This window comes from Erinaceus europaeus, chromosome 8 (assembly GCF_950295315.1).
Source record: "Erinaceus europaeus chromosome 8, mEriEur2.1, whole genome shotgun sequence".
NCBI classification, from domain to species: Eukaryota; Metazoa; Chordata; class Mammalia; order Eulipotyphla; family Erinaceidae; genus Erinaceus; species Erinaceus europaeus.
In genome coordinates this window covers 37,515,764-37,659,942 of record NC_080169.1, presented here as the reverse complement: position 1 = coordinate 37,659,942, position 144,179 = coordinate 37,515,764, and the positions used below count along the sequence as shown (strand labels likewise).

Here is a 144,179-nt window from a genome sequence, read left to right as displayed (position 1 = left end):
TATATCTACTATTCATTTTTGCTGTCACCACCAGAATGTATGACACACTTTTTAACCTGCCCTGTTCAAAAGAATAAACTGGCTGCCTCATGACCCACTTGCTTTTTTTTCCCACATATGAAAAAGATTTTTTGTTATAGAGGTTCTTTAAAGTATAAAAGAATATATCTCACACAACCATATTAAAAATCACACACTTTCTACACCTTCCCTACATCTCTCAGATCTACAGTATGATTTAAACTTCTAATTTTCAAATATTACCAATAAGAGACTAAAACTATAACAATGGACTGGAAATAGAAACATTTTATATTTCATGAAAGATTTGTATCCAGAATAGAGTAATAGCTGAAAACTTCAAAGTCAAAAGCAACCATTGTTTTTTCAATGGACATTTGGAGAGGTCATCAAAGATTATTCCAAAGAATTTCCTAAATTATATAAATTAATGTTAAATTAAAAATGAGAGGGGGGTGTGATAAGGTGGACAAAATTCTGGAATTCTTAACTTTAAATATTTTTTCATCTCTCTTTTTCTATCTCCCTATCACATCATTATTATTATTATGTGCTGGGATCAATGTTCAGTTTCATCAGTATCAGTTTACTTTTTCCTTTAAATAGAGAGGAATAAACAGAGAGAAAACACAGTATCTGACTTTGCTTACTTGCCATAGCAAATACAGTGGCAGGCCTCTAAGCTGGACCTTGGACATGACAAGACAGTTATTCCACCTGAAGAGGTATTATTCTAGCCTTGATTTTGTAATAAAACTGGTTTAAAATGCTTTTAACATATAATTGATGCAGCATGATTTACACTTACATAACTAAATTTTGACTAAGATTTTTATTGAAGTCTTATACATATTCTATTTTTGTTGTTTTTTTGTTGTTGTAGGTATTGTTGTTGTTATTGTTATCATTGTTAAATAGGACAGGGAGAAATGGAAAGAGGAGAGGAAGACAGAGAGGGAGAGAAAAAGACAGAAACCTGCAGACCTGCTTCACCGCTTGTGAAGTGACTCCCCTACAAGTGGGGAGTTGGGCTTAAACAGGGATCCTTAGGCTGTCTTTGTGATTTGCGCCATGTGCGCTTGATACATATTTTATAAATAAGGACAATGGGGGTCAGAAAAGGAACCCAAATTATTCAGGATTATCTTCATTTTTTTAAAGTTCTTAAAGTTGAACATGAATTCCCAAGGTTTTCTTTTTAATCAGCACTATATTAAATGCGATAAAGATAATGAAACAAGAACTGAGGAGTATGTGACTTTGTTAGTTTGTCATGAAATGCATTCATAAGACCTAATGTGCTCATGTCTTAACAGAAATGGCAATATAAAAAACAAAGATAGAGTAAAATATAGTTATATTCACCTCCCTGGCAGGTAGAAATTGACACAGTGGGTATATTTTTAAAATATAATATGAATTAGAAAATTAATAATGTCTTTTTTTACCTATAACCCTCGTAATTCTTTAAATTCAGTACAGTTTTACTTCATATTTAGAGGAATTGAAAAAAAAAGAAAAACAAACCCTGCTATCTTTCAAAGTTGAGTAGGCTCAGAAAAGTTAGTCTACTTTGAAGGCACACAATATCCTCACTCGTCTAGCCAATCTCTAACCATTCACACTTCAAAACAGAAAATCCCCAGATGCTTCCTGTTTGAGTTTCTGAATGCTATTCCTGAACTAAACACAGCTCATAAAATGCAAGTTGGAGAGAGACTAGACAGGATGATATGAAATAAGCAGTCACTTACTGGATTTAAAATGCTTTTCAAAAGTTCCCCAATACAATTTATTTCTATCATTTTGCATTAACTTGGAATATTTAAAAAATTTAAAATTAGAGAGAACATTCTTCTAAAAGTGACTCATATAATTTCTCCAATGCTTTTTACTTGCATCAAAATTGGCAGTGGTTTACTGTTGAGGATTTATAAGACATTTATGATTAGTCTGATTACCAAGTGTAGCAAAGACTGTACAGAGAATAAATCAAAGGGGATAGATATTTTGGCTAGCACCTATAGGTTAGAAGTAGTTTTCTTCTGTGGTGTATTTGTGTTACTTTATTAAAACATATGATATCAATATATCTATCAGAAAATAAAATATGATTGCATGAAGCTGTAGTGACTGAGCCAGGCTTCTTGGTAAGGCTTCAAAATGCATATTATGTCATGATTTGATGTAATTGTATTTCTTAAGATGAAACATGACCAAATTCAAGCAGTAATATTTTTGTGTGCTATATTTTAGCATAATAATTGTTATTATGTATTACTCAAGTTCCAGAGAATTTCTATTTTATTTATTAACTTTTGTCATCTCAGGAATCTATTTCCAGAGTGACTTCTCCAAAGAGAGAGAGAGAGAGGTGGGAAGAGGGAGAAAATGGTACTGAAGCTTCCCCCAAAGCCTCAGGCTCAAAACTGACATTTTAAAAAAAAGCAAGTTCATCTGTTTCACTTTTTCATATTGCACAAATGGGTGAAACCTTACAGGAATATCTTTCAGAGAAATGCAGATAATCTGATAACAGATGTAAACTATAGGAACACGAGTACTTGGATGGCAACTTGGAGGCAACTGCTCTGACAACAATTGCTGGATAGCATAGGATACGGGGCAGTTAGCAGGATGATGAATAAGGGGTCCTAAGTGTGACCAAGGAGGTGACCATAGCTCAATCTTGGGTTAGAAAACAGAGAAAAAAATAAAGGAAATCTTTTCATTATTTCTGAAGCTCACCCATTCCCCCCCACCCATAACCAGACCCTAGAGGCTGGAGAGCCGCTACTAGCAGTCTCCCCACTGAGCTTTGTTCTTTACCAAGATTCCTGGCTCACCAGGGGTGTGATTTCAATCCTTTTCCTTTTTGATTTCCTTCTCTCTCTCTCTCTCTTTCTCTCTCTCTCTCTCTCTTTTTTTTTTTTGAGTGACAAAATATCTGACCAATCAGAGCCTCACCCCTACCTGGGAAAGACTACCTGGAAGTTTTTGTTTGTTTGTTTGTTCGTTTTCTTAACAATTGGATGTCTTTGCTCCAGCTGCCTGAGCCAGTCTGGAGCCATTCAAGCTGCAGACTGACTGTTAGAGTTTTTTACTCTATTCTATTTTATTATTACTATTATATATATATGCATGTACCTCTCCCCCCTCAGGTTGACCAAAATTGACTATTATTGTTTTTGCATTGCTAGGTGACTGGGTGTCATATCTATTGTGAGAGGAACTTGTTTCACTCTACCTCCTCCATCCACCCTCCCCTTTTTTTTCTTCCTAGCTAATTAAAAAAAAAAAAAAGAACTCTTTCCTTTCACTACTCTTTTTTTTCTTTTCTTTTTTTTCTCATTCTTGTATTATTTTCTTCCTTCCTCCTTCTTCTACTTTCTGAATTCACTTATACTCATTTGTGAATTACTTTGGGGAAGAAATCTGACTCAGAGTAGACTGTGTGTGTGTGTGTGTGTGTGTGTGTGTGTGTGTGTGTGTGTGTGTCTTCTCTACTTCCCTTTCTCCTTTTGCTACCCCTAGAATTTATAGTGGACAGTATATTTTCATAATTGTTTATTCTTGCTTTCCCCTTTTTCCTTTCTCTTTCTTTTTAATTTGCATTTGGTTGCTATTTTTTCTTCGACAGGAGGTGTTGTTTGGCTAACTGGTATTGGTTAAAATGCATCAATCCTTACTTCATTTACTATTATATATATATATATATATATATATATATAATTTCTGAGCTTGGTGAGTGCATTTGTCATAGACATATTTAGTATAGCATGGCTTGTACTCAAAACACAACAACTGAAGAATGACAGAAGAGAAGAATTAAAAAATATTTTTAAAAAATGGTTAAACCAAGAGCAAATAAAACTGCTACTACTACAATGAATCAAGACAGGAGACCAGAAGAAACTCCAAATCAGTCAGAAGTAACCATAGATAAGAAAAGTATGCAAACAATAGTAAACCTAATAATCACAGACATGAAGACAACTATGGAGAAAAGGGATATCAGAATTAGGGGAACCACAGATGAGACTCTCAAGGAAAATACTAACTACCTCGAGGTAATTAGAGAACTGAAAGCTGAAATAGCTGAATTAAAAGGTCAGTTAGCAGAACAAGCTAATACTATAACTGAACTGAAGAAAGAAGCTGAGAGAAGGGAAAGCAGACTAACAGAAGCAGAACAGAATTATCCAGACAGAGGATGAGCTAGAGAAAACTAAAAAAAGGTAAAAGAGCTCAAAAAGAGATTGAGAGACACTGAAAAAAAAGAGACATATGGGATGATCTCAAAAGAAATAATATTCGTATAATTGGCCTACAAGAGGAAGAAAGAGAGGAAGGGGAAGTAAACAATTTAGAGGAAATAATAAAAGAAAACTTCCCAAACTTGAACAACATAAAGGACACTAAGATTCAAGAGGCCCAGAGAGTTCCAAACAGAATCAGCCCAGACCTGAAGACACCAAGACACATCATAGTCACAATGAGAAGAAGTAAGGATAATGAAGGGATCCTAAAGGCTGCAAGAGAAAAACAAAAAGTCACATACAGGGGAACACCCATAAGACTATCAGCAGACTTCTCCACTCAAACTCTAAAAGCCAGAAGAAAATGGCAAGATATCTATGGAGGCCTGAATGAAAAAGGGTTTCAACCAATGATAATCTATCCTGCTAGACTTTCATTCAGACTAGTTGAAGGGATCAAAACCTTCTCAGACAAACAACAGTTAAAGGAGGCAACCATTACCAAGCCTGCTCTGAAAGAGATTCTAAAAGACCTCTTATAAACAAGAACATCACCATAATACTTGCCATATATCAAATAAAAAAATTGTTGAATAATGACACTATAATATATTAAATCCATAATATCAATAAGTGTCAATGGCTTAAATTCACCCATCAAAAGGCACAGAGTTGGTGGATAGATCAGCAACATGAGTATTTGAACACAAACAACTAATTAAAATGCCTCAAGATATTATATGTCATAAGGACAGAAACCTCCCAAAAATTACAAGAAAGATTATAGGAAAATTACTAGAGAAAATTACACTCTTTAATAAAATATTGGGACATGAGCATAATTAGCATATGGATGACATCAGCCTGACAAGCATACCATGGACTTATACAAACCCGAAAGGGATTGTCAGTATATACAAAGTTATTTAAATGAATGTCTGGTAGAAATGGGCCCTTTTACCAGCTTGTCCCCTTTAGGCTCTTCTCCTGTTTGGCTCTGTTCCTTTTGTTCTATCACCTGCTTGCCTTCTCATGTACCATTCACTTCCAGGACCTAAACGCATGTATCTGAACACTTATAACTAAGCTAATGAACTCTTGGCTTCCCCCATCATGACTAGCTTTTCCCCCACCTTTGCCTATTTTCCTGCCATGGTTTTTATGCACCTAAATAACTCACATTGTCTTTTTAATTTAACCACAGTTTTTTTTTATTTAGTTACTATAATAAGACATAGAAGAACATATGCATGTAAATGTGTTATATATAAAAGCATACATACAATTTACATATAAATATAGCATATGTGAACACATTTAATTAACCTGTTCTTATCTCACCATTCGTTTCATGAACATCTTCTATCTATTCTTCTTCCCCTTTCATACTTTAAAGTTCTCTCATATTTCTATGGTTTGTATTTTAGAGTCTGTCTTACTGTTAATCATTCAATATACCAAGCAAATATCTGTGAACTACCTTTTTTCACCTCAGGGATTGAATTAAAGTAAAATTAACCATTAAATTTTACAACTGTGACCTCTTAAGTAATTCACATAACCACAAGTGAATATAGCTCAGAGATTTTTTGTTGTTTGTTTATTTATTTATTTGTTTGCTTATCAGCATCATGATCTGAAATGGTTCCTACTCCATAGCAATACCTCTGGAAGTCTCTGAGCTAGATTCACTCATGACTGTGTGAGTACATGTGGCTATGAAGTAGGGACCATTTTAGATCATGCTCCCGATAAACTAACAAATTTGAAAAATTAAAAATTAAAAAAAAATCACCTGAAAACCCAACAAAATATAACAGGCTCTCTCCAGAAACTCACAAAGCCAAAGCCACCAAGTTATGGATGCTACTATGATTCCATCCTGACATCCCTGGGCAGATGACTTCACCAATGTGTCCTTAAACCTTACCTCTATTGTTACCAGTCATTCCTATCAGGAACAACACAATTGACCCCTTTTTGTGCCCCCATAGGACCTTGACCTCAGTGTGGTACAGAATGTTCCATCCTCCGAAGGGAGGCTGGATAACATACTCTATGTTCCACTTGAGGAAGATGGGTTCTGAAATTGGGGCAGCTTGGAATGTTCCTGCTCATGACCACAGAATGTGAGCTCAGATCTACAGGAATGCAGAGGTCACATAGGCTTGCAAGCTGAATTTGGGCCCCAGATCAGATCAAATCGATGAGGTTTACAGTCTACAATATTTATGCATCTTTCCCATATTTGGGAGCTACTTTCTTCCCTGATCAGCTTTCTAGCCTTTTTTCCAGCCATGACATCATCTCCCTAGCCAATAACTTGGATCCACCTGCATATCAGATGTCAGGATGGGTCTTTTTACAGGACTGTGGTATTGGGCTCTCCATTTTGACTAAGGTGTAGCTTAGAGTCACTGATGGCTTAATCTGTTGCCTGAGGCTTCCGCTTGCAAGCTGTACATCTAGTTGCCACTTTCTGTTGTCCAGATACAACTGAAGCAACAGTTTGTTCATTTATTCAGAAAAATCCCAGAAGAAACACAGTCTTGAAAATCAAGTTCAGAAGTCATAAGCTTTGAGCTTTCATTGAGGAGGTAAGTGAGCCCTTCTACTCCATGCTGAACAGTGTCACTACTCACATTGAGTTTTCTTTTTGCCTAGATGGGGGTGGTGGTGCTGGGGCAGAATACTTCTCCAAAAGCTGCTATCTGAACAATGGGAGCTCCTGTGGGTGCTCTAGTCATCACAGCATGGCTGGTAGGTGGCATAATGTTCTGGCGACGCCTTAGTATATCTTGGGGTTGGAGCCCCACCTCAGGATCTCCACCACATCCGCCCAAACTTGGCAACCACCATGGTGTCCACTTGAGGTTGGAATGCCAGGTGCTCCTATGTTCTTCAGACAGGCCCAACAGCATCTTCTCCTCTTCCCCACCCCCATCTTACTAGTTTTACAATGAATTATTTGATGTTTTCTTGCCTAGTGTGGTTTATTATTTTTTTAAAAGAGATATACTACTGACTCTTAATTCCAATGTGTTTAAAATATAGATTTTTACCTGTCTGAGGATATTAAATTTGAATATGGCTCTGGGTAGCATAGTTATTTTGATTATGTTAATTCTTCCTATCCACAAGCATGGAATATTTCCATTTCTTTTCTTCCTTTCTTTCTTTATCCTTCCTTTCTTGTTTGGGGGGGTGATTAATGGTTTATAGTCAACAATCAAATGCAGTAAAAAATAAAGTAAAATGCAGTAGCTTGTACTTGTATTACATTTCTCAGTTTTCCACACAATAATACAATCCCCTTTATGTCCTGACACCATTTTCCAGGACTTGACCTCCACCACCATCCCACCCACTCCAGCCCAGAGTCCTTTACTTTGGTGCAATGCACCAAACCTAGTCCAAGTTTCTTTGTGTTTTCTTCTTTTTCAAATCTGATATTGTTGATTTAATAATGATCAACAAGATTATGGTAAAAGGGCGTTATAATTCACAAAACTCCCACCACCAGCATGCCATTTCTTTGTATCTCTTTCTACTTCCATGGAGAATAGTTCTCAGTCCTTCACATCCTTTGTTAATTTTATTCCTAAATATTTGATGGCTTTTGCTACTATAGTAAAAGGGATGGATTTCTGGATGTTTTCTTCTAATTTAGTGTTTGCATAAAGGAACACCACTGATTTTTATATATTGATTTTATAGCCTGTCACTTTACTGTATTGTCCAATAATTTCCATATATATATGTATATATACATATATATGATATGATCATCTGCAAATAATGACAGTTTAACTTCTTTTCTGATATAAATGTTTTAAATTATTTTCTCTTGCTTAATTGCTATGGCTAGGACTTCCAACATGGTAATGGATAGTAATGGTGACAGTAGACAGCTCTGCCTCATACCTGATCAAAAAGGAAATGCTTTCGGTTTCTCACTATTGTGTATTATGTTAGCTGTAACTTTGCTGTATATAGACTCAAGGAGTTTGAGGAATTTCTCATCTAATCTTCTTCTTCTTCTTCTTCTTCTTCTTCTTCTTCTTCTTCTTCTTCTCCTCCTCCTCCTCTTCCTCCTCCTCTTCCTCCTCCTCCTCCTCCTCTTCCTCCTCCTTCTCCTCTTCCTCCTCCTCCTCCTCCTCTTCCTCCTCCTCCTCCTCCTCTTCCTCCTCCTCCTCCTCTTCCTCCTCCTCCTCCTCCTCCTCCTTCTCCTCCTCCTCCTCTTCTTCCTCCTCCTCCTCCTTCTTCTTCTTCCTCTTCTTTTTAATGGCTGGGGTAGGTGAGGTAGAAGAGAAATGTATGGGCCAGGTGTATAATGAACTTGTATGCATGTGACAATGACAGCATTATAAAGTATTAACCCCTTCCAAATGATATATTTTATAAATACTCATGTCTATAAACAACTAAATTTTAACAAAGAGATGCAGAATATTAAATGAATAAAAGAATTATTTTATCTTGTGGTTCTGGAGAAATTAGGTTGAAAAGTGCAGAAGTATGAAATAGGACCATCACACATCCTGCACAAAAGTAAAATAAATTTGGATTAAAGAGTTGGATATTAGACCAGAAACTACTAAATGCATTCGATAGAACCCTGTCATAATACTCCATAACATTTGCTTCAGAAATATCTTTAAGAACTCATGCCCAGCAACAAGAAAAAAGAAAAAGTAAAAACAAATCAATGGGGTTACATAAAACTAGAGAACTCCTACACGTTATAAGAAATAATTACCAAAACACAAACACCATACTGAGTTTGAGAAGATCTTCATACATCATATATCAAATAAAGGACTGATAACAAAATACATGAAGAGCTTAAAATTCTCAACAACAAAAGAACAGATAACATTAAAAAATAGGGTGAAGACAAGAATAGAATCTTCACCAAAGAAACTATCCAGATGGCAAACAGACATGAAAAAAAAAAAAAAAAGAGTCACTATCAGGAAAATACAAGTGAAGAAAAGAATTAGATGTCACATCACACCTGTGAGAATATTACTTAGTAAAAAGAGCAGAAACAAGTGCTGGAAAAGGTATGAGGACAAAGTACCCTTCTTTTACACCTGTAAGAATATCATACTTTAGAAAAGACAGAAATATCAACTATTGATAAGGATGAAAGGAGCCATTTTGTACCACTGGTGGGAATGTAAACTGTTAGCCACTTTTGAGGAAATCTTCATGCTATATTGCCTTTATTTCTCTCACTCTGTCTTTGAATTTTTCTCTTTTTATCTTAAGAAGTCATACCAGAGTGGGAGAACCTCAGTTCTTCTTCTTCTTCTAGCATTTGCCCTTCTTCCGTAGCCAGTCAACAGCATCAGGTTGAGCCTGATGTAAAGTTTCAAGAACCTCAGTGATGTCAATAAACAAGCAAATAGATAAATAAAGCAAGCACTTTGTATGGTTTGAAAGCATTTATACTTCTGAGACTTAGATTCCAGAAAGTAATATATTTTTAATTTCTTTATTGGGGAATTAATATTATACACTTGACAGTAAATACAATAGTTTGTACATACATAACATTTCCCAGTTTCCACATAACAATACACCCCCCACTAGGTCCTCTGTCATCCTTTTGGACTTGTATTCTTCCCCCCACCCCAGAGTCTGTTAATTTGGTGCAATATGCCAATTTCAGTTCAGGTTCTACTTCTGTTTTCTCTTCTGATCTTGTTTTTCAATTTCTGCCTGAGAGTGAGATCATCCAATATCCTGTTCTATTTTCCTTAAAAAATTGGTTGGGATCTTGATAGGAATTGTATTGAATTTGTATATGTCTCTGGATAGTATACTTATTTTGATGATGGTAATCCTTCCAACCCATGAACAAGGAATACCTTTCCACTTCTTTGTGTCTTTTTCTATTTCCTTGAATAATGACTCATAATTTTCAGTATACAAGTCTTTACTTATTTTACTATATTTATTCCTAGATATTTTATTGTTTTTGTTGCTATAGTAAAAGGAATTAATTTCTCTATTTCTTCTTCTATTCACTTAGTGTTTGCATAGAGGAATGCCACTGACTTTTAAATGTTGGTTTTGTAGCCTTGCACCCTACTGTATTGCTTGATAATTTCCAAAAGCTTCCTCTAGATTCTTTAGATTTTTCTATGTATACAATCAAGTCATCTGCAAATAGGAGAGACTGACTTCTTCTTCTCTTCCAATCTGTATCCCTTTAGTCCCTTTAATTCCTGGCTCCTGCCTGATTGCTATGACAAGAACTTCCAACACTATGTTGAATAATAATGGTAATAGTGGGCAACCCTGTCTAGTACCTAATCTGAGGGGAATGCTTCTAGTTTTTCCCCATTGAGTATGATGTTGGCTGTAGGTTTTTCTATATATGAGCTCCACTACAATGAGAAATTTTCTCTCTGTTCCCATTTTTGTAGTGTTTTGATCATAAAGGGATGTTGATTTTGTCAAATGCTTTCTCTACATCTATTGATGTAACCACATGGCTTTTGGTCTTGCTTGTATTGATGTGATGAATCACCTTGATTGATTTACATATGTTAAACTAACCTTGCATCCCTGGGATAAATCATACTTGGTCACAATGAAAAATCTTTTTAATATAGTGCTGTATCTGGTTGGCTAGAATTTTGTTCAATATTATAGCATCTTTGTTCATCAAAGATATCGGTCCATAGTTGGGTTTTTTTTTTAAATTTTGTTATATCTCTTTTTGATTTTGGTATCAGAGTGATTTGGCTTCACTGAAACTGGAAAAGAGTATTCCTATGTCTTCAATCTTTGGGAAGAGTTTTAAAATTAGAGGTATTACTTTTTCCTTGAAGGTTTTGTAGAATTCATTTGTAAAACCGTCTGGTCCAAGACTTTTATTGATAACTGTTTCAATTTCTTTGTCTTTGATTGGCCTGTTTATATTTTCTAGTTCTTCTTTAATTTTGGAAGTTTGTAGCGAGCTTCATATAGACAAATTCAGCTATAAATTATATCATCCCTAATTGGGCTAATATTGTGTATTCTTACTCAAAATAATATTAGAAGTAAACAAACTTTTTTTGAAAAAGGATGACAAATAATCAAAAAATAGCAAATATTTCTGTCTAGCAATAATTGTACTGATGTATCAAAAGGTCAGCTTCAGGAAGTTAACTGAAACATTAATCATTAATTTAGTTATAAGATTAGGAAGAAGTAAAAAGTCAAAATCAAAATGGACAATTGATTTAATTCAATTAGTTTAGTTTGATTAATTCTTACTGAGAATGAGAGTGGTATAAGTCAAATAAGACAAGGGAGAAGTATCTTTAAGAATTGAAAGTGCCAATAAATTTGGGAGAGGGTTTATTATTTAAAGTATCTCTGGATTTGGTCGAGCAAGGCATGTATCATATATATATATATCATACATATATGTATATATATATACACACACACACACATATATATGCCTAGGAGTATGATATTTCATGTGTCTGGACTTGACTATTTGCATTTGCTGTCAATAGGAAGTTTGATGTGAATACCACCTGTTAGTTCATGTGAATTAACTAAGTAGTGAAAATCTAAAATGTGCAAATTACCTTGTTGCTAATGGTTTCTCTAAGTGCATAGATGAAAAATAAATTTATAAAGTTAAAATATTTTATGTATTTGATGTAAAAATAATAAAATTCAATTCGCTAAAAAATGTAGCTCCATTTTACTTTCCCACTTAATTAAAATTTGATGGTACTGATTATCAAAATATGCTGCAAGTATATTCACATGTACACGCTTCAGGGAAAAAAAATAGGTGGGGAGATAGCTAAATGGTTATAAAAATGACACATATATCCCAGGTTCTAAAGTACCAGGTTCAACACCCTGTATGACCACAAGTTAGAGCTGATCAGTGCTCTGGGAAAGAGAAAAAGTAGTAAGAAGAAAAAAAAAAAAGAAGTTCTTCTTCATTTATAGAAGAAATACTTCTAATAATTTCAAGTAATGTAAAACATTATGTAAACCATGTGTTAATAAAAACTACATTTAGGCCAAGTGGTGGTGTAGCTGGTTGAGTTCATATGTTACAATGGGCAAGGACCTGGGTTTGAGCCCTTAGTCCCCATCGGCAGGGGGAAGGCTTTGTGAATTGAAGCAGTGCTGCAGTTACCTTTCTGTTTCTCACCCTCGCTGTCATCTCCTTCCATCTCTATTTCAGGCTGTTTCTATCCAGTCAATAAATAAAGATAAAAAATTAAATATTGCATTTTCTTTCTTTTTTTTCTCAATCAGAACACTGCTTAACTCTGGCTTATGATAATGATTGAGATTGAACCTAGGAGCTCATAGCCTCAGGCACAGAATTTTTTTGCATAGCCATCATGCTATCTCTCCAGCCCCAGAATTACATTTTCAATAGCCCAAAGACTCTATCTGAATATCGTAAATTCTATACTGTGAGACTGTGTGTAAGCTTGGTAGAGCTTAGGGAAAACTCCCCCCATCCTGGGATGGAGGTCTGGAAAGACACTCCCTTGTTAGCCTCTCTCACAAGAGATGAGCAAAGGGGAAAAACAATCTCTCAGACTCAGTTTTACCTTATCAGACTCTCAAGCCCACAGAGATCTCACAGTTTCTCCCCACTACCTGCCACATGGCTGCCTGCTTTAAGGTGAACTCAAAGTTCACCTCACCTTCTGATCACAAAGGAGAACACACCTTATCACACACTCCTAGCAGTGTCCTTGGATGTCCTTAATTTGCATCAAACTTTGCTTATCTTCTTTCTATCTCACCTTAACTGGTTCAACCCCTTTTCTTTTCTCAAATGCCTTTGGGTAATTAAATGCCTGCATCAGGAGACTAATTATCTTGACCTTTATGTATCTGCATCAGTTCTTGTCATACTAGCCCCCTACCATAGGGGCAAGCTGAGCTTTAAGAAACCTGTAATTTCTGATATATTTGAAAAATGTTCTTTGTTTGATTCTCTATTTAAACCCATGCGTATCTGACAATAAATGAGAGTGTTCCAATTCTCCCCAGTGTCTCTTGTCTATATCATTGAGTCCTTGAACTATCAAGGGAGAACCAGTAAGCTTACCTTCATGGCTGAGAGTCTCCCCCACGTAAGTGCCAGCACTATACTACTTTATTTCTCTGCATATTTATTTTAATACGTTATTTATTAATAAGAAAGGAGGAGAGAAAGAACCAGACATCACTCCAGTACATGTGCTTGCGGAGATTGAACTCAGTACCTCATACTTGAGAGTCCAGTGCTTTATCCCCCTGGACCACTTTCTCTGTATATTTATATTAAATATCCTTTAGATAATATTTTAATTCATCCCATTGAGAAAAAGTGATTTAAAAATGTCCTTGCAAGATATAAAGAAACAAATGACAGAATGATTCATTTAGAACCAAACTATCTAAAAAGTTAAAGAATATTTCACTACGGTGTCAAGAAAGATGAAAGAGGAGTTCCAAACAAAGTTCACTAAGAAAACAGAAAAGAAGAAATTCAAAAGAATTCACTAAAAAGTTATAAAGCAAAGAACAAATAAATAAATAAATAAATAAATAAAATAAAAATAAAAGACTCCAAAAAAGTTCACTGTGAAATTAAGCATGAAAGAAAAAGTACAAACAGAGTTTCAGGGTGAAAAAAAAAGATGTTTAATGTAGTACAGAGTCAGGTAACAGGCTTAGGAAGTAGACTCAATCATTTCAGAAGAAATAATACCTAATTTCAAAGAAATAATTAACTCACTATCAATTTAAAGATGATGGAGAAGAATAATTTAGAGAGAATGAAGCAACATTTTGTGAAATACCAGATACCACCAAAAGGTCAAATACAAAGTTGATAGGAAATTCCTGAGAAAGAGGCTAAAGGGAACACAACCAACCTTAAGTTGCAAGAATTACTAAAAGGATTCCCACAATAAAGAAAAAAGCAAAGGATTATACATTTTAAGTAAGGTGATAAAACAGTAGAATAGAACTAAGAACACAACAACAGAAAATAACATTTAAATATAAAAGGGGAAGAAAATAATGGACAGAGAAACACTATCAGATGTCAGTAAATCAAGAACAACTTAGAAAACAATTTTCACATACAATAAATGACTATTGTATTTACACCCAACAAGACAAACACAGACTTAAAGTGAAAGGATGAGAAACTATCACACAGGCTAATGGACCACAAAAGAAAGGCTGGAACAGCCATTCTCATCTCTGACACAATAGACTTTAAATTAAATAAAGTAATAAAAGATAGGCAAGGCCATTACATAATGATTAGATGATCACTCAACCAAGAAGATTTAGCAATTATTAACATCTATGCACCCAATGAGAGACCATGTAAATACATCATACATGAATCAAACAATAAAATCCATCTGGGGCCTGGTGGTGCAGCACCTGGTTGAGCGCACATGGTACAATGCCAGGAAGGACCCGGGTTTGAGCCCCCGGTACCCACCTGCAGGGGGGAAAGCTTTGCAAGTGGTGAAGCAGGGCTGCTGGTGTCTCTCTGTCTCCCTCCCTCTCTATCACCCCTTTCCTCTAGATTTCTGGCTGTCTCTATCCAAAAAAATAAATAAATAAAGATAATAAAAATTGAAAAAAAAATGAAAGAAAATCTTTTAAAAAATCCATCTATTTTCTCTCTCTTTTTTATTGGGAATGAATGATTTACAGTCAACAGTAAAATACAGTCCTTTGTGCATGTGTAACATTTCTGTTTTCTACATAACAATTCAACTCCCTCTAGGTCCTCCTCTGCCATCATGTTCCAGGAGATTCATGTACTCTATAACCCATATCTAAGAAATGATAAACAGAAGCTTAAGGTAAAAGGTTAGAACAAGATGTTCCAAGCCAATAATGGAGAAGAAAAACTTCACTAATTGAATCCAACAGTATGTTGAAAGAATAATTTACGGACACCAAGTGGGATTCATCTCTTGGAAGTAGGTTTTGTTCAAGATTTGTAGGTCAATTAATGTAATATACTATATTAACAAAAGGAGAGATGAAAATCACAGTCTTATCAAGTGATACAGAAAAAAACATTTGACAAAAATGAGTACTTAAGGATTATGATAAAGATCCTTAAGGAACTGAGAATTATAGGAAAATTTCTCAACATAGCAAAGGCTATATATGACAAACCCACAGCTAGCATCATGCTCAGTGAAGAACTGAGAACTTTCTCCATAAATAAGAACTAGACAGAGATGTCCAGTCTCACCACTCTATTCAACATAGTGTTAGAAGTCCTTGCCAGTGCAATCAGGTTAAAAAGATAAATCAAAGGAATTCATATTGGAAAGTAATCAATTAAATTATCATTACCTACAGATGAGATACTGTTATAGCTAGAAAACCCCAAAAAAACTACCAAAAAACTACTGAAAATCACCAATAAATCTATTAAATTAGTAGGTTACAAAATCACTACTTATAAATATGTGGCAATTCTATTCACGAAAGATGAGACAGAGAAAAAGAAATTGAAAAAAGCAACTCCATTTACAATTGAACTCTAAAAGATAAATACCCAGCAATAAATCTAACAAAAGAGGTGAAACCCTTTTCAATTAAAACTATAAGACATTGTTAAGATGAATAGAGGATGACACACAAAGAAATGAAATACATTTCTTGTTCATGGATTGGAAGAATATCATTAAAATGGCTGTCATGCCAAAACGATTTGTAGATGCAATGAAATCCCTATTAAATCTCAATAACATATTTTAAGAAAATTGAATAATTTATCCAATAATTCATGTGGAACTATAAAAAGTTTTTTAAAAACACAAATAGCAAATACTGAGGAAATAAAAGAAAAATGGAAACATCAAAATTGAAGGTCTCTGCAACAAATGATGCTGGAAGAACTGGACAGTGACATGCAGAAAAATAAAACTATAGCACCACCTAACATCAAGCACCAAAATTAACTCAAAGTAGCCAAAATATGGATATTAGAACCTATAAAATACATAGAAGAGCATATTTGTGAAACATTTCAGGAATTTAAGATTAAAAATGGATTTTGAGATTACACCCTGTGAACAAGGAAAACAAAAACAAGATTTAAAAAAATGGGACTATAACAAGTTTAAAAGCTTCTATACATCAAAAAATAATCCATAAGAATAAACAGGAAACCCAGCAACTGGGAGAAGATATTTGCACATTGTGCTTCAACAAGCGGTAAATATCAAACTTCTATATAGAACACATATAACTTAACAAAAAAGAAAAAGAACAACCCACTAGGGAAAACACAGAAATGGGCTGGGGGTATGGATCAACCTGTCAATGTCCAGTGGAGAAGCAACTGTAGAAGGCAGACTTTCCACCTTCTGCTCCCCATAAAGATCTTTGGTCCAAAGATCTTTTATTTCTCTGAGGGATAAAAAAAAGAAAAAAAAAATAGGTAAACTTCTAATGGGTGGCAGGGGCTATGGAACTCTGGTAGTGGGAAATGAATTGTCTGAAATTGTATCCCTTTTATCCTGCAATCTTGACAATCTTTATTAGATCACTAATAATAAACAAATACAAAGATGGGCAGAATACAGTATAGACAGTTCTCTAAAGAAGAGATATACACGGGCTATAGACATACATGGGAAACTTTAGTTGCCATTTGAGAAATGCAAATTAAAACCACATTGAGATTCCACCTCACATCTGTGAGAATGATCTACATTAGTAAATCAGGAAAGGGTATGTGTTAGGTAGGACGTGAAGAGAGAGGAACTCTATTACACTGCAGGTAGGAATGCAAACTGGTGCAGCCATGATGGAGAAACCTTAAATAAATACAATTGGACATACCTTGAGATCTAGCAATTTCACTTCTGGGCATTTATTTATTCTAAAGATATGAAAACACTAATTCAGATATATGCAATGCAATCCCTATTAAAGTTCCAATGACATACTTCACCCTTATGTGGTACCTTATGTGACATAAACATATGCACCCATATGTTCATAGCTGTATTTTTTAAAATAGCCAACATATGGAAGAAACCTAAATGCCCTTTGACAGATGACTATATAAAGATTCTAGGATATATACTCAAGGGAGTAAGACTCAGCAATAGAAACAGATTATATTGTGTGAATGAAACTGGAGGAGATTATGCTAGTGAACTAAGTAAGAAAGTGAAGGACGACCATGGAATGATTTCGCTCATATGTGGAATTAATTATATGTATATGCATTTTAAGCTTGGGAACCAGTCTCTACTCTCACCTAGCTTTCAAACTCAGTTCTTAAGCCATTTCCCAGACAATATTTCTAGTTCACCTTCATATTAGTTATGAAGTTTAAGCAAAGTCCTAGGTTCACAGGAAAATACCCAAAATAGATATCCTAGCCTCTTTCCATCCTAAAGTCCCTGTTTTCTAAACATTTTGTTTTTCTTTATATCTTACTGCCTCTCTGCCACCAAGTTCTAGATTGGTTCTATGATTCCACTCTTACCTCCATGGGTAAAGGACCTCATGGGGTTCCAGAACCTCATCTCTCCAGGTTTCCCCACTAGAGAAAGACAGAAAAAAAAAAAGGTGAGGGTATAGATTGTCCAATTTTCAAGTCCAGCAGAGAGGTTATTGCAGACACCAGAACTCCTGCCTTCTGCACCTCAAAAAGAATTTTGGTCCATGTTCTCAGAGTGAAAAATATTAAATGAATGTGAACAGAGTGCTCTGAACGTCAGTTTCACTGGGGCCTGGACTTTTTGTGACATAGAACCTTTGTTTTTGCACTATCACTGAAAGAGAAGAGATTCTGGACAACACCTGAGAAAGTCAGGTGCTACTTCCTGTTTCTGAAAGAGAAGAAGAAAAGGGAATCACAACTATGGAATAATTTCATTCATAAGTGGAACATAAAGAACTGAAACACATAAACTTGAAAAAATATATATATAGTCAGTCATAACTAAGATCTTGGGAGAACTATGGTATTACCATTGAGGAAACACTCACGAAAGACATGTCTCTGATATCTGATTACTGTAAAAAATGGCAACTAATCCCTAGCACTGCAAAAACGGTATCATCTGTTTTCCATCTACACCATGACTCGGCCTCGCGTGAGCTTAATGTGCAGCAGGCGATATGAGAATCCGGCATGAAGCCCAGCCAGTCTATCTTGGTGTTACTCTCGATCGCACTCTGTCATTTCACAAACATCTCATAAAAACTGCAGCAAAGGTGGGCGCAAGGAATAACATCATTGCAAGACTGGCCAGCTCCTCATGGGGCGTGAGCGCTTCCACACTACGATCATCATCTCTGGCATTATGCTATTCCACTGCAGAATACTGTGCCCCAGGATGGTTCCGTAGCCCCCATGTCTACTTGGTCGATTCCAAATTATATTCCTCCATGAGGATAATTTCTGGAACCATCCGTTCCACCCCAGTTCCATGGCTGCCAGTTCTTAGCAACATCACCCCGCCAGATATTTGTCGGGATGCGGCATCATCTAAGTTCATTTCCCACGTCTACGCTCAACCGGACCTGCCAATATACGCGGATATCTTCGCCCACCCTGTCCAACGCTTGACGTCTCGTCACCCAATCTGGTCCCCTACGCCTACACTGAACTTCTCTGTTCCAGACTCTTGGAAACAGAGTTGGCAGTCAGTTGAGGTAAAGAACAAACACCTCATCACAGACCCCTGCAAGCGTCAACCCGGCTTTGACCTAGCACGTTATGATTGGGCCCTCCTTAATCGCTATCGAACAGGCCATGGCCGGTGCGCCGCTATGTTCCATCGCTGGGGAGCCAGAGACGACCCAAATTGCCCCTGCGGCTACAGACAGACTGTGACCCACATAGTCAATGACTGCCACCTCTCCAGATTCAAAGGAGGTCTCGAAACTTTACATCAGGCTCAACCTGACACTGTTGACTGACTACGGAAGAAGAGCAAACGCTAGAAGAAGAAGAACCATTGGGGAGGGGCACAAAATTTTGATGGTGTAGTGGTGTATAAATAAACCACTTATAATCTTGTAAATCACAATTATTTTCTTTTAATTTAAAAAGGAAGACTTTTATTGTAAACCCCTTCTGATTCTGGAAAAATATTCAAATGAATAATATATATATACATATATATAGTAAATAGAACTATATCAATTTTCACAAAATTGGTAAAAGATAAGAGCCACCTAGTACCAAATGTTTCAGAACCTCAGTTCAGCTACATAGATTTCAGAAAGCATGACCTTTCTTCAGAGAGTTTCCCAGTACAATATAAGATATGTGTAACTCAGCAGTGGTCCAGAGAATCTTGAAGACATTCAAGATTAAAAATCACTAGTTGTGAAGGAGACTCAGTACAAGGAAAGACAGATTCTTCAAAGGAAATTTTCTGAAAGATACAAAATTGAATCAGCCAACCAACCAAACAAACAAAAAATTAGAGCATGAGATAAAATGCTAGGAATCAAACAGAAACATAACCAGAAATTTAGAGAAATGGATGCATATTGTGGAAAAAAAAAGAACTGACTGCAATGTTAATTACTATTGTGAATGGCTGGGATTAAACACACATACAGTCAAGGCCTCATATTATGGGGTGGTCAACATTGAGTCTTTTTTTAATTTATTTTTTTATTTAAGAAAGGATAAATTAACAAAACCATAGGGTAGGAGGGGCACAACTCCACACAATTCCCACCACCCAATCTCCATATCCCATCCCCTCTCCTGATAGCTTTCCCACTCTGTATCCCTCTGGGAGCATGGACCCAGGGTCCTTGTGGGTTGCAGAAGGTGGAAGGTCTGATTTCTGTAATTGCTTCCCCACTGACCATAGGCATTGAATGGTCTATCCAAACTCCCAATCTGCCTCTCTCTTTCCCTAGTAGGGTGGGTCTCTGGGGAAGGGGAGCTCCAGGACACATTGGTGGGGTCTTCAGTCCAGGGAAGCCTGGCCAGCATCCTGATGGCATCTGGAACCTGGTGGCTGAAAAGAGAGTTAATGTACAAAGCCAAACAAATTGTTGAGCAATCATGGACCCAAAAGTTGGAATAGTGGAGAGGAAGTGTTGGGGGTGGGGGGGTACTCACTGCAAACTCTAGTGTACTTCTGCTTTCAGGTATATATTTTGCACTAGTTTATGGATACATGTGAACATATGCTCTCTCTCTCACAGAACATGGTATATATCTAGGATTTGGGACTTTGTTAGAAAGTGATCCACTTGGGATGGAATTAGAGAATACTATGAAAGGAAAGGTCTCACCTGACCAATGAAGCTGAAGGGTTGTCATTCCACACCTGAATGAAGCATGTTGAGTAGGCAATTGTTGCATTGCCTGAGCTGAAGCATGTGGAGGTGGCAATTGTTGCATTGATTAGGTTGCAATCCACAGATGCAATATAATTTGATATGGATTGGGAGAGGCATGCAGGAAAGTGGGCCCTATCCTAAGGTTCCAGGACTGGGGGAAATATAGGCTCTATAGTGGAGATGTGAGGTTCCTGCTGTCTTAGGGTTCAAAAAGACAATGGATAGTTAATGTTATCATCACATTATTCAGTAATTGGGTTAACTTTGAAATGTCCTTTTGTTAGGGTTTGCTATATAATACCTAGTATATTCATTGGGGAAACTGACGATCCTTCCTAGCCGACTGAATCCACATGGATCCCAGTCACTTTCTTTTTTCTTTTTTTTTTTTTTTAATTTGACAGGGCAAAAGGAAGTTGAGAGAGGAGGGGAGATAGACAGAAAGACACATGCAGACTTTCAAAGCCAGCAACAAGCAGCTCCTGACAGCTTTCAATCTGACGCTGTTGACTGGCTACGGAAGAAGGGCAAACGCTAGAAGAAGAAGTATCTTATATAGCTGTGCCACTGGTTCCTTCTGATCTGCTTGGCCTAGGCTTTTGAGAGAGTCCGCACATCAAATACACATCCTATATATTAAAAAGACTCAGTCTGTGTTTTAAAAACTTCGAGACATACAATTAATTTTCCCCCTCTCATATTAATTAACTAGTGATTTATATGACTACACTTTACTAGGAGTGTGCATAAACACCATTCCCACCACCAAAAGACTGTGTACCATCCCACCCACCCACCCCCACCGGCCCAGGAAGTCACATGTCCACCCTCCCCCTCACCACAGCATTTTTACTTTGGTGCCCTACTTTAATTTATTCAGATCCAATTTTAGTTTCCCTTTCAGATCTTCTTTCTCAACTTCTGTTGATGAGTGGGATCATCCTATACTCATCTTTATCTTTCTGACTTAGCTCACTTAACATGATTCCTTCTAGCTCTGTCCAAGATGGGTCAGATAAGGTGGGCTCATTGTTCTTGATAGTTGTATAGTATTCCACAGCTTTCTCAGTCACTCATCTGTTGTTGGGCACTTGGGTTGCTTCCAGGTTTTAGCTATTATGAATTGTGATGCTGTGAACATAGGAGTACACACCTCTTTTTGGTTGGGTGTTATGGAGTCCTTGGGGTATAAGCCCCGGAGAGGAATTACTGGGTCATATAGAAGGTCCATGTCTAGACTTGTGAGAGTTCTCCAGACTGCTCTCCACAGAGGTTGTACCAATTTACATTGCCACCAGCAATGCAAAAAGGTTCCTCTGTCCCCACAACCTCTCCAGCATTTGTTGCTGCTGTCCTTTTTGTTGTATGCCATTCTTACAGGAGTGAGGTGGTATCTCAGTGTTGTCATTGTTTGCATTTCTCTGACAATCAGCGACCTGGAGCATTTTTTCATGTTTGTTAGCCTTTTGGATCTCCTCTGAGGTGAATGTTTTGTTCATATCCACTGGATGGGGTTATTTGCTTTTTTGGTGCTAAGTTTGCTGAGCTCTTTGTATATTTTGGTGATTAGTTTCTTGTCTGATGTATGGCATGTGAAGATCTCCCATTCTGTGAGGGGTCTCTCTGTTTGTTTAATAGTTTCTTTGGCTAGGCAGAAGCTTTTCAATTTTATGTAGTCCCATTGGTTTGTTTTTGCTTTAGTCTTCCTTGCAACTGGGTTTATTTCATCAAAGATATCCTTGTGGTTTAGGTGGGAAAGTGTTTTACCAATGTTTTCCTCTAAGTATTTGATTGTTTCTGGTCTAACATCCACGTCATTGATCCATTTGGAGTTGATTTTTGTTTCTGGATAGATAAAGTGTTTCAATTTCATTTATCTACATGTTACATCCCAGTTTTCCCAGCACCATTTATTGAAGAGAGCCTCCTTCTTCCATTTAATACTTTGGGCCCCATTATCAAAGATTAGATGTCCATAGGTGTGGGGATTTATTTCTGGGCTTTCAATTCTGTTCAACGGGTCTGTGTGCCTATTTTTGTTGCAGTACCAGGCTGTTTTGATGATGATGGCTTTATAATATAGTTTGAGATAAGGGAGTGTGATGCCTCCATTACCGTTTCTTTTCCTCAAGATGGTTCTGGCAATTCTAGGTGTTTTCAGGTTCCAGATAAATGATTGTAGTGTTTATTCTATTCTCTTAAAGAAGCTTGGTGGAACTTTGATGGGTATTGCATTAAATTTGTATATAGCTCTGGAGAGAATATTCATTTTGATGATATTTATTCTTCCAATCCATGAGCATGGGGTTTCTTTCCATTTCTTGGTATAAGTTTCTATTTCCTTTAGTAGTGACTCATAGTTTACAGTATACAAGTCTTTCATTACTTTTGTTAACTGTATTCCTAGGTATTTTATTGATTTTGCTGAAACAGTAAATGGGAGTGATTTCTGGATGTCTTCTTCTTCATATTTAGTGTTTTCATAAAGAAATGCCACTGATTTTTGTACATTGATTTTATAGCCTGACACTTTGCTATATTGCCTATTAACTTCCAGTAGTTTTCTGCTGGATTCTTTAGGTTTTTCTATGTTTACTATCATATCATCTGCAAATAGTGAGAGCTTGACTTCTTCCCTTCCAATATGTATTCCTTTGATTTCTTTCTCTTGCCTGATTGCTATGGCAAATATTTCTGATACTATGTTGAAGAGTAATGGTGACAGTGGACAGCCCTGTCTAGTCCACGATCTGAGGGGGAATGCTTTCAGCTTCTGCCCATTGCATATGATATTGGCTGTAGGTTTGCTATATATGGATTCCACTATCTTGAGGAATTTTCCATCTATTCCCTTTTTTTGTAGAGTTTTGAGCATGAATGTGTGTTGGATTTTGTCAAAGGCTCTCTCTGCATCTATTGAGATAATCATGTGGTTTTTGGCCTTCCTTTTATTGATGTGGTGAATGACACTGATTGACTTATGGATGTTGAACCAGCCCTGCATTCCTGGGATGAATCCCACTTGGTCGTGATGAACAATTTTTTTTTATATGCTGCTGTATCCGGTTGGCCAAGATCTTGCTTAATATTTTGGCATCTATGTTCATCAGAGATATTGGTCTGTAGTTTTCCTTTTTTGTTGTGTCCCTATCTGCTTTTTGTATCAGGGTGATGTTGGCTTCATAGAAGGTGGAAGGGAGTATTCCTGTTTCTTTGATCTTATGGAAAAGCTTAAGAAGTATGGGTACTAACTGTTTCCTGAAAGTTTTGTAGAATTCGTTTGTGAACCCATCTGATCCAGGACTTTTGTTGTTGGGGAGATTCTTAATAATGGTTTCAATTTCTTTGTCTGTGATTGGTGCATTTAAATTTTGTAGTTCTTCTTGGTTCTGGAAGGGCATAGGTTTCTAGGAATTGTTCCATTTCTTCCAGATTCTCTAGCTTGGTGGCATATAGTTCTTTATAGAAGTTTCGCAGGATTCTCTGGATTTCTGCGGTGTCAGTTGTGATATCTCCTGCATCGTTTACAATTCTATTAATTGGAGTCTTCTCTCTTTTTTGTTTGATGAGTCTGGCTAGGGGTTTGTCAATTTTGGTTAATCTTTTAAAGAACCAACATTTGGCTTCATTGATCTTTTGTATGGTTCTCTTATTTTCGATGTTGTTTATTTCTGATTTCTGTCCTTCTGGTTGCGTTAGCATTCTTTTGTTCCTCTTCCTCTAAGTCTTTGAGGTGTTCAGTAAGGTCATTTATTTGACCTTTTTCTTGTTGTTTAATATGTGATTGTATGGCTATAAGTTTACCTCTCAATATTGCTTTAGCTGTGTCCCAAATATTTTGATAGGTTGTGTCTTCATTTTCATTTGTTTCCAGGAACATTTGAATTTCTTGTTTGAGTGACTTTCTGACCCAGGGGTTCTTAAGCAGTATATTGTTTACTTTCCAAATTCTGTGACTTTTAATAATTTTCTGTTTCTTGTTAAACATTAGTTTCACTCCACTGTGGTCTGAGAAGATACTTGGGATATTTTCGATGCACTTGAATTTATTGATGTTGTCTTTGTGGCCTAATATGTGGTCTATCCTTGAGTATGTGTTATGTGGATTTGAAAAGAAGGTGTATTCCAGTTTTTTGGGGTGAAGGACTCTGAAAATGTCCAAGAGGTCTAGTCTGTCAATCTCTTCATTTAATTCTCTTGTATCTTTGTTGATTCTCTGCTTTGTTGATCTAAGTGTGAGAGTGGGGTGTTAAAGTCTCCCACTATTATTGTATTACTATTGATGTATTTTTGAAGTTCTTTCAGTAGGTGCTTGCTGTATTTAGATGGTCCCTCACTGGGTGCATAGATGTTAATAATTTTTATGTCTTCTTGGCTGATTGATCCTCTAATAATTATGTAATGTCTTTGCCTATCTTTAATTACTTTATTTACTTTAAAATCTATTGTGTCTGAGATGAGAATGGCTGTTCCTGCCTTTTTATGTGGTCCGTTAGCCTGTATGATAATTTTCCATCCTTTCACTTTAAATCTGTGTTTATCTTGTTGTGTCAGATGGGATCTTGCAAGCAGCATATGGTTGGGATATGTTTTCTGATCCACCACCCCACTCTGTGCCTTTTAATGGGTGTGTTTAAGCCATTGACATTTATTGATATTATGGATTTAATGTACTGTAGTGCCATTCTTCAACAAATTTGTATTTGCTCTGATATACTGCAAGTATTATGTGATGTTCTTGTTTATAAGAGGTCTTTTAGAACCTCTTTCTGGGTTGGTTTAGTTCTGGTTGCCTCCTTTAACTGTTGTTTGTCTAAGAAGGTTTTGATCCCTCCATCTAGTTTGAATGAAAGTCTAGCAGGATATATTATCCTTGTTTGAAACCCTTTTTCATTCAGGGCTCGATAGATATCTTGTCATTCTCTTCTAGCTTTTAGAGTTTGAGTGGATATGTCTGCTGATAGTCTTATGGGTTTTCCCCTGTATGTGACTTCTTGTTTTTCTCTTGCAGACTTAAGGATCCTTTCTTTATCTTTACTTCTTCTCTTTGTGACTATGATGTGTCTTCAGGTCTGGGCTGATTCTGTTTGGAACTCTCTGGGCCTCTTGAATCTTAATGTCCTTTCTGTTATTCAGGTCAGAGAAGTTTTCTTCTATTATTTCCTCTAGAATGTTTGCTTCCCCTTCCTCTCTTTCTTCCTCTGGCAGGTCAATTACACGAATGTGACTTCTTTTGAGATCATCCCATATGTCTCTGTTGTTGTTTTCAGTGTCTCTTAATCTCTTTTTGAGCTCTTTAACCTCTTTCTTAGTTTTCTCTAACTCATCCTCTCTCTGACTAATTCTGTTGTCTGCTTCTGTTAGTCTGCTTTCCCTTCCCTCAGCTTCTTTCCTCAGTTCAGCTATTTCAGCTTTCAGTTCTCTAATCGCCTCTAGCTAATCAGTATTTTCCTTGGGGGTCTCAACTGTTGTTTCCCTAATACTGCCATTCCTTTCCTCCAATGTTGTTTTCATTTCATTTCCAGTAGATGTTGTTGTAGCTCAAGCCACTAGCAGCTTCTCATTCCACCATCTTTCAGAATCCCCCAACATTCCATCTTTTCTTGAGCTCTTCTTTATCTCAACTTGAATAAAGAATCTGGCTTTGATGATTTGCTATAATGTGAAAAATAAGGCAAGTTATGGAACATTTAAATGTAGTTCAGATATTTACTACCAGTTATATATGCTCTATATAATGGTAGGAAAGAGCTACATGCCTCTCTAGTCAAACAACATTGTAAAAGGTTTATGCAATGCAGTCCCAAAGTTCTTTATTTAATGTATACATAATTGTCTTTGGATGGTGAAACTTCTTTTATTATTATTTTTTATTATTTTTTAAGATTTTTTAAATTTATTAATGAGAAAATAGGAATGATAGAGAGAAAGTGACTATCATCACTGCTTTATAGTGAGGACAAGGTCATGGAAAGTCCCACAAGAGGGTTTATGATGATGTTCCTCATGGAAGTGACCAGTGGTGGCACAGAGAGGGGTCCATTATAGGTTTAGCCCATATTATTTGTAAGGGAATCCAAGTATTTCCTAACAAGGGCACCAGATGATGAGGAGATGTGATTTTGACTCACTGGCTATTATAAAGTGAGCCAGTCTCTTGCCCTTATCCAACTTTTGTAGTTCTCTCTTTATCTGATGACCTTAATCTTTCTCCATTGTTTAAGCATTGAATGTAATTTGTCGAACCCAACCAGAATTTGTTTTTTGGTATCTTCCTTCTTTGGTTTTTCCTGCTAGATTGCCAAGCTAATTTGGTCTAAGTCTAATCTATTAGAGAATTTATGATGGCTTCTTTAGGCACTTAAACTAAGTTTCAAGGTATTTTTTTTAGGTCTAGGCCTCATCATCAAAGATATTGAGTGCTATTATTTTGAATTATATAATTACTCCCTTGTTTATGGATACATGCACACTTGTGCCTAGTACCCTAAACCCTAGCCTATATTCAGTACCTGTAACTTTGTTAGATGATATGCCATCTAACATAGGTGTAGTAGTCCTATGTGTCAGGAAAGATCTTACCAGGTTTGAATATTTGAGAGGTATTGCCAAGTATTACCTTTAGGGTATTTACAGGGCCTTAAATAAAAATTACTTAGTAAAGCCTTCTTGATCTGATAATACCTGACTGAAATTGTTGAGGTTCCATTTATGGGAAAGCAGAAAATATAAACTTGGTTTGGTCACATAGGGTTTAGCACAAGTAATTCCATTTTAAATCTGTTGTTTTCTTTTGAACCGGTCTTAATAAAATGCTAGAAGCAGATTTTTCATAAATGTAATTATCTAGTTTTGCTAAATTAATTAAGCAAAGATAGTCTTAGGCCAATGTGGCTATAAAATAGTGAAGAATGTTTAAGAGTTCAGTTTTACAATCAATTTACACTTGAAGGTATTTCTTAAAAATGGATTTAGGTAATTTAATTAATGTATTAGTTAAATCAGCATGTACTGACTTCAGCAACCTGTCAAGTTTAGTGTTTACAACTGTATAAACTATACATTTCATTATTCTAGGGGTGTCATTTATTCTATAGTCACTGTATTGTTTTAAAATCATCATGGCTATCTGCATGGGCAAATAAAACATAAAGAGAAGAGAAAACAGAAGAGACAGACAAGGAGAGAAGACTACCTTGGTGATCTAATTCCCTTGTTATCTTAACAAGATTTTTTGATGAAGTAGAAACATTTTAATTGACCATTTGTGACCACATTTGATTAAACTATAATGGCTAAAACTTAGCTGTGGAAAAATAGTCTATAAATTTCAGTACTTTCCTAGTGTAATGATATTTTCTTTAAGACTAAATGGGCTCATAAGGAAAACATTTTAACCTAATATCATTGGTGTGGGTAGTTACAACACCATATTTTAGAGTTCAACAGATTTGAGTATGTCATATATACATATATGACACACTGATAAAACCATAGGATAAGAGGGATACAACTCCACATAATTCCCACCACCAGAACTCTGTATCTCACCCTCCCCCCAATAGCTTCCCTTTTCTTTATCCCTCTGGGAGTATGGACCCAGGGTCATTATAGGGTGCAGAAGGTAGAAGGTCTGGCTTCTGTAATTGCTTCCCTGCTTAACATTGACATTGGCAGGTCGATCCATACTCCCAGCCTGTCTCTCTCTTTCCCTAGTGGGGCGGGGCTCTGGGGAAGCAGGGCTCCAGGACACATTGGTGGGGTCATCTGCCCAGGGAAGTTCATGTGACATCATATTAGCATATGGAACCTGGTGGCTGAAAAAGGAGTTAACATATAAAGCCAAACAAACAGTTGACTAATCATGAACCTATGGGCTGTAATAGTTCAGATGAAGAGTTGGGGGTCTCCATTTTATAGATAGTTAGTAGTCATATTTTAGTTATATTTCAAAGGGCCTGCAGCTATACTAGTTTTTTTTTTTTTTTATGTTTCCCTGAGCCTGACATCTGATATTCAGGTGGATCCAAGTTATTGTCTGGGAAGATGATGCCATGGCTGGAAAAAGGACCAGAAAGCTGGATCAGGGAGGAGAGTAGCTCCCAAATATGGGAAAGGTGTATAAATATTGTTGACTATAAACACCATTGATTTGATGTTATCTGGGGCCCATATTCAGCTTAGGATCCTATGTGATCTCTGCATCCCTGTATACTGGAGCTTACATTCTATGGTCATGAGTAGGGATGTTCCAAGTTGCCCCCATTTCAGAACCTATCTACCTCAGATGGAAAATAGATTATGCTGTCCAATCTTCCTTCGGAGGATGATTGTCTACTGTTGTTGTTCCACGTTGAAGGCAAAGTTATGGGGACCCATAAAGGGGTCAATTGTGTTCTTCCTGGTAGAGATGACTGGTAACAATGGAGAGAGGGATTTAGTCTAGGTCTAGCCCCATAATGTCTGTTTGGGAATCTCAGGACTCCCTGAATTGGGCTCCAGTTGATTGGGTTGCCTGACAGTGACTAAAGAGTCATCATTAAAGTATGCCAATATCTTGCCCTTATTCAGCTTTTGCAGTCCTTATTTGATAATGTTAGCTTTGGAGTGAGTGAGGGAAGTGTAATAGGAAGTAGGTGAGGAGGGTATCTAAGTCTAAGTAGACACTATTTCATTAGGAACTTTATGGTTTATTTTTAGGTCTTTCTACTTGATTGCTGTATATACTGACTTACCGCAGACTATTGTGCACTTTTGCTTTCAGGTATATATTTTGCCCTAATTTATAGATACATGTGAACATATGCCCTATCTCATGGGACCTGGTCTATATCTAGGTTTTGGGACTTTGTTAGTACTGAGTATGTCTTAACTATGCCATTTAATGGCATGTGAATTTAGGCTAAATGACTCAATTTACACTTTACTACTTCAATGTTTCTCAGCTAAAGCCTAGGTTAATAGTGCAAGTATCTGATAGAACTGATATAAGGATTAAAGTATATGCTAATCATATTGAAAATGACAAATTAGTCTTACACACTAATGAAGAGTAAATTTAGATTCCTGTAACTGAAATCTTTTTACTATAGCACACACATCTGTACTAGCACTTTAACATTTGAGAGATTTCTCTTGCTTATATGAGTCAGCACATTAATGTTTATTTATTTATTTTTAAATAAAGACAGAGTTAAATTGAGAGGGGAGGAAGTATTAGAGAGGGAAAGAGACAGAAAGACACCTGCAGCCCTACTTCACCACATGTGAAGCTTTCCCCTGCAGGTGGGGACCAGAGGCTTGCAAATTGTAATATGTGCATTTAACCATGTATGTCACAGCCTGGACCCTGAGTTAGCACATTATCAAATAAATATATTATCACCAGCTTTTTAAAGCTTTTATTAAATACTGTAATACTTCTAATTATAAATAGTTTAAAAATGTATCAACCTTATTGCCCTGCCAGTAGCTAAACAACTCAACTGAATTATATTTATTCTGATAATATAATATGTTCTATCTAATAACTATGGAAAAGGTGGTTTTAGCAAAATTTTCAGTTAATTTGCTTATTTTGCAATTGATAATCATACTTTTAAGCTCTAAGAATAAAATATATTGTATTATGGAAAATATGTATATACATCTTTGATGTAATCAAAGTTGATGTAGTCAAAATCACATATTTTATTGAAAGCAAAACTCTATTCAGTTTTTGATGGTGAAGGTAGTTTGAAGGTATTACAGTTTTGCCATACAATCTAACCCTTCTAACACTCTTGAAATGGTATGCTTAGAAGACACATTTAAAATCATTTTTACAATAAAGAACAGATTTCCTTTTCAACATAATGCCATTTTTTACAATCCTAAGCTTGACACCTGATTTCACTTTAACAACACCTGCCTATAGCATAATTAACAATCCATTTTTTTAAGAAAGGGCTTCCATATTGCACAGATGGCATTCCTCATTTGAGTCAAAGAACAATGTAAGTTGGAAACCAGCCAAACTGTCTGCAAAAAGAAGTGAGTATTTCAAGACAGGCATCTGAGCAAAAGGAAAATTAAAATTTCCTATAGTCTTTCAAAATTAAGTGAACATCTGTTAAAATCTATCCCTTAACTTTTCTTTATATTTATCCCCATCAAATTTGGTAGATAATTAGTGTAGTTTCAAACACTATAGTCAAACTCATATTTTGATTTGTGAGACCTATAAAAATGGTTGAGAGTTCAGTTTTACAATCAATTTACACTTGAAGGTATTTCTTAAAAAAGATTTAGGTAACTTAATTGATATATCAGTTAAATCAGCATGTATTGACTTCAGCAACCTGTCAAGTTTAGTGTTTATAACTGTATAAACTATATATTTCATTATTCTAGGGGTGTCATTCATTCTACAGTCATTGTATTATTTTTACAATGATTATAATGGTTATCAGGCATTTGCACTGTAATATTTTGAGTCAGATGTACACTTTTCTACTTCACAAAAGTTCAGAAACTGTTGGAGTTTCCAGAGATGATTCAAGGTACCAGAGTCAAAGAATTGTGCCCAATAAAACAATGTCCCTACTTCCTCCCCTCTCCCCATTTTACTGGGGGCTGGTGGTTAATGACTTACAATATATTTGTTGACACACAGAAACAACTTCTCATCGTCTTGTGATAGGTATCTCCAAGATGTTCTCTCCCCCAATGAAGGTCCATTTCCAGCATCTTGTCCCAGGCCCCCAGTGTCTCTCTATCTCCTCTGTTTTCTTCCTCCCAGAGCCCCTTACTTAGGCACAATACATCATACCCAGTCCAAGTTTCACCTTATATTTATGAAGTATGGCATCCATAATGAAAGCAATATGAGTTATGTGGAGTTATACAAAGATCTGAGTTCAAGCCCCTGGTCCCTACCTTCAGGGGGAATTTCATGAATGCTGTAGCAATGCTACAGGTGTCTCTCTATCTACCCTTCCCACCCAATGTGACATTGTCTCTATAATAAATACACAAGTAAATGTTTTTCAAAGTGAATAAATGAACAAAGCCTAATAAGAAAGAGAAAGAGAGAATATAGCAGTTGATACCATTTTTTTTTAAAATCAGAGATTGCCTATATGTAAGTGAAGATCTAAAAGAAATGAGAGAATAAGCCCTGAGTATATGTGGTGGTTATGCAGTCCAGGCAGAGAGAATAGGAAATGCTGATACCCTAATGAGTAAGGGGTGAGCCTGGTATACAGTCCAAGTAAGCTGAAGTCAAGTGATTAGCTGGCAGCTAATTACTAGAAGCTATCTGACTAATTAGCTAGCAACCATCCAGGGAAAGTATGGCAGTCAGTGCTCATTATCAGATTGCATCTGTCCTGAAATTCAAGTTAATAGTTTGGATTTTATTCTAAACCACCAGATTATTTTTAAATTAGTAACATGATCTGATTTGTCTTTTTTAATAAAAAAAATCTATAGATGTTTCATTATTAACCACAGCTTTCACTTCAAATATTGCTCTTGCAAAAATCATATTGAACCAGGTTTGATCAGATGTATTTTATTTTAAAAACACACCTCTGACTACTGTGCTCTTATTAATCAGGGGAATAAAAGTGGGAGGACAGCAATATCCATTTGTTTAATTTATCTAAAAATCTTCAAGTGGTCTCAATACATAACTAATATCCTCTCAAAGAAAACCATCTACTTCAAATGCTGTTTGGGAAAGAATAACTCATAGGACTATATTAATAAAGTGGCTTTAAAAGAAAAAAATAAACATTTTTTAAAATAAGAATTAAACATCCTAAAATCACTTTGATTATTTTTTCATTTGAAATGTCAACTAGAAAGATACATAAAATTATAGTTATAAACAAAAATACAAGAAACAAACTTGGGAAGGAGAGAGGAGGGGATAATGTTGACTATAGGATTGTGTTATATGACATTTATTAAGTTGAGTGTTCCTCTAAACTCCACTTAGAAAAATTTTTTGACATAAATGGTTGTTGAAACTTGTTTTTTTATTTTTAATTTTTTTATTTAAGAAAGGAGATATTAACAAAACCATGGAATAAGAGGGGTACAATTCCGCACAATTCCCATAACCCGATCTCCACATCCCACCCCCTCCCCTGATAGCCTTCCCATTCTCTATCTCTCTGAGAGTATGGATCCAGGGTCCTTGTGGGTTGCAGAGGGTGGAAGGTCTGGCTTCTGTAATTGCTTCCCCACTGAACGTGGGCATTGACTGGTCGATCCATACTCCCAGTCTGTCTCTCTCTTTCCCTAGTAGGGTGGGCCTCAGAAGAAGTGGCGCTCCAGTACACATTGATGGGGTCGTCTGTCCAGGGAAGTCTGGTCAGCATCCGGAACCTGGTGGTTGAAAAGAGAGTTAACATACAAAGCCAAACAAATTGTTGAACAATCATGGACCTAAAGACTGTAATAGTGCAGATGAAGTGTTGGGGGTATTCCCTGCATGCTCTTGTGTACTTCTGCTTTCAGGAATATATTTTCTCCCCTAGTTTATGAGCACGGGTGAACCTATGCTCTATCTCAGGGGACCTGGACTATATCTAGGTTTGGGGACTTTACTGGGGAGTGGAACACCTGGAATGGAATTAGAGAATACTATGAAAGGAAAGGTCTCACCTGAGTGATGAAGCTGAAGGGGTGTCATTCCACACCTGAAGTCTCTGGTCACAGTCTGAAGTGAAGCATGCTGGGGTGGCACTCGTTGTGTTGATTAAGTTGCTATCCGCGGATGCAATATTATTTGATTTGAATTGAGAGCAGCATGAAGAAAAGTGGGTCCCACCCTAAGGTTCCAGGACTGGGGGAAATATAGGCTCTATAGTGGAAATATGAGGTTCTTAGGGTTCAAGAAGACAATGGATATTTATTGTTATCATCATAAACCACTATTTAATTAATATGAGAGGCGAAAAACTGATGATATGTCTAGAACTTCTTAAAACACAGACTAAGTCTTTTTAATATATAGGCTGTCTTTGATATGTTCTCTCCCAAAAGCCTAGACCAGGGAGAACAGAAGCAACCGACAACACAACTATATACAAGATGCTGGGTACTATACTCCACACCTTATCAAAGGGACTTTCCAAAATTAACCCTATTTTTATTGATAAAATGGAAATATTGACAAGATTACAAGATAAGAAGAGTACATTTCCACATAATACCTATCCCCAGAGCTTCATATCCCATTTCCTTCCTCGAAAGCTTCCCTGTTCTTTATCCTTCTGGGAGTATGGACCCAGGATCATTTTTTTTTCTTTCATTGTGGGATGCAGAAAGTGGAAGGTCTGGCTTCTGTAATTGCTTCTTTGCTTAACATGGGCATTGACAGTTCTATCCATACTCCCAACCTGACTCTCTCTTTCCCTAGTGGGGCAAGGATCTGGGGAGATGGGGCTACAAGACACATTGGTAGGTTGTCTGCCCAGGGAAGTCAGGTTGACCTCATGGTATTATCTGGAACCTGGTGGCTGAAAAAATGTTAAGATATAAAGCAGAACAAATTGTTGACTAATCATGAACCTAAGGACAAGCATATTGCAGATGACGATTTGAGGTCTCCATTTTAGAAAAAGTTAGTAGGTCTATTTTAGGTACATTCCAAGGGGCCCATGACTTTACTAGTTTTTGTCTGAGTGTGACATCTAATATGCAGGTGGACCCAGGTTATTGACTGGGGATATGGTGTCATAGTTGGAAAAAGGATTAGAAAGCTGGATCAGGGAAGAGAGTAGCTCCCAAATATGGGGAAAGTGTATACATATTGTTAACTGTCAGCCCCACCAGTTTGATCTGGGGCCCATATTCAGCACAGGAGCCTATGTAACCTCTGCATCCCTGTATGTGGTCTAGGCTCATATTCTGTAGTCACTGCTAGGAACATTCCAGACGGCACTAATTTCAGGACCCATCTTCCTCGGGTGATAGGTAGAGTATGTTATCCTACTTCCCTTCAGGTAATGGTACAGTCCTTACTATTATTGATCCATATTGAGGGCAAGGTCCTGTAGGAGACCACAAAAGGATCCATTATGTTGTTTGTGATGGAGATGACCAGTGACTGTGGATAGAGATCTTTTAGAGATTTAGGCCCATCATATCTGTGTGGGAATCCCAGAACTACCTTACTAGGGCTCCAGGTGATGAGGTGGCCTGGGATAGTTTTTATTATTATTATTATTATTATTATTATTATTATTATTTATAAAATGAAAATTCCATCAAGACCAGAAACTTGTTTTTAAAAAGAATACCTCTACATTTCTGGTGAATCTGTAATTTGATCCAATACCTATAGAAAACAGTATGGAGATTCCTCAAATATTGAAAATAGACCTACCATAAAATCTGGCAATTCCTCTCCTAGGTATATACTGAAGGAACAAAAGAGATATCAAAAGAGATATATGCATACTTACATTTGTCACTGCAGTACTATGAGTAGTTGTCACGTAGTTAAGATTTGTAAATAATGCAAGAGTTGAAAAATAGATATATAAACAACAGAATATTACCCAGCTGTAAAAAATGATGAAATCTCTTTGGACCCAACAGTAATGTAACCAGTAGAGTACATATGTAACTATTAGATTCCTTGTTCATCAACAGTAAGTAGGAAATCTTCACAGTAAGTCAATAAATATTGTAGGTCTCTCTCTCTCTCTCTCTCTCTCTCTCTTTCTCTCTCTTCCCCTCTTCCCTCTTAACGTCTCCCTTTCTCTAGAAAAAAATTAAAAAAGGATGTAATCTCTTTTACTGCAATATGAGTGGAGCTTAAAAGAATAATGTTAAGTAAAACAAGACAGACAAAGGAAAACACATATTTAATGTGTTTAATTTACAGGTAAGGTTTAAGAAACAGAGCATGGGGGAAAGTAGAATGAAACCTTAATAAACTTGGCTGATTTTAACAGATGCAAGAAGTGGTTGAAAGTGGGCCAAAAAAAAAAGTAGTTTATTTCAATATTTCTAGGTAAACTCTCATTTTCAGAGTATGTAAATGAATAATAGATCTGTGAAATGATGCATACTACATCCATGTAAGAGAATACCAAATGCTACCAAATGTGTATGGAAAATAAAGAATACAGAAAGAGAAGACACTGTGTGCAGCTCATAAAGCATCATTTAGATTTCAACTACAAACATATAATTAATAACAGTACTTTCTAAATTTGTATGCAAAATAGCTTTTCTAACTCATATATGTGTTGACTAATATGTCTTTCTTCTTGGGAAATATTTGAACATTGCTGATTATATTACTAATAAGAATGTTTAAGTCTACTTAAGGATTTTGCAACTTGTGTGTAATACATCTGAATATTAAGAGTCTGTATGATTCTAGCACATAAAAGTATGGTCAAAGTAAAACAACTTTTAATTACTCAGTTGGACTTGAAGTCTCATATCAAATTGAATGTTCTAACAAGACACACGTCTTATAGGTGTGTTGATTTTTACCTCATAAACCCTATCACACGTAGTATACATTTTATTCCAGATATAGATATTGTCTGAAATAAGTGTAGTTCATCTTGATTCTTCGACACTGTTTAAAATTGCATTTCTTCACTAAGCAAAAAATTTTTAAAATTATAGAAGTGGCAATTCTACAGTCTTGTGACTAATTTTACTTTAGCTCTATTTTTCTCTCAATTTCTCTAAAAAAAGTTATTATTTTCAATATAAATCAGTAACTTTAAAAATATTTTTGAGAACATGTAATATAAAATATTTATGTTAGATGTGGAAGATAATATGCAAACATGACTTTCATGTATGTGGCCCCAAGGTCCAAGGTTTAATCCCCTGCATAACCATAAGCCAAAGGTGAGCAGTATTCTAGGAAATATATACATATTACACTTTGCTTTCCTTTTTCTCCTCTTACCATCTGATAATTCATAAGGAAAACTGTTCAATTATACAAGTCATTTTCACATCTAGTTTATGTAAGTCTTTTAAGAATATATTACAGCTAATGTTAAGTTTGTTTTTAGTACACTTAATTCACTCATGTCTTAATCTCTGAAGAGGAAAATATATGTTGACATATCTAGGTAAATATGGAAAGAAAAAAGGAAATTAGAGTGATGTTAGTTATAAATTACAAATGTGTGGATGAGCTTTACAGAAAGATTTTCAATGTTAATTTCATTAAAGTTTGCTGGAAAAATTCCCTCCCATGGCTCCATGATATTTCCAGAGAAAGGTATTTCATGCTATTTTGAATCTCCACAAAGATACAGGTATGTAAATGGAATACATGAAAAGATTTTATATTGGAAAAAATACCATGGAATACCAGCTTTCTAGTATAGAATATAACCAAATTCTCTGGTTTCTCTTCAGATCGCATAAATCTTCTGCCTTTTACCAAAGATTTCTGTGGAGAGGAACAATTCTGAATCTTTTTTTTTTAATAAAAAGGAAACACTGACAAAACCATAGGATAAGAGGGGTACAACTCCACACAGTTCCCACCACCAGAACTCCATATCCCATCCCCTTCCTTGATAGCTTTTTTATTCTTTAACCCTCTGCAAGTATGGATCCAAGGTCATTGTGGGATGCAGAAGGTGGAAGGTCTGGCTCCTATAATTGCTTCCATGCTCAACATGAACTTGATAGGTCGATCCATACTCCCAGCCTGCGGGGCTCTGGGGAAGTGGAGCTCCAGGACACATTGGTGGGGTTGTCTGTCCAGGGAAGTTTGGTTGACATCATGGTAGCACCTGGAACCTGGTGGCTGAAAAGAGAGTTAACACATAAAGTCAAACAAGTTGTTGACTAAGCATGAACCTAAAGGCTGGAATAGTGCAGATGAAGAGTTGGGCGGGGGGGTGTCTCCATTTTGTAGATAGTTAATAGGAATATTTTAGTTATATTCCAAGGGGCCTGTGGCTATACTAGTTTTGTTTTATTTTTCCCTGAGCCTGACATCTGATATGCAGGTGGATCCAAGTTATTGTCTGGGGAGATGATATCATGGCTGGAAAAAGGACTGGAAAGTTGGATCAGGGAAGAGAGTATCTCCCAAATATGGGAAAGGTGTATAGATATTTTTTACTGTAAACCCCATCGATTTGATGTGATATGGATCTTATCCCAATTTTTTGAGCCCCTGTCTTAGTGGGGGTATCATAGTTAAATTAAAAGGTACTAGAATATAACCAAATTCTTTAAGATTGTGTTGTCATTTAAGTAATGTAAACCCAACATTACATAAAATGTCTAATTTTTCTTATGAGGTTTTATTTCTACAAGGTTATTGTGGTATTACCAAACATTCACTCTGAATTTTAAGTAAGAGAAAACAGAAATACTCCCAAAAGACAAGAAGCCATCTTAAGTAAAATTACCCTACCCTGCTTGTCCATTTGTTAGTGTGCCATCTTTGTATTAATGTGCCCTAGCTTCTTGTATGGGGGATCATTTCAATACATTATAAATTAAATGACACTCCCTTTTGGTCATCACTGGTTTTTCTGAGCTGGTGATCTGTTCTCTGGATTCAGTTTTCGTTACATCTCTTTAAATTAGCTAACAATTATCTAATAAAGTCATACAAATGCCTTGCATTTCCTAAATGTCATATCTAGTAAGGATCAATTTTTCCCTACTTTACTTATCATGCTAAATTATAAGTCATGTATTTTCTGCTTCACTACAATTATTAGCTAGATTCTCTTCAGCTACTCTTAAGTGGACCTGGAAATTATTTGCCTGCCCACATGAATTATCCTCTACTTTGTCCCTATTGAACTCAATTCAATTTAGATCTTTCCACTTTATCAATTTGTCAATATGTTTCACATTTAAATGCTATAATAACAAATTATTATAGATAATAGTCCACCCAAATAGATGTCATCAGTACAAACACATGTTTTATTTATTTCAACGATTGATAGAAGAGTGTCTTTGTCTATTCTAGAAGATCTCAGTCAAAATGATCCATAAAGTTTATCAAGAAATAGTGAAAACTGCTGTGATAATTTTTTCACACAGAATAAATTGTTACCACCATTGTAATCAGTTAATTTGCTTCTTGAATAGTCTATAGACTATTTTAGATTAAGTTAAAATTAACTTAATCAGTTTTTTATTAACATCATACATCTAAAAATACAATAAACTGAACTGAGTTAATTTTTTTGATTTGTTTTCTCTACTTAATTAAAAGGGAGGGAGGAAGGGATGCTTGGAGTTTCCAAACATTCTGCTTAAAATGCTGAAAATCTCTGTCTCTTTCAATTGTTATTTGTTTTCAGTTTTTTTTATTTTTTTAAAGTTTTATTTATTTACTTATTTTTATTATTTTATAGAGACAGAGAGAAACTGAGAGGGAAGAGAGAGAGGGAGAGGGAGAGGGACAGAGAGAGAGAAAGAGAGAGAGAGAGAGAGAGAGGTACCTGCAGCGCTGCTTCACCACTCACGAAGCTTTCCCCCTGCAGATGGAGACCAGGGGCTTAAACCCCAGTCCTTGTGCACTGTAATATGTGTGCTTAACCAGGTGTCTCACTGCCTGGCCTCTCTCTCTCTCTCTCAACACACACACACACACACACACACACACACACACACACACATACACACACACACACACATTATGAGTGATAAAAAATGCATTAAGTTAATATTATCCTTGATTTTTTACCTTAGAACTTCCCATCAAGAGGAAGAATTTTAAGCCTATGCTGATGAAATATCTCACATGAGTAGTGTACTCTTTTGACATGTATGCAGCCTGGTTCCCACTGCACTGCAGGAAGTTTTGGTGCTATAGTCTCTCTCTCTCTCTCTCTCTCTGTTTCTCACTCTCCCCCTATTTCTGTCTCTATAAAATGATTATTTTATTGACCATGTCTACTACAGATAACTTAAATATGACTGATTTATCTCATTGCTATTATTAATATTACTTTTCTCTTACTGTTGGAGAGAGAACATTCATACCAGATGTCTTTGAATTTAGGCCTATTATCTAAGCCTGTACCTGAAAGGCTTTGTTTCCCATAAACTATTTGAATAGTCCTCAAACATAGTTGGTTAAGAGATCACAGCCTGAGGTCAACCAAAGCTCTGGGGCATTTAATCCATTAATTTTGTATATAGAAGAGGGTTCTTCTGTACCTACTGATAAGCAGAAGTCATTTGTATGCTGAGTTTAACCTGATATATTTAGATTCAGTTACCACACACACTGTTTTAGCTATCTTTAATCATTTGTTTAAGTGTTTGTTCTGACTCCCAAATCTCCCTCTTTATCCGAAAGTCCTGTTGTTTCATAAACCTTGCTTATAAAAGGACCCTGAACCTGAAGAGAAGGCTGTTTTGTTTGCCAGATTTTCACTTCTATGTTGGTGTGTGTCAATGAAAGGACACCTCCAGGCTCTCAGTGAAGACCTCTCTAGTATCTCTGAGTAATTATTTGGGTAATTTGTGTCTCCCGTGCCAAAACATTTATCTTTGAATTCATAAAACACACAAAAGTATTTTGCATATTCTACAAATAAAGGAAATGTCTTAATAGACACAAAATCTTAAACAATATTTTTCTTTACCCAAATGCTATTTTGTTTACCCAAATACTACTTTCTTCCATAATAAAGAATCTCAGAAATAAAAAATTAAATGTAGATTAATCATAATCATGACAATTTACACTACTGCAGATACATTTTGGACTTCTGTAAGAGTATACTAAAATCTGAACTACTTAAGAAATCACGGTTGGTTGAGCAAATATATTTACAACGGATCATTTATTAAACATTTTATTACAAATACAATGATTCTTGTTTTGCATTAATAAATGAAAAATAATGTGTTTTAATGAAATTAATTTGAACATTCGTAATTGTCATTTAACAACTTGAAAAATCAAATTTGCTTTGCAAATTGTCTAACACCGTTGTCAAGTAAAAGGAAGCAGTATCTTGTTAATTAAATCATATCTGTAATAGTTAACAGTTTATAAAGATAAAATCAGACAATATCTGGTATACAAAACTCATCTGCAAGGTAACTGATTTTCTTATGATCCTATTTTTTTCAAGCTATAAGATAGGAAGAATTGAGGAGCTAGGGTAAGTTTTATAATAATGTATTAGCAGCAGTTGATAGAAAATGCAACATAAGATTTGTTTTGTCTGTGGTGCAAGAATATGTCCTGTCAGACCCTAATGTATTTTTTTTCTACTTGAACACAAATAAGCATGTGTTGATTGTTTCTGGAATGACAAAATGTATAAAAAGACAAGAAGTTGATTCTGGTTGTCATCAGGAGTGCCTATTTTCATCCGCTAATATGAATGCATTGCTAAACTTAGTGAAGACAGGAAAATGATTTAAGGATAATATATACAGAGTAAAAATACATTTTTATCCACTTTAAACTGATTTCAGGCACTGTGGCTATTCAGGATAAAATGTTTCATGGTTTATTCTTGATAGCATTTGTCAGTGCGAGCAAAGCATATACCTTCCCACTATTACACACATAACCTTGTGCATCTGGAATGTTCAAAGCAAGTTCTTCTGCATCTTCATTCTGGAGGCATCTTGAATTTAAGTATCTCATGGTTTGCTTCTGATAGCGGTTTGATTTTCAGTGCAAGCAAAAGCAAACACATCTGTTCACTGTCATATATATGACTGACACATCTGGAATATTCAAAGCAATTTCACCTTCTCTATCTTCACTGTGGAAGCATCTTTAATAAGTAGCACTTAAGGTGCCTGATTTTAATAATATTATAAATCGCTGTCATAGTCATCTCTTTGTGTAAACGATGTTTGAATAAGGCTCGCCATCACAACATTTCTTTCCTGAGAATGGAACGATCCTCTGTGTGTATCATAAATGTGCATGCTCTGAACTGTGGTCACTGTCATGGCTATCTTCATTTGCTAGCGAGTCCCCTGTTTGCTGGAGGGTGGCTGCACCAATTCCTGATAGCTCTGATGGAAGAAGGGTTCCTTTTTTCACATTCACCAGTTCCTTTTCTCTAGCTGCAGCTCCTTGCTGCCCTCCTTTTACTCTTTTCCACTTCATTCTCCTGTTCTGGAACCAGACTTTCACCTTTAAGAAAGAAAAAGAACAGAAACAAGAGAAAGAAAATTAACCGAGTATTTTCCTTCCTTTTTATAGCTTTAGTGAGAAGTAATTTAAGAACAAGACAAAGACACTGAAAGAGTAATAAGGAAAATAAGTTTCACAATTGAAAGTGCATACAAACTATTATATATTATATGACAGGCAATGTGAAAATAGATGAGCAACAATACTACAAGGTTGTTCAAAAGTATTTGCTTATAAAGAGTTCTTACAAATTAAAATTAATAGTTTGATATTTTTCTTGTTTAAAATTTCTTTCCCTTTAATTCTTTAACTTGACATCTAGCTTTCAATTCTTGAATCAATTTAAAACATACACAAAAGTTTAAATGTCTGGGGGTTCAGTTTTGAACTCTACCTCCTCCCGGCCTTCCTCTCCCATGCACACAGTTATATGCCAGACTTGAGAACTATTCAAAGCGCACCAACCTGCTCAAGGCTCCTAGTCAAGCCCCCGGGTCCCCATGCGCTTTGTATTATGTGTGCTTAAGCTGGTGCACCACCACCCAGCCTCCCGATTTTTACTTTGTAAATATGTATGTTGAATCTATTAGACAATTCAATAAAGCTTTTAGAAGTAAAACTCATCTCTACAAAGAGGATGTGAAATATAGATATACTTTTGGATGCAAGAATTTGCAGACACTGCTAACTTTTAGGTAGTATTGTGATTTGCATACACTATAAGAAATTCATCTTTGCAAAATGATTATATTCCTCCTTTGACAAATATGTGCAAGATTATTTATTTCCATATAAAAAAGACTCAGTATTAGCACTTAACAAATGTCAGTGAGAATTTTTAAATTTTTATCTTATATATAGGAAATGATCCTGATTACATATCTTTAGAATTAAATTATTAAAGAACAATAAAAAGCAGATAGACTTGCGAATGCAATAGACTTATAATAGCTCAGAACAGCTAAAATTTCATCAGAAGTTAGATAAGTGTTTTTTAAACTTATTTATTTATTTTTGAGAGAGAGAGGGAAGGAAGGAGACCAGAATAGTTCTCCTAGTCAAGCCCCCGGGTCCCCATTCACAGAGGGTGGGGGTCACTTCACAAGTGGTGAAGCATGTCTGCAGGTCTTTCCCTCTCCCTTTCTATCTTCCCCCTCCTCTCTCAATTTCTCTCTGTCCTATCCAAAAGAAAAAAAGTCAAGAAAATGGCCACAGGAGCAGTGGATTCATAGTGCAAGCACTGAGCCCTAGCAATAAATCCTGAGAACTATAAATCCTGATGGCAAAAAAAAAAAAAAGATTCAATGTAAAAATTAAATAAATATACGTTAAGTAGCCATTAATTATCAGAACCAGAATATTAATAGATCTTGTTGCTCAAAAGGAACTTTGTTCCTCACACATGGTATATTGCTCATTGTTGTATATTATTATTAATGTAGACAGTACATTTTACATTTTATTTCTCTGTCTAGCTCAATCAAATTTTGTATACATCATACCCATGCCCTCATTTAGCACAAAGAAAACAATAGTTTTCTTCACATATTACTTTAAAAATATTTTAAATTTTCTTCCTTTTATGATTAGCAAAAAGTGATTTTACTTCTTCCGCTATCCATTTTGACCCAGCAGATTGAATTAGTGCATTTTTTATGTCTCTATGGTATTCCATTGTGTACAATTACCAGATTTTAATCTATCTTTCTCTGAGTCACTTGCATTTTTTTATGAATAGTGCTATTGTGCACACTGACACTGATACTCTTAAATTTATGTGAATCAACATCTGAGTGTATATTCAGAAGTCTATCAGAGAAGTCACTTTCCAAACTCACATCATGTCTTTCCCTCTGCCTCCAGCCTAGGGTATAAAAGTTCTTATTTATGGGGGCCAGGATCTGGGTGGTGGCACACATAGTAAAGTGCATACATTAACACACACCCGATCCTCACCTATAGAGGGATAGCTTCATGACTGGTGGGTCAGTACTGCAGGTATTTCTCTGTAGCATAATCCATAACCCTGATGGTAAAGTAAATAAATAATAAGTAAATGTCCTTTATTTGTTTGTGGTCCAGGTTTGGACTGCTTTACTATATGGAATGCTGTAGTACTGGTGGAATTTGCAGTGCTTTAGTAGATTTCCTCTCTCTGTTTTCTTATGTGGATGAAAAAAATAAAAAAGGTCCATGGTAGTGAAATTATGTCTGTGTGAAGTGCTGACTCCACAAAAAACAGAGGAGATAAAATAAAATTTGACATGGGAACAACCTAAATGTCCAATGACAGAAATTTTCAAGAAAATTAATAAAGTCATGGTATATAAACACAGTGGAAAGTACTCAGTTGTATGAAATGATGAATCATTTTCCTTTTCCATAACTTTTTAATTTTTTTACTATTTTTTATTAACTGTATAGATATAGCCAGAAATCAAATGGGAAGGGGGTGACTCAGAGGTAGAGAGACAGAGAGACTCCTGCAACCCTGTTTCACCACTTCAAAGTTTTCCCCCTGCAGGTAGGGACCCAGGGCTCGAACCCAGGTCCTTGCACATTATAACATGTGCGCTCAACCAGGTGCACCATTAGCCAGCTATTCCTTTTCTATGTCTTAATATGAAACTTAGAGTCACACTAAGTGATACAAATCAGAAAGAGCAAGATGACTACTGGTTGATCTCAGCCATAGGTTAAGAAGCAAGGGAGGAAAAGAAAAACACAGAGTGAAACTTGGACTGGATGGGATGTACTACAGCAAAGCAAAAGACCCTGGACTAATAGAAAGATGAAGGGAGACAACTTTGGGTATCCAGTGCACAGTGAAGAGGGATTTGGGTTTGTGGTGGAAGGGATGTGCTAATACCTACCACAGGAAGTTAAGAGACTGTACCCATGTATCAACAACTGTCCTAAAAATCATTATTCCTCCATTAAAGTGATTTTTTAAAAAGTATTATAAACAAGATAATCAGAGAGATTTTCTAAAGGAAGAAAAAAATCATCTATAAATATTTTAAAGATATTAATCAGAAGGGCAGGAGAGGATAAGCATCATGTCTATGCAAAGAGAATGTCATGCCTGGGGCTCTAAAGTCCTAAGTTCAATCCCCTGCACTACTATAAGTTAGAGCTGAGCAGTGCTCTGGTAAAATAATAATAATAATAATAATAATAATAATAATAATAAATAATGTATACATATTATTATACTTACATATCAAGATATATAAAAATAATATGGTGAAATGACATTAGTAGTTATTGCAGCAGTCAAGGAGGTGGTTCAGCCAGTAAGGCTGAATTATGAAGCCCTTGGCTTGATCTCCAGTACATATACAACAGAGTAGTGTTCTGATAAGTCACAGTCTATGTCTATAAAATAAATAAATACAACATCACACCCATGAGAATGTTGAACAGAATGTGGCATATTGTACCAAAACAAAAGACTCTATGGAAAAGAAAAGAGTCTGTGGAAAGAGGACAGGATAAAGGAACATTAGGACCCTGGTGTGTTTCCTTAGATGCCAGTTAAGGGGAGATAATGATTGTTCTTAGGTGTTAGAGAATATACTGTACACCATTAATCCTCCCAGTATAAGTAAATAAATATTTTTATAAAGGAAAAGGCAGAAACAAGTAATATAAAAATGGGGGAGGGGGCTGGATGGAAGCAACCCTTCTATACTGCTGGTAGAAATGTAAACATATACAATTCATCAATTATTTCCCTTACACCATCATTTTTATATTTTCTTAAGAAACTTATTTCTACAGAGAGAGTTAATATTCTCTCTTCTAAGAGACTTAAAGTATGCATTTCAAATGAAAGTACTTAATTTGTGAACTATAATTAATTTTAGCACATAGTACAAAAATAGTATCTAAACGTGATCTACCTATATTGATAAGAAGTTGTACCAAGACATTATTAAATAACACTCCTCTTTATTCTGTGGTCACTGTTTCAACTTTTTCATAAATTCACATATACCCATGATTTTTACTAATGCACTAAATTGTACTTATTCCTATTATTTATATCTGATAGGAATGACTTATTTTACCTTGAAGATGTGACTTTTTTCACATTTTAGAATCAATTACAGCTTTGGAGCCAGGTGGTGATGCACCTGGTTAAGCACACATGTTACAGTGCACAAGGACCCAGGTTTGAGCACCTGCTCTCCACTTGAAGGAGAAAAGCTTTGCAAGTGGTGAAGCAGTGTTGCAGATGTCTTTCTGTCTCTCCTCCTCTCTATCACCTGCTTCTCTCTCAATTTCTGGCTGTCTCTATCCAATAAATAAATAAATATAATTAAAAAATTAAAAAATAGAATCAATTACAGTTTCAACAGATACATAGTACTAAGAAGAAGGTGAAGATAAACACATTTAATCACCAAAGATTTATTATATCTATTTATTGCATTTATTTTAGTGCATTCAATTCAAAATGAATGTAGAATCTTCTTATACATATACCAAGAAAATATTTAAACAGATATTTCTGAACATTGGATTTTCTTTGTATATAGGCAAAATTCAAATTCTCTGTTATGTTATCCATACATATATTAATCTGTTTGACAATAAAAATACACAAATAAAACTTTTGATTATCAATTAGTTCATGGGCATTTATTTATCAATATTATCCTGTAATTGAAAGAATCAGTAAATAAATTTTGTTGCTTTCTCTCTCAGGGCCAGACAACTACACTATAGGTACAATTTATGCATTATTTTTTTCTCCATAGACAGGGCATAGTGTGCAGGAATGACTTTACTACTCCAGAATACTTTTTCATTTAAATAGATATAGATGTGGAAAAGAGAGGTACCACTGCACTGGAACATCCTCATGCTATTGTACCTCCAATGAAGTGCCAGGGATTGTCTTAGGCAGCATGTACGGCAAAGCAGTGGTCCTAAATTGTGAGTTATCACTCTGTCCTGCGTTTTCTAAATAATCACATTTTCCCTGATATATCAGCATTCCTATTTTATAGAGGAATTAGGAGAAACTCAGAGGTTAGGAAGCTTGCCTAAAATTATACAGACCAAAAAAAAAAATGTGTTTCAAATTTTAAACATGGATGCTTAGCTGACTTCTGATCCTGATAATTTTGTTGTTGTTTCTGTTATATTTCAAACTCCTATATTTTAAGCATTTGGGATAAAAAATAAGGTATAGAAAGTCTGTGAACCCCATCCATGTGATTACTATCATTTAGGTAATTCTCCCACTTGATATAATTAGGCTTGAAAATATGACACTATTTTCCTGTACTATAATTTAGGTAATTATACTACTTGATTTAATTACCTTTGTGAACTTGACATTACATGTTGCATTAGATCTTTTCCACATGAGTTGGCTTCTATACCTGACTACACTTCTGATTTTCTGTGTAAATGTGAAAAATTGTACTTCTTGATGCTTCAAATTTTTATATTGGCAGTATTGTGATAATGAACTTCTCAAGATTCAGTGTAGGAAACTTTTCTGCATGGACAATGTCAGATGGAAGAAATATATTATTATCATTGCCACCAAGAACTAAAAAATTCAGTCAAGATGATCTTAGCAGAAAATAGAAGGAATGGCTTTCTTAAAAAATCTACATTTACAACTTTCTCTTGGAGAAAGAGTACAATAAATTTATGATGCCACCATAAAACCTCTATAAGCCATTATAAAATAAAAAAATAAGGATATACTATGGATCTAAGAGGTAGTAGAAACTAAATTTCAATAACACTCTGTTGAGGAAATGTTGATTTATAGGATTGTTGTTATCAAAAAGATACATTTCTATATTTTCCCTAGATGCCACCACCATAAAGAAGTAGATCTCCAGTTCCCTCATAGTATCCCTTTCCAGCTCTCTGAATTACCAGACCTGTTGTAATATTCTAGAGTTCGTTGATCTTCCTTTCTTGCCACCCTCTCTTTCACCATTGTTATTGCAGGGATTCAGTGTCTGCCTAAGGAGTACACTGTTACTGGTAGTCATTTTTCTTTTCTTTCTTTTATTTTTTCTTTTTTCTTGAGAGAAATGGAAACAAGGAAGGAAAGAGAGAAAGAGAGAAAAAGAGCCACACTTGTAGCCATGATCCACCACTAAAGAAGCTTCCTCACTACAGATGGGAACCAGGGGCTTGAACCCAGGTCATTGCACATAGTAGTATGTGATTTCTACTAGGCAGACCACCATCTGTCCACAAACACCCTCCTCCTTGAGGTTTTAACTTGAAACATACCTTACTTGGTTTATAGGTCTCATCTATGAGTAAGATCTTTCTGGTATTCATTCTTTTCTTTCTGGCTTATTTTATTTAATATGATTCTTTTAAATTTCATCCATATAGTAGTAAAATTTCATAATTTCTTAGAGTTGTGTATTGTTCCTTTGTGTATATATGTCACAGATTTCTTAACCACTCATCTGTTGTTGGACAACACTCATCTGAATTTTGGCTATTACAAATTATATATATATGTCTTTGGATAAGCGTTTTTGAGCTCCTTGGATGGATGGCAGGAAATAGTCGTCAGACTAATGGTTGCTCCAGTTTTTGATTTGGCGAATCTCTTTTCCACTGCAATTAAACCTATTTAAATCCTCAGAAACTATATAAAAATGTTTCCTTAACATCTTCATCAGCACTTATTGCTTATGTCCTTTTAAGTCAGACCATTCCCACAGAGTTCTCATCTTCATTATTTACTTAATTTGAATTTACCTGATAATCAGTAGCTGAATAGCTTTCTGTATGCCTGTTGTTCATCTGAATATCCTCTACAGTAGAGTCGGTTCATATCTTTCCTTATTATTAGTGGGATTTTTAGTTCCTTATATATTTTGGTTTTTAACAACTTCTGATGTGAAGCATGTAGATACCTTCTACCATACACTTGGGAATTTTTCTATTTTGATACTGTCTTCTTTTTTGTTCAGAAGCTCTTAAATGTGTTATAATCTCATTGGTAGATTTTTGCTTTGTTGGCCTTGCTTATGGATACAGGTCTCCTAATACTTTCCAAAAAGCAACATCCTATAATGTCTTGTTGAGGTTTTAATCTCTGTATTTTATGGTTTCCAGCGTAACATCTAAATCTTTGATCCATTTTGAGTTGATTTTTTCCATGAGTGTACTTTTTTGATATCTTTTTCTTCTAGTTTACAAATTACATAATTCCACCAATATTATGCATTAATTATTTACCATTCCACCTTACTATATTGCCTAATCACTACTGGTAGTTTTTCTACTGTATTTTTCTGGATTTTCCATGAATACTGTTATGCAATTTACAAATAGTGATAACTTTAATTTATTTTTTTCCTTATTCCTACCTGATTTTATAAAACTACCCAGGAATTATAAAATGGAAGGGCAAATTCACAATCAGTGAAGATTTTCAAGTAATGTTGATTCACAAATATTAGCACAAGTTTTGCATATATATTGTCCTTTTCAGGACTTAGTCACTTCAGAACTGTGTTAGATATAAAAAGAGAGAGATGTAGAAGTAGAGATAGAAGTATAGATGAAGAAAAAAATAGAGAGAGTGAGATTCCACAGCACTGATATGTACCCTCTCTCCCTGAACCTCCAAGTATAGTGGAGGCCAGGCTTAGCCTAGACACATATATGGCAATGATTGCATCCTCCCAGGTGAGCTATCTTGCTGACCCAATACCTATTCTTTCATAGTTCACAATACATGATATAAAAAAGAAAAAAAAGGGTTCTCTTACTCCAAAGCCAACCTTATCAAAGCAAGGACTGCAAAAGCTGAATAAGAGCAAGAGACTTGTTAGTCACGATCAGGCCATGCCATCAGCTGGGGCCCTAGTTGGGGGATCCTAAGATTCCCAAACAGACTTGATGGGCCTAGAACTCGAATCAATCTCTCTCTCCATTGTTACGGGTCATTTCTATCAGGAACAACAAAATAGGCCGCTTTGTGGGCCCTCATAGGACCTTGCCCTCAACTTGGATCAACAATGGTAAAGAATGTTCCATCCTCCAAAGAGGAGGATGGACAACATACTCTATGCTACACCTGAGGAAGATGGGTTGATATTTGGGCAGCATGGAATGTTCCTACTTGTGACCACAGAATGTGAACTCAAATCTATAGGGAAGCAGAGGTCACATAGGCTCCTAAGCTAATTATCGGCCCCAGATCACATCAAATCGATGGGGTTTACAGTCAACAATATTTATAACCCCTTTCCCATATTAGGGAGCTACTCTCTTCCCTGATCCAGCTTTCTGGTCCCTTTCCCAGCCATGACATCATCTCCCCAGACAATAACTTAGATCCACCTGCATATCAGATTTCAGGATACAGCATAAACAGAAAACAAAACAAAACAAACAAAAAAAACACTAGTATAGCCACAGGCCCTTTGAAATATAGCTAAACTATGCCTACTAGCCATCTACAAAATGGAGGATCCCCCCAACACTTCATCTGCACTATCCCAGCCTTTAGGTCCATGATTGTTCAACAATTTGTTTGGCTTTGTATGTTAACTCTCTTTTCAACCACCAGGTTCCAGACACTAGCAGGATGCGACCAGACTCCCCTGGACAGACAACCCCACCAGTGTGCCTTGGAGCTCCGCTTCCCCAGTGCCCTTTCGCACTAGGGAAAGAGAGAGACAGACTGGGAGTATGGATTGACCTGTCAATGCCCATGTTCAGCAGGGAAGCAATTACAGAAGCCAGACCTTCTACCTTCTGCATCCCATAATGATCTTGGGTCTATATTCCCAGAGGGATAAAGAACAGGAAAGCTATCTGGGGATGGGATGGGATGGGATACAGAGGTCTGGTGGTGGGAATTGTGTGAAGTTGTATCCCTCTTATCCTATGGTTTTGTCAATGTTTCCTTTTTATAAATAAAAAATTTTAAAAAGAGGGTCTAGGTGGTGACACACCTGGTTGAGTGCACATGTTATCATGCACCTGGTTGAGTGCACATGTTATCATGCACAAGCTCCTGGTCCCCACCTGTAGGAGGAAAACTTGGCAAGTGGTGAAGCAGGGCTGCATGTGTCTCTCTTTCTCCCTCTCTCCCCCACCCTCTTGATTTCTGACTGTTTCAGTACAATAAATAAGGATTTATAAAGATATATATATAGAGAGAGATGTACACACATTATCAAACAATTTTATTATTTATTTACTAATTTTTAACAGGAGTACTGCTTAGCTCTGGCTTATGGCAGTATGAGGGGTTGACCCTGGGACTTTGGAGCCTCAGGCTGTTTGCATAAACATTATGCTATCTACCCCTGCCCTCACAAAATTTTCTAAGTTGGCTAGAGGCAAATTAGGTTCATAGAAAGTTTAATCTAGTGGTTCAGGAGATGGCACAGTGCATAAAGCATCGGACTCTCAAGCATGAGGTCCTGAGTTCAATCCCCAGCAGCACATGTACCAGGGTGATGCCTGGTTCTTTCTCTCTCCTGCTATGTTTCTCATTAATAAATAAATAAAATCTTTAAGAAAAAGAAAAAGAAAGTTTAATCTAGTGATCTGGGAAGTGGCGCAGTGGATAAAGCATTGGATTCTTAAGCATGGGGTCCTGAGTTCAACTCCCGGCAGCATGTACCAGAGTGATGTCTGGCTCTTTCTCTCTCCTCTTATATTTCTCATTAATAAATAAAATCTTAAAAAATGAAAGTTTAATCTATATAATGTCATAATCACATTTGTACAATACCATAAATGTCTGTCTTTTAAAGAAACAAGAAAGTATAAAACTAAACAGCTGGATAAAAATTGAATATTTTTGCAATGTTTCTAAATGTCTTGGAACATCTGGAATTCATAGGTTTAATATTCCAACTGCTTCCATTTGTATCTGAGCACTTAGACTACTGTAGACACTGTTGAACAAATATTTATTCACATATTTAGCATATGAAAGTATGAAAAGATTTAAGTGAATAAATGCAACGTTCATATTTATTCACATTCTATGATTGAATTTGTCATAGCAGCTAACATAGTAAACCCAGTGCAGATAGGCCCTAGAAAGAGTTAGCCAGGTAATTCAATAGCAAAGTCAATAGTTGAATTAGAAAATTTGAACCAAGATAAGAGGGAAGATTAGGATTACATATCCTGCCAGATTAGACAAATTATATCAATTTCATATTTGCTGACCCAGACTGTCTTTTGTAAAATGAGAGGACCAAGATTTATGCGAGGGTGTCAGGTGGTAGCGCAGGGAGTTAAGCTCATGTGGCAAGAAGCTCAAGGACTAGTGCAAGGATCCTGGTTCAAGCACTTGGATGCCCATCTGCAGGGGAGTTGCTTCACAGGTGGTGAAGCAGGTCTGCAGGTGTCTATCTTTCTCTCCTCCTCTCTGTCTTCCTCTCCTCTCTCCATTTATCTCTGTCCAATCCAACAACGATGACAATAATAACTACAACAATAAAAGACAACAAAGGCAACAAAAAGAATAAATAAATAAATTTTAAAAAGATCATGAAGCATTTATTATTGTAAAGGTGTATAACTATAAAATGTTAAAGGTGTACGTACATTAACTATAAGAACTCATGAGGAAATTTTACATTGAAAAGCAAATAATTTTGAAGCAACAAATGTGATGCTATACGTACTATTATAAATTAAATGTCTGTATATCCATCTACATGCAAAAATCTACCCAAAGTTATTATTTATGTGATGAGTGAAAGGTTTAGAGGATTTGTTTTCTTTAATTTGCTCTTTCAGAAATGCCAGAGAAGTAGGTGATATTAACTATAATACTTCTTTGTTTTTATATTTGATAACAAAATCTCATTATTAGTTAAATTATATTGAAAATTTGGTGCTCTTAGTCCAAAGAGAAAGCTCACTAGGTTAGGAGCACGCCTCACCATGTGCACAGCTCAAATTCAAAACTTAGCACCAAATGGGAGTTGCTATGGCACCAGAGGAAGCATCAATATTGTGATATTTCTGTCTGTCTCTCTACCTGAATGAAAAAGCAACCCAGAGCAGTAAAATCATGCATCCATGAGGTCCCAGCTCTACCTAGCACCACTTGCAATTATACAAAATTTTACTTCATGCAAATTACAAAACAGATGTTCCTTTAGTTATGGTAAGTGAAATATAATTTCATAAGAATAAACGACTTCAACGAAATTGAGTGAAAAACACTAAAACAAGACATTTTTCTCTTGTTCAAAATAATGAGATCAACCAGTGATGACTTTAGTTCTAAACATTTTGCACAGTTTTTGGACTGATGTTTAATAATTGCTAAAATCACTGTCAAGATGTGTTACTTCATACAACAACCTCTACCAATATCTAACTGAAGTCTATCAATTATAAATATTTGATTGAAAAAATTGCTAATTGAAAAAATTGCTAATTGAAAAAATTGCTAAAATCACTGTCAAGATGTGTTACTTCATACAACAACCTCTACCAATATCTAACTGAAGTCTATCAATTATAAATATTTGATTGAAAAAATAAAACATCATTTGATATAAACAGAAAAAATATCAATTTACAGTGATTCACAATTAAATTAATGTTTGAATCATCTTTCAAAATAATAATTATTATTATTTTATATAATTTATATAAATTTATAATTATATATAATTTACAATATACAATTTATACAATAATTTATAATTATATAAAATATAATATAATGTATATAATGTTAATTATTATTATTATGTCTATGTCTATGTCTAGATTTCACCATTGTGACCTAACATTGTCAGTTAAAGAGACACACTTTTGGGTAACAGAGAGAAATGGAAGAAGACGTTACAACACAGACTCTTCTTCCAATGCTATAGGGACTGGGCTTGAACCTAGGTCAATCGGTGAGCCCGCCTTTCTTCCTTGCTTCCTTCCTTCCTTTCTTCCTTCCTTCCCCCCTCTCTCTCTTTCTCATATGTATAATTTCTTTATTTCAGGAGAGATAAACAGAGAGTTCAAGACACCTCTGGCACTTATGTAGTACCAGAGATTGAATACAGGACAACATGCTCGCTTGCAAGTGTAGCATTCTATCATTGAGTCACTTCCTGAACCACTTATGTAAAGTTAAATTCAATACAAAATAAAATTGTCCCAAAGTAAAAGACTCAGGGGGAGAAGACTTTGAGGTCCTGGTGCATGATCGTGGAGGAAGATCCAGGTTGGGGGGAGGGTGAAAGAATTTGGCAGAAAACTGAGAAAAAATTATATATACAATACAAACAACTATATTTACTACCAACCATTAATTCTCTCAATTAAAAAAGGGCTTCTTCTTTACTCAGTTTAGAAAAAGATCAATCTTAGTGTGGGGTTGGAGGGGGGCCCAAATATTGAGAGCAGCTGTTGGCCCAAGGCCAATTGTTCCTTGTTTCATGTGGATATTTCCACCTGTGCCCACCCTGTGATAACTATAAAAAGGTGGGACAAGAAGTGATCGGGGTCGTAGACTCTCCCTTTGCTTGAAAGGGTGTCTGTGGCCCAAGCTTAAGCTTGATAACAAAGGCTCTTGTGATTCTGATCTTCGTTGTGTAAGACTGGGACTAGAATTTCTGGGCACAACACTTAGTATAGTGACTTTAATGTACTCAGTATCTAATGATCAGAGGTGTGTTTCTATGGAGTTAAAAAGTTATATTCTCAACAAAAAAAGGTATTGCATATTTTTGAATTGAGTTCTCCTTCTTCTTCCTGGTCCTTTTCTTTCCCCTTTTATTCTCAGTTTAGGTAGTTCTATTGTCATTAGACTTTCATTTGGAGGTGGAGTAAAAACATTGTCCTCAACAATTGTGTTAAAGGAGTAGATCCCTAGTGGAGGTCCCAAGTTGAAATTTTACATTTGAAAGGCTCTGTTAATAAGACAAACAAGACCCAGTACAAAGGAAAGGCCCCAGAATTAGAATGCTTGGGTCTGGTTTCCCTTACTTTTTGTGTGTGACCATGTGGGCATCCCAGAGCTTGCATTTCTTGCTTTCATCGGAGCAGTTCTTATGTTCAGGGTGACATCCCAAAAGCGTATCAGTGATTAAGTCCTGCTTCCCCCAGAACCCCGCCCCACTAGGGAAAGAGAGAGACAGGCTGGAGTATAGATCAAACTCTCTTTTCAGCGACCAGGTTCCAGATGCTAGCATTATGCCAACCAGACTTCCCTGGACAGATAACCCCACCAATATGTCCTGGAGCTTTGATTCCACAGAACCCTGCCTGTCCCACTAGGGAAAGATAGAGGCAGGCTGGGAGTATGGATCCACCAGTCAACACCCATGTTCATCGGGGAAGCAGTTACAGAAGCCAGATCTTCCCCCTTCTGCATCCCACAATGACCTTGGGTCCATACTCCCAGAGGGTTAAAAAATAGGAAAGTTATCAAGGGAGGGGATGGGATACGGATTTCTGGTGGTGAGAATTGTATGGCAATGTACCCCTTTTATCCTATGGTCTCGTCAATATTTTCATTTTATATATAAAAATTTTAAAAAAACATCCCTGCATTTTGAGATTTTCAGCTGTTATCAAATAACATCTCTGCTCTGTAACATAGACAATATTAGTGATCTTTGAAGCAATTATAGTAATGATGATACGTACCCCAGAGAGGACTAGAGGATAGTTTAGGATACCAGATGAAAATGTGAGGTTACTTAGCAGATAGAACATAGAATTTGAGACCGCAGGTACAATCCCTTGCACCTCACAAAAGAGAGCTGACCAGTGCTCTGGTTTCACTCTCTTTCTCTTGCAAGAAATTAATGAATATATATTTACAAAAAATTCAACATCAAAAGGCATGTGAACTTTCACTGTACTAGCTATTTCATTTAATGGCTTTAAGAACTAAATTTTTGTATCCAAAGTATAATAACAATATTTATTACAATTATAGTATATGTAAATTATTAAAATAGTCAATAATTATAATAGGAAGTTATAATAGGAAGCTCAAAAATATAAACCGAAATTATCAAAACGCAGGTACATTATGAGTTAAACAAACAGAAAGTTTTACTGCTACCCAAACTTACAATTATACTCACTATAGTAGTTAGTTACTAGAGAACCTATCCTAGGGTAATTAAATACTACTAGAAGGAAATGAAATATATAAAATCGCTATCAACATAATAATCTTAAGTTACCTTGAATATAAATTATGTCTGGACTCGTAGATACATATTCTTAGCTACAAACTAAAAGCAGCTATTGAAATTTATATAAATAATACTGAAAAGGAGAGAGATTATATAAAATGCTGAGAGAAAGACGAAAACCACTGTTTATTTGGAAGAAGGAAACTTCTCTTTTATACTCATCCAAAAAAGGATGCCTATTTTCAAAATATGTGGCATTGAGCCATCAAATGATTTATGAGTAACAAACAAAACATAATCCCTCTCATTTCCACTACTGGAACACAATCCAATTAGGTGGGATTTTCCATTTATTTTGGCAGAGTATTATGAATCTAGTATGCTTATTCTGCTAAACTTAACTAGTTTTAAAATCTGCAACAATGCACCTTTAATTATGTTTTTAAAATGATTTTTAGATATGGCAGAATCTCCAACTCTGTCCATATTTGGCACTCTTAACTCTGTAAAAATATTAATTTTGTCACTGCTTTTATAGTTTCATGCAGCTGCTGCTTCTCTTCTTCCCACATAGAACTGTTAAAGATGTAGTTGGAGCTTTTTCTAAATCTATATAGGTGGTAAAAAGTCACAAGAAAGTGTCAAATTAAAAAATACCTTGAGACAGGAGAATATTTAATAAACTCTTGAAAATATTTCAGTTGACTCTAGTAATTGAGAATTATTAGTTGTGGGCAGAGCGGAGTATATGAGAAGACTAGAAACTAAAAACTGTAAAATCACTGGGATGATAACTGCTTTACAAAACCATTATATACAATTTTCAACATTTCAAATTAAATTCCCCTAGTTTCTCTTTTATTTAGCATACAATAATTTTAAATTCGTATGCTAATGTAGAATTACCTTGCAGGATAAACTTTTCTTTTTTCTTTTGATTCTAGAAATCAAAGAGGATTATAGATTTGGTCTGGATTTCAGGGGTAGTATAGCTTTCTGTGACCTGTGAAGATGTTGCATTACGTAATACACAAATATGTGTCTGACTTTTCTTGGAGGGGGAGGAGTGGGGTAAGTATTTTTTTATCTACTTTTTAGTCAGGGATTTGAAACTTTTAGTACTAAGTTATATTTAATTATGTAACATTTTAACTTTTCCTTAAAGAAACTCTAATATTTTATGTGAATCTATAATAAATTAAAAGTGACAAGTGTGTCAGTTGGTAACATAGTTAAGGTAGGGTTACCTATAAATAGCATAACATGTACCATATGAATATTTTGTGTTTAACTACATATATTTGCTGGATAAAATACTTCTATGGGTTCTAGCCTCTGCTTCTTGCCTCAGATGGGGACTTTCCACAAGCAGTAAAACAGTACTGCAGGTGTCTTTCTTTTCCTACTTCCTTTCAGCCCCCTCAAATTTTTTTCTATCCTATCTATTTAAGAAGAAGAAGAAGAAGAAGAAGAAGAAGAAGAAGAAGAAGAAGAAGAAGAAGAAGAAGAAGCTGCAAGGAATGGTGGATAAGAAGAAGAAGAAGAAGAAGAAGAAGAAGAAGAAGAAGAAGAAGAAGAAGAAGAAGAAGAAGAAGAAGAAGAAGAAGAAGGAGAAGAAGCTGCAAGGAATGGTGGATTCATATAGTGCAGACCCTCAGCTTTAATGAGAACCCTTCAGTAAAAAAATAAATAAAAATAAATAAAATGCATCTGAAAACAATTTTGATTATTAAGTTTTCATTTAGGTAATTGTTATTTCTATAAAGCAACAGTATACAAAGGGAGCAATTAATATTTATAGTTTTTCTTTTCATCTTATATAAATTTTAATTTGACCTTGACATTTGAGTCTTTAAGCCTTTTTCAAAGAAAATACTTTAGGAGATTGAAAATTTTACTAATGTAGAGGAAATAATTTAACAACAAAGTTATATCTAATAGTCTTTAGTGTAAATGACCAAGCAAGACTGAGGAGTCTCAGATTCAGTTCCTAGCACCACCATCAGTCAGAGCTGAGCATTGTTCTGGTTAAAATAGGAACCAGGTGGTAGCTCACCCAGTAGAGCATATAAATTAATGTGCTCAAGAACCTCAAGGAGGTGATACCATGAAAACGGAAATGAGACTATAGTCCCAAGAGTGCCAGTCATAACTGAAATGTCTATAGAAATGTTTGCATTTGCCTTTCAGGAATGTTTTCCTAAAGATTAGTGACTATTAACCATCAGTAGGCTAGATTCTCTTAGAGCAAATCAGACCCATAAAAGTGAGTTGGCTAGGAATGCTATTGGATTAAAGTATGTGCCACTTGAAATCCAAACAGTCATTTGTTGTAAAGAATCTTTTACATGTTATTAATTTGAACATATCATTTAAATCTGAGGTTTGCCGATAGTTAATAATTTCAAAGTGTGTTTAAAAACGTGAGGATGCCTAAAATTTAAATTTCTAAGGTCACTACAATTTCAAAATACATTGAGCAATGGGACAGAAATAAATTTTAATATGATCTTGTGCCCCTAATCCCATCATTTATCAGCCCTTTAAACTTTAATGACAGTACTGACTATTTCCGGACATTAGTGTGTAAATGGAAGTGATATGGGTCATTTCCAGGTGAAAACATTTAACGGTCACTGCATGAACTTACATCTCTTCCTTACTTCCTGTGGTTACTGCAGACTCCACTGCTCAAAGGTCAGAGAGTCATCCATGATTATTTGGAATGCTGGCCTTTAAAAAGTTACTTTGTAGAGTGAGCAAATAATAAAGTTGTATTTGTTGTGTCATTGGGGCTTGGAGATTAGTACACTACTGTAGCATAAAACATTCTTCCTTCAGCATCAGAGATAATTAAGAACAGAGATAATTAGTATGGTAATATCAACTTTACATTAAACTAAGTAAATTTTAAAATATAAGCAAATAAAATCCCTCATTATATGCATATGCCATCCACATTTAAGAACTGTTTTAAAACTAAAAATACAGAAAGGACACAAAAGCAAAATAAAGGATAATTACCTAAGATGAAAAGAATAAACTTTTCTTTAAAAGTTACTATCATTAATTTTGTCATTTTGTTTGGTAAAGTGTTTTAGAAAATAGTCTTCTGTCTTCTGTTATGCCATAACCATACGTATAATTATTTTTAAAATAGTGAAAGAAGTTTGTTGACCCAAAGCAATAAAAAAAAATCATATACTGACAATTTCTCACTTTACCTGTCTTTCAGTGAGATCCAGATTCACTGCTATTTCATATCTCCTCAGTCTAGTCAGGTAATTATGATGGGCAAATTCTGCTTCAAGTTCTCTTATTTGCTCTTTGGTGAAAGCTGTCCTTTCTTTCCTTGGTTTGCTGTTGACTTCAGACTTGTAATTTCCTTCCTGGGAGTCTGAAAAAAACAATAACCATCACCATAATAATAGATAATTCAGTTTATTTCTTGCATTCACAAATATTCAGTAATATAATTTATGCCACAAGCATTTATTGAAAAAATTTTCAGATACTATATGAGTCAAATAAGTCACAACTTAATGGGGGGGAAGTATCAAGTTTTCTTCTTTTAAAATATAAACAAAAATATAACTGCTCTTTTTTAATCTTTTATTTGCTGATATATATATATACATACATATATATATATATATATATATATATAGAGAGAGAGAGAGAGAGAGAGAGAGATACAGAAAGACAGAGAGACAAAGAGACAGAGAGAGACCAGAATACTGCTCAGCTTTGGTTTATAGTGGTTCTGGCTGTTGAATCCCGGAATTTAGAGCCTTAGGTGTGAAAGGCTTCTTTGCATAATCATTATGCTGTCTCCCAAGCCCTAACTGCTCTCATTATACTATTAACAAGACAAGCAAAAACCTCTTTAGAAAAACAGTTGAGATAGGAGCCAGGCAGTAGTAAACTTGATTGAGGCTACAGGTTATCATTTTCAAGATTTCAAGTCTAACTCTCCAGTATGTGATGAAGCAAGATTTCAAGTGGCTCTCCCGCTGTCCTATCAAAATAATAAACACTAAAAAAGGAAACAGTTGAGACATAAATTTGTATCTTCTAGATCACTTGCCATATATACTTGATGCAGCAAAAGAGAAGAGCGCATATTAAATTAAATAAGCCAGAAGAATACTGAATGACTTCACTCATAGATGGAATTTAATAAACAAAGAATGAGAAAATATGGGGTAAAACAAGACTGGTAGTCCATTGCAATAGAGTAATAGACATATAAAATAGAAAGTGTGTGTGTGTGTGTGTGTGTGTGTGTGTGTGTGTGTGTGTGTGAGAGAGAGAGAGAGAGAGAGAGACAATTTGCAGTTAGTGGTGGGTATTGTGTGCAGCTCCACTGCTCCTGACACCTCCTCTCATGGAGACTTGGAGTCTGAACCCAGGTCCTTGTACATGGTAATGTGCACCCTATATTAGGAGCACATTTAAAGAAAATGACTTGAACCAGAAAGACAGGTCAGCACTAGTACTCATGAATTGCATAGTTGTGGCCCTCAAGGTTCCAGGTTCAATTTCTGGCACTATTGTATGCCAGAACAAATTAATGCATCCTTAAAATAGAAAAATATTGAATTACTGAAAGGCTAAATTAAAAATATATACTTATTTTCACCATGAATACACAAATATCAATGCTGATGAGTTCAAACGGAAGAAGTGAGAGAAGAAAAAATGATGGGTTACAAAGAGTGCCATTTATTTCATTCATTAAAATTTACAGATGTAACATGGTATAAATTTACAAAGGTTTTTCCAGGTAATTTTTTTTTTTCCAAACAGTGATGCTTAAAAACATCATAAAGTAGCAAAAGAAGTCTATTTATTTATTTGTTGATTTTATTGTCCTCTAACTTTATGTCTACCTGGACTAGTCATCTAACAGATATAAAGCAAGTTCTTTATAACGGAAGTCCACTAGACAAGATGCCCTAGTAAAAATAATTTTGTTTTGACTCTTACCAGAATCTAAGCCTGCCAGATATAAATTTTTCCAGGCCTAGTAGCAGTAGCAGTAATGGGTTTGCATCAAAATGTTGGCACACAGGACATTTTCTTTTAAAGGATCACACAGTGTATTTCATTGGCTGGTACACTGGTACTTTTGGATAATCTTCATAATTTACTGACCACAATTCTGGGTTTGTCACATACCCCCACATTAAATGGTTCCCCACCTTGGCAGGCAGAGCAAGCAGGATCTCATCCAGTGCAAGAAGTGGTTTGTGATATGTCACACATGGGTTCAACTGTACATTATAGCCAGTTGCTGGAACCAGGTGAGTTATGAGTAGATGATGTGTGAGCACTCATTCTGTGTTTACACTATGCCAAGTTAGCTACCTCTAACAGGAAACTGCAGTCTATCTTATACTTTCCAAGTTACAGATTTTTTAACCTTCATGTCTTTGGAGCATTCAGCTATTCTGGTATTGAGTGAGCCAAACTTACAGATGACTGACTTATTTATTTATTTAGTTTTAATTTAGCTGCTTTGGAAGACTGTAAATTTAGTAACATTTCATAATATTCAGATAAGTCATTCTTATAAGGATCCATGTTCTCACGTGAGTCAAAAAGAATTTTTGCCAATTTGGAGCTGTACTAGGTCTAAAATCTGTGATTGATTACTCTTTATTTGGGGACAATGCTCATTTCCTTTTAGTAAAACAACTCTGGAAACTGACGGCAAAGCCAGAGCATTTTTTCTCATGAGCAATTCGATGTGAATGATTCATGGTTAGCACATTCCCTTATATAAGCATGAATGAACAAATTCACAACAAGGAAAGCCTATTAAGTTGTATTTATTTTTGAAACCAATTTCCTTTAACTTTTGTAGTATTCAGAAGTACTTCAAAAGCACCATGTGCAGACTCATGCGCATGTGCACGCGCGCGTGCACACACACATACACAAACACAAATATAAACACACAGAAATTGGGCCAATGCTTGTAATAGTCGCATGGAGTGATCCCATACACATGCCTATTGTAACTAGAAATATACAACGCGAGGTTTATATATTCAGTGACTAAATTTAAACAAAAGTCTGGCTGTAGTTCAACATCTAAATCCAAAAGCAACTTACTAAATGCTGGAATTCCAAACCAAAATAGTTCACAAAATGAAGTCCAGTGACTAATATGATTTAAACTGTGTGTATTGCATATACATCAAAAACCGGAATGATTTAATTTTAATTAAAGTGGCAAAGAGTAGGTGCTATTGATATCTCCAGGTAGGGGTGATTATATGAAGGCAATTGAGGTAAAACCAATCTCAGGTACTTCTATGGACATTTGTATCCTTTATCTTCTATTTTGTTGTGGTTTCCACCCATGATGTTCCCATATATATATATGTTTTCCTCTACTAAAAGCATTCTGGATTTGTGTTTCCTATAATCTCAGATTTTTTAATTGCTTATTTATTTACTTTTTTTCTACAATATTCAAAACCCTGTATTTGCTAACTCTGAGGCTTCTACTACTACAACCTGACTAGCATTTGTCTGGTGGAAAATGGGTGAGAGCCTTGGACAAGGGTTTTTGGCAAGTTGCACACCAACTTCCATCTGTTCTCCAGCTGTTTCAACTGAGGCAAGACTCCATCAGCTTTCTTCAACCTCCCATATCCAATGCCAAATGGTAGGTGTTGAGGGGAGATCTTGAAATTTCCTTTCTTTCTTCTCTATGACCACAAATAAAATGTCACCATCTGCACAGTATATTCCAGTGTAACATATTCTATTGTTGTTTCTGGTTTCAGATTCCTTAATGTATACGTAGGTGCACTCTCACACTCCCTGTCTGCTTGGAGGAAATGTTGACTTAATGTGTTCAGGTACAGTCGGCAGTCCTCATTCTCTAACCCTGGGACAACGCTAATGGAAGAAGTCTGCAATACTTCCGTGGAGGATAAAAATTGCCTTCCAAGGATCATTTCTGTCTAGCATTTGGAACTTCTTCACATGTGACATTTTATTTCCCCTAGTGCAAATGGGGGCCAAAAGATAATAATGTTTTATTTGAAGGCAAGTAATAAGAGGCCTTGGTCTATTCACTAGTGTCATGGAATGCTTTAAGCCAAAGAAAAATATTAAAATATGATGGAATCTGTTTTGGGCTACTTTGAATTAACTTCTTCATTTACTTAAATGAATAACATAACTTACCTATGTCTATAAAAAAAACATTTTTAATGAGCATCTTTATGGTGTAGACTGAAATTCAATATTCATTTCATATTCTGAAGAATGAACACTAAGTCACAATCTATTTTAGTCTCTTTCTGACTTATTTCATCAATATTTTGTAACCTCAAATTTAGAGATTCTGTTATTAATAATCAAACTACACAAACAATGAATATAGAAAGATAATTCTTGTATTGACATGGAATTCTTGTATTGACAAGAGAATTTATAGAATAAATGCTAGATGTCAGTCATATTCACACTTAAAGGGTAAATTCCAGGAGCTAGGCAGTGGTACACTTGACTAAGTGCACACATTATAGTGCTCAAGGTCCCAGACTCAGGCCTGTGAACCCCTCCTGCAGGGAGGAAGTTTCATGAGTGGTGAAGCAGGGCTACAGCCATCTTTCTGTCTATCACCCTCTCTATTTTCCCTTCCATCTCAATTTCTCTATCCAACAGCAAATAAATAAAACTATTAAAACATAAAAAATAAATAAAGAGTAAATCCCTTCCCAATGGGAAATTTATTTGACTTTTACTTCAGCTTATTCATCAGAGTTTAATATACATACACTGCAAGTTCAACAGTCTGTCTCTGGGTTTCTTCAGCTCTCATTGATATATATTCTAGATTTAGTATGACCATAGTCTATTGCCATACTAGCCTGAACATGCTTGATCTTGTCTGATCTCAGAAGAACAGTCATAGTGAACTACAATTACTAATCATTTTAGATATTATTCTACTCAGAGGTATTAATTATAGTAAGAAACAGAATTTAAAGTCAGCATGCTAAATCTAGAATAAAAATCAGTGAAAAAATACATCCATTATATCTTGTACCTCTCTGATTCTAGTAAAATAAAAAATTCTAGTGTCCACAATAGTTGATCATAAATTTTCACAGCCTGTGAAAATTTAATAATGAGGAAAAGAAAGCGAACAACCCCAAGTTCAAGTATAATGTGTATATTTGGATAGACATAGATAAAGCTAATAATAACACAAGATTATTTTGAAGAGGTTTTTATTTATTTAATGAGGAGGTGAATCCAGAGGACCACTCAGCACATATATACAGTGGTGGGGATCAAATAAGAGGCCTCCTGTATATGACTTTTTTTCATGTTGAGCTTCATATCTGGTCACAGAACAAGATTCTTTTATATTTTTATTGATCTTTTTTCTTTATTGGGGTGATTAATGGTTTGCAGTCAATATTAGAATACAGTAGTTAGTACATGTGTAACATTTCTGTTTTCCACATAACAATTCAACCCCCTCTAGGTTCTCCTTTCCCATCATGTTCCAGGACTTGAACCCTGCCAACCTACCCATACCCCTCACCCCTGCCCAGAGTCTTTTACTTTGGTGCAATACACAAAACCTACTCCAAGTCATCCTTTGCACTTTCTAATTCTTCTCTCTCTTCTTTTTTTTTTAATATTTGTTTATTTATTCCTTTTTTTGCCCTTGTTTTATTGTTATAGTTATTATTGTTGTTGTTATTGATGTTGTTGGATAGGACAGTGAGAAATGGAGAAAGGAGGAGAAGACAGAGAAGGGGAGAGAAAGATAGACACCTGCAGACCTGCTTCACCGCTTGTGAAGCGACTCAACTGCAGGTGGGGAGCCGGGACTCCAACAGGGATCCTTACGCTGGTCCTTGGCGCTTTGCTACACCTGTGCTTAACCCGCTGTGCTACTGCCCGACTCCCTCTTCATTATTATTATCATTGTTATATTATTATTACTATTATTATTAGTGATTTGATACTGATAGACAAGATTGTGGGATAAGAGGGGTACAATTCACACAACTCCCCCACCAGCATGCCATATCCAATCCTGTCCCCTGGAAGATTTCTCATTCTTTATCTCTCAGGGAATATGGATCAAAAATCTCTATGGGGTGCAGAAAGTCAAAGGTCTGGCTTCTGTAATTGCTTCTGTACTGGACATGTAGTTGCTTCTCTGCTGGACATGGGCGTTGACAAGTGCCTTCCTTTTGCTAGTGAAGTAGGGCTTCTCCAGGTAGATGGGGCTCCAAGACACACTGATGAAGTTGTCTGCCTAGGGAAGACAGGTTGGCATCACGGTAGTATTTTTCAACTTCTGTCTATGAGTGAGATAATCCATATCCATCCTTCTCTTTCTGACTTATCTCATTTAACATTATTCCTTCAAGCTCCAACCAAGATAAGATGAAGGAAGTGAAATAACCATTTTTAACAGCTGAGTATATCCATTGTGTATATAGACCACAACTTGCTCAGCCACTCATCTGCTGTACTCTTGGATTACTTCAATGTTTTGGCTATTATGAATATATACACAAATTGTGCTACTATGAACATAGATATACACAGATCTTTTTGGATGGGTGTGCTTGGTTCCTTAATATATATTCCCAGGAGAGGAATTGCAGGTAGGTCCATTTCTAGCCTTCTCAGAGTTCTCCAGACTGTTTTCTACAGGAGTTGGATCAATTTACATTCCAACTAGCAGTACAGGAGGTTTACTTTGTTCCCACAACCTCTCTAGCATTTGTTTCTGCTACCTTTTCTCACAGAAGTAAAGTGATATCTCACTGTTGTCTTTGCATTTCTCCGGCAATCAATGACTTGGAGCGTTTTTTCATATGTTTGTCAGCCAATATTTTCCTCTAAGTTTTTGATAGTTTCTGTCTAACATCCAAGTCCTTGATTCATTTGGAATTTACTTTTTTATTTTAATTAATTTATAAATTTTCTGTAAATATCTATAGTTGTTCTATTTTACTTGTTCTTTTAAATTTCTTTATTGGGAGAATTAATATTTTACAGTCGACAGTAAATACAACAGTTTGTACATATATAACATATCTCAGTTTTCCACATAACAATACAACTCCCAAGGAATTTACTTTTGTGTTTGGTGAAATATAGTGGTTCAGTTTCATTCTTCTGCATGTTTAATCCAATTTTTCCAACACCATTTGTTGAAGAGACTCTCTTTTCTCCATTAAATAGTCTGAGAACCCTTGTCAAAGATTAGATATCCACTGGTGTAGGGACTTATTTCTGGATTCTCAAGTTTATTTCACTGCTCAGTGTGTCTATTTATGTTCCTGTACCAAGCAGTATTGATCACAATGACCCTGTAATACAATTTAAGATCTGTAAGTGTGATACCTCCAGCTCTGTTCTTTCTTTTTAAGACTGTTTGGAAATTCTAGGTCTTTTCTGGTTCCAGATAAACATTTACATCTTTTGTCTTATTCTCTACCCCCCAAAAATGGGTGGGATCTTGACAGGGATTGAATTAAATTTGTATATGGCTCTGGGTAGTATATTCATTTTGATGATGTTAGTTCTTCCAATCCATGGATTAAAGAATATCTTCCCACTTATTTGTGTCTTTTTCTATTTCCTTGAATAGTAACTCATAATTTTTCACTATACAAGTCTTTCACTTCTTTGGTTAGGTTTACTCCTAGATATTTTATTGTTTCTGTTGCTATTGTAAATGGAATTTATTTCTGGATTTCTTCTCTTCTAACTTAGTGTTTGCATAGAGGAATGCCTCTGACTTGTGTATGCTAATTTTGTAGCATGACACATTATTATATTGTCTGATAATTTCCAAAAGTTTCCTGCTGGACTCTTAGGTTTTTTCTTGCATTCTATCATGTCATCTGCAAATACTGAGAGTTTGACTTCTTCTCTTACAGTCTGTAGCCCATTAATTACTTGCTCCTGCCTGATTGCTATGCCAGGACCTTCCAACTGTATATGGAATAGTACTAGTGATAATGGAAATCCCTGACCTGAGGGGAAGTGTTTCCAGGTTTACATTACTGAGTATGATATTGACTGTAAGTTTACTATATATGGACTCCACTGTATTGAGGAATTATCCATCTCTTCCCATTTTGTAATGTTTTGATCATAAAGAGTTGCTGAATTTTGTCAAACACTTTCTCTGCATTTATTGATATAATCATGTAGCTTTTGGTCTTCCTTTTATTGATGTAGTGGATTATGTTTTTTGATTTATATATATTAAAGCAACCTTGCATCCATGGGATAAGCCCCACTTGGTCATGATGAATGATCTTTTTAATATACTGCTGTGTCCAGTTGGATAGAATTTTTTTTTTTTGGATAGAATTTTATTCAATATTTTATCATCTATATTCATCAGAGGTATAGGTCTGTAGTTTATTTTTTTTGTTGTATCCCTGTGTGCTTTTGGTGTCAGAGTGATGTTGGCTTCATGGAAGCTGGGAGTATTCATTTCATGTGTTTTTAATCTCTGGAAGACTTTTAAAAGTAGCTCTTCCTTGAAGATCTTGTAGAATTCATTTGTAAAATCATCTGATCCAGGACTTTTATTGTTGGGAAGCTCTTTGATAACTGTTGTAGTTTCTTTGGCTATGATTGGCCTGTTCATATTCTCTACTCCTTTTTGTTTAATTTTGGAACTTTGTAGGTATCTGGCAACTGGTCCATTTGTTCCAGGTTCTCTAGCTTGGTTCATAGAGGCCTCACATTATACTATGTGCTGGCTGTTGTGATAGCACCTCTTTTGTTTATAATCCTATTTGTTTGAGTCTCCCCACCCCTGCCTTTTATTTGTGAGTCTGGCCAAGTGTTTGTTTATTTTGTTTATCTTTCAAAGAATTAAAATTTAGCTTCACTGATCTTTTGTATGGTTCTCTTATTTTCAATATTCTGAATTTCTGCCCTAATTTTAGTTATTTCAGTCCTTCTGGTTGCGTTAAGATTCCTTTGTTCCTCCTCTTCTAAATCTTTAAGTTGTGTAGTCAGGTTGTTACTTGAGTTTTTATTGTTTCCTAATGTGTGTTTGTATGGCTATGAACTTCTCTCAGTTGACTTAGATTGCTTGTGTCTTCATTTCATTGAATTCTCAAAACATTTTCGTTTCCTTCTTAATTTCTCTTTGATCCAGTAGCTGTTAAGTAGTGCAGTGTTGAGTTTTCATGTTTTGAGACCTTTGTTAATTTTTTGTTTGTTGTTAAGAGTTAATTTAATTCCCCTGTGGTCTGAGAAAATGCTTGGGATTACTTCAGTGTTCTTGAATTTGTTGACACTGTGTTTGTGGCCTAACATATGGTCTATCCTTTAGAATGACACAAGTGGACTAGAATAAATGTGTATTCTAGTTTATTGGGGTGAATGACTCTAAAAATGTTCAATAGTTGTAGTTTATCTATATCTTCATTTAGTTACCCTTTTTCAGTTGAGAAAGCTGAAATTCCCTACTGTTACTGAGTTGCTGTTAATATATTGCTATAGCTCTTTTGGCAGATGTTTCATATATTTAGATGGCCTGTCATTGGGTGTGTAGATGTTAATAATTATATCCTCTTGATTGGTTGACCCTCTGAGCATTAAGTAATGTCCATGTCTATCTTTTTATGACATTTATTTTAAGGTATATCTCATCAGATATGAGAATAGCTGTCCCTGCCCTTATTTGTGGTCCATTAGCTTGTATGATCATTTTCTATCCTTTCACTTTGAGGCTGTGTTTGTCTTGTTGAGTTTGGTGGGATTCCAGCAGACAACATATGATTGGGTTGTGTTTCTGATCCATCTTCCTAGTCTGTGTCATTTACTAAGTGAATTCAGGCCATTGATATTTATTGATATTATAGATTAAAGATATTTTAATGACATTATTCTAGATGTTTAGAGTGTTCTGATAAATGGCATGTTTATGGAGAACTTTCAGAATTCTTGTGGGGCAGGCTTCGACTGTTGCTTTTCATGTCTTGAAGTCCAATGCGCTATCCATTGCACAACAGAGCCAGGTAACTGTTGCTTTTCAAAGAAGGTTTTTATGCCTCCATCTAGTCTAGTAGAACTTTTTTGTTGCTTATGCCTCCTCACCCCCTGTATAAATTTGAGTTAACAATTTCAGGAACTCAAGAGAATTTAAAATAGGTACCCAGTCAAGAACTCATTTTGATTTCCTACTTTTTGAATCCAAGTTTTTATAAATCAAGTTTTACCTTACAGTTCTTATTTGTATAGTCTTTTTGTTTAGAATTTAACAGTAGATCCAGTTTTAATTGCATTACCATCCTCTTTCTATTATTTATTTACTATACATATGGTTGTTTAAAAAGTCATCACACATTCTGTGTTTTTCTATGCAAAGAATGTATCATGACTTTTCTGACAACCCAGTGATTATTCCCAATAGTAATAATACTGCCATCTGCCAAAGTTAGACATTGGTCGAACCCTCCATCACATAATCATAAATACATGTTATCCACAAAGCACTAACAAGTACCAATGAAATTGATATTATGATTAATATATGGTTTAAATATATTTAATACAAACAGTATTTTGCTAGAAACTTAAAGAGAGACCAAAAACACATACCACAGAATACAATGCAATGTACTTGAGTCAAATTTAGTTTTAATTGAAAGCATTTAACACAGTAACAAAACCAGGGTATGTCTTCTGTGTAACTGGAACTACTTCAATTTTGCTACATAAACTCTAGGTTAAGAGCTTGTTACAGATGATCAGAATTGAACTAGGTCCTTGCTAGGCCACTGAGAAAACGTAAACTATAGAACTAAACAACCATCTAACAGTACAAGACATAAAGACACGCTTAAATTGTGCCTGAAGAACTACACAAGGATCATTATTTGCATCTCAACAAGGACTAGAAACATTAAGTAATATTTGACACTTAGTATTCTATCACATTATCTCTGATCATATTCAAGAGTGCAGCATCCTTTAAGATCCCATTGAGCTCTTTGCTCTTTTTTATGATTACCACATTTTGACACTACATGGATCTTTTCTTTATTTTTTTTTACTAAAATATAAATGTTTCATGCCAAGTTATGTTAATATGTGTTTACATGTTGGAAATGAACAGATATGGGCATATTTATTTACATTATAAAACATGCCATCACAATAGGTATGAACATGGAGAGACTATAGCCCTCCACATACAAAATCCACTGACTTCCTGCCAAGCTCTATGTCAGAAAATAACTTGTAGTTACATGGTGTTACTTTATATTTGGTATGATGGAGATAGAAAATATTATTTTCAGGAATTGTGGACAATAGTTAATTTCATAGTGGCCAGGACAATTGTGACATTGCAAACTTACAGCTTTCAATAGAGCAAAAAAACCTTAAAATTTCTTACAAAATCAAACACCATACTAATTCATAGTTAAAAGTTGAAAAATTCAGCACCAATTTGACATGAAATCTATTAAGTCACATATATATATATATGTATATATATATATATATATATATATATGTAGCACAACTTTTAAGTTTTCTTTTTTATTATTCTGAAAAAGATGGCTAATTCTTTTCAACATATGAAAGCTTACATTTACTTAACGTTTTGAGATGCTTTTGCAAGTCACTGTAGTGACTTTAAAGTGTTTTTATAGTAGTAATTCTTGTAAAATAATCTTTCTATTTCTCTTTCTATATGCTTGTCTTCTCTAGATTCTAGCTGGTATAAAACTTTTTTTCCATCCTCACTTTTAATATTATACACCTAATTTTGAATCTTCCTTAAATCTTAGAATTTTTTTAGACTAAGGTCATGGATTATGATTTGAGTGAAAACCATAGGGACATTTGACTTAAGACTTTAAATAACCTTCATCATATGATAATAAAAACATATTTCAATATTGCTTTATATTCATTAAAAAGCTTTTACTATAATCAGCAGAGATTGCAATATTATCTCTTTTAATCCAATTTTTATTTTATATAATTTTTATTGCCACCAGGGTTATCTCTTGTGCTTTGTGCCAGCATTAGTAATTCACTGCCCCTTGCAGCCATTCTTTCTTTTTCTTTCCTCTTCTTCTCCTCTCTTTTCCCCTCCCTCCCCCTCCCTTCTTCTCTTCTCCTTGCCTCTGGACCCTCCCTCTTCCCTCCATTCCCCTCCTTTTCTCTCCCTTTTCCTTTTATTTTCTTTCTATTTGATTTAATAGGACAGAGAGAAATGGAGAGGAGATGGGTAAATAAATAGAGAGGAAAAGAGAGATAGATATCTGCAGACCTGCTACACCACTGGTAGTGGGGAGATGTGCTTTAAGTCAGGCCCTTGAAGACAGTGATGTATATGCTTAATTCCATACACCATCATCTAACTCCCTCACCTGTATTTTTTAAAACTATAATTATATCTGTAAACATGGTCAGCTATAACAGTAAAAAGTAAATGTCAATACTGTTAAATTTAAAACCAAAGAGCTTGAATGCTATGGCATGTGAAAAAACAAATTACATAACAGGACAGTTTTCACACCTTTATCACAAATGGAAAATGAAGTCAATATTTCTTTTAACTTTTATATTCAATTAAATATGAACATGTTTAAGGAATAAGTGTATATGGTGAATATTCTGAATATTGAAATGCTTAGTAACAATCCAGATTCCACTCAATGGATGCCTACAAGTCTTAACCCTACTGTAGCATTAGGTGATATTAGACAGAATTTCCAGATCAATTTAAAATTTAGATAAACAATGAATAATATTAAAATCTAGAGCACAAAAATAATGTGAGGCATCATTAAACTATTGACTATATAATTCAGAGATTAAATTTGACTAATTATCATATATTCATATTGTAATTTATTTTTAAATCTTCTAGAAAGTTTCTATAATCTTTAAAATTTCTTTAAAGTATAAATATTAAGAATTTAAGCTCTTTTCCTGCACTCTCAGTACCTGCTCTATTCTTCGAATCCCACAATGCCCCTTCTAATGGGACCTGAACTCACAGAGCCAAGTTTTGACAAAATCCTGCATAACTATTGAAGGATACACCTCCTCAAGTTGCTCAGAAGGAGAATTGAAAGGATATTCCACTTTCACAGATGATCACTTTGAGCAAAGGTCAACAGAGATGCTATAGGCTCAAGGAAAACTTTTTTAAAACTTTAAAAAAGAGAGTTTAAAACTCCCTTTACTATGTAGAAGAACATAAATTGGGATATTACCCATAATTTAAGCTTTTATCAAGTATAAACTTCCTATTACAGAAACCTAGCTCTGTGGCAGATAAAACATTAAAAAAAAGAATTTAATATGTTTAAAGGTATATTTATATCTGAAAATATTATCTTTATTGTGACATACAAAAATATTTTTAAACAATGTCTTTTAGGGACAAAATTACACCCAATTGAGAACCACTGAACACAAGTAATATTTAGAGAGGAAAATGATCAACATGAGAGTGATAGTGAAATTCTATTGTGTATATAGTCCACTTTTAATACAATAAAACCTTATTTCTTCCATGCTAATAACTATATTGCCTAAATATAAAATCTGCTCCAGAATGTCTTATCAATGTTATTTTACCTACACACATACCACAATTTGAGAGTAAGTGTCCCTAATAACTTCAGAGAGTTGGCCACACGGAATAGTAAAATTGTGTGTATGACATCAGTATGAAAATTTCATCATTTCTTTAAGTCATTCCTTTAGTCACTAGTCATCCCTTTAATGTTATAAAAAGTTATTCCTTTAATTTAAATAGATTTCAGAAGGAAGTATAATGTATTTAGAATACATAAAAGTAGATAAAAAGCCAATAAAATATTTTATAATATTAATCTTATTTAATCTAGACATTAAATTAAAATTAATTTATTGTTCATGCATTTTCACAATTTACTTATCTCCACCTTCTCTATTTATGGACTGGAAAAATTAAATTCAGAAATATTTAAAGGTTCATAAAGGTCATGAATTGCCACACAATATTTTTCAAAGTCAAGAATTTTGTAGTTAGATAAGTTGGAGGAGGTCAGGAGGAAGGAAGAGAAGAAGTTAAAGAGAGAGAGAGAGAGAAATAGCACAACCAGAAAGAGAGAGATAGAGAGAGAGAAATGGCACAACCATAGCACTAAAGCTCTTTTAATGTACCTGGGGCCAGGCTCAACCTGGGTTGCATATGGGGCAAAGCAGTGCTTTATTCAAGTGAGCTATTTCATCAATCCTATGGGCTTCTTAAATTGTATACTTTGAAGGTATTCTATCTCTTTGTCTTCATAGTTTTTTTTTTTAAGAACTGTGTAAGAGAGAGAGAGAGAATTAGAGAGAGAGATATGTCAGTCCATGAGAGAATAATGCAGTGCTAGTCTTTGACGCTATGAACTTGTGCCTTCAACTCCTGTGCTTTCCCACTGAAAAATCACAACAGCTCCTTTAACTCATCTTTAACAGAGAATTAAAGCAGAGATGGTGATACTAAGTTCAATGTATGCATATTGTGGAAAGTAGGTAATCATTTGCACCATCTAGCCATTACTAGGGAAGGTCATGGCTTAAGACTTCAATAATAGAAAAATAACTTCTTTGAGAGAATAAGGTATTTAAATATTGTTTCTTGGTTGGCTTTTTTGGTGAATAGAAGAAAAAATGTATCCTGCAGTAAGTAAAATTTCAGCCTAAATCTTAGGAAGTTAGAATATACACAATTATTTCCATATTTCTATTTTACATCAAACAACCCATAAATCCTCTGATACAAATAAATCCTCTGAAAAGATTTATATCTTACTTTGACTAGCTTCAAAAATGAAGTTAGAAATGTGATTAGTATTTTCCTATGTAACTGTTGAAATGTTATTTTACAAGGTGAAATAGGATCAGTGTATGAATTATTCTGAGAACTTAACTGATACATTTGACTGACTTAATGAAACTAGGTGTGTCTAGTAAGTAGAAGTCAAATAATTTGTGCACAGGTGTGCATGCAGGTATGTCTGTGTCAAGAGTGGAATGCAGACTTGCGTTTGTCCTTCTTCAGAGAATTCCAACAGTCAGGCACTTGAGTTTAAGTAGAGAGAATTTACATTCTAGTCTGATGCTAGAGTATACAAGTTTCTTCTTTAACACTCTAAAGTAGTTTTAAAAATCAGAAACACTTACTAAACCTTCCCCACTTTCCTATATACTGTTCTTATTTGTTAGCTTGGAAGTAGGAGGAGGCTTGAGAAGTAGATCACTTGGGTATTTTTAAACATCAGAATTAATAATAATGGAAGATTAATGTCAAATATCTTTTAAGTCAATTTTTCATTAGTAAAAGACAATTTCTTAGAATAATACATAAAAGTAATAAGCTCAAAATAATTATAGAATCTCATCAAACCTGAGCTTCTGGTCCATGTTCCAGTCAGCAGCTAGTTTCCTTTGGACTGATTGTAAAGTTAAGTATTCTGTGGTCTACTTTTCTATTGCAGGTGTACTAGCAAGAAGGAAAATAGTCTCAGGGTGACTCATCTACGTTAAAGTCAGTTTGTTACTGCTTTCGTAAAGGGATTTTCCCAATTAGGAGAAGTCTAAGAATTTGTGACTTTTATTTATGGAACACTGCTTAAATACTCTCCATAAATAGAATTCACATTGAGAAAATAACACTTGCTTTATAAAAAGTAAAAATAGTCTTGGTTTTTCACAATTAAATCTACTATAGTTGTATAAATAAGGAAGGATGGAGAATAAATCTGAAGTATATTTGAGCACACTAAATGGAAATTACAAAGTGTCTCCAACAGCACAAATTATGCTATCCTCTTTATTACTACAGTTTACCATTTATTTTTATTGTGAACTTAGAAAACTGCAATAAAGTTTCCTTGAAAAAAACATGAAATAAGATATGAGTAGATGTATAAAATAATAATTTCAAAAATGTTGTGGATGGTGACATGTTCAAAAGTTCTGGTCCATGCCATAAAGATGATATAAACCAAGCTGCTTATTGACAGAGACAGTGAAGTTGCAAGGATCTAAAATATTAACAGAAGCTGGATGTGTCTCATCCAGTAGAATGTACATTTCATCATGTGTGAGAATTTTGGCTTGAGCCCCCTGGCCACCACATGGTAGAACTGAGCAAAAGGGGTAGCTTAAGGAGCAATGAAGTATTGCTAGGATGACTCACTTTCTTCTTTCTATCTCTTTCTCACTTCCTCTCCCTCACCACTTTCACCGTCTTGAAAAAAAAAAGTTTACTTACTGCACTATGATCATGAAGACATACAGTTCACAAATAATATTCTGAAATATTAGAGAGGAGGTTGAAATCAACAAAACTAAGTGTAGAATCCTACTATTTGGAAAATTGAAAAGTAAAGAGTGATGTCAAGTTTAGAATCTGCCTGTTTCTTGTAAAGGGAGTATTGAGACGATCTCCATAATGGCAGACAAGGAAAGAAAGGTCATAGTAGACTAATGGAATATGACTAGCTAATTTGGAAATGACTCTATTGACCAGATAAAAGGATTTCCACAGTGTCCTGAAGTTTATCTATAGAACTTAACATTGTTCTATAGTTCACTAGTAATACTCTGTGGTATTGATTTGACAAATCAGTTCACCAAAATGGGTAAATCAAAGAAACTACACTAAGGGAGTCTGGCAGTAGCTAAGTGGGTTAAGGGAATGTGGCTCAGAGCACAAGGACCCGTTTTAAGGATCCCTTACAGGCTTAAGGAGTCCCCGGCTCCCCACCTGCAGGGGAGTCACTTCACAGGCGGTGAAACAGTTCAGGAGATGTCTATCTTTCTCTCCCCCTCTTTGTCTTCCCTTCCTCTCTTCATTTCTCTCTGTCCTATCTAACAATGATGACATCAATAACAACAACTACAACAACTAAAAAAAAAAAAAAAGGGCAACAAAAGGGAAAATTTAAAAAATGTTCAAAGAGGCTACACTAATATCACTATATCACTGTGAGTAAAGATAATGCCATGAGGTCTTATAAATAAGTGAAAAATAATCCTTGATAATTCTATGCAGCATGAGTATGACATTATTAATCATAGATTAGTAGGATGTGATACACTTACCCCTGCTTCTCAGTGTCTTTTGGTCTAGAAAATGATGGTTATGTCAAGCTTAACATGTAGAATGAAATATGTAAAGATGAAAAAGACCACACTTTGATATCCAAATATTGGAAATCAAAAGTATAGACATGGTCTCATACCAGTGAAAAGAAAGTAAAGTTCTCACAACTGCAATAATATTTTTCTTTAAAGATGAATACTTAAGGTATTTATAGCATAAAATAAAGAGAAATGTATAAAATTGGTTGTTAGAGCCGTGTTTCAAGGAATAAAGAGTTCAAATTGTCTGGGGTATAGTTAAGAGGACAAAAAAATTCTTAAGTTGGTATATTGAATATCTTGCAACTTTAAAGTACTAGATGATGTAAATAAAATATTCTCTGCTAAAAGGTGGCTTCCAAAAAGGAACAGAAGGAATATTACACATCAATCTATAAAAATCTTGAACTCTAAGGACTGTATATATTACTGTGCCATGTACATTTTATGTCACATACATTTCAAATTGTGTTGTGTTGAACAGCATATATTAAAACTATTTGCCACACTAAATGTAGTTTATAGTCTTATTAATGCATGTGTACATTTATGTAGTGAAAAACATATAGACATATTCATTATGTTAAATAAATGATAAGTAAGTTTATCAAACTTTGTTTAATGTTCATAGATAAGACTAGTTTACTAAGGAAAATCTGTAATTTAGGTATTTCAACAGTTCTATAAGAACAATTTTATTAACTTAAGCACATTATTTTCTGATAATGGTTATCCTCTGAAATATTAATTGAGGTAAGGAAAAATAATCAGCAATACCAACAAGCCTATGAGAGCTAGGCATATATATATAATGAGTGCTAAAAGAATGTTAGTCACTTTTTTAATATTAATAAATTAGGTCTGCCTCAGGACCCTACCATAACATCTTCTCAGAATTGTGCTTCCCATATTAAAATGGCAAGACATTTCCAGACATATGGTGCAAAGATATACTTTAGTAAAATCTTACAGTTAAGCTCAACAGCACTAAGGTTCTGATTATTATACAAAATTTTTCTTTGATGGCTCAATTTCTTTGTCTTCTCATATTACATTGTTTCCTTTCCTTGGCAACTGTATGCAGTAACTTAACAAAATCTCCTGATCTAGGTTCTAAGATGTAAAGACAGGAAGCTCAATTTTATGGAACATGAAATTAAAGATGCTGTGAACAGTGCAATGCTACTATGAGGAAACTTTACCATTGTTTTTAATAGCTAATAACAGCAAGAATAGCCAACAACATATCGTGAAATGTTTGCTACTGCAGTTTTCCAAATCTTGATAAAATGTAATTTACATTTTAAAATATAGCTATTTTTTAACCATACTAATAAATAGATGTCCTTTGACAAAACTGTTGGACCTCCAAATTTCAGTTAATTGAATAAGCAATAACTTTTTCTAGGATTTCTATGTATACATTAGTTCATCTTCTTACAAAGAGCTAACTTCAGTGTGATTTTTCATTTTAAACTCTTCAATTTAGATTCCATGTCTTGGAGTGCACACAAGATTAACTTAAATAATAAAAAAGTATACCAATATTATAAAAATACCTTTATTCACTCACTGAATTGGAAAAAGCTGTTCCTCAAAATTATTAAAATTTGCTAATATCAAGCTAGACATATTCTCATAGCATTCAAATTTATACTTATAACTTGTGTTTTAATTAGACTGAAAAAGCAATTAACAATTGACATGTTTTCTTTCTTTTGTATCTGAAAATATTTAATATTTGTTTGCCTGAATTATCAGTACCAACAATAACAGTATTTATAGATAAAATAGAGCTACTCAAAAAGAATCGACTTGATTAGTACTACTTAGTTGAATAAAAGCAATTTCGAACCATATGATTATGATAGATAATAAAGTTTGTTTTTTTAATGTAGTAAACTAGTCATTAAAATACTTTTCTAAGGGGTTGAGTGGTAGCACATTGGGTTAAGTGCACTTGATGCAAAGCGAAAGGACCAGCCTAAAGATACCAGTTCTAGAACTTGGCTCCCCAACTGCAGGGGGGGGCTCTCTTCAAGGCCAGTGAAGCAGGTCTGCAGGTGTCTGTCTTTCTCTCCCCCTCTGTGTCTCCCCACCTCTCTCAATTTCTCTGTCCTATCTAACAACAATAGCAATGACAGCAATAATAATGACAACAACAAGGGTAAGAACAAGAGCAACAAAATGGAGAAAATGGCCTCCATGAGCAATGCATTCGTAGTGCAGGCACCAAGCCTCAGCAATAAACCTGGAGGCAAACAAATAAAAATAAAATAAATTATGTTTCTACTGATTTTAGATAAAAGGGGAAAAAAGAAAGTGAGGCTTATGTCTCACAGCAAATAAAAGAGAGCTTTCACTGGAAAGCTTAAGATAGCTCTCTTTTTGGAAGCTGTGTGAGTACTGTCAGAATACAGAGGAAAGGATAGCAGGTCATAGAAGAAGAACTGGGTCCTTTATTGTTACCATTAAAGTCTTACATAAAACTGTCTCCACATTCCATAAAAATGCCATGGTGCTTCAGGAAAAATACAGACCTGAGAGAATAGTTTATTTTGGCTGGAATTAAAGTCCCAGAACTGAAGAGCTACTGCCAGAAATAGGAACCAGCTTTGAGAAAAATTTAACTGAAGTAGGATGCAGTGCAAGTGCTATAGCATTAATACCCTAGCACCTAGGTATCTGAATCAAGGGCCCTTTGTTAAGAACCATGCAGCATAATTAATCATCTAAAGGAAGTAAAGAGGTTTGAGGTTGCAGTCTATCTACCCAGGGAATTTCCTTTTCCTCTGGCACCCACTTGCCAGTACAGCCATAAAACTGGAGCAGAAATGTCACACTCTATAAATGATTAATAATAACTGATTTACATGAAATTAAGTTATTCATTAGGTAAGCCACAGTTGCCTTGGGTTCCAAGGAGGCCCTACCACAGTGTTCTGAATACCCAAAGCAAGTCTATATCACTGAGCTTCTTCAAAGGTTACTCTTAGTCTTATGATTTCTATAAATAGTTTCAATATTCTAAACAATATTGAATATTCTAGTTAATACTCTAAGCATATTTTCAAGGTGACATCTATCTTACAAATTTCACCTAGCACAAATTTATTGTATATGTAACTGTTGAATAGTAACAGGCTGAGTTCTTCATTGATGTATATATTTCTCTCTGAGGAGAGAAATATATACATCAATGAAGATTAGACAAGGAATAATTACATGAAATTGAAGAATTACAAAAATTTTCAAGAACAGGTCACATTATCTTAGCTTATAAAGAAAATGCAGGAAAGGTATTTTCATACAACAAGGAAAAGTAAGCAAACATATAAGGCTAGGGATAGAGTGGGTACAAAAAAATAAGGAGTATCTCCAGTATGGAGTAGAGAAGGGTCACATGAGGGAATCCTACGAAGACAGGCTGAAGTTATATGATGTCTTCTATGATCTGCTGAGGGATTCAGCTATTTTTCTACTAGAGAAAAATAATATTATACTACAGAGGTGAAAGATGAATATAACAAAAGTATAGCTGCCCAGACAACTCTTTGTCTGGGAAAAGGAAGAGTAGCTAATTCAATGTATGCTATAGACAAGGCATCTGGAATTCAGTGCAGTGAGCTAACTCATCAGAGCTTTATATTCCATGGAAATGTAAAGCATTATTTCTCCCCAATAAAAAGAATTTTCAAAAAAAATACAGACTGGCAAAATAGTTTACCTAATTAGTGTGTCTGCTTTATTATACATATGACTCAAATTCAAGTCCTATAATACATTGGTCAAAGTTGGATGCTATGATCTCTCTCTCTCTCTCCCTTTCTCTGTCTCCCCATCTGTCTCTATCTGAGAATGTCTGCATATATTGGTGAGGGTCTGGTGAAAAAAGATAAACAAAGACAAGAAACTTTTACTCTACCACTAAAAAAAAAAAATGTAATGCATGGGATATTTTTTAATGATTGTTTTTGTAAGTAACATGATGCATTTCTTTCAATATCTAGGGCACTTATAAACCTAAGAACATCAATTAAATTGAAATAGAATGAATGTGCGCAGCTAAATAAATATTATATACAATTGTATATTTATCTAACCTTCAAAAAAGTACCAAAACTACCTATAGCATTATGTCAATCCCATGTAAATTAACAGATGAGACTGACTCATATTTGCAAAACATCTCAGTCTAAACTCTCAAATGCCACAGCAAACATGCCTAAGCCTAAAGATTAAAGTTGACCAGCAACAACTAAACAGACGAGTATCAGAAAAGCTCTCAACATGTTTGCTTTCTAATGTTTGGGTATTTCCACACTTGTCTATCATCCTCTACCCTACAAGACAACAGATTTTCATTCCTCCCCAGAATTACACTAGGTAACTAGTGTAATTTTAACTATTCAATGGCACAATAGTTCCACCAATTTCTTACTCAAATCACTTAAAAGATTTTGATCCTTTTCATTTTTCTGCTCCATAGTTATAAGTCGTAATGTTCTGTGTAGTTTCCCTTTGAAGTGGCAAACAACACTTAGCTTAGATGCAGCATCTCACACTACAATTATTGCAATAATTGTCTCATTTTACCCATACATTTTTACCTGCTAGTATGTGGAGAATTACTTTTCCTCTACATTATGAAAATAATTTTCCTTTTTCAAATCTCTTTTACTGGGAGGCAGTAATGGTTTAAAGTGCTGTCACTGGCACAAGTACAATTTCTCATCTCTTTCTGAATGTTCTCTGCAGAACACTCTTACAACCTAGGTAGGTCCTTTTACATCACTGAAAAGATGTTCCTATATATCATGATAGGGACCATATGTTTACATGATGCTGACGTAATGTGTGGATCCCAATAACATTTCAATTCAGTTCCATTTTCTTTGATAAGAATTATTGATACAATGATTCTGGAGTTCAACACATATAACAGTATCTAGGGGACAGTGTGATGAGAAAAAAAAACAAACTAATCTTTTTCTCTTAAAGGAGCTTACACAAATGGAAAAAAGAGAGGAAGTAGCACACAAAAATCTATTCTTTTTTTTTTTTGTTGTTGTTGTTCCTTTATACTTACACATTTACAATTCACAAACTGAAAAAAAAAAAGCCAATACAATGAAGGAGGTGAAAAGATTCCTGTAGTGGTTAGAGAAGAAAGTTACTCTATATGCTTGTTTTCATTATGAAAGAATCTCAAAAAATCAGAGCTGCATTACTCAGGTGAGAGCTTTCCTTTCATAGTATTCTCTAATTCCATTCCAGGTGGTTCACTTCCTAACAAAGTCCCAAAACCTAGAAATAGACCAGGCCCCCTGAGATAGAGCATATGTTCACATGTATCTATGAACTAGGGCAAAATATATACCTGAAGCAAAAGTATACAATAGTCTGCAGTGAGTATCCCCCAACACTTCATCTGCACTATTCCAGCCTTTAGGCCCATAATTGTTCAACAATTTGCTTGGCTTTGTATGTTAACTCTCTTTTTAGCCACCAGGTTCCAGATGCCAACATGATGCCGACCAGACTTCCTTGGACAGATGACCCCACCAATGTGTCCTGGAGCTCTGCTTCCCCAGAGACCCACCCTACTAGGGAAAGAGAGAGGCAGACTGAGAGAATGGACCAGCCAGTCAACACCCATGTTCAGTAGGGAAGCAATTACAGAAGCCAGACCTTCCACCTTCTGCAACTCACAAATGACCTTGTGTCCATACTCCCAGAGGGATAAAGAAAAGGAAAGCTATCAGGGGAAGGGGTGAGGTATAGAGATCTGGTGGTGGGAACTGTGTGGAGTTGTTCCCCTCCTATCTTACAGTTTTGTTAATGTCTCCCTTTTTAAATAAATAAGTAAATAAAATAAAATAAAGCCAGAGCTGACCAGTGCTCTGGTGAAAAAAAAGAAAAAAAAATCAGAAGCTGACAGCAAGAGGAGGCTGCCTAAAGGAGAAGGTGAAAACTAAGATAAGAAAGGCAAAGAGATACAATTCATTGGGTAGGGTGTCTGCCCAGGTTTGTCCCAGTATCATCAGAGGCCCTAGTTCAGCCAAAAATAAACAACACATAAATAGCAACCAAAAAAGTAACTAAGAACAGATGACTCAGAAAGAGATTATGAATGCACTGGAACATTATCTGAAAGTGTGAAAAAATAAGGATGTAGAGTAAGAAAGGGTAGATAAGTCAGTGTGAGAACCCTTTATTTTTATGAATATTGGTTTATCTTGAAATAGAAAGTAGTTGGTGGTTATAAATTAGGGAAACAAAAAAAGATGTGTCCAGGAAGCCCATTTTAGTATACGTGCTGCCGAAGCGAGCACAGGAAGCCCATTTTGATAAACCATTCTCTTATATACACTCCTACAAAAATCTGATAAAATTTCAATGCCAGTTTAATAACTGTAATAAAACTACTTAAGAATTCTGAGAGAATATAAACATTATACTATGTTTGATGCTGGGATGATAACAATTATAAGATGTTAAACAATGCTTATTATGTGCCAGGTTACATTCTAATAATTGCATTTACTGACTTAATTCTTCATTTAAGAACTAAGGAAACATAAGCAAAAAGAGTTTCAGTGATATCTGAAAAATTATATTTCTGGTAAAGCACAGAACTAAAGTTTAATCTTAATGGAACTTGCACTGTGTCTTGAACCCATATCAAAAGAAATCCTACTTAACGAAATACATAAAAAGAAAACACCACTTGAGCAATATTTAAGAACTTGTATTTTTTAAATATATTATTATTATTTTATTTATAATAGAGACAGAGAGAAGTTGAATGGGAAGGGGGGAATAAGAAGGAAAAGGGATATCTTCAGCACTGTTTCACTGCTCACAAAGCTTCCCCCACTACAGATGGGGACCAATGGCTTGAACCCAGGTCCCTGTATATTGTAATATGTCTTTAACCAAGTGCACCGTGGCCTGTCCACTAGAACTTATACTTTGTCAATCTGAAACCTTTAAGGCTGTAAACTGGTTTTAAAATTTCAGGGTCATAATTACCAAGGTGACCATATCATTTACATAATGACATAATTGTTCTGTAAATGTATAATTTAACCAAATATCTCTCATCACCAATAAGAACATCTTAAGTGGTAGAATGATCCAGAACTCACTCTGTAATTAACTCTTCTCAACCTTAAATCTTATCAACAAATAATCAAAATATTTTGGGGAAAAATCAATTTTAAGAGCATTATATTACTAGTTTGTTCAGTAATAGGTTATTAGGCTTCAAGGGCTTTAAACTCATATACTTCTTAGCAGTTCATTGATTTTATTTTGACTTTTTAGAAAATTGATTTTCAAATAGAAGTACCTTTCATTCACTTCTCAGAAGAGTCTCCTTAGGTGACCTAGTTCCCACTAATAGATTTTAGAATATCTCTTTAGAACATTAGTACAAAATATTAAATTCTAAGATAATGCTCTTCTTTTCTGAATAGTTTCACAAAGTAATTTGCAATATTTTCAGTAAAAGTTTTGTGCCATCGAAGTATGAAACACATGTGAAAGCATAATTTGTAAACAGAAATCATGTAAGTGGATTTTCTATTTTTAGGGATAGAATGATTTTCTATTTGGAAGGCATCATTAGAATGTCTATACTGAGAGGTCCAGGAGGTGGCGCAGTGGTAAAGCTTTGGACTCTCAAGCATGAGGTCTCAAGTTCAATCCCTGGCAGCACATGTGCCAAAGTGATGTTTGGTTCTTTCTCTTTCCTCCTATCTTTCTCATAAATAAATAAGATCTTTTTTTTAAAAAAAGAAAATAATGTCTATACTGAAAGAGAAGATATGATATGTAGTAGGTGAAAATGTTATTTATCACATAAGTACCTAAGTAAGTATATATCACAGTATGTATAATATATTCTAAAAACTAATTCATTATGAGTATTTAACATTTTTATTTTGAGATACTTGTTGATTAAGATGCAATCATAATAAATAATACAAGGAGACACTAGGAATGATCTTTCCAGTTTTCCTAGTGATAATATCTTAAGAAAAAAACATCAGTGTTATCAGAACATTGACATTTAAACTTTAAAAATATAGAGAACTTTCATCACTATAAAACTCCCTTATGCTCCTCTTTTATAGCCATATCCAGTTCCCTCTGGCCTTTATTTCTTCTCAAACTCTAAGCAACCACCACTCTGTTCTTGTAATTTTTATTCTTTCAAGAATAGTAGACAATATATAATACAATGTGTACCTTTCTTGAATTCCTTTCTTCAACCACTAAGATTCTATGGAGATCTCTCCAAGTTTCCGTGTATCAACAGTTCATTCTCTTTAAACTGCTTAATAGTATTCAATAATATTAGTGTATTAGTTTGCTAGCATTTTCCTGATAGGCATTTGCAATATCTCCAGTAATTTTTATCATTTTACTGGAGAAAAATGATTTACAAAATTGTTGACACATGGGCACAACATCTCATCTATTCTTGGTAGGTGTCTGCACACCACTCCCATCACCCACTCAAGTCTTTCTCCACCATTGTCCTGCCCTGCTGGTTCCTAATTAATTTTTTTAATTATTACTGTTGAACTAGCTATGGTTACTCAACCAAACAGGATATTTATAAATTTATTTCTTTTTATCTCTCTGGAATGAATGTGCAAGGGTACCATTTATTGAGTCATTCACTACTTATTTACACATTTACTTTTTTTTCCCAGAAACTGCCAAACATTTTGAAATCTACACTACTTCACCTCTTTACTAGCAATGCATGAGTAATCCAGTTTCTCCACACCACATATTTATCAGCACTTGATATTGCCTTCTTTGTTAATCATTTTGATATGTGTGTACTGGATAATTTATTGTAATTTTAATGTGTACTTTGACAATGGTGAATAATAATGAACACATTTGTGGTTTGTACACATAAAGATTATCAATCGATGTGTGATTCTTGGGGACAATATGCCTGACATTTGCCCATTTACTAACTTCAGCTATTATTGACTAAAATCTGAGAGTTCTTTCTACATCTGAAATACTAGTTCTTTATTAAATATGTAATTTGCACATATGTTCACCTGTTTTGCAGTTTGCTTTCTTATACTTTTCTTATACTTTCTTATACTTTCACAAAGCAGAATAAAAGTTTGATGAATTCAGATCTATTTTTCTTTTATGAATTATATATTCATTGTCAAATCTAAGTATTTTTTACCTATTTCTAGATGAAAATATTTCTCTTGTCTTCTACTACAAATTTGGTAGTTAACAAATCCCTGTTTCATTTCAAGTTAAAATTAACTTGTATACTGTATCTTGAGGTCAAGTATACTGCTTCCTGTTATTTCACATTTTTTAAGGTAAAATTGTTTAGTTGTAGGAATTTTTTTAAAACATCTCCATATACATTTGAGAATAACTACATGTCTATTAATTATGAATATTTCACTGGTGTTCTGATAACAACATCAAGTTCATATTATTTATGGAAACTTACATCTTAATTTTATTCAGTCTTCACTTTCTTAAGTACAGTGTCTCTCACTGTGTGAGCTGATGGGTTTTTGTAGATATTTTTAAAAGTGAAGCTGGCCTTTGATTACTGTCTTTTTTTTTTATTATGAATGCATCTTGACATATGTAAAAATAATTTCTCTTAGCAATTAGTAAGTATAGCTTTTCTACTGATTAGTATAAAAACAATTAAACAAAAACACAATTACCTTTATTCTTTAGCTAGTTTACTTGTTTATTCATTATTATTATTATTTACCAGAGCACTGTTCAGCTCTGGAATATGTGGGGGGGGGGAGTGGTGTGAGGTGGGTGGGGGAGATTGAACCTGAGACACTGAAGCCTCAGGCTTGAGAGTCTCTTTGCATAACCATTGTGCTAACTACCCCCTCCCACCCACCGAGTAGTTTACTTTTTTCAAATGAAAAAAGATCCAGGGAGAAGCAGAAGTAGTGGTATTGTTTTGTTATGTTATTATCATTATCATTATTATTATCTTTTAGTCAAGAAAAGAGATTGAGCTATAATATAGAAAACAATGCTTTTAATCCCAAGACTTAAAAAAAAGGTCTTATAAAAAATACTTACCAATTTTGTACTTAGTTATTTCTTTACAAGACATACATATTACAACTTGTAGCTAAAATCGTAAAGGTAAGATAAATAGCAAGATTTGGGAGAGAACTATTCAAGTCATCTCAATTTTCCTCTTAAATGAACAATGTATTAACACTTTTATTAAACTGACTTGGTCAGATGGCATCTACATAAATGTTAAGTCCTGAGCTTTAAACTTTTTTTGTGTCTGCAATCAACCACATATATATTTTTAAAGGAGTGCAACACTTTGCCAATGGGAAGCATGCAATATGCCCTTTATAAATGACTGAGCAACTGAAGAAGTGGGGGAGATAATCAATCATTCAAAAAATGTGATCAACAATTTTGAAGTAGAGTTTTTCAGAAGGTTTTTCATTTATGGACTGGGCAGACACACATAGTTCCCTACTTATTACCAAATGCATTTATTTTATGTCTGGCAATGATTAGGGCAATGCTTTATAGTCATGAAAGAAAATATTTGTCTGCAAGAAGTTATATCATAAAACTTTAAAACTCAATATTGGCATTACTTATAGATTGACACTGGCTTGAACTAATTGACAAAATTTCCAGTTACAGATAATACGTGGCTAGGACTACAAATATGAGTGTTACAGTCCATAGTTATGCTTAATCACCTACAATGATATAAGTATGTAAGCAAAGAATTAGTTACAAAGGACAAAATAAGCTAATGCCATTTTATAATTACCCAGAACTATGCAATATTAACCATTTCACGTTTAGTTTAGATCAGACCACCTTGTAATTGACAACATTTTTCCCAACATTACAATTTCTTCTTCTTCTTCTTCTTCTTCTTCTTCTTCTTCTTCTTCTTCTTCTTCTTCTTCTTCTCCTTCTCCTTCTCCTTCTCCTTCTCCTTCTCCTTCTTCCTTCTTCTCCTTCTCCTTCTCCTTCTCCTCCTCCTCCTCCTCCTTCTTCTTCTTCTCCTTCCTCCTCCTCTTCTTCTCTTTCTCCTTCTTCTTCTTCTTTGACTTCTTCTTCTCCTTCTTCTTCTTCCTCTTCTTCTTCTTCTTCTTCTTCTTCTTCTTCTTCTTCTTCTTCTTCTTCTTCTTCTTCTTCTTCTTCTTCTTCTTCTTCTTCTTCTTCTTCTTCTTCTCCTTCTTCTCCTTCCTCCTCCTCCTCTTCTTCTTTTTTGTTTTTTCAACTAAGGAAACCTAGAAAAGAAAGCTAGCATAACAACTGTTATTTACCACCTCGGTTATTTTTGAAAAATAATATTGGTTACAGGTTATTATTTAGGTGGCATTATACCTAGGGATTTTAAGGTCTCCCAAAAAATGTTCCATATAAAGTATGTATATACATACATGTATACATATATATATATGTATATATATGCATTTCCCTAATGTGCTGATTGTGCTTCAGTGTCTTATTTTTTCATTTCTCCATTTTCTTACCCTGAAAGAAATTATAGTGTAGGAAAAAAAAGGATCTTAAAGCAACTTTAGCAGTGTAATCAATTAAAAGGATATATATGTCAAAGAGCTCCTATACCATAAGAATATGTGATGTACAGTAAGCTAGTGAGGCCTTAATTGTAGGCAGATCTGAGTTGTTAAATGATTCTGAATTCAAAATAAAGAAAAAATATATAGATCTGATAAAAATAAAGTATATTCTACAGTTTCCAGGCAATATAATTTTTCAAGGTTGAGTAATGCATTACTCTCCTATAGGAATAAGCAGACATTTAGTTTCCATATTCTTATAAACCGATTTTTTGTATTTTTGGCTTAGAACAATGGGGCAAGTCACCATTCCTCAGAAATTTTCCACGTACTGCTTAATATCTACACACTGAAATGACATAATATTTTTAGTAATTTATTTGTATTCCATCCTGAGATTTACAAAGAATGAAACCACTTCAAATGATTTCTAACTGAATGTAACACATATGAAAGATTCAAAACACAGTTCCATTAGACCAATAAATATTTCACATAATAAAAAAGTAATAGAGTATTAGACATCAAATTCTTCATGTTAGACAAATCAAACTCAAGTAGTATCAGTAATAAAAAATTAGACATCAAAATCTTTGTGTTAAACAAATCAAACTCTTAAATATTATCAATACTAAGACAGTAAGTCCTATAGTTAAATAGACTTCTCTTACCATTTTATCAAATAATTCATGCACGTTAGTTACATTCAGCCTCAAATATATTAATATACAAATACAGTGGTCATTGCAAGATGGGTGGATAGAAAATTCCAACCTTCTTTGGAAGTTCTTTTTAATGAAGGAAGACATACAGAGCATACAGAAACAAACCGTATTTTATTTAAAATGATCAAAATTCTATACAAAAACAGAAATTATAAAGTTATCACTAAAAAGTCAATACAGAGAGGGGGCGGGCAGTAGTGCAGTGGATTAAGCTCACATGGCAGGAAACACCAAGGAACCTGATTGGAGCCCCTGGCTCCCTACCTGCAGAGGGGTCACTTCATGAGCAGTGAAGAAAGTCTGTAAGTGTTTGTCTTTCTCTTCCCCTCTCTGTCTTCCCCTCCTCTCTAGATTTCTCTCTGTCCTATCCAACAACAGTAACAGCAACAATAACAACAAAATGGGAAAAATGGCCTCCAGGAGTAGTGGATTTTTAGTGCAGGCACCAAGCTCCAGCAATAACCCTGGAGGCAAAAAAAAAAAAAGTCTACAGAGAAAGATACATTCAGCTTTCAAAAAGAAAGTTAAATATAAGTCTCATTCTGTGTCAAACAATATATATATTTATTTTTTCCACTAGGGTTATCACTGAAGCTTAGTGCCTACATGATGAATATATTGCTTGCTGAAGTTGTCGCTCTCCTTTTTTCTTCTTTCTTTTTTTCTTACTTTCTTTTTTTTTCCCTCCTTTTCTCTCTTCTCTCTCTTTCTCTTTGATAGGAGAGAGAGAAACTGAGAGGAGGACAAATGGCATGGGGTGGGAGTTACCAGCAATCCTTCTTTCACTATTCCTAAAGCTGCCCCCCTGCAGGTGGGGAGTAAAGGAGGATTGGAACTTGGGTTCTTGTGCATGGTAATGTGTGTGCTTATACAAGTGCACCACCACTAAATCCTCAAAATAGAGAACTTTTTTTTAATATTGTATTTATTTATTAATGAGAGGGATAAGAGGAGAGAAAGAAACAGACATCACCCTGGTACATGTGCCGCTGGGGATTGAACTCAGGAACTCATGCTTGAGAGTCCAGCACTTTACCCATTGTGCCCCCTCCCAGACCACAACAAGAGAAATTTCTAACAACATTGTTTAAAATATCTAAGATGCAACATGAAGGTGGAGCAGTGGCTACAGAACAATGAACTTATAAAAATGAGATACCAAACTCATCTGCAGTAGCACACATGCCAGTGATAATTTGATTTTCTCAAATAAATAAATAAATAAATATTTTGGAGTTTTTTTAATATGTATTTATTTATTTACCAATGGGGTTTTCACTGGGGCTCAGCATCTTTATGACACAGCAAAAGCACCATTCCTCCCTACCCCATTCTTTTATTTTGATAGGACAGAGAGAAATGAAGTGGGGAGGTGGGGTTATAGAGACAGAAAGATAAACCCTTGTGGCACGCCTTCAGCACTTGTGAAGCTTTCCCCCTGCAGCCAACACTGGGGGTTTGCACAGGGTAATTTATCTGCTCTATCTGGTTCGTCACTACCTGTATGCTATTATTGTTATATTCAAGAAAACACTACTCAGCTTTGGTTTGTGATAGTGCCAAACATTAAACCTGGGAATCCTAAATTGAGCCATGAAAGATTTTTGCATATCCATTGTCAGCTCCCCAACCCAACAAAAAAAATTTAAACATGAAACATGGTATAACATGAGTTATTTATTTTTTCAGGTGTGTTTATATATTTTTATGAGACAAAGACAGAGACCAGAACACCTACCTCTCTCTCTCTCTCTCTCTCTCTCTTCTTTCTCTCTTTGGCATAAGATGGTATTGGGGGTAGACTCTAAGACTTCTGGACTCTCAGACTTTCAATTATAGTTTACTACCACTGAACTATCTCCCTAAATTTATTTTAAAAGTAAAGCTAACTGATAGTTCCTAAATATTTAGTCATTTTTCCCCTTTTTGATAGAAGATGAGAGACAGAAGGAACAGAAGGCATCTGTAATGCTACTCCACCTCCTGTGAAAGACCTTTCCTTCAGGTGACTACTGTCAGTATAAACTCAGTTTGTAACACACAGGAATATGTTGCTCTACTGTGTGCACCACCACCCAGCCCCTAATAACAAGATTTCTGAAAGAGGACTATTATAAATAATTACACAGGTGGCAGACGTCCTCAAGATAAAGATAGGCCTGTACTGGCAGGTCCATTATTTGGACAGTGCACTGTTTTGCCATGTGCATGTCCTAGTTTGAGCCCTGTCCAACACATTAGAGGAAGCTTTAGTTGTGTTATCTCTCTCTTCATCTCTCTTCCTCTCCCTCTAATTATAGAGCTATGAAGCCCTGGTGGTAGCAAGAAAAAAGATAAAGATGGACTAATAATGGAGTCGGGCAGTAACGCAGCAGGTTTGTTGTATGCTTTACATTGGGTTGTTCTAGCTCACCCCCTGCCAAGAAAATTGGTTCAGTCCTGCTAGTTTCGCGGGCCCGCTTGTCCCTGCCCCAAGGAACCCTGAGAGAGTTCCATAGTTGCAGAGTTCGAGAGTGCTTGGAGCCGCTGCGGGGGAGGAGGCAGGAGAGTTCTGTTTGGTGATTAGTTTGTCTTAGTTTATAAATCGTTGATCCTAAATAAAGAAATACAGCTTCCCTGCCCAGCCGTATGTCTCTGGTCGTCTCTGTTACCCGCCCGTGAAGCTAGCCCAGCCAGCTGGAACCTCCGAATTTTAACAACAGGGTTAAGCGCAGGCGCTAAGCGCCATGTACCAACATAAGGATCCTGGTTCAAGCCCCCGGCTCCCCACCTACAGGGGAGTCACTTCACAAGTGGTGAAGCAGGTCTGCTGATGTCTGTCTTTCTCTCCCCGCTCTGGCTTCCTTTCCTCTCTCCATTTCTCTCTGTCCTATCCAACAACAACATCAATAATAACTATAACAATAGAAAAAAAAAGGGGCAACAAAAGGAAATAAATAAAGAAGAGGAAAAAAATTTTAAAAAAGATGAACTAATAACAGGCAGGTAGTATGAGAAGATCACAAGTGACAATGATAATACATTTATATTGAAGCTACTACAGATATAAGATATAAAACAACTTGACTTTGAGCTTCCCTGTAACATGACATCATCTATTTGATTATATATATATATACATACATACATATACATCTACTAATAAAGAAATTCAGTTTTTGAGATGAAGCAAAATTTTAAGGGAAATGGCAATGCACAGTTGTTTTAAACATAATTTGGGGGTACTTTTAGGTTTCCTCTTAAATTCTATTTCTTTTTTTTAATATTTATTTATTTATTTTCCCTTCTGTTGCCCTTGTTTTTTATTTTATTGTTGTAGTTATTATTGGTGTTGATGTCATCATTGTTGGATGGGACAGAGAGAAACGGAGAGAGAAGAGGAAGACAGAGAGGGAGAGAGAAAGACACCTGCAGACCTGCTTCACCCTTGTAAAGAGACTCCCCTGTAGGTGGGGAGCCTTAAGGATCAGGATCCTTAAGGTGGTCCTTGTGCTTTGCACCACTTGCGCTTAACCCTGCTGCGCCACCACCTGACTCCCATGTCAATTTCTTTTGTCTGACTTTTACTGTTTGGTCCTCCTATGACTCATAGAATTTGCCCCCCGCCTCCCACCACCACCACCCTCTCTTTTTCCCTAGCATGGCCTTTGCATTCTCCCAGTGGATTTACTAGTAAGATTCATATTCATTTATTTTAAAAGAACCTACTCATTTTACTGAGATCAACAAAACTAAAATATAATTCTAGAATTTTCTGTAATCCATTAAGTCCTCAGCAAATAGTGCTTAATATCCATTTCATTTCTTTCTTACTCTTTTTCCTTTTCATTCTTTTTCTTTTTTCCAGAGCACTGCTCAGCTCTTGCTTATGGTGGTGCTGGGGATTGAACTGGAGAGTTCAACTTAAGCCATGAATGAAAATTTGACTAAGTTATATATATTTAAAAGATTGGTAAAGTTCATGTCAGCCTCAGGTATGACAGTCTTTTTTTGCATAAATGTTATGCTGTCTCCCCAGCCCAATGTTAATTCCCTAACCAAGAATCTTCTTTTCTAATAAAAAGCCACTAAATAAGGATGAATTGTCATTTTATTTAAAGAAGGGTAAAGTAAAATATTAAATAATATAAAGAAAAAACAACCAACAGAAAGATTCAGTTTGGGGATATAGACATCCAGATAGATACCTGGTTTTACCAACTCAAATTTTGTCTATTCACATAATTCAAAAAGTTAGCTTTATTCGAATTCCTGCTCGGTAGAGCTCTTCAGGTTTCCAGCAAGTGTGAAGACACCAGGTTTCCTTCAGTTGCATCTAATTTCCACTTACTTAATATTTTATCTTGGAAGATTAAGAGCAAGAGTGACTTTTGTATTTCCTGGCAGTCGCTTGCTTCAAAGGTTTTAATCGTGATTTGTTTATTTCAGAGGAAATGGAGGCCAGTTAGTGATGACAGATTTATTAGTTAAATGGACACCACACACACACACACACACACACACACACACACACACACACTTATAGTTTAAGCTTCCTACTAATGACATGCTAAATGTTGAAGATAACATCAATCATTCTGCAAATAAATCACATGTGATTTAATACCATCAAGTTCGGGCATGTATAGTACTTCTTCCACATATATTTTCAAAATATCCAAATAAAATGTTAGCAAAAAATACTAAGATTACCCTCCACTTAAAGAGAATGAAATCCCAATGCGTTGGAACAATGAATATCTTTTATAAAATAGTTGTGGAAATTATAGAGCAAAAAGTGATCATCAGAAGGATTCAAATAAAGTGGTCAATATTCAAAAACACCAAACTTCATGATCAAACTATATGTCATAAAATTAATAATTAATGAATTTAAAGTAATATATATTTGTCACACAAATCACTGATAAAATATTTTCTTAGTGCTTAAATTTTGGGAGTGAATTTGAGGAATACTCAAATATTGAATGATACAAGCTGATTCTAGTAAAGGAATTTACCTATTTTGTCTGGAAGTAAATGCAATGCAAGATATTTATTGAGCTTTTACTAAGGAAAATTCTAAATCTTCAGATTTACTTGAAAAAATACCAGCTAGCTAATATTTAGTATTTATCAAATCAAATGAAGAATGGAAATTAGATGGTAATGTTATTAGTTTGAATAGCTTAGATTTAAATACTTTATTTAGTTAGTTATTTTGGATAGAGGCAGAGAAATTGAGAGGGAAGGGGGAGGTAGAGAGGGAAGGGAGAGAAAAAGAGACATTTGCTTTACTGCTTGTGAAGCTTCCTTCCTACAAGTGAGAACTAGTGCTTGACCAGGTCCTTGTGCATTGTAATGTAAGTGCTCTATTTGTTGTGCCACTGCCTAGCACCAGAAGCCTAGATTTATATCCATCATTATTATTACTGTATAAAATGCCTAGTTTAGTAGATCAGAATATAGCTTACTAGGAATAGTACATATTTTACCATACATACCATTTGAACACCCAAATTTGTGTCCTTGCTCACCACATTGCAGTAATATGCAAAGGGGAAACTTCATAAGTGGTCGAGCAGTGCTGTGATGTCTCTCTTCTGACATTGTCCCTCACCCTTTATCTGGGGGGAAAAAATGTGTGCTGGGATCAGTGGAATCATGTAGATTTAAAGTACTAGCTAAGACCTGGCAGCAAAATTAGTAAATAATTAAAATAATAATAATAGAAGAATGAAAGTGACTAGTTGAATCATTATTAATAGGACAATTTCAGGCATTTGGTATCATAATCACTTAATTGATGCAACTGCTAAATCCATCCTTAATTAAAAATAAAAATTCTGCATATTCCAGTGATTCCACTTCTAGATATTTATCAAAATAATTAGAGAAACTAAATTTGAAGGAACATATGAACCATTATTTTTTTACAACACTGCAATAGCTAAGGCCTGCTACTTATCAAGAGATTATTGCATAAGTGACACGATGCATAAATGCATGATGAAATACTAGAAAAGTATGAAAAATATAACACCTGGCCATTTGCAAGCATATGGAAGGAACAAATTATTCTGTTAAGTAAAATAAGTCAGATGAAGAAAATTCAAAAAAAAACCTCATGTGATTTCTTGAATTCAGCAGCTACAAATATAATAAAATGTAAAAAATATATAAAATAATTTAAATTAAAATAAAGAGATTGAATGGAACTTCAAATAGCAATTTATAGAAACAGAAGAATATACAAAACTAGAAGCTATTAGTCACAGTTTTCTAGGCATCCTTATTGGCATGTTGCACTATGAGCCTCTCTAGTGTCATCTTTAACATAAAGTCATATTGGTAAATTCCAAAAATGTTTTCTTATTCCACAATTATGTGTTTTTGCTTAAATTCCTGAAATATTTAATTATCATTAAATATCTGTCTTATGACTTTAAAAAAATATGTGGAGAGAAGGGAGGGAGTGCCAAGAAGACGTAAGAAGGGAAACAAAGAACAAATTAAATCACTTAATTCATTTCATAATTTCATCAAAAGTCAAGGAGATGGAATTATATTACAGTTTTGCCTACAAATGTACCTGTACACTGTGTTTCTCAGGTCAAATCTTTCCTTGCCTTATTAAGATGCCATCAATGCCAAGAGAGAAAAAAAAAAAGCCAATACAACCTCTATATTTAGAGAGCAAGCATTCTTAATTTTTCACCAGATGATGTCCTAGAAAAAAATATTTTTAGTTAAAGAGTTTTATTATATATTATAAATTGCTGCTCCATAAACTACGTGCATAAGACAAAGGAGTGTTCTAAGTAATAAAAATGGATATATGGATAACAAAATTGTAGCAACGTTTTATACATGAATGCACAACATATCCTGCACTTAGTGCACTCATTTTTGTTAATTGTTTTTATTTTTCTCTTAGTGTAATTGATGCTTCACAGTCCAAGCCAACCTTTTTTTCAGATAGATAAATGGAGTACCAGGTGGTGTGGCACACCCGATTATGTGCACAGAGCACTATGCACAGGGACCTGCACAAGGACCCATGACACCCCACACCTCACCTTGCTTCCCACCCACAGTGGGGATGCTTCACAAATGATGAAGAAGGTCTTTACTTGTCTATCTTTCTCTCTCACTCTCTACCTCCCCATCCTTCTCAATGTCTCTCTGTTCTGTTGAATAAAATGTAAAAAGAAAGATGCCATAGCACTGAAATTTCATCTAGGTGAGGTGGAAGCCCAACATGAATCTGAATTATATGTATATCAAAACAAGTATACTATCAGTGTGAGTTATTCTGTCACCTCAAGAGTATTTTTTTCCCATAAAGTTGATTTGATTGATGTCACCAGCAGACTGATTTTCATGCAGTCATGATCACAGAAGTGTAAAGAAAGAACTGGGAAGAATTGAGATGTGCATTTTCTGAAATGATAGATTCTTTTGGATATTTTCATTGCTCTAATTGTATTATTATATTGTTCCATCCAGTTTTCCCTTCTTCCTTCCTTCCTTCCTTCCTTCCTTCCTTCCTTCCTTCCTTCCTTCCTTCCTTCCTTCCTTTCTTTCTTTCTTTCTTTCTTTCTTTCTTTCTTTCTTTCTTTCTTCTCTACTATACTGTGGACACATTCAGGAACATAAGGCCCCAGCACATAGAACACATTTAGTGAATGATATCTTGGTTTGCAAAATATAATGCTACTGAAATACATTTTGCATATATGTGTATTTGAAGGGTCAGAGGGGAATATGCTAAAATTTGACACTAATTTACATTCATCTAAATAATACTCTGGTTTATTTGTTTTTAATGGATTCAGCTTAATCTAGAATGCTAACACTGCTTGCAAATATTAATAGCTATGAGATACAAAATTAAGTACATTTCCAATAGAAAACATGAAATAATAAAGCCTTTTTTCAAACATTAAAAGTAGAGAGAAAATGTGCAACAGTATGAAGGAAATCCATCAATATTTCTGCCTGTGACTCTTGTGTTAAGTAGACCCTCCCTAGTTTAGCGCCTCTTTAGAACATAGCTTAATTACAGATCACTTTATTCCACCTACTTTAATAACATATGTAAAATTTACTAATGGTTTAGTTGTCTTACTAACATCCTGAGTTTTCAAAATATGTAAATGTACACTATTTATTTGTAAATGTATACTATTTCTTCTAAGTGACTGCTATTAAAAATATCCATTCAGGGGCTGGATAGTAGTGCAACAATTGAACACACACAATACAATGTGCAAGGAGCCTAGTTTGCGCCCCAGTCCCAACTTGCAGAGAGGAGTAGTGACACAGGTCTGCAGGTGTCTCCCTCCCCTTCTTCATGGCCCCTTTCTTCTCAATTTCTGTCTGTCTTATAAAATGAAATAAGACTTTGCCCTACTTACTACACCCATGGAAAATATTTTTTAAAAACTGAGACAAAAGTCATATAATGTTAAAAATATATATATTAGAAACATAGACTAGCTCAAAATTATATGAACTAAACTTCACAAAATTATATGCCAACAGTCACCAATATAGCATTTTCCATTTTTTAACTTTCTGTATTGGGGGATTAATGGTTTACTGTTGACATTAAAATAGAATAGTTTGTACATTTGTAACATTTCCTAGTTTTCCACATAACAGTTCAATTCCCCACTGGGTCCTCCTCTGCCATCATGTTCCAGGACGTGAGCCCCCATCCCCATCCGAGACTTACTTTGGTGCAATACACCAACTCATTTTCAAATTTCAATGTAAAAGTAGTCTCAGAAACTTCACTCACAAAAACCATGAAAAAATTTTCCAAACATTTTTACCCACACTTCCAATAAAATTTTGTTTGGGGTTATATGTACATGCTCTTTCATGACTCTGTTCCAATACCTTTTAAAAATATAAAAGTTATATAGACACATATATGCTTGGTCCTGTGCTGTAATGTGTATATTTGCTATTGAATTCTTAGTATTGCTTAAATATGTAACATCCTTTTTTAAATTCCTCTTCAATGTACACTTTCAACTCATAAATTCTAAGATGAGTATATGCAATAATAACTGCCCAATATGTAGTAATAATACTTCCTTTCCTACCACAAACTACAAGCAGTTCAATCATCAATTAATTTTCAATTAATCTTTATTAAAAAATGAATCCACTGATGAATAGTTACTTCTCCTACTCTCCACATAATCAAAACTTTGTGGTTATAGAAGTTTAATTGTGTAATGTATGGCCATAGCCAAACAGGTCCAGATGTTCTACAGTATAGACATGAGACCTCCTACACTTCACTCTTGTCAGATTTTCTCCTTTTTAATGCCAGATGAATATCGTTCCATTTATTTCCTAAAATCAATAAATCAATAAATCAATAAATCAGCTACTAACCCTTTCAGCTACCTGGCTTGCTTTTTTGGAGCTCACACAATTATATAGGAACAAACCTTTTGAGAAGCTTAAAAGTTAACAACTCTATGTCATTCATTGCCGCTATCTGATTCTATTACATTTTCATGCTTTCCCCCTGGAAAATCTAGCTTAATTTCTGGCATGTTCCCCACCCTTTCCCAGAAAAATGTTCTCCTCCCTATTCCTCAAGAGGCTTGGAAGAATCTCCCTAGTTGACCTTACATTTTTTTATATGTTTTCATTGTTTGCAGTTACATTTTCAAAGTTTTATTTTTAAATATTCACACCCATTGTTACATTGTGGCTTACTTTTACTTTTAATTTTCCACCTCTGCAAATGGTTTTGCTTTTTTATTTTGATAACTTCCTAATTCTCAGGATTATATGTTATGCTTAATTAATACTTAAAGATATGGTTTATCTTCTTCAGAACTATAAATACATTTTTATTTTAATAAAAGGTAGAGCAAAAGATGTATAGGCTTAAAAGAGTCAGTACATTTTTTCATATTTTATTTTATATGTGCTTTAATATATATATATATATATTTTACTATACTTAACTTATTATGGTATTAGCATTCTCATAATCTCTTTCTGCAATTGAGAAAGTTCCTTCCTTGATAATTATTTTAGTATTTCTATATAAAGAAGATGTATCTTTTTTGTCTAGAAACTGTTCAGTCAGATCTTCTAACAGTTGTAAGTTGTAAATGTTTTATATCTCCATTTATCAATACACAGCCAGTATCTTCATAGTGTTAATTATCTAATGATTTAAATGTGAAATTTTATTTAATTATAATTTAAAGAGTTATATGGGACTACTGTATGACACATCACAGGCAAACATTACTACTGTAGTCATACAAAAGCATATAAATGGTCATTTTTAATAAATCTACAATTTTATTGAGCAACTATACCTAGAATTTTTCTGTAAGTTTAAAAAATACAAGGGACCAGGTGGGGGGGCTCCTGGTTAAGCACACATATTACAGTGTGCAAGGACCTAAGTCCCCACCTGCAGGGGGAAATCTTCACAGATGGTGAAGCAGGCCTACAGGCGTCTTTCTGTCTCTTTCCCTCTCTATTCTTCTCTCCCTTTTCAATTTCTCTCTGTCTCTATATAATAATAAATAAATAAATGTAAAAACAAAAAAATTATAATACTGACTTTCCACCTCTCAAAACTTTTCAATGTAAACACATACAAATTTTACATATAGATCTTGATAGTGTTTATACATCAGCATCATTTGTGAAACTTTTAAAAAATACTAACATCCAGTGGTCAGAAAGATTACTTCCTGTCTAGTGTGCAGAAGAAACCGGGTTTAATATCACTAAGTTATTGAACATATAGATATATTACTCTTAAAATATTTTTCTAAGTGTAAATTTATCTTTGTCCATGTAAACATACTGCACACTCAAATTTTTTCCTCATTAAAACATCAAAACATGTGATGGTAAAATATTTTACTTGGATAGTGCACTGATTTTTCATGTGTTCCACCGAGGTCCAAGCGGTTTCCTTGCAATGAAGGAAGTTTTGGTGCTGTGGTTTCTTTGTCTCCATCTCTCTATCTGTTTGTCTGCTCTTTTGTGAAACCGTTGGCCCAGAGCTGTGAAGTCACAGAAATGACAAAAACCTTTTTAAATTAAACATCAAACCAATAGTATCACAACTAATTACTTAAAGCAGATATTCACCAAACTCTCCTATAGTTTATACAAGTATCTTTGAATTAATCCTATCACTGGGAGCCTGTAACCAAAAGTCTCAAATGGTCCAAATAAAAACAATTTATTCATACTAATTAAAGTATGTTCTATAACACAGATATGATTTAATAAGCACTTATATGCTAGTTGAATGTTGAATACCACAACAAAGGGAAGACACTGATTTTTCCATTCATATATGAAGAGATATTTGCATCTCTACATTCACTAAAGCGTTATATACATAGTCAAGAGCTGAAATAACCTAGTTTCTAATTGATAGATGATTAGACAAAAAAAGTAATGTTTTGCAAAATAGGTTAGATAGCACCTATACATTGTGTATGTGACATATGTATTATGTATGCATGCATAAATGTGCATATATAATGAAACAATACTCAATTATTTAACAAATATTAAATCCTTCCACTTGCAAGACACAGATAAACCTATAGGGTATTAAGCTTAGTGAAGTAAGGGAAAGATGGCAAGTATAAAACTTCATTCATATGTTGCATTTAAAGAAACAAATGAACTACGTGAAATAAATAAATCTTTTAAGCTGTAAGATCTGTAATATTTCTAGTGGCACTGATATGGAGAAAGAAGGAATCTATTGCATTGTTGATGAGAATGCGAACTGTTACAGCTAATACAGAAAATCCTTACACAAACAAAAACAAAAAACCCATAAGATCCAGCAATACCAATTTAGCCATTTATATATATATATATATATATATATATATATATATAAAACATTAAAACACTAAATTGAAGGGACTTGTACACCCCCCATGTTCATAACTACATTATTAACAGGTAGCCAAAATATGAAAACAACTTAAATGTTCATCAACATATAACTAGATAAAGAAGTTGTAAGTCATATACTCAATAGAGTACTACTTAGCAATCTAAAAAGATAATATTGTGCCCTTTAGAATAAAGTGGATGGAACTGGACGTTATTATGCTTAGTAAAATAAGGAAATGAAAGACAGCTGTAAGATGGCATCAGTCATATGTGGAATATAGAAAACTGAAATACATGGGATAAGGGATAAGAAAGAGAGAAAGAGACAGAGAGAGGGGGAGGGAGGGAGGAAGGAAGGAAGGAAGGGAGGGAGGAAGGAAGGAAGGAAGGAAGGAAGGAAGGAAGGAAAGAAGGAAGGAAGGAAGGAAGGAAGGAAGGAAGGAAGGAAGGAAGGAAGGAAGGAAAATAGGAAGATGCCCACCTATCTCTGGAAGAATTAGTGTGATTATCTTTGAGAAGAGGGCACAGAAATTTGCTGGTCGGAATGATAGGCAAACACTTCACTATTATCTTAGTATCTTTGTAAATCACTATTAAATCACTAATAGAAACAGAAATGATGCTTTAAAAAATGGAAAAAAAAAAACACTATTAACAAAACTGGACCAGCTAGTCAATAACGTCTTTAAAGACTGAGATTGTAGATGAAAGCCCATGATTATAAGTCAAAATTTTCTCTCTTTCAGTCTCTCTTTCTCTCCTCTCTCTTTTTTCTACCAGGGTTAAAGAAATTCACTGCAGCTAGGAAAATAATTTTTCTTTTTTTCCTTTATATGTTAGGACAGATTAAAGCTGAGAGAAAAGGAAGACAGTAGAGAGAGGAGAGAGGAGAGAGAGAGGAAAGAGAGAGAGAGAGAGAGAGTCCTGCAGCACTTGCTTCACTGCTGCTCCTGAATCTTCTGCCCTTCATTTGAGGAGCTGGGACTTGAACTCAGGTCCTTAAACATGATAATGTATGTGCTCAACTTGGTGTGCCACCACCCAGGCCCCTATAAGGTTTAAATTCTTATTGAAGAAAATTAGATAGCAATATGTAACATAATCCTAGGTGGTATTAACTAAATGAGAGAAGTAGAAAATTTGGGAGACTGCATATTAAATTAAACAATAAACTAGAGCTGAGCAGTGTTCTGATAAAAAAAAAAAAGATGTTACTGTATGTTGTATATAGAAAGAATGATGAGAAGTAAAGATACTCAGGAGAGGGAAAGGTGACTAGAGGGCTCTGAACTCCAATTGTATCAGGGCCCAGAGAAGGAAGAGGAAACACATTTGGCAATAGTAATAGGTGTTGGTATGCTTCTAAATTCTGCTTCTAAGACCCCTTCTGTTTCATTGGTTTAATCCCCCCTGCTTAACACTGTATTCTATTTACATAACCACTGTTAACTAAGCACTGCCCTGCTTCGAGGGCATTTGTTTAATCCTCACTGTTTTGCACGCTTTTTCCTTCTCTCCACCCCCTATCCTACATACATCCTCTTCGGACCTGATTCTTCTGCCTCAGGATAGATAAGGACAAGACTGTGATTAGAGATAGTTTAGATTGCGCTACATTCCGCATGAATAAAGACTGAACTGCATACCACTCAGCCATGAGTCCCTGGTCCTTTCCTGCCCGCGAAGCTAGCCTGGCAAATAGGTATAGGTGTATCTTGTAAAGAAACAGAAGGGAGGACCATGAGAAAAAGTGGGCAAGTGTATACAAATATGCATGGATAGTTATAGAAATTATAGTCCATGTCTGCAACCTTGGGACAACATAGCTTCCAGTGGAGGGAATGGGGATTTAGAAGTCTGGTGGTGGGGATAGTGCAAAACCCTGTAATCTTATAATTTTGTAAAAGTAAAAATTATCAATTGAGAATTTTAAATGTGTAGACATTTGTGTGTGGATGAAATGTATTACTTTTAAAATAAGGGTCTGGTGGTAGCACACCTGGTTAAGCGCATGAGTCTCCGGTCCGCAGCTGCAGGGGGGACAACTTTGCGAATGGTGAAGCACTGCTGCAGATGTCTATCTCTCTCCCTTTTATCACCCCCTTCCTTTTCAATTTCTGGCTATCTTTATTCAATTAATAATTAAAGATAACTTTATAAATAAAGCTTAAAAAGAAAAATAAATATTTTTATTACTTTGGAATGTAGTTGTATCTAGGAAAAACCTTTAAAGTCACTATATAATTTCATGCTTAATCTTGTGTTCTGAGGGTGTTTTAATAAGAACTGAGGATCTGAAATTATTATGAGATATCAGTGTTAGCTCCAGAGCACTGTACCAGGGAGGAACAGAATGCCTTGTATTTGCAGATTATCAGGAAGAGAGATGTTGCAAGGAAAGTAGAAGCAAGAATTGCAGAGGGGAAATACTCCGGTTTTTGTTTTTTCAGCATTTTCTGTGCATGACAAGCAATATTTACCTAAGAGTGGACATAAATTTGCTTATCTCTACTTCTATTATTTATTGCCTTTTATAACCACATGGGGCGTATAGTATAGCTCAATTCAACAATATAGACATGTACTAAATTTTATAATAGGAGTACACACATCTTTTTGGTTGGGTGTTATGGAGTCCTTGGGGTAGATCCCCAGAAGAGGAATTACTGATCATATGGAAGGTCTATGTCTAGCCTTGTGAGAGTTTTCCAGACTGCTCTCCACAGAGGCTGGACCAATTTACATTCCAACCAGCAATGCAAAAGGGTTCCTCTGTCCCCACAGCCTCTCCAGCATTTATTGCTGCTGTCTTTTTTGATGTATGCGATTCTTACAGGAGTAAGGTGGTATCTCAGTGTTGTCTTTATTTACATTTCTCTGACAATCAGCGACCTGGAACAGTTTTTCATATGTTTGTTAGCCTTTTGGATCTCCTCTGGAGTGAATGTTCTGTTTATATCCTCTGCCCATTTATGGATGGGGTCATTTGCCTTTTTGGTGCTAAATTTGCTGAGCTCTTTGTATATTTTGGTGATTAGTCTCTTGTCTGATGTATGGCATGTGAAGCTCTTCTCCCATTCTGTGATGGGTCTCTTTGTTTGTGTGATAGTTTCTTTGGCTGTGCAGAAGCTTTTCAATCTAATATAGTCCCATTTGTTTGTTTCTGCTTTAGTCTTCCTTTCAATTGGGTTTGTTTCATCAATGATGTCCTTGAGGTTTAGGTGGGAAAGTGTTTTACCAATGTTTTCCTCTAAGTACATAATTCATAATAGCTAAAACCTGTAAGCAACCCAGGTGCCCAACAACAGATGAGTGGCTGAGAAAGGTGTGGTATATATGCACAATGGAATACTATGCAGCTACTAAGAACAATGAACTCAACTTCTCTGACCCATCTAGGTCAGAGATAGAAGGAATTATGTTAACTGAGCTAAGTCAGAAAGATAAAGATAAGTATGGGATGATCCTACTCATCAACAGAAGTTGAGAAAGAAGATCAGAAAGGGAAACTAAAAGCAGGATCTGACTACATTGAAAGTAGAGCACCAAAATAAAAACCCTGTGGTGAGGGGGAGGATGGACATGCGGCTTCCTGGGCTGGCGGGAGTGGGATGGGACACAATCTCTTGGTGATGGGAAAGGTGTTTATGTACACACCTATTAAATTGTAGTCATATAAATCACTATTTAATTAATATGAGAGGGGGAAAATTGATTGTATGTCCAACAACGGGACTTTTCAGCGCTAACCCAATTACCAAATAATGTGATGATAACAGTAACTATCCATTGTCTTCTCAAACCCTAAGACAGCAGAAACCTCACATTTCCACTATAGAGCCAAAACTTCCCCCAGTCCTGGGACCCTAGGGTAGGGCCCACTTTCCCTAATGCTTCTTCTAATTCTTATCAAATAATATTGCATCCGCTGATTGCAACCTAATCAACATTAACGAGTGCCACCACAGCATGCTTCACTTTAGACTGTGTCCAGAGACTTCACATGTGGAATGACAACCCTTCAGCTTCATCACTCAGGTGAGACTTTGACTTTCATAGTATTCTCTAACTCCATCCCAGGTGGTTCACTTCCTAACAAAGTCCCAAAACCTAGATATAGACCAGGTTCCAGGAGATAGAGCATATGTCCAGACGTATCCATAAACCAAGGCAAATATATACCTGAAAGCAGTAGTACACTAGAGTTTGCAGTGAGTACCCCCCAACACTTTAATCTCCACTATACCATCCTTTGGGTCCATAATTCTTAAAAATTTGTTTGGCTTTGTATGTTAACTCTCTTTTCAGCCACCAGGTTCCAGATGCCATCAGGATGCTGACCAGGCTTCTACCTGGACTGAAGACCCTACCAATGAATCCTGGAGCTCCGCTTCCCCAGACACCCACCCTACTAGGGAAAGAGAGAAGCAGACTGGGAGTATGGGTCAACCAGTCAACACCCATATTCAGCAGGGAAGCAATTACAGAAGCCAGACCTTCCTCCTTCTGCAACCCACAATGACCCTGGGTCCATGTTCCCAGAGGGATAGAGAATGGGAAAGCTAGTGGGGAGGGGACTGGATATAGAAATTGGGTGGTGGGAATTGTGTGGAGTTGTACCCCCCCATCCTATGATTTTGTTAATGTCTCCTTTCTTAAATAACAATAAAAATAATAATAATAATTATAATTAATAATAATAATAATAAAATACACCATAAAGTAAAAAATATTGTAATAGGAAGTATATTATTCAGAAATAGACATAAAAATTGTGATATATATATATACATATATATATTCTTTATATGTTTCTCTTCACTTTGCCAGACACAAAATTCTAAAATGAGGTATGTCGTATGAAATATCAAAATTATTCATATTGTTAACTGATAATAGAAACTATATATATATATATATATATAATAAAATTAAAATATTGGGACAAACATATCGTTTGTTGTTATATCATTAATTATTGAGTTAGGTATATCAGTTTTTAAAATTATTTTATTTTCCCCTTTTGTTGCCCTTGTTTTTTTTTTTTTTTATTGTTGTAGTTATTATTGTTGTTGTTACTGATGCCATTTGTTGTTAGATAGGAAAGAGAGAAATGGGGAGAGGAGGGGAAGACAGAGAGGGGGAAAGAAAGACACCTGCAAATCTGCTTCACAGCTTGTAAAGCGACTCCCCTACAGGTGGGGAGCCGAGGGCTCGAACCGGGAGCCTTAACTCCAGTTGTTGAGCTTTGTACCACATGCGCTTAACCCACTGCGCTACTACCCGACTCCGGGGAAAACAGTTTTTATATTTATAAAATAAGGACGAATAAAACTGACGAAATCATTTAATCAAATTCAAAGAGTAGGGAGTCCGGCGGTAGAGCAGCGGGTTAAGCGCACATGGCACAAAGCTCAATAACCCGCATAAGGATCCCGGGTTCAAGACCCCGGCTCCCCACCTGCAGGGGAGTCGCTTCATACGCTGTGAAGCAGGTCTGCAGGTATCAATCTTTCTCTCCCCACCCTCTCCATTTTTCTCTGTCCTATCCAACAATGATGATATCAATAAAAATAACTACAACAATAAAACAAGGGCAACAAAAGGGAATAAATAAAAAAATATTTTCTTAAAAAAATTCAGAGAGTAAAGCACTTGTCAAATTCCATATTATGCACTCAGATGTAGTATTAAAATTTTTTAAATGAGGCTAAAATTTATTTTTGTTGGAAAAACTAAAATCGTAAGGGTTGAAAATATTTTATGATGTTTTCCTTAAAGGGCTAAAATTAGGATATAGAAGTTCAGTTGCCACTACTTGGCTGAATGGACAGACATTACTTAATTTTTCTGGATCAATTCTCTCATCTAGGAAATACTTTAACTGGATGAGGTAATGCCTTGGGTCTTCATAGTGTCTTGGTAATTCTGATTCTATTAATCGGTTTAAATATTCAAGATTGCAAGACATTAAGAAAACTGACAAATCAAGACTATCCTGACATCTATGTGAATTGACTAGTTGATGCTTTTGCCACTTCTTGTCACCATTTTTTTTTAATTATTCAACGTCTTATCTTTCTCCCTGTAACCATCTCAATACTCCCACCTAGTTGTTATGATAGACTGTCAGAGAAGCAATCATTGTTGCTTTGTTATTCTCTCGCGTTAGAAATTAAATAGCGGGAGTCGGGCTGTAGCGCAGCGGGTTAAGCGCAGGTGGCACAAAGCACAAGGACCGGCATAAGGATCCCGGTTCGAACCCTGGCTCCCCACCTGCAGGGGAGTTGCTTCAGCAGGTCTGCAGGTGTCTATCTTTCTCTCCTCCTCTCTGTCTTCCCCTCCTCTCTCCATTTCTCTCTGTCCTATCCAACAATGACAACAACAATAATAACTACAACAATAAAAAAACAACAAGGGCAACAAAAGGGAATAAATAAATAAAATAAATACTAAAAAAATTAAATAGCAATTAATCTATTGCTCTGAGTCACTTCTTCATATTTAGGATTTTAATACATACAGTATTTGTTTTTACTATTTAGTCAAATAACAGCAATATGGGAGCCAGATGATTGTACACCCAGTTAAGAGCACAAAATACTATGCACAAGGATCAGCACAAGTACTTGGGTTCCAGGCCCTGCTCCCCCACCTGCAATAGGGATGCTGATCTGCAGGTGTTTATCTCCCTCTTGACCTCCCTCTCCCTTCTCAATTTCTCTCTGTCCTACTGAATAAAATAAGGAGGAAAATGATCACCGTGAGTGGTGGGTACATAGTGCAGGCATTGACCCCAGTGATAACCCTTGAAGCAAAAAACAAACAAAAAAAAGCATGGATACATAATGCTATAACTCTTTATGTGGTATATTCTTTCTGAATTCCCCACATTGAATTGTGACTGCAAGGAAAGTTCCTAAACTGAATAAAACTACTTAATCAACCAGGACTTTTTTTGACTAAGTCACTTTAATTTGTGCGAAACCAAGATCTATGAAGAGACAGAGGAGCACACTGTGTTATTTAAGGCCCATGGCTTCCCATGGGTGGGCAGACTTCAGGAGTGGTTAGGCAGTGTTTTAGGTATTAGGTCTCTTCCTCTTTATTCCCCCTTTTCACTCTCACTTAATCTCTGTATCTATCCATAAATAAAAGATAAAATACTTTTAAAATATGGTAATCTTTCAAATAAGGGGTGTAGTAGGCCCTCAAATTTGGCTTTCATGTCATTTCTGTCCGTCACAATAATTTTCATTTAGATGCTTTATAGTATAATGCATCCTTATCCGTTAACATTTCAAATAAAAACTATAAGGCGAATGTAGCCTGTAAGTAAGGATAATTTAATTGTCAAATGCAGAAAACACATTGAAAGTTCATTTTACTTTTGAGAGATATCATTTAATCAAGTGAGAGAAAATGTTCTCCTTAGATGACTCTTAAAATGTGAAAGTAGAAGATAGGAGATAACTTGTCTGGTAAGGTGTATACTTTATCATCATTTAAGACCCCAACCATCACATAAAGGCATCCTGTGAATGGGATAGCTTTGATGTGGTGGTTCTACAGACTCTCTGCCTTTTTTACCCTCTCTGCCCCTCACTCTCTATCTGGAAAAAAAGTCTAAAGGCAGTTGTTCAATCATAGAGGCCTAAGCCCCAGAGAAACCCTGACAGAAAATGGAAGAAGAAAGAAAGAAGGAAGGAAGGAAGGAAGGAAGGAAGGAAGGAAGGAAGGAAGGAAGGAAGGAAAGAAGGAAGGAAAGAAGGAAGGCAAGCAGGAAAGGAGGTAGGAAGGAGGGAGGAAAGTTCATTTGCTGAATTACTAGTGTCCTACAAAGCTGAAGGCAAATTTTATCAGTTTAAATTCCACTAAGTTTTTGACATAGCAAATCAATATTCCTGAACTGCACATTTAAGCTATCAAAATGAAAACAGTCATATGTGAAAAATTACTTGCCTTAGGCTGGGGAGATAGCATAATATTTATGCAAAAGACTCTTATGCCTGAGTCTTAGTCTTCAAGGCCCCAGATCAACCCCAATACCCCTATATGCCAGAGCTAAGCAGTGCCTCTCTCTCCCTCTCCCTCTCCCTCTCCCTCTCCCTCTCCCTCTCTCTCTCTCTCTCTCCCTCTCTCTCTCTCTCTCTCTCTCTCTCTCTCTCTCTCTCTCTCTCCCCTCTCTTTATGTGTCACATTAAAATAAAATAAAGAAAAGAAAATATTTAAAAAATTATTTGCCTTTACATTTGATGCTGGTATTCAACCAATAAGGATGTATTAGAGTGTTTGTTAGCTTTCCTGGATGACTAAGAATAGTCATCCAAAGCATACTTTGCAGTCAGACCGTTAAAGAAGTTGCCTCCACAGACATTGAATGTATTTCACCATTACATTTTCAAATAACAATCACTTTACAAAAATAAGTTTTTATTTGGCTGTCATTTCTGGCACAGCTTTAAGGCAGCATTTTCAAACAGCAAAATTCCAGGTCTTTAAAATTCTACTGGCATTCACCAAATTAAGCTGGATCCTCCTCCTCAGTTTCTGTAGAAATTACTTCATCATTTTCTTGCCCATAGTCATGTAAGATAACTCCTCTCTCTCCCCCTATCCGCTCCTCTCCCCCACTCTTCTCCCTCCCCCTCCTCCCCCTCTTTTTTTTTTTTTAGCATAATGGGGACCTCTGGACTTATGGAGAGAATATTGATCCAGAGAAAAAGAAAACCAAAACTGTAGAGAAGTTGACAGATTAGACTCTTATGACCACCACTGATTACCAGCTTCTTCCTTTTGGACTTTCCACACAGTTGTATATGCTTTAAGGTTAATATTTTATTTTGCAACTAGACATTAAAATCAGATTAAAACTTTTAGTGTGTATACCTTTATTCAATTTACCCATTACCAAGAAATTAAATTTGGATGGAATTAGACATATTAGTGCATGCCTGTGTTTGATCTATGCAAACAGTATATTTAAATGTGATTTAAATATAACTGCCATGCCCTGTTTAACTCATCTCTCCTACTTCTTTTACCACAAACCTTACTAATAAGACATAGTAGATGTTACAATGAAATAAATACAAATAGTTTGTACTCATAATCTCAATCGCTGTAGTCTATCCACACTTCAAGAAACACACCTATAATACTTCAGAAATAAATCTTATAAAAACAACCAAAGAATTTTAAATGTCCTTGAAACATTCAAATTAAATTGATGTTATGAAATTTTGAAAAGTGATAGTTCTTTAATTCTTAAATTAAAGTCTTAAAATTTTATCACTATGAGTTATTACCTATTAAACCTCTGTTATACTTGCAGTAAAAGTAAAACCTCCCAGAATATATGAATTAAGTCACCAAATACAATGTTCTAGAATCATCAAACTTTTAAAAATACTAAATTTTAAAAGTATCTTAGAAAATATATCTTTAAAATTAAAGATAAAATTTAATATTTTAATTAACATAGTAAAGAAAAAACAAAGTAACTATTTTGATAACTTTTCAAAGAATTCCTTTACAAATATGTATACATGATAAATGTACCTATCTTTATATGTATGAACATATCAGAAGCCAAAAGCATAAAATATTTTCAGAATCCTATAGAAAGCAATATCCCAGTACATGGTGCCACAAAAAAATAAATGCTTTCCTCTGAAGTAGAAAATCAATATTTGAAATTTAAGCAATTACATCAGTAAGCTATATGGTATTATCAAATAATAACATTACTTTCTCAATGGAAAATAAGTGCCCATGCTTTTACAACATATGTATGTTAGATAGACAATATATCAATATAGACAATATAGACAAAACTACCTTGGTTTCTAATTTGTGGACTTTAATTTTGACTTGCATTTTTATCTTTATTTTTCTTTCTCTCATTTTAATCATTGGAACCAATCAAATATTCCACAAATCTTAAAATACTATTCAATTAGCCACTCAAAAATTAATCATTCTTCAAAATATTTTCATTATTATACTGAAGAGTTGGTTGATTACACTATGGTTGTTAACACATAGGTACAATTTATCATCTCTCAGTGATAAGTATCTATAGAACACATTGCAGAAGGTAGGAATGGGGAAATCCTTCTTAATGATTACAGTCAAGAGAGGAAAGAACTACTCTCAAAAGTCTCATTCCATGCCCTAATGTATTTCTTGCATAGTGTTTAATTATTTAAATAATATATTATAAAAATAGAAAAATATCAAAGAGATAAATCACTTACAGCTGTTAGAGAGTATGTATTAAGAAATACTTGAGAGAGACAGGATGGGGGTATGGATCGACCTGTCAACGTCCATGTTCTGTGGGGAAGCAATTACAGAAGCCAGACCTTCAACCTTCTGCATCCCACAATGATCTTGGGTCCATACTCCCAGAGAGTTAAAGAGTAGGGAAGCTATCAGGGGAGGGGTTGGTATAAGGAGGTCTGGTGATGGGAATTGTGCGAAGCTATACCCCTCTTATCCTATGGTTTTGTCAATGTTTCCTTTTTATAAATAAAAAATGTTAAAAAAAGAAATACTTGTATGTGTTTTGGTTGCTAAAATTTTCTACCATTAGCATTTATCATTCATGGATGCTTGCAACCTTTGTAGCAACACTAGGAAAATAGAAAGTTTTTGATATTTAAAAAATAAATTACCGAAGCAGACACTACACAGCTAAAATATATTGCTATGTTTATTGTTTTTTTAATTGAAAATCTAAAAATCTTTCACATCTTTGTGTGTTTCAGACTGCCATTTTAATATAGCCAATGAATAAAGTTGACTAGTAAATAAATAAAATTGGTGCAGGTATTAATTCTAGTATATCAGTACATGTAACACATCAATATGTAGGTATTTTCAGAATTCATCTATTAATTCATCTATAGATTATTTCTCAAATTAAAAAATAATTATTTTATTAAATGTGAAATTAGTCTTGCAAATTTCAATAATCTAAGAGAAGTGGTTAATCCTTTTTTGCTATTTTATTTTATTTAAAATTAATTTTGAGTCTGTATACTTTATAATAAGTATCATGTTATTATAAAATGGAAAGCTGTGATGGAAGCTCTATTTTCAAAAGGAGAGAAAGAATGGTGATACTAAAAAATCCTTTTCAGTTTATTACTAGGGACTAACTTAAAGGATGCTGACATAATGACTTCCAGTGATCATTGTCACAAAGATTGAAATTTGAGTATTTATTACTGGGAAGGAACGTTTTAGTAGTGTCATACTTCATATTTACTGTTTTCCCATTTAGAATAAATTATAAATATATTTTCAGAAAAATAGAAAGAACTCCTCTATTTGTGTTCTTTCACTATTATTTGTTTCCAACAATAAAGTGTCTTGATGCTAAAGGAGTTCTTGCTCTTGACTTTTGGGTATTAACATTTGAATTACTCAGTGGCTTCCAAGATTAATCTAACACTCCAAGGAAATGAATGACTTTTTAAAATTCTATAGGGTTGATTCATTGAGATCATTCTCTATTCTATTGTAGTTACTAAGAATCAATAGGATTATATATATATATAGTTATATATATAGACATATATACTTTATTCTAAAGAAAATACTGAGAAATTACATTATGCTAACACAGAAATTGTTATACCTCCAGAAAAGATGATAGTTGAAGTTATCAGGTAAATAGTCACATTAATCAACATAAATAGATATACAGGACATTATTCTGTTTTAAAAATTTGACTAGTTAAAGAAATGCATGCTTATCATTTTGGATAGTCAGTAGACAGATATAATTTGGTAACACATATTTTATAATCTAGTATCTATAAAAACTATTGCAATTTTACTAGAATCTAATTATTTGAGAATGTGTAAAATTCACACTCCAAAGTAATTCTCTTCTTTTTGCTTTCTATTCTTATAAAATGTATGCTAATATTCATTCATTGAATTTGAATAAGTAATATTTACATATTTATACATTTTTATTACCTGAAAAAAGAAAGAAGGAAAGTTAGATTGATTTATCTATTTAGGTTATTTTAACTGAAAGTGAGAGGTTTATATTACTACATTGCTTAGAGAATAATCAAATGTAATTGAAGGCAAATAATTCACATTAATTATAGACTTTTCTTTCAGAATCACTGTTTTGGATAGATTATTTTAACTATAGTTGTAAAGTTTTTATTTTTAAGAGTTTCTTTGAAGATATGACAGATGTTGGCTCTGCTAATAATGCTGGAAAGTGCTACAGGTTCAAAGTTTGAAAAAAAAAGTTTAATGTGTATAAAAATAAACATGTGCTGTTTCTTTTAAACCTGATTATTTTCAATTGTCAATAAACTGTAGTGGAAACCCAAATACATAAATATTTGTTTATAGACCTTTCTGCTTCTTGGGCTTGCATATGTATGTATTCATGTGTGTATAGAATCAGTACATATATAAATACACACTGGAAAATGCTACATATTATAGTTTTAGTATGTTTACCATGGATAAAAACCAGTGTTGTTTTGAAATTTTCTGGGGCTTAAAAATCTGTTTGAATTTTGTATGATCATGCACATATACACAAATGGAATCTTGATATGAAGGTGCAGAGATAACGAATTTTGAATCTCATTTTGCGCTAGATTAATGCAAAAGAGATTTACTCTCAAGTGTAAAAAACTAGTAATTTTAAACTGCATAACAAAATAAAAATAGTTTCAGTCTTGTATAACGTGATTTTCACCATGTATAATTTTTAAATATCGAGTCCATAAATTAAATTTGTGTTTTTAATATTGAAATAAAAAGTAAAACTGCTATATTTGAGTTGGTAGAATATAAGAATTATAATAATTGACTGTTTTGCCTTAATTTCCACTAGATCAAAATAATCTTATAACATTATAAAATGAAACATCTGTGTATATAAGTTATACGGGACCAAGTGCAAGTCACCAGAGGAGAAAGATATATTTAACTTAAATATCTAAAGGCCTAACAAATATCAATGATCTCAACTAGTGAAATTGACAAATTTTCTTTCCAGTGAACATATATATATATATATATATATATATATATATATATATATATATACTGGAAATAATTGTGCTGTTTTTATTTATTAAATTTTTTTCAGAATATTCAATCACAGAAGATGTTCAATCTAATTTTTTAGTTCCATCCTTAAAGGTGACTATTACAATTTCTGATTTACAGTGTAATCTATTAATATTCCACACACGCAGTAGATGAAACTTCCATTTGTTTGTTTTGATATTCTAATTATAAATTTCAGCACTTAAAAAAAAACACTTATTCTGGTATATGTTTTAATGGTTTATTTCCCATCAAAGGAAGGCAGCATTGTTACTGTAGCCAGTTGCCCTAAGAATATTGTTATGTTTTAAGGAAAACAGTGTTTATCTCCCACTTTCTTTGCCCCTCTCCACCACCACCAGCAAATGTATACTTATAAGAAAGTCCATATTCCCCTAGACAGTTGGGTATGTTGGTTCACCTGGTTCTGGAAGCATGCAGATCAATCCATCACATAGGTAGTTTCTCATCAAAAAAAGGGAAATAAATAGTAGGAGCTTCTACAGTAGCAATAGTAATTTCAAAATTGGCTGACAAACCTGAAGTGTGGTCTACTTCCAAAAAAATACATGGATATCAAATGCTGAGTTATGAAAGGACCTCTGTATTCTAATGTTTACTTTTTAAAATGAAGATAGAAACCTGACTTTGATAGACCTTTTAACTGTCTTAAGAGACTCTCATTCAAGTTTAATTCCTAACTGGAAATAGTTACAAACTTATTTGTGAATTGTAATTAAATGTTCACCACGAGCTTACAAAGCAAAAGTAAGATATCAATTCTGTGACAGAAAACAAAAATCCATTCCACATTATTGTTAAAGAACAACTGTTAAGTTTTTTTTTTTCAAAGAAGCTTAAATTTTCACTCAATCTTTTGTGTGGGATACCTAAAACATTATTAAAGATAAACATTCAAAACTTCAATATCCAAACTAATTATCTTATAGGACTATTCAACTAATTACAAAAAGTAGAAACATAAGTATTATTATTGCAGAAACTCAGGACTCCCTGAATAGTAAAATATCATTTACAAAATTTAATAATTGTATAGCTAGATAAGGGTGTTGAGGCGTTATCTGAACAGCTCTAGCTTCCATAGCTTGCTGCAGTTTAGTGACTGAGTTGTGCCATCTCACATCTGCCTTTTTTGCATGGTGATTTAATCAGCCCTCTGTAAATCAGCAGCACCTCTACATACCTATTACAGGTACTTAAGGAACAACACTACCCCAGTAGCTGTTCGACCTCCCAAAAACTTGACACAAATGACAAATGGAAAAGCTGACTTTTCACTTTTGAAGTTCAGAGTCTCTATTTAGATTAGCACCTCAAGAGTACTGTTAATAATCTGTTTTCTTTAAGTGCCCTTGTTTTTATTTATGTGTCCCTGACATGTTCTTTAACAGCCCCGAAATTCCGAGATTGAGATTTTCTTCTTCCATAACAGGAGGAAAAATATCATTTGAATAAGGTGTTATTTAATTTAAAGAATTATGAAATCAAATTGAAACTTTTTTTTTTCTTATACGCTTTGCCAAGTTCCATTACAAAGTCCAAAAATTGGGCCATAACTTGGAAATGTCATTCATGACAGGAAAAAGCGAGCCCCTCGAAGCTGAAAAAGTGGCACTCAAACCGCCTACAAGCCCAGTGGGTTCCCCACCCCATCGCTCAGATGGAAGGTCACAGTAAGCAATCGATTTTGCGTACTATCACATACTTCCCACCCTTCCCCCTCTTTTTTTCCCCAAAACCTCTGATAAACTACTTTGATTTAGGCAAATCCAGTTCTTTGGCTGCAAAGGCTGCCCTAGGAGAAAGACGTGCCCCCAAATAACAGAACCAAAGTGTTCCAGAATAATTTGGCAACAGGTTGCCAAAGAGTACATGGCAAGTACCATCTTCCCCGCCATCTATGTCTAGTGAGAGAATTTTTTCCTGCCATCTGTCTGTTCGTTTTCCTCTAAAAAGCCAGGCGGGTCCTTACCTGAGCTATCACTTTTCCTCTTGCCGCTACTTCTCTTGTCTGCCTCCGCGGGTGACAGCGCTTGGCGGCCGTAATCCCCAGGTGCGCAAGCGGCCCCGGTCGGGGTGCTGGAGCCCAAGCTGGAAGAATTGGAACACAGGACCGGTGGGCTGCTCCCCAATTCTGGGGGCCCTCCCGAGTCCGGCTGGAGGCAGAGGCTGTGCCGAGCCGCGCTCGGGGGAGAGGACATCTGCGGGAGGTGCCAGTTGCTTTGCAGAGCCTGGTGCTGCTGCTGCTGATGGTGGTGGTGGTGATGGTGGTGGTGGTGGTGGTGCCCCCTGTGATGCTGGCCGGCAAACATGCCCTCCTCGTTGGGGTATCCAGCGATTATGCAAGACGAGGACGAAGTGGTGAGCTCGGGGTAAGACATATGGTCTGATCTTCCATGGAGGGCGAGAGTGGACTGGGAGAACGGGTGCAAGCCTTGTGCAGTGGCATGAGGGCTGCGCAGGCAGCCAAAGAGCGGGTGTTCCATAGCGTGCAAGTTTCGGGTTCCAGCAGAAGACTTCAAGACCGTCCCAAGCGCCAACACAGTCACTTTTCACTGGAAACTGTGTGACTAGTACCCCCTTACAAAGCAATAGTTGCCTACGTTTCTGCAGAGTTCGAAAATCTGGGTCCCGAGCTTTAGGGCCAATCTCTTTAACATATAAACACTCAAATCTGGAAGGGCTTCCCACTGAGCTACTCAGATGTCAAAAGTAAGAAAGGTTGAAGCCAAAAGAAGGTGGTCCTAGAGAACTGCTTTCAGGGGGAAATGGCTCTGAGAGGTTATAAATAGAGTGTAATGTGAGCTGGGGGCTGGCTTAAGAACCCAAAGCTGACCACATGCAAACTCTCTCCAAAACTCCCGCTCAGTCTGCTCCACGCGCTCCCAGTTCCACTTCCAAAAGCAGACAGGACTCAATGCGCCCACGCCTGCCTCCCCTGCCAGCAGTCAACGCTGCTTGTGGGGAGCCCAGAGCCTAAATCCAAGATGGGAAGGCCAGTTGCTCTAGCCCCAGAAGGGTCAGTCAAGGAGCGCAGCATAGGGAGTGCAGCTCCCAGCTCCGCATAGGGAGTGCAACACTCTCAAGTCTCTTTGGAAAGGCGCCTGGCACCTGCAGTTTAGCTTGTCCTGCGCCTAGTACTCAGGGAACTCCTAAGGACCCAAGGAACAATAGGGACCAGCGGAAGGGTTATGCTAGTTTGTTTGGCGCCGAAGTTTTCAAACTTCGCGTCTCAATTCCCTGGACTCATTTGGTGCACTTTCTTTTTCTTTTTTCATCTTCTTAACTCCATTTCCCCCCTCTTCCTTTCCCTTCCTTCTCCCAGTTCATTTCCCTATCCTTTCTTTCCCTATCCTTTTCTATTATTTTCTTTTCTCTCCTTTTCCTTTTTTTTTTTTTTTTTCCCAGTTGGATAGTCAGTGGGTGAGTTGCAAATGAGCTCAGAAGTCAGGCCTAAGGTTACAAGGATTTGCACTACAGACAGGAAAGGGCGCTTGTCATTGCTGAACCCAGAAAGAACTAGCGGGTTGGACCAAAAGCCTGAGGCAGGAACCATTGTAGCAGCTTTTTCACCTGCGATATCAGGTGGCATCTCCCTTCTCCTGTGTTAAGGAAATATCCTCCTCTTCTACACTCGAATTTATGGCCACAAGTGGTGCATCTAGAGCTTTTCCTGAGTCAGAAATATTCTGAAACGATCTCCTCCTGGCCAAAGAGATGGATATACTGCGCACACAGTATGGACTTATCCTTTTAAGAAGTTGTCCCATACCTCGCTTCCCTCCGGAAACCCACCCTTTCTTCCTTTCAAAATAAACCAAAACGCACCCCCCACCCTAGGGTATAATATACTTTGCTATCCCTCACAATGCATTCAACTCGGATGCTTCAGGTGTTCCTGCATCACAGAAAAAGAATCGGGGGATTAAAAAAAAAACTATATATGGCCACTTGCTAGAGGGGCTACGCTGTTTGTTGGGGGTTGAGCAAGGAAAGGTCTCTTAAGGAATCCCAGGAACAGTAGAATTCTGCCTGAAATTCACAATATTCCTAACTCAGAATGATGCCCGCTCACCTATCCCATTCAAGACCAGAAAGCACAGCCAGCAGTGTTGCCCCACTGTTTTCCCTGGCTCAGGTGTCTAAGGATGGCAACCAGGTCTTTGACGTTGTTAATAGGATTAATGGAGACAGCCAACAAACTGCCTGCCATCTGTTTTAAATTAGGAAATGGTATTGATTAATCTCTGGGCTGTGTCCCCAAAGCAGAACTTTTCCTCACCCAATTCCTCAATCTTCAGCCTAGCTTCCTTTTCCTTTAAATCGTACTACAGAACAGTGATTCTGCAATAAACCTTTACATCCGTGTGAAAGATCCAATTGTTTTCCAATGCTTAGAAGTGGGATGGAGTAGGGGTGATCAGGAATTCTGAGATTTGTAAGCACTGCTTTCTTTAACGGAAATCGAGCCCTATTTTGAGGGAAATTAGTTTTGCAGACTTCGTTAAAAAAAAAAAAAGTTAAAACTTTTGTTCACCAGCTGCTCAGCTTTTCAGTCTGGCTGGGTCTGAGCTGGAACCTGCTGCAAGCTTTTGACGGTAAGATTTTTCTTTGCTGATATTTTTGGGAATCTAATATTGTTTTAGACTTTGAAAGGGAGTGTTATTCAGGTTGCATGTTACTGAGTGTTTTATTCACTAGCAGGATGGCGTCCAGGACTTAGATCTTAAGAATGTTTCTTCCTGTCACTCCCCATGCCCTTGGCTCCTTAAGGATGAAAAAGGAGGGAGTATATTCTAATATTGTAGGGATATATTTTTTAATTTTTCACTGTGTTTATGGTTTCAATATGTGTTCTGATATTAAAAGTTGAAGTACAAAGAGCTATTCTAAACTTCCCAAACTCTGGGAACTCTGATAGGGATTCTGAGTGAAGGCATCAAAAAGAAATTTACATGTGCATTGCCATAAAGAGTACCCAGAACTATTTGCATAATATAATGCTATCTACTAAAAAGCATTGTAGACAATAACAGATGAAAATAAAAATACACTTCAACTGCAAATATCAGTAAAAGAAAAAAAGGAGAGGAGAGGAGGGGAGGGGAGGGGAGGGGAGGGGAGGGGAGGGGAGGGGAGAGGTGAGGAGAGGAGAGGAGAGGAGAGGAGAGGAGAGGGAAAAGGAAAGGAAAAGGAAAAGGAAAAGGAAAAGGAAAAGGAAAAGGAAAAGGAAGGAAAAGTCCATAAAGGTCCTTTTGGTTTACATTTCAGAGACTTAGGGAAGCTAAACTAGCATATACACAAACTTCACCTCCAGGAGCTGCCACATCTTGAATTTACTTACTGGTGAATGGTTCAAGCTTTTCTTTGTCTCAACTTTCAGATGTAGCAACATGTCCCAAAATTTATCATCAACCTGATTCAGTTAGTCATCTTTTGGATTGTGGGTCTAGAAATCTGTGGAAGAAAAAAATAGATAAAGCTTAGAAAGGGAAGGACTATCTCTCAAGGGCATACAGTTTAAAAAGAGCTGGCAGGAAACATTTTATAATTAAAGACACAAACAAAACATTAGTAAAAATCATGAAGTCAACATTTGTAAAAGAAAGCATAATATTAAAAAATGCTATTTGGGAGAGAAAAACTGTGACTCAATAAAAGGAGGAAAAATAATTTAGATTTTCCATAATTAATGGCATTTAATTTTCTCAGAATTTCTTAAAATATATCAATCATTCCCATATAACTCTTCAAAAAATCATTTATTTAAATATTTGAATAATTAAAAAAACTATTTTCTAAGCCATAAAAAGTTGCTTAATGAAACCACAATGTTAAAATTCACAATAGTTTCTATACTGGTTATTCTGTTGTCCACATACACAAATTCAATGATAAAAGAAATCACTTTATTTCTAGTGATTATATCATGAAGAATGGTAAAATTTATTGTGTAATTATTTATTGCCTCTCCCCAAAATTATGTTATAATGTTTATCATGTGTTTATAATGTACTTGAATTGTACTGAAAAAATGTTACATTAACACCAAGATAGCATGCATGATTTTGATGGCAAATAGCACATTATAATATGGTTAAGCTCATGAAACATAAAAACAAGTAAGTTGGTCATATTTTGGTAAGACACATAATCAAAATGAAATTAAACATGTGTAAGGCTCTTAAAATATGATGAATGTGCATGTCTACTATTCCTTTTGCTTAAGTGAAATGATTAAAAGATAAAGGCAAAGACTTTTAAAATTGAGAATATGGGAATATATTATTTTATTGAGCTTATAGTAAGTAATTTAACAAATTTATAGTCATACTTTATCTTAAGATTCATTGTAGTTCTTTTGAATCTTTTGTATGATTGTGACATAATGTATTATGGGAATAAAACATTTAACTTTTAATGTAGTACTTAGCTTTACTCTTTATTGCAGTTAACTTCGTGTTTTACCTGTAAGTTAAAGTTGCCTTGATAATATATGTTACAACACATGAATTTATTCATGGTAAATCTAACTGTGGAAAATAAATTTGAACTTGCATTTCTTCTGACATTTCTAGTAAAAATACAAAATTATTTTTACTATACTTTAAAAAGTAAAAAAAAAATTGTGCCATTCACACATTTTTTTTGAAAAAAATTAAACCTATGGTGAAATATGCTAAATGACCAATACTACTTTATTTGATTTATTAAGTACTTTAATATAGAAAAACTATGGAAATGTATTTTCCTAGGAATTGCACATGGTAAAATCAAAGAATAGTTTTTCTATGGGCAACAGGCTATTCCACATATTTTTATGTTATTTAAATTAAGCTACTAATTTTATAAAACAAACTGGTGCTTTACACAACAAATTTTATATGTGTTAAAAGAAATGAATACACACTACTACTCTTCAAAAGTATAAAAAAACATAATTTACATTTCTAATTTCTATCTATTCCTAAATTTAAATTTATAATTTCTTTCAGAAATCAGTGCTTTTTGGCAATTCAATCCAAGTACCACATAGTTCATAATGGTTGAAAACCAGCCTAGAATATATAATATGACTGATAAATGTAAGAGATCAAAAGAACTACAACTATAAAGATACCCAGTTTTCTGCCACTTCAACATCTTTTCACATTTATTTTATAAAACAAATTGTCTCATTTGGGTGTGAAGTATTAAAATTAGATAGTGACTATCACATTTCAAAAATTTCTAACTGAAACTCCTTTTGTTTATCTTTAAAGCCCAAATTATTCAATGAGGGGCCAGGATGTATGTAGAGAATAATTGTAGTCATTTTCACCTGGACCTACCTTTTATGTTGCTTTTATTGATAAAATTTAATAGTTCAAAGTTATATTCTTTGCATATATATCCAATTACAAAATATATAAATAATTCTACAGTTTGATATACAATAAAATATTCTATAGTCTATTATAGATATCATATATGTCACCAAATGCATGGGTATTACATTTCCATATTCAGTTTAATCAAAATAACCATTTATTTCATCCAAGCCATAAAAGCAAAGCTATGTTCAAACGGATTGAATTTAAAACAAGTTCATAAATATCATATGACAAAAACTCAATTGAAACTGAAGACTGGAAAAATGTAGGTAAAACCTAGTCCTCTGAATTTTCATAACTTGGAGGATTTAATATAATCTTGGCACTATTGCAGGTTACTCTTAGATACTTATATTTGTTGTGTATTATTAATTTATAGCAAATGACTCACTCATTGTGAGTTTGGGCCTATGATTTGAATCACAAAGCAAAGTACTCTAGGTAAGGAAGAAATGTGATAGGATGAAGTGGGGAGGGGAAGCACTAAAGACAGAAAAGGAAAAAAAAAAAAAAAGCAAAACTTGAACTGGGTAGGGTGTATTGCACCAAAGGAAAAAGACTGGGGAGGAAGGAATTGGATGGATGTGAAAAGGGCCTTGAAGTCTTCATGTAGCTATGTGTTAACAACTTTACTATAAATCATTACCCATCCCCCCATAAAAAGGAAAAAAATTATCTTAGCTCCTTCAAAATGTTTATCTGCACACTTTATTTGATATTATTCAGACTCAGCAACAAAAACACCATTGCCTATAATGTCAATATTTTTATTTGTAAGATCATTTATATACTAAAATTAAATATGCAGATTAAATATATAATATCTTACAATAAAATATTTAAAAAGTTATCTGTACTTTGATTTAGCTCAGATTTTTAAAATATTTGAGAAATTATATGGAATGCTTTTATACATGGTAGAGATTAGATAAAATTATCTAGCTAGAGATGATATTGATTAAATGACAATTTATATGTCTTAGTTGAATATTCAAGACAGCACAAAAGAAAAGGTGTTTAGTACATAAAAGGATGGAAATGAGATAAGATTAAAGGTACAGAAATTGGTTCTCTGATAACACAAATCTATTATTCAAAAGTCAGTATGATAATAAAATGATTTCAGGCTTCACTGTACTTGGATTTTTTTAAAAAAATAAATAACTAGAAAAATTTCTACTGAAACATGTAAATGACATTTTTTAAAATAAAATTAACAATAAGAAAATATGATTCTAAGAAACTGTTTCAGGTAATCACAACAGCACCATGTGAAATTAGGTATGTCCAGTGCCAGGTCTAGCTACTAAATGTCTGATGTTTTCAGTAGTAATTTCTTTCTTGTCTCACAAATAAGTAACCTGTAGCTCATTATAGTCACTACCTTTCAAATTTTATTTATTTTAGAGTATTATTTATGCTATGAAAGGGAATAAACCATCTTCAGCAGATCTCAGTGACTTGGAAATAAAATGTGGTATCAGTCAATTGCATTCTAGAGCTCCTTAAAATAGAAGGGAATTCTGGTGGACTCAAACAGTAATCAAAATTTAGAGGAGATTTGGCATGTTCAGGGTGGTATGGCCATAGACAGTAATCAAATTTCAGAGGAAATTTTAAGTCATTAGCTCTAGAGCCCAGGAATAAGCATTCCTCATATCAAATGTCAGTTTTATTAACAAAGAAACCAAGTGATCAAGTTTTCTTTATACTGCCTAAGAATATACAAATACTATAAATGAAGCATTATAGTAAGCACATGGAGTGGCTATAAAGATTTTTTTTTTTTTTATCTACTTGGCATACTCATTTTTTAGGACACTTACCTATAGCCTCAGTACTGAAGGAATCACTTTAATCTAATCACATATTTCTAAGGACTAATTCTCCAGACCATAAATAACAGATTGACAATAAAAAGCCATGACTGAAAATTAGAACATTTGAATCAGTAGCAAAACTTACTACTGACCTTGAATGCAGACTTCGTGAGTAATGGGAAGCAGCAATTCTTTACTCTATGTTTTAGCATCTATACTGAATTGCAACAGTATTTCTGCATATAAGTCATCAAAAATCATTAAGTGTACTGGCTTACAATGAGGATAATATTTCTGTGAAGACACAGTCACTGTAAGGTTAAGTTTGGGTTCCAATCTAATGCAATAATAGCACCTAAACTTTTTAGAAACAACATTAAAGAAAATTTCACTGATTTAATGAAGAGTAAAAACAATACAGTTAGAATTTTATAGGATACTTGCTACATCTTGTCCCATAAAATTATCCTATGTGGGTCAATAATTTATTTTAAATACATATTTTAAAAATATTTATTTATTTTCCCTTTTGTTGCCCTTGTTTTTTAAATTGTTGTAGTTATTATTATTATTGTTGTTGTTGTCTTCATTGTTGGATAGAACAGAGAAAAATGGAGAGAGGAGAGGAAAACAGAGAGGAGGAGTGAAAGATAGACACCTATGAAGCAACTCCCCTGCAGGTGGGGAGCCAGGGATTTGAACCGGGATCCTTATGTGGGTCCTTGTGCTTCGTGCCACATGCACTTAATCGGCTGTGCCACTACCCGACTCCCCATGGGTCTATAATTTATGATTAGTTTTTATGTATACATAATTTGTACTTGGTATCCTCCACTGTACACTTGTTGATGTGATTGGATCCTAATTAGAACCCAAGTCCCTTTAGATTTTAAGATCAGTTTTTCTAAAGTATGTGACATACATTATCTGATACATAATGTCAAAGTTAGTGGCTCAGAACCAGGTGGCATAACTTGAAATTATTATTTTTGAGTTCAAAGATTATAAAATTATAAAAATTATAAAACTACAAAAGTTTTCATTTTATTTTTAGTGAAAATCTGAATGACTATTTATAAGGTGTATAAATGTGGGAGTTGGGCAGTAGCGCAGTGGGTTAAGCGCATGATGCATAGGATCCTGGTTTGAGCCCTCAGCTCCCCACCTACAGGGGATTAGCTTCAAAAGATGTGAAGCAGGTCTGCAGGTGTCTGTCTATCTTTCCCCTCTGTCTTCCCCTCCTCTCTCCATTTCTCTGTCCTAAAAATGACATGACATCAACAAAAACAATAAAAACTACAACAACAATAAAAACTACAACAATAAAAAACACAAGGGCAACAAAAGGGAAAATAAACAAACATAAAAAAATTAAAAAGATGTATAAATGTGTGAAATGTTGTAAATAGTATGGATTGCAAATCTAAGGCTATTGAACTATCTGCTTATGCTGTTCTATAGCAATATCAAAGACTTAGCAGTCAAGCAATGGGGGTAAATAGCATAATGGTCATGCAAACAGACTCTCGTGACTAAGGCTCCAAAGTCCCAGGTTCAATCCTCAGCATCATGTCAAACTAGAGTTTACCAGTACTCAGGTATAAATGCATACATAAATAAATCCCTAATTTTTATTTTACACAGATGCTAATTTTCTTAAATATAGCATATTTATAGTGAATAAAACTGAGTGACACAAACAAAAAGTGAAGCTTTTTAATTTTTTTTTCTTTTGGCAATGTACTAGTACTTTTCTCATCAGTCATGAGAAACTATTCAATCCCAACTTTACATTACTAAGACTAATATCAGTTTCTCTTTAAATAGCACCATTGTTCTACTGTTAATGTTACAAATAGAAACCAAATCTCTATAGGATCTTCCTTCTTTATTCTCCATATATGATCAGTCATCAAGTAGAGTAGCATAAAGTATTCCTTCAGTATTTATCAGCACCAACTTCTTTCCTTTGCTAATGTATTCATTTAAGGGCCTCATTCTTTTTTGGCTTGCAGGATACTTCTCAAGGTATTCTACTTGCTTAGCATATTGAAACTTAGCTCACTCACCTAACTCAAAATGTATATAGTTGCTAGCTCAAAAGACTATTGATGACTAAATGAGATGACGCTGTGAGTGTGCCTAAACAGCATATCATAAGCTCAATCAATGCGAAATAAATTGTATTTGCATCTAAAACTATCTTGTTTAAGACAGTCACATTTGTTATGGAGTCTTTGAAAGACAGTTAGTCAAAGTTAGGATATACTTAAGGTGAAAACTCATATAATGCAGATACATTTTCAATATGTTTACTACACTTTCATATTGACACTGTGTTAATATAACTGCTGGATACACTAGGTTATTTTTATTTCTTTTTACCTTTTTAATGTAGTTACTAGAACCTTTAAAAGGTTGTTTTGTTCTGCTTTATTGTATGTTATTTAACCTTTCCTCGGTTGTATCCACCCCTCAACAGATAGGTGCCAAATTACACACACACACACACACACACACACACACACACACACACACACACGTCAAAATGATATAAATGATATAAGGTATGTAATTTCTTTGTAACCTGATTATCTTGACCTCAGGACTGAGAACTTTATAATCTGGTACCATACCTGCAAACTTCTGGAAGAAGATCTTATGGAAATGCAAGAAATTCCTGGATTGACAAACCACCCCATTTAAAAGACATCCTCTGTACCTCAGGATCATCATCATTAATTAATTGTTGATATGCAAGAATAGTTCATTTAGCAACATCCTTTGTCAAGAAGAGTCCGGTTTATTATTTGTAATGTACTACAAAATGTTATCATGGTGAAATACCCTCTAATTTTCATGAGGTTAACAAAAGTTTAACTTCTGGTGAAAGACAGTTACCTCTCCAAGAATGATTATTCTTTCAAATTAATTATGTAAATATGTTTCTGAAGTAACATCACAGAGAAGAGACAAGGAGACTCAAATATCTGGTCATACATACTTTGATGCTAAAGATATATATCCACTTGGGTTGTCATGTGGCTTATTGCCTGCACAAATACCCCAATGCTTCAGTGGCAATTTTTAAAAAATTATCATTACTTATATATTAGATTATGTATTATCAAGAGGGAAGGGGGAGATAGGAAGAGAGAGACATCTGCAGCCCTGCTTAATCTCTCACAAAGTTTTCTCCCTCCAGGTGGGGACTGGGACTCAAACTCGAGTCTTACACATTATCACGTGTGGTCAACCAGGTAGACCACCACCAGGCCTTGTGGACATTTTTCTTCTTTTTTATATACTTAGAAATCTCTATACCACTTTTCATTGTGATTATATCAGTATACCCACCAGTACTGTAATAGAATTCCTGTTTTATTCATATCCTTATCAACTCTTATTATTGTTAAACTTTTTAAATGCAGATCATTTTCATCAATGCGATGTGACATCTCATTATGGTATTAATTTGAATTTGTCTGAAAATAAGTGATAATAATCTTTTTTGTTTTCATGTGTCTGTGGCCAAACTCTATGTCAATTTTGGAAAAGTTCTTATTCACTTTGCCATTGGATAACTTGTTTTTCTGTTGTATGATTTCTTTACGTTTTTTGGATATCAAATATTTGTTAAATACGACATGTACAAATGTCTTTTCCTAGGTCAATGTAGTAACTTACATAGGAGAATGTTTGCTTTGCCATCTGTGGTCACTAGGTTTGAGTCCAAATATATCTTAGAATAATATAGTGCTAGAAGAAACCTACTGCTATGTTGTTTCTCTTCGTATCTGTCTCCCTGTTAATTTATTTGTTTAGCCTCTGGGCTTAAAACTAAGGCTTGGTGCCACCACTACGAATTCATTGCTCCTGGCGGCCATTTATTTCCCATTTCAGTGAAAGGACAGAGAAATTGATAGGGAAAGGGAAGACAGAGTGAGAGAAAAAGATAGACACCTGCAGACGTGCTTGATGACTTTCGAGGCAGCCAAAACCCCCTCCTCCAAGCCCACAGGTGGGGAGCCGGTTTGGAACCCTGATCCTTGCTTTGGTGCTTGCGTTTTGCTCGACATGTATGCTCGACACGATGCACAACCTCCCTGTCTCCGTTTTGTTTGTTTGTTTGTTTTTTTCCTGCCATCGCAGTTATTTCTGGGACTGGTTTGCGGCAGGCTGGCTCCATCATTCTTACTGACTTTTTCTCCCTTTTCTTATAGAGATAGAGGAAAATAGGAGTTGACAAATTATTATTGCCATGTAACATAGTTTAAAGCCAGGAGTATAATATCTCCATTTTTATTGCTTTCTCGCATAATTGGTCTGATTTTGTATTACTTATTTAAATGTGTCAATAATATTTTATTTATTTGTGCAGTTAATGTTCATCTTTTTACAAAAATGTTATTCTTTTTTAATAAAACATTTCAAGGTTATTGTAATTTTATTATTTAATCATATACAATTAAATTGTTTTATGAAATAGAAACTTTGTAGTATAAATAAGACTTTTATATATAAAATAGTTACATTGTGCATACACGCAATCATCATATAATTGTTGATTGTGTAAAATGCATTGATTTATTTTCTGCTGTATTTTCACATTAGAAATTAGTTTCTATTTCTTAATAATATCCATTTCTATTTTATCCCCAATTTGAAACTAATCTGAACCAGCTAATCTCTAAAATATTCAATTGGCTGCCAATACAGTATGGTGAAGCATATGGAGTGTATTATATCTAAGCCAGCACTTATACTATTTGGCAGTATCTGGAGTGTATCCCAATATGTTTTCTTAGACAAGCATAGGCCTTAATGATTTGAGTTATAGTAAATTTGAAACCAGTTCTTCCATGTGTAAAAGTAGAGACTGGGTAAGAAATGTGTTCTTGCTTGTTGGTGTCAAGACTTCTCTTTAGGTCTGGTGGTAGCACAGCCAGTGAAGTGCACTACATACTATGTGCAAGTGTGTGTGTATGTGTGTGTGTGTGTGTGTGTGTGTGTGTGTGTGTGTGTGTATTCAATGACTGTTATGGCTTGCACTTAAAAAAAGTAAATAGAAATATCTTCTTTTCAAGAATCCAGACTTCATGCATGACAACATAGCAGGTACATACCTGCCTAGAAGAACTATTTTGCACCTTGATTTTATTTTTTAACCAGAACATTGTTCAGAAATGGCTATTGGCTATGCTAGGAATTGAACCTGGGCTCACTTGCATTCATGTCTCATACATTACTGAAAGTCTACTGTACTATATAGATGGTCCACAAATATTCTAATTTGTTATATATTTCTGTATCTATCCCATAGTTAAATGATTTATTAAGTTACTTGCATATTTATACTTTAAATACACTTTAATTCATGCCAAAATATATAAAAATAAATATTTTTGCATAAACTATTTACCTAGGAAAACATTGAAACATAGTATATATCTACCTCTCTTCGTCTCTATGTATGTATATGTATATATACATATACATATGTTAAAATGAAAAGTTCTCTCAGAAATTTTAGCCCTGTGAACTTTCATATTCCATAAGCATAAAATGTTACAATGCAATACTATGCTACTTGATTATTTAAAAATTCTCTTATTAACAGCAATATGGATAGACCTAGAAGTTACCATGTTTAGTGAAATAAATGGAAAAGGACAAGCACAATATAATTTCACTTGTACATGGTATATACAGAAAGCAAATAAAAAATTTTAAAAATGAATTTTTGCACTCTAACAGCAATTAGTTGTTACCAGAGGAAAGTGGGTAAAGGAAAGAGAAATCTAAGTCAAGCGGACATACACGTTGATTTTTGTAACTTACACTTGAAACTTTTATAGCATTATGACTCAATATTACTTCACTTAAATAACTTTATTTAATTTTCTTATATTTACTGATTCAATGTTCGTCTATTATTATTAGGTAAATTCAAATCAAAGCAACAATGATATATCACTTCACACCTATGAGAATGACTCCTCTCCACAAGATAACAACTTTCCTACTGATGCCAACAGTAGATTCATTTACACTGGAGTCAACCATTACAAGAAGAAAATAAATTACTGGACAGACCTGTAAATATAAAAAATGACTATGTGGGGTATAATGAATATGGAAGCTTCAACCAATACCCCACAGAATGTATTCCATTTTTTATTGCTATAACCCCAACTTGTCTACACATGTTCTGATTGGTAGTCACAACAAATTCTGGAATCCTAAATGTATGATGCTCTTCTTCCATATAAGTCATATAGTTTCCCTTTGCTAACAATACCCTTCACTGTGTCTTTGTCTAGCTAATTTAAAGCAAATTTTAATATTTAGATTAAGTATCAACTTTTATCACTTTGCCAGATTAAGTGAAGAATAATTTTATTATCACCTTGTTGGCTTCAATCATATTATTTCTCAATGTGCTGTGTCTCACTTGAAGATCATTTTAAAATTCTGATGATCTAAAACCATTTACAAATATCCTGTTCCCATTAGTTTGAGATGAAACCTGCTCATAGGTTGATTGCATTAGAAAAAAAAATACTTATTTACTTATTAATGCATGGGAAAGAAATGGAACCAGATTATATGCAATGCCACGGATTAAAATCTGAGCTCATGACTGAATATACAATATTTTATCCACTGTGCTACCTACCATAGGTTGCCTGTTTATGGTTTTTACGTTTTCAGGTGATTCTTATTTGAAGTCAAGAGTAAGAATCCTGCTGTAACAAATAACTTACTACATTTTTCTTTCTCCTCTACTTGACTGTAGATATTAAAATAGTAATTTTAAACTTTTATAGCCTATCCACCAAAAAAATGTACAGGTTATAAATCTGGTGTTCAAAGTTTTCTGTAGGAAAAATAAAGGAAGACTGAATTTTGAAAGTTGGTTAAGATACCATTTTAATTAATTTTAACAACAATTTCTATACATAGTTAAAAGTATATTATACTCTGTAGCAGGGCTTTTTGTACAAAGGTACATAAACCAATGCTGTTTTTTAGTAAAATTCTCAGGAATGAGAACTTTTTATTTGTTATTTGCTCAGAGATGAGCAAATAACATCATACTGATAGTAATATTACACTAAGACAGTGAAATATTTTTCCAGAAGCAATCTTAACTGAACAGGGAAAATCATTCTTTAATTCTCTATTGTTGTAAGGAAATGAATATAATTAAAAATCTATTACAAGTGTGTATATATACTGCATTTTAAATATTTATTTATTTTCCCTTTTGTTGCCCTTGTTGTTTTTTCATTGTTGTTGTAGTTATTATTGATGTCATCGTTGTTAGATAGGACAGAGAGAAATGGAGAGAGGAGGGGAAGAGAAAGATAGACACTTGCAGACCTGCTTCACTGCCTGTGAAGCAACTCTCCTGCAGGTGGGGAGCCAGGGACTAAAATCAGGATCCTTATGCTGGTCCTTGGGCTTTGTGCCACTTTTCACTTATCCCATGCTACTGCCCAATTCCAACATGTGTATATTTATAACTATGTGATGTTTAACTACAAATAGTTCCACTTTCCTCTTTTCTTTTTTCAACTATTTGATACATATTTGACTCAGTTTGTCTTTGCTTTCCACCAGTTATAACTGGGTCTTGGTCCTCATGCAGGAATTCACTTCTGATGGATTTTTCGCCTTCTTCCTTCCCTTCCCTTCCCTTCCCTTCCCTTCCCTTCCCTTCCCTTCCCTTCCCTTCCCTTCCCTTCCCTTCCCTTCCCTTCCCTTCCCTTCCCTTCCCTTCCCTTCCCTTCCCTTCCCTTCCCTTCCCTTCCCTTCCCTTCCCTCCCCTCCCCTCCCCTCCCCTTCCCCTCCTTTCTTTTCTTTACCTTTCTTTTTTTCTCCTCTTCTCTTTTCATCTCTATTCTTTCCTTCTCTCTTCCCTTTTCTTTTCTTTGCCTTGCATTTTCTTTTTCTTCTTCCTTTCTTGCTCTTTTCCTTCATTTCCCTTCCTTCCTCCCTTCCTTCCTTCCTTCCTTCCTTCCTTCCTTCCTTTCTTCTTTCTTTCTTATAGGACTAGGGAGAAATAGAGAGGTAAGTGGGACTGTGTCACTCTACATCCCCATACTCTAGACACACACACACACACACACACACACACACACACACACACACACACACACACACACACACACACACCTGAAGGATTTGAAATCAGTTTTTTGTGCATGGTGATATGTGCTCTGTACTGGGTGTGCCATATCCCAGACTCCACAGTTTCTATTTTTATCAGAGATCTAATATAAAAGCACATTTTTAAAAAAAAATTCAGTAAGGTTTACCTTAGTTTAATACTCAAAAAAAAAAAAAAAAACAAACCCACACACACAGGTGTTCACTAAAGAGAATGAGAAAATTAAAAGCAGTCTAGCTGTAAAGAGTCCCTTTGAGCTACAAGTTTACATTTTTAATGGCTTTACAATCTTCTCAAGCTGTCAATGGGAAAAAGTGACTTGACACTGAACACATACCAAGTCAGTAGCATTACTATTTTATAATGTCTGATTGGTCACTGAAAAAAATAGTTTAAAATTCAATCCATGTGATGGGAATGCCACTTAGAAAAAGACCATTCATACTACAGTGCTGCATGAAAACTGTGGTTATGAAAGTTCCCATTTCATTCATCAGGAGGATTCTTAAAGTATTACAAATGGAATGGCTCCTAGAATATTGCATGTTGAGTATTAATATAAATTTAACCACCATAAAATTCACCACTAGTAAGAAAAAATATTATTTACTTTTTCACCTTCTTAGGTTAAACACTGTGTATGTATACAAAAATGTTATATTGTCAAGTTAATTTATGATAATGTTCAATTCATAATTTCACTAGAACAATAATGTACTAATTGAGCTGAAATAATGAAAACTCTATGTTTCTGTTTTTCATAATAAAAGATTTTCCTAGCCATCTGTTCAACTACCATTTTTATGTCATAACTTATAAAATCTATTAAGGGAGCCTTACAGTGATATACTGTGATGTTATAGGTTGCAAAAATTTACAGGTTAGTTTATGATTGAGTAATAGTCATAAATTACAATTACAAAACCATATATGGTGGCTTCCAAGAGCTTGTACATCTTACAATATTCTAAAACTGCAAAATATAAGGTGAAAGGAAAAAATCAAAATAAATTAATTGAGGAACTAAAAAAAACCCGTCTCTGGAGAACTATTATGAAAATCTATATGAATTTAAATCACATCTAGAAATCAGATTTCCCACAAATATCTCAACACTAGATGAATTGGGTGGCCTGTAAACTTTATTTTTAAAAAATATAAACAATTAAATTATAAGTTAAGTACCTAATTTTGAGAAATTCATATGTTATTTTCTTGCATGCTGATTTCCTATATCCTGCACCCAAAATATTGCTTTAAAATATGAGTAGCTGAGCTTATGTAATGTGTCTTCCTTCTCTATCTCACCCCTATTCTTCTCTCAAACCCCTATTCTTCTCTCAAACGCCTTTGGATAATTAAATGCCTACAACAGGAAACTAATTGTATTGATCTTTATGTATCAACTCTTGTCATACCTGCCCCCTGCCAGAGGGCCATGCTGACATTTAAGAAACCTGTGAATTCTGACGTATGTGAAAACTGTTCTTTGTCTAGCCTTCTGTATCAACCCAACCCTCCCCCCAATAAACGAGTGTGTTCGTACCAGAAAAAAATATGAATAGCTAAAAATGTGGCATATATATATATATATGTGTATATATATATGTATATATATATATATATATATATATATATATATACACACACACACACACATAATGGAATATACTCATCTATTAAAGATAATAAAGTCATCTTCTTTTCCTCATCTTGGATGGCACTTGAATGAATGATCTTAAGTAAGAGAAGTTAAAAAATGAAAAGTGAAAATAACAAATAATTTCACTTGTAAGTGGAACATAAGAATCAAGGACAAAAAGGGGAACACAAAGTGAAGCTTGAATTAGACTCAATGTATTGCACCAAAGCAAAGAACTCTGGGGAAGGAATGTAAAAGTGGGGGCTGTGGGGTGGGTATTGAAATTCTTGAGTACAGTGGTGGAAAAGAACCTAAATTGGGATGAGAACATTTTGTGGATCCTTATCATGGGGCAAGGAGAAATTGTATCCAAGTATAGTTTTATGTAAACAGATTTCCCATTTCTTTTACCTCTCAAATTCTGATTCATTTTGCAGTTCCAACTGATTCCATGTCAGCATACACTATTTTTGAATAGACAAATAGTACACAGATTTATTTCTACAGAAACAATGTCTGGTAAAATCATAGACTTTCTGCTTGAATAATACTTAAAATCTAACTGCGAACTTTCCATTGACCAGAAATAATTTATACCACAAGCCAATACACCTCTTAGGAGGCCCCACTGTACCCTGAGATGAAGTAGTGAATCTGGCTTTATACCATCCAAGTACACACACACACACACACACACACACACACGACATATGCACTGAACTGAGTATGGAATAAAGTATATTAAGAATATATCAAAGATATATCTTACCTGAGAAATTTTTTTACTTGAAAGTCATGTACTGTTATTTTAATGTTTATTTCATTTACATTATGTTATAGTGATGCTTTATTTTAATGACTTTATTATTGTGTCAACACTAACAACAGGATGGTAACACTTTTAAAACAATAAAGTACTACTACTACTACTTCTTAGATATAGATCGATATGGAATGAAAAGTCAATACTAGGAAGTCTGTATTCTCTCTATTGGATTTCAGAACTTAATTCAGAGGAAACAGATTTCACATTTTTTGTGCATATAAATAGTTTTTATTTCTGGGATTAAATATAAGCATTGATTTGACAGCATTTTTTTTTACTAAAATCACTTTGAAGGTTATGAAAAATTAGTAATATTTTTAAAGGAGAAATATAATAATTTACTAGTATGACAAACTATCAATAAAATTTATACATGCAAAAGTGATAAACTTTTAAAGTAAAATATCAAACTATTATTTTGCTTCTACTACTTTACATCCACAATTTTATGCTGTTATGTTCTATAAAATTTTTTGTGTGCAAGTAGAACCTGAACTGGAGTTGGTGTATTGCAGCAAAGTAAAAGACTCTGGGGTGGAGGGCGGGGGGTGGGGGTGGGAGTACAAGTCCAAAAAGGCTGACAGAGGACCTAGTGGGGGTTGTACTGTTATGTGGAAAACTGAGAAATGTTATACATGTACAAGCTATTGTATGTACTGTCAAATTTAAAACATTAATACCCCAATAAAGAAATAAAAAAATGTGTTATTCTTGAGAGTTCACACATGCCATCTTCCCCATCTTCTCCCTCTTCCTCCTTTCCCCTATACACTCGCTTCCCCCTCTCCCCCCTTCCCCTTTCTTTTTTAATTTTTGTGAACATAGTAGGAGGTGAATCAGCATAAAAAGAAAAAGTGCTCTTTAAAGAATAAATTGGGGGGGGGGGAGTTGGGCGGCAGCGCAGCGGGTTAAGCGCAAGTGGCGCAAAGCTCAAGGACTGGCGGAAGGATCCCGGTTCGAGCCCCGGGCTCCCCACCTGCAGGGGAGTCCCTTCACAGGTGGTGAAGCAGGTCTGCAGGTGTCTGTCTTTCTCTCCCCCTCTCTGCCTTCCCCTCCTCTCTCCATTTATTTCTGTCCTATCCAACAATGACGACGTCAATAACAACTGCAACAAAGGCAACAAAAATAAATAAATATTTTAAAAAATAATAAATTAGGGGGTTAAACCGGTGGTGGTGTTCCTGGTACAGTGCACATGTTGCAATGCACAAATTACCTGGATTTGAACCTCTGGTTTCCACCTGCAGAACGAAAGCTTTGTGTGTGGTGAAGCAGTGCTGTAGATGTTTCTCTATTTCTCTCCCTCTCTATCATCCCCTTCCCTGTAGATTTCTGGCTGTCTCTGTCAAATAAATAAAGATAATACCAAAATAAATAAATAATAAAAGAGGAAATCAGTAAACAATTAAAAGTGAAGAAACATTAATTTGCACCAACTTAGTTGACATATGTCCCTTAAATGTAAACGTCACCATCAATTAGCAGTCTTTCTTTCAGCATAGGGATGGGGAAAATCTTTTCCCCTTTCAAAATGATATTCCAGGGGGTTTCCAGGCCTATCTTCCCTACTAAATTCAACTGCTTTTATATCAACATGTGGAAAATCTGATGTTTCCTAGACTATCTCCACACTCAGTCTCAAACACACACTCAATATCTGCAATATGTTCTCTTGCAATCTAGGTAAATTTCACCTAAATCCTGATTTCATCGCACTTGTCATTTTCTACAGTTTCAAGGATGGCCACATTTCTTATCTCATCTTCATGTTGGTCAAGGTAGTATTATCTATACTGACTAAGCATGACAAAATATAGAATGAAATTGATAAGATCACACCCTTGCCTTACCTCTTATCCACTTCATTATCTCGAATAACTTAGGTCTTACCACCTCATACTTTCATCAAAGGTCATGTGCAAAAGACAAAATAAAATTATCAGATTCAGGTAGAGGGTAGATAGAATAGTTGTTATGCAAACAGATTCTCATGCCTGAGGCTCCAAAGTTCCAAGTTCAATCCACCAAAAACCAAAGCTGAACAGTGCTCTGGTAATAATAATAATAATAATAATAATAATCACTGCTGGTTATAATGTTTTTCAATACACAAAATTCTAAACAAGAATTTTATTTCAAGTTTCTACATCTATTATTCTTATTCTTTTTTTTTTGTCTTTAAATTCCTTAAAGGGGAGATACAAGAAAAAATGGAGGGGGACCAGAAGATTAAACTGGAGCCCTCGTCACATAGTAATTTCTTTTCTTTTCTTTTCTTTCTTTCTTTCTTTCTTTCTTTCTTTCTTTCTTTCTTTCTTCCTTCCTTCCTTCCTACCTTTCTTTCTTTCTTTCTTTCTTTCTTTCTTTCTTTCTTTCTTTCCTTTGTTGTCTTTGTATTGTTGTTGTAGTTATTATTGTTGATGTTGTCGTTGTTGGACAGGGCAGAGAGAAATGTAGAGAGGAAGGAAAGACAGAAAGGGGGAGAGAAAGACAGACACCTGCAGACCTGCTTCACAATGGAGAGTGGGGGCTCAAACAGGGATCCTAATATCAGTCCTTGAGCTTTGCGATACCTGTGCTTAACCCGTTGTGCTACCGCCCGACTCCCAGTCATTTCTTTTCTATTTGTTGATCTACCAAGATTTTTAGAAACATTATAGATCTTCATGTTCTCCTTTGGTGATAGAAAAGCAGACTACAGATTGCTGATGAAACAACTGACAAAAGTACAAGATAAGAGGGGTACATTTCAAACAATGCCCACCCCCCAGAGCTCCATTTCCAATCCCCTCCCTTGATATCTTCCCTATTATTTATCACTCTAGGAGCATGGACCCAGTCATTATGAGGCGCATAAGGTGGAAGGTCTGGCTTCTGTAATTGCTTCCCCACTGAAAACGGCTTTGATGGGCCCCAACCTGTCTCTCTTTTTCCTTAGTGGGACAGGGATCTGGGAAGGCAGGGCTCCAAGACATTGTGGGGTCCTTTGCCCAAGGAAGTTGGGTTGGCGTCATGGTGTCTGAAACCTGGTGGCCTCACCTGAGATTTCCAGGTTGAAAGCAGCTTCCATGCAAAGCTCATACTAGATGTTATCTCCAAACCACCATCTTCAAGAAGTATACTTGTAATAGTCTTCCCCTAACAACATTTCCCCCTGCTGGTCTTCTCAAACCCTTGTCCCATATGTCCAGGTACCAACATATTGTCTTAGAGCACTTAAGATGACAAATTTAAACTGAATATTTTTTTATCTTTAACATTTCTATGACACTACTACAGTTTTTTTTCATCCTCAATAAATAGATGAGAAGGAAGTAGGAGTGATCTGCCACATAGATATGGAGAAGTTGGGAATAGAGAGTAGGAGATACTAAAGGAAATATCTGCAGTTTGAGGCCAGGCAGTGGAGAAAATAGTTCAGTGCTCCTGTTGCTATATGCAGGGACCAGGTTTCAACCCCCTGGTCCCCTCCTACAAGGGGAAGGTTCACCAGCACTGACTCAGTGCTGCAGTGGATTCTCTTTCTCCATCCTTCTTTATTATCTGCCTCATCCTCAATTTCTCTTTGGCCTATCAAATAAAATAAGAAAGAAAAGAAAAATGGCTGCTGGGAGCAGTGGAATTGCCTTGAAAGCACTGTAGTGTGGTGATAAACCTGGTGGCAATAAAAAAATGTAATGAAAGAAAAATAAATTTCTGCAGTTTGAATTGTTATCTCAGTCTGGTCTGGAGATTTTGTCTCATTCCTTTATATTTCCTTCTTTTTTTAATTTTCTTTATTGGGGACAGTAAATACAATAGTTTGTACATGCATAAAATTTCTCAGTTTTCCACATAACAATACAACCCTCACTAGGTCCCCTGTTGTCCTTTTGGGACATATACTCCCTCCCCAACCCACCCTGGCATCTTTTACTTTGGTGCAGTACACCAATTCCACTTCAGGTTCTACTTGTGTTTTCTCTTCTGATCTTATTTTTCAGCTTCTTCCTGGGAGTGAGATCATCCCATATTCATCCTCTGTTTCTGATTTATTCCACTTAACATGATTTATTCAAGCTCCAACCAAGATTGGCTGAAAATGGTGAAGTCATGGTTGTTAATAGTTGAGTAGTATCCCATTGTGCATATACACCACAACTTATTCAGTCACTCATCTGTTGCTGGACACCTGGGTTGCTTCCAGGTTTTGGCTATTATTGTGCTGCTAAGAACATAGGTATACACAAATCTTTTTGTATGTCTATGTTGGGTTTCTTAGGATATATCCCCAGGAGAGTAATTGCAGGATCATAGGGTAGGCCCATTTCTAGACTTGTGATAGTTCTCCAGATTGCTTTCCATAGAGATTGGACCAATTTACATTCCCAATCATAGTGCAGGAGGGTTCCTTTGACCCACAACCTCTCCAGAATTTGTTGCCGCTACCTTTTCTGATGTATGACATTCTCACGGGAGTGAAGTAGTATCTCATTGTTGACTTTATTTGCATCTCTCTGACAATCAAAGATTTGGAGAATTTTTTCATGTGTTTCTCAGCCTTTTCGATCTCTTCTGTGGTAAATATTTTGTCCATGTCTTCTCGCCATTTTTAAATGGGGTTATTTGTTTTCTTGTTGAGTTTGGCAAGTTCCTTATATATTTTGGTTATGAAACTCTTGTCTGATATATGTCATGTAAAGATCTTCTCCCATTCTGTAAGGGATCTCTTTGTTTAGATATTGGTATCTTTTTTTAAAAATTTTTTATTTAGGTAAGGATTAGTGAATAAAAACATAAGGTAGGAGGGGTACAACTCCACACAATTCCCACCACCCAATCCCCATAATCCACCCCCTCCCATGGTAGCTTTCCCATTTTCTAGCCCTCTGGGAGCATGGATCCAGGGTCGTTGAGGGTTGCAGAAGGTAGAAGGTCTGGCTTCTGTAATTGCTTCCCCGCTGAACATGGGCGTTGACTGGTCGGTCCATACTCCCAGTCTGCCTCTCTCTTTCCCTAGTAAGGTGTGTCTCTGGGGAAGCTGAGCTCCAGGACACATTGGTGGGGTCTTCAATCCAGGGAAGCCTAGCCAGCATCCTGGTGGCATCTGGAACCTGGTGATTGAAAAGAGAGTTAACATATGAAGCCAATTTGTTGAGCAATCATGGATCCCAAGCTTGGAAGAGTGGAGAGGAAGTGTTAGGGAGGTACTCACTGCAAACTCTAGTGTACTTCTGCTTTCAGGTATATATTTTGCAGTAGTTTATGGATACGTGTGCACATAAGCTCTCTCTCACAGAAACTGGTGTATATCTAGGTTATGGGACTTTGTTAGAAAGTGAACTACCTGAGATGAAATTAGAGTGTACTATAAAAGGAAAGGTCTCACCCGAGTAATGAAGCTGAAGGGTTGTCATTCCACACGTGAAGTCTCTGGATACAGTCTGAGGTGAAGCATGTTGAGGTGGCAATCATTGCTTTGGTTAGGTTGTGATCAGCGGATGCAATATTATTTGGTTTGGATTGGGAGATGCATACGGGAAAGTGGGCCCTATCCAAGGGTTCCAGGACTGGGGGAAGTAGGGGCTCTATAGTGAAGATGTGAGGTTCCTGCTGTCTTAGGGTTCAAAAAGACAATCGATAGTTAATATTATCATCACATTATTTGTTAATTGGGTTAACTTTGAAAAGTCCCTTTGTTATGGTTTGCTGTACAGTACCCAGTATCTTGTATATAGCTGTGCTATTGGATGCTTCTAATCTACTTGGTCTAGGCTTTTGAGAGAGTCCGCATATCAAATACACAGCCTATATATTAAAAAGATTCAGTTTGTCTTTTGAGAAACTTTGAGACATACAATTGATTTCCCCTTCTCATATTAATTAACTACTGATTTATATGTCTACATTTTGCTAGGAGTGTACATAAACACCATTCCCACCACCAAAGGACTGTGACCCATCCCTCCCACCCACTCCCACCCCCCACTGGCCCAGGAAGCTACATGTCTACCCCTCACCACTGGGTTTTTACTTTGGTGCCCTACTTACAATTTGATCAGGTCCTGCTTTTATTTTCCCTTTCAGATCTTCTTAGTCAGCTTCTGTTGATGAGTGGGATCATCCCATACTCATCTTTATCTTTCTGACTTAGTTCACTTAACATAATTCCTTCTAGCTCTGTCCAAGATGGGTCAGAGAAGGTGGGTTCATTGTTCTTGTTAGCTGCATAGTATTCCATTGTGTATATATACCACAGCTTTCTCAGCCACTCATCTGTTGTTGGGCACCTGGGTTGCTTCCAGGTTTTAGCTATTATGAATTGTGCTGCTATGAACATAGGAGTACACACCTCTTTTTGGTTGGGTGTTATGGAGTCCTTGGGGTATAACCCCAGGAGAGGAATTACTGGGTCATATGGAAGGTCCCTGTCTAGCCTTCTGAGAGTTTTCCAGACTGCTCTCCACAGAGGCTGTACCAATTTACATTCCCACCAGCAATGTAAAAGGGTTCCTCTGTCCCCACATCCTCTCCAGCATTTGTTGCTGCTGTCCTTTTTGATGTATGCCATTCTTACAGGAGTGAGGTGGTATCTTAGTGTTGTCTTAATTTGCATTTCTCTGACAATCAGTGACCTAGAGCAGTTTTTCATATCTTTGTTAGCCTTCTGGATCTCCTCTGTGGTGAATGTTTTGTTCATTTCCTCTGCCCATTTTTGGATGGGGTCATTTGCTTTTTTGCGGCTAAGTTTGCTGAGCTCTTTATATATTTTGGTGATTAGTTTCTTGTCTGATGTCTGGCATGTGAAGATCTTCTCCCATTCTGTGAGGGGTCTCTCTGTTTGTTTAATAGTTTCTTTGGCTGTGCAGAAGCTTTTCAATTTGATGTAGTCCCATTGGTTTGTTTCTGCTTTAGTCTTCCTTGCAATTGGGTTTGATTCATCAAAGATGTCCTTGAGGTGTATGTGGGAAAGTGTTTTACCAATGTTTTCCTCTAAGTATTTGATTGTTTCTGGTCTGACATCTAGGTCTTTGATCCATTTGGAGTTGATTTTTATTTCTGGTGAGATAAAGTGGTTCAATTTCATTCTTCTGCATGTTTCAACCCAGTTTTCCCAGCACCATTTATTGAAGAGAGCCTCCTTCTTCCATTTAATCCTTTGGGCCCCCTTATCAAAGATTAGATGTCCATAGGTGTTGGGATTTACTTCTGGGCTTTCAATTCTGTTCCACTGGTCTGTGTGCCTATTTTTGTTCCAGTACCATGCTGTTTTGCTGATGATGGCTTTATAATATAGTTTAAGGTCTGGGAGTGTGATGCCTCCATTTCTGTTTCTTTTCCTTAAAATGGTTTTGGCAATTCTAGGTGTTTTCAGGTTCCAGATAAATGACTGTAGTGTTTGTTCTATTCTCTTAAAGAAGCTTGGTGGAACTTTGATGGGTATTGCATTAAATTTGTATATGGCTCTGGGGAGAATATTCATTTTGATGATATTTATTCTTCCAATCCATGATCATGGGATATCTTTCCATTTCTTGGTATCAGTTTCTATCTCCTTGAGTAGTGACTCATAGTTTTCAGTATACAAGTCTTTCACTTCTTTGGTCAACTTTATTCCTAGGTATTTGATTGATTTTGCTTAAACAGTCAATGGGAGTGATTTCTGGATGTCTTCTTCTTCAGATTTAGTGTTTGCATAAAGAAATGCCACTGATTTTTGTACATTGATTTTGTAGCCTGATACCTTGCTATATTGCCTAATAACTTCCAGTAATTTTCTACTGGAGTCTTTAGGTCTTTCTATGTATACTATCATATCATCTGCAAATAGTGAGAGCTTGACTTCTTCCCTTCCAATCTGTATCCCTTTGATTTCTTTCTCTTGCCTGATTGCTATGGCAAGAACTTCCAATACTATGTTGAAGAGTAACGGTGACAGTGGACAGCCCTGTCTAGTCCCTGATCTGAGGGGGAATGCTTTCAGCTTCTGTCCATTCAGTATGATGTTGGCTGTAGGTCTGCTATATATAGACTCCACTATCTTGAGGAATTTCACATCTATTCCTGTTTTTCGTAGAGTTTTGAGCATGAATGGGTGTTGGATTTTGTCAAAGGCTTTCTCTGCATCTATTGAGATAATCATGTGGTTTTTGGCTTTGCTTTTATAGATGTGGTGAATGACAGTGATTGACTTATGGATGTTGAGACAGCCTTGCATTCCTGGGATGAATCCCATTTGGTCGTGATGAACAATCTTTTTGATGTGCTGTTGAATCTGGTTGGCCAAGATATTGTTTAATATTTTGGCATCTATGTTCATCAGAGATATTGGTCTGTAGTTTTCCTTTTTTGTTCTGTCCCTATCAGCTTTTGGTATCAGGGTGATGTTGGCTTCATAAAAGGTGGAAGAGAGTATTCCTGTTTCTCCAATCTTATGGAATAGCTTAAGAAGTATGGGTATTAACTGTTTCCTGAAAGTTTGGTAGAATTCAAAAAAAAAGTTTGTGAAGCCATCTGGTCCAGGACTTTTGTTGTTGGGGAGATTCTTAATAACGGTTTCAATTTCTTTGTCTGTGATTGGTGCATTTAGATTTTGTAGTTCTTCTTGGTTCAGTTTTGGAAGGGCATATGTTTCTAGGAATTGTTCCATTTTTTCCAGATTCTCTAGCTTGGTGGCGTATAGTTCTTTATAGAAGTTTCGCAGGATTCTCTGGATTTCTGTGGTGTCTGTTGTGATATCTCCTCCATCGTTTACAATTCTATTAATTTGAGTCTTCTCTCTTTTTTGTTTGGTGAGTCTGGCTAGGGGTTTCTCAATTTTGTTTAATCTTTCATAGAACCAACATTTGGCTTCATTGATCTTTTGTATGTTTCTTTTATTTTCGATGTTGTTTATTTCTGCTCTAACTTTAGTGATTTCTGTCCTTCTGGTTGCTTTAGGGTTCCTTTGTTCCTCTTACTCTAAGTTCTTGAGGTGTGCAGTAAGGTCGTTCATTTGGGCTTCTTCTTGGTGTTTAATATGTGATTGTATGGCTATAAGTTTCCCTCTCAGTACTGCTTTAGCTGTGTCCCATATATTTTGATAGGTTGTGTCTTCATTTTCATTAGTTTCCAGGAACATTTGAATTTCCTGTTTGAGTGAGTCTCTGACCCAGTGGTTTTTAAGGAGCATGTTGTTTATTTTCCAAATTCTATGTCTTTTAATAATTTTCCATTTGTTGTTAAATGTTAGTTTTACTCCACTGTGGTCTGAGAAGATACTTGGGATGATTACAATGCTCTTGAATTTATTGATGCTGTCTTTGTGGCCTAACTTGTGGTCTATCCTTGAGTATGTGTTATGTGGATTTGAAAAGAAGGTGTATTCCAGTTTTTTGGGGTGGAGGAGTCTGAAAATGTCCAAGAGGTCTAGTCTGTCAATCTCTTCATTCAATTCTCTTGTATCTTTATTGGTTCTCTGCTTTGTTGATCTGTCTAAGTGTGAGAGTGGGGTATTGAAGTCTCCCACTATTATTGTATTACTATTGATGTATTTTTGAAATTCTTTCAGTAGATGCTTAATGTATTTAGATGGTCCCTCGTTGGGTGCATAGATGTTAATAATTGTTAAGTCTTCTTGGCTGATTGATCCTCTAATCATTATGTAATGTCCTTGCCTATCTTTCATTACTTTATTTAATTTAAAATCTATCGTGTCTGAGATGAGAATGGCTGTTCCTGCCCTTTTTTTTGGACTGTTAGCCTGTATGATAGTTTTCCATCCTTTCACTTTAAGTCTGTGTTTATCTTGTTGTGACAGATGGGATTCTTGCAAGCAGCATATGGTTGGGTTATGTTTTCTGATCCATCTCCCCACCCTGTGCCTTTTGATGGGTGAGTTTAAGCCATTGACATTTATTGATATTATGGATTTAATGTATTGTAGTGCCATTGTTCAAAAAAACAATTTGTTTACTCTGATATATTGCAAGTATTATAGTGATGTTCTTGTTTATAAGAGGTCTTTTAGTACCTCTTTCAGGGCCGGCTTGGTGATGGTTGCCTCCTTTAACTGTTGTTTGTCTAAGAATGTATTGATCCCTCCATCTAGCTTGAATGAAAGTCTAGCAGGATATATTATCCTTGGTTGAAACCCTTTTTCATTCAGGGCTCGATAGATATCTTTCCACTCCCTTCTGGCTTTTAGAGTTTGAGTGGAGAAATCTGCAGATAATCTTATGGGTTTTCCCCTGTATGTGACTTTTTGTTTCTCTCTTGCAGCCTTTAGGATCCTTTCTTTATCCTTACTTCTTCTCATTGTTACTATGATGTGTCTTGGTGTCTTCAGGTCTGGGTTGATTCTGTTTGGTACTCTCTGGGCCTCTTGAACCTTGATATCCTTTCTGTTATTCAGGTCTGCGAAGTTTTCTTGTATTATTTCCTCTAGAATGTTTGCTTCCCCTTCCTCTCTTTCTTCCTCTGGCAGGCCAATTATACGAATGTTACTTCTTTTGAGATCATCCCATATGTCTCTGTTGTTGTTTTCAGTGTCTCTCAATCTCTTTTCAAGCTCTTTCACCTCTTTCTTAGTTTTCTCTAACTCATCCTCTGTCTGACTAATTCTGTTTTCTGCTTCTGTTAGTCTGCTTTCCCTTCCCTCAGCTTCTTTCTTCATTACAGCTATTTCAGCTTTCAGTTCTCTAATTGCCTCAAGATAATCAGTATTTTCCTTGGGGGTCTCAACTGTTGTTTCCCTAATCCGCCATTCCTTTCCTCCAATGTTGTTTTCCTTTCTGTGATTAATAAGTTTATTATTGCTTGCATACTTTTCTTATCTATGGTTACTTCTGACTGATTTGTGGTTTCTTCTGGGCTCTTGTCTTCATTCATTGGGGTAGCAGTTTTATTTGTTTTTAATCTACCCATTTTTTTTATTTATGTGTTTATC

At 35.2% G+C, this 144,179-nt stretch overlaps 1 protein-coding gene and 1 pseudogene across 1 annotated transcript; one reads left to right on the top strand and one right to left on the bottom strand.

The window, feature by feature from the left end:
- The first annotated feature begins 37,008 nt into the window (after positions 1-37,008).
- LOC132539998 (U5 spliceosomal RNA) lies at positions 37,009-37,110 on the top strand (annotated as a pseudogene).
- A 3,317-nt stretch (positions 37,111-40,427) lies between these two features.
- Positions 40,428-116,455, bottom strand: MEOX2 (mesenchyme homeobox 2). The gene is made up of 3 exons (XM_007527713.2): positions 115,409-116,455; positions 59,129-59,301; positions 40,428-41,763 (listed from the first exon to the last, which is right to left on the bottom strand). Exons 1-3 carry the CDS (start codon positions 115,920-115,922, stop codon positions 41,539-41,541), a joined length of 912 nt encoding a protein of 303 aa, XP_007527775.1. The 5' UTR covers positions 115,923-116,455; the 3' UTR covers positions 40,428-41,538.
- Between the last annotated feature and the right edge of the window lie 27,724 nt (positions 116,456-144,179).

Coding starts and splice junctions, on each gene's coding strand:
- MEOX2 (XM_007527713.2), bottom strand. CDS start 115,922: ATGGAACACCCGCTCTTTGGCTGCCTGCGCAGCCCTCATGCCACTGCA. Junction 59,302..115,408: donor GAGGAAAAGTGATAGCTCAG/GTAAGGACCCGC, acceptor TGTTTTTTTCAG/ACTCCCAGGAAGGAAATTAC. Junction 41,764..59,128: donor TGGATCTCACTGAAAGACAG/GTAAAGTGAGAA, acceptor TCTTTCTTAAAG/GTGAAAGTCTGGTTCCAGAA.